At 41.2% G+C, this 144,179-nt stretch overlaps 2 protein-coding genes across 6 annotated transcripts; one reads left to right on the forward strand and one right to left on the reverse strand.

Annotated features, from left to right (window-relative positions):
• Window positions 1-39,996: 39,996 nt before the first annotated feature.
• Window positions 39,997-104,260, reverse strand: LOC133118065 (receptor-type tyrosine-protein phosphatase epsilon-like). 5 transcript variants are annotated; one of them, XM_061227745.1, is made up of 23 exons: window positions 104,129-104,260; window positions 80,074-80,362; window positions 67,443-67,514; window positions 66,798-66,894; window positions 65,657-65,730; window positions 64,816-64,851; window positions 63,935-64,068; window positions 63,054-63,144; window positions 62,618-62,694; window positions 62,175-62,211; window positions 61,923-62,020; window positions 61,203-61,322; window positions 60,341-60,504; window positions 58,666-58,801; window positions 57,982-58,131; window positions 57,514-57,607; window positions 46,575-46,651; window positions 44,324-44,458; window positions 43,606-43,731; window positions 42,960-43,111; window positions 41,991-42,126; window positions 41,656-41,726; window positions 39,997-41,049 (listed from the first exon to the last, which is right to left on the reverse strand). In XM_061227745.1, exons 3-23 carry the CDS (start codon window positions 67,510-67,512, stop codon window positions 41,046-41,048), a joined length of 2,079 nt encoding a protein of 692 aa, XP_061083729.1. In that variant the 5' UTR covers window positions 67,513-67,514; window positions 80,074-80,362; window positions 104,129-104,260; the 3' UTR covers window positions 39,997-41,045. The 5 variants fall into 5 exon arrangements, with proteins under 5 accessions (XP_061083729.1, XP_061083730.1, XP_061083727.1 ...); XM_061227746.1 differs by having other exon boundaries at window positions 39,997-41,726; window positions 60,341-60,501; XM_061227743.1 differs by having other exon boundaries at window positions 39,997-41,726.
• On the forward strand, window positions 52,278-56,566 carry LOC133118377 (DNA topoisomerase 1-like). Its single transcript, XM_061228311.1, has 12 exons — window positions 52,278-52,358; window positions 52,889-53,011; window positions 53,135-53,322; window positions 54,089-54,233; window positions 54,350-54,493; window positions 54,817-54,981; window positions 55,105-55,173; window positions 55,294-55,408; window positions 55,585-55,712; window positions 55,826-55,920; window positions 56,021-56,170; window positions 56,354-56,566. The coding sequence occupies exons 1-12, from the start codon at window positions 52,293-52,295 to the stop codon at window positions 56,454-56,456; spliced, it is 1,491 nt and encodes a 496-aa protein (XP_061084295.1). The 5' UTR covers window positions 52,278-52,292; the 3' UTR covers window positions 56,457-56,566.
• Window positions 104,261-144,179: the final 39,919 nt, after the last annotated feature.

A 144,179-nucleotide genomic window follows, 5' to 3' on the forward strand; every position in this document is an offset into this window, starting at 1 on the left:
AACAATAGGCATTTATTACAAATTATTTGCCTTGAAAATACAGAAGGACTTATGTGCATTATGGGTATATTTTTATGGGTATACTTTAGAAATACAGAATAGGAAACAATGTTTGTATGAGATTTTTCTGGGAATTAAATATTGCTATGATGTGAATAAAAAAAATCTTTCCATGAAATGGTATACAATTAATTCTGGATACAAATTAATAAAGTCTCACTGGCCCAGGGCTGGGCCAAGTGGGTTTTTTTGCATTTATTTTTTCATGGTGCAATTTTCAATCACTATGGTAACAGCATATACCGTTTGAAAGCATTAAAACTCTCATTCTAACAATGTGCTAAGACAGAGAAATTAAATGTTGATAGAATGTCCATTGTTTACTTAGAATTTCTCTGGAGGAATTATCATTGTTGTTTGTTTTGCTGTTATATACTGTTGTATGCTGTTCTACAAAAGTAGTTGTACAAAGGAATACTACTACTTACATTTTGTATAGGCTTTCTAGAACACGATGAGTCCAAGTACGAGCATCTGACCAATAACGGTAACGTAGTTGCAGAGAAAATGTGTTACCCCCATCTGTTTGTACGAAAATTCAGTATAACTGCAGCTCAAAGAACCAACTATGGACAAGTTATTGAAGACTAAACAGTATTTTAGCTACAACACAGCAATTTTTCACCTGCGTAATGAAAGCATAGCATTTTCAATACACAGAGACCGTTGTGCTTTGGCAAAAACAGCTCTTGAGAAGTTATGCCAAAAAAGGTTGTCGTTTTACCACACTAAATGTAATTTACGATGGCTACGTCTAAATAGAGTACTTCCTTTGGAGGAGCTCCAAGGAATCTCTCATTTGAATTAATATTTCTGGGTTAGACTGTAAAAAGACCATTGACCATTGAGGGCATTTTCAGTGACCTTTCAGTTAGAGACTAGAACTATGCTTGTAGTCAAAAGGGTTCAAGAATAGTAGCCATTTTATTTTGGGTATGTCATTTTCAAGCTTGTGTCAAGAAAAAGGGCAATACTTAAGGGGTTAAACATGATATTCCAAAATCAAGTTTATTTGGCAAAATATTTTTGTGGAAAATTGCTGAGATTAAAAATTGTCACTAAACAACAGAATCAATCTGTGGCCAAATAGTTCCATTGATCAGCTGCGTAATGGTAAAACCAGAGGTTAAGTTGCTGAGGATTCCTGCATACTCCAGCAGTGAGTTCAAACAGGAGAAAGGAGCGTTTGGAGATAGCGTGGAGGCTTGCGTTGTGTGCACAGCCTCATGGGAATTCTGCTGGGACCGCCTGTATTCGCCTCGCACGAGACTCACACAGCTGTCAGATCAAAATCAATTCAATTTCAGAAGCTTTAAAGTAAATATTTAATTCTTGCCTTGGGAACCAATTACGGGAAGTATGTGAACTTTGAGGGACTGGTTGAACCAGAACTGTGTTGGTACCAGCTGGTGTTCTACTGGGATCAAATACGGGTTTACAAAATAGATGCAAATCCTTCGGTGTGAACGCTCTTCTTCAATTACCCAGTGACGTTTTAAAAATTCACCCAAGTCAGACTGTCAGGTGGAAATAGGAGGGGATCCACCAAGGTGCATTGTTTCCCTGAATATTTGTTTGCTTGCGTTAACCCATTTGCCATGTTGCAGGTGCAAAGCTATGCTGTCAAGGATGGATGCTGGTCTTCAAAGAGCCCTGCAACAAAGAGTTCACTCCGTGATCACTTTGACAACTATTGCATTTTTATTCAGATGGCCGGAGTTTTGTTTTTCCATCTTCCAATTTCACGCATTAATGTCATTTATAGCATGTTGGGATTTAAAAACAAATATGAGTTGTTCATTCTATTCATTGTACAATGGAACATATATATAACATTAAAATATATGAATGTGTGTGTGTCCATGTGTGCATGAAATCAAGGGGGTTTCCAAGAATATGAATGAATCCGAACATGTATCATGTATGTAACGTATGTATGTATGTATGTATGTATGTATGTATGCGTGTATATATATATGTGTGTGTGTGTGTGTGTGTGTGTGGGCATGTGTGTATCTGTGTGAGAAAGATATGTTATGCTCATGGACAGTGTGTGATTAATAACAGTGCAGACACAGTCCTCCAGGCTATGCAATCAGTGGCAGGTGGGAGATGGTGCTCTGGCTGAATCGAGCCACCTCATCTGTGGAGATTACCCCACACCCCAATCCACACCCCCAGGATACCCCTCATCTGTGGCAGAGATTACCCCACCTCTCACCTCATGCACCCCCACACCCTACCCCTCCTAAACTGGCTAAACTGCTCCATGCTTAAATCTGATTATGCAGACCTCAGTTATGTTTTTACAATGGGTGCCAATGGGAGAGTTACGCTGAGCTGTTCATCTGTACTTTTTAAGTCCTTATTGGGTTTGCACAAATCGTTGGACAGCTTAGATTGTTAGGTATGAAATGGAAGGTTTATTTGTGTGAAATAGTGTTAACACAGAGAAGGAAGCAATTTATGTATCTTGCAGTTATTCATCATCACACACGCGCAGTGTCTTGAACTTGAGTGTTTTCTCTGGCTTTTCTCAGAGAGGAACAGTACACTTATGTTACTGTGCATGGCACTTCCTGGCCTCTCGTATGGCTAGGCTAAAGCGGAATAGGAGCAGCAGATAGTTCAGATTACCAAAGATGGTGAAGGAGAAAGCTCACACATGCCTCTTTGGCGCATCCTGTTTTACCTGGATCTTAATCTTATTAACCATTTCCAGGCCTCCTTGTATGACAATATAGAAGCAGTGTAGAACGTTATGTAAAAAAAACATCTTTACAGCAAAATGACTTGCTATCTTTACATTACATTAATGGCATTTGGCAGACACTCTTATCCAGAGCATAATCGACATACAGTTGATTAGACTAAGCAGGAGACAATCCTCCCCTGGAGCAATGCAGGGTTAAGGGCCTTGCTCAAGGGCCCAACGGCTGCGCGGATCTTATTGTGTTACACTGGGGATCCTGTGTATTTTGTATACATTCAGCCTAATTGATGGCGGGGGAAATGCAGGTTCTTGGAAAACTATGTTATTTGGATGGCGACCTGCTCATGAAGGCAGTTATTCAAACTGCAAACCAGATTTAAAAATATTCTGAAAAGAAAATTATAGACAGGATCACTTCCTTTGCCCTTCCTTTGAGTGAAAGCCATAATATCAGGTCATGAATTCTTACCGTTTGATTGTCATAAAGACCGACAAGTAAAAATGTAAAATAATCTAATAAAAAAGATTGATGATGTGAACAATCTAGTGCCATTTATTTTCAATTCTGACACCCTGGAAATAAGATGTTTTACAGTAGTGCGTGTGTGTTTGTGTGTACGTGTGAGGGAGAAGGCAAGGGATGGTTTGTACACAAAGGGAAATCACCAACAGAAAACATTAATGCTTTTGAGTGCAGTTTAGCTTGATCTTTATTGAGTCAAACTCCTGAGTGTTTTTGCAAATCATGACAAGAGGGATACAAATCTGTGATAATTCCGGTGATGCATGTTAGCACTAGAAATGGTGAAATTGCTGATGTTATGTGGTATCAAACATTTTTCTAATGTTGGTCAAATTGGCTTGTCCATGCGCATTCAGCATTATAGCCCTTCTTTGCAAATTGCAAAAAAAAATTCTGAATATTTTCACTGAATTATGGATTTCAGCAAAACATCAGAAAAATATAGCAAGGTATAATTTTATTGCCCATATTTACCCTCTCAAACTGTTTGACACTGAATTAATTAATACACTGGAGGACCTTTGAAGTCCTAAAATTAACTTTAATGTATGCCACAAACTCACATATCAGCAGCCATTTTGGCCCACAGTTCTCAGACATTAGCACTGTACTGCCATATGACCATCCTCTTTGGGTTTATTTAGTGTCATGTACATTTACTGTATCATTACTTTCCTTCTCTTTACAGCATTCTACACACAACACATGGCAGCAGGATGTATACTCTCAGGACATGGTTACATTCATACAATCATTCATACAATGCATATTCATCACAATCCAATGATGCGGTCACACACACATGTTCATGAAGAACAATCCATACCTACATTCATGTCTTCTGAATTGAATACTAAAGATGAATGAGGATAATCAATTTGACATATTTGTTTTGGTGAATACATTTATTTTTTTGCATTGAGCCCTAAGTTTATGAAAACTAGGGCCTGTAAACTGTCAAGGCCATTGTATCAGATCATGATTTTTTATTTGTGTGTAATTGATGTAAAAGCCATCCCATAAAAATGTTCCCCAATGCATATTTAGATGTCCATGACTATCTACTGTGCAGACCACAGCTTTAGAAGACAAACTCATGATGTTTCAATACCTGAAACTTTACTTTAACTTGAACCCATTTAGATCCATAAGTGCATGCGTTTGATTATGAATGTGTTATCATCATCACAGGTTTCATATTGATATGGAGGCACGGTGTCTGCTGCAATACTTTCTGATGAACCCAAAACCCACGACAGCCCTTTATAAGTGAATGCATATTTAATACTATGAAAACAAAGTTCTGACAAACATGTTCATGTAACGACCAGAAGGTAAGGCACTCCTGTGCATTTTCTTTTTCTGAATCCTCTCACTAATGAGCTTCTCTTGTATTTTCCTCAGCGTATACATACACCCCAAAACAAGCCCTTTACCTCACGTGTTCCCCAAATCCCAAACACTCAGCTACTTTTACCTGTAGGCACTAAGAGTCCTTGAGAGTTCTGGAGATCAAAGTCGGCTGTTTCTTGAAGGATTCCTGCACCTCTCTGTATAGGGGCAGAAGCTGTGATATTGTTGTTGTTGTGTGAACAGGCCTCTGGTTTGACAGCCTGTCACCTAGACAGGGGGTCCACATCACAACTACATTAGCCCATATGGGCTGAGTTAGTGTCTATCAGAACTGTGGCCTAATTACGATTCAGATAAAGGACCCGGGCCGCCTCGTTTGGGTCACGTCCAACCCCCGCAGTGAAACGCACCTGTCCTCCATTTTAAATCTCGCCTCTTCCAGTTTAGCTCTTGGCTACGGCTATACAGTGACCTATCCAGGGGGCTGTAATGGCTTCTCTGTTTAGTCTGTTGTAAAGACCACCAGCCTGCAGTCATGAGCCGTGCCCACATTGTAAAGCGTGTGCCGCTCTTGCCAGAGTAGCAGCAGTGGCCTCGCCCCTGAAAGAAGTCAAATTTATCATAAGGAGGTACAAATACAATGCACAGACTTGCGCTAAACTGTATGCGCTTGCAAAGGCGAGAGCTAGTGGAATCTGATTATTACCTTGCTGAAAATACACAGTTCAAGCTAGGTTTTGAAACAGCTGGTAGCTGGTAATTTCAAGCTAGCCATAGGTGGATTTAACACCAGGTTATTTACATTATTGGCATTTGGCAGATGCTCTTATCCAGAGCGACGTACAGTTGATTAGACTAAGCAGGAGACAATCCCCCCCTGGAGCAATGCAGGGTTAAGGGCCTTGCTCAAAGGCCCAACGGCTGTGCGGATCTTATTGTGGCTACACTGGGATTTGAACCACCAACCTTGCCTGTCCCAGTCATTTACCTTAACCACTACGCTGCAGGCTGCCCCACTATAGGTTATCCACTATAACACAAAAACAATAAATAAATAAAAACAATGGGCGTGATCTTTTTGCTGTAATTATGCGATGATATTCATTAACATAAGGTTTCATTGTAGTCAATGTTGGGTTTCACGACAAAGACATCCATGACACTGCTTTGAGACATGTTTGACTTTTATTTGAGAACTGACGTTTGCACCAGTCAGTTTGTCGTTCTACAAAGCCGAGGGGGAACTGTAACAGAACCTGTCCTTTGGTTTTGTTTGTTCAGCAATCCTCCAGGTTCCCTCGCCCGCATGCTGAGGCGTGGCATAACCTCTACACCGGTGAGCGCACTCCTCCGTACGCCCGCTGCTAGTCACGTCTCAGCTTTAAACATCTTCTCCTCCTCAGTCGCTCTTTGTTGTTCCCAGAAAAGGAGGGAAAAAAGCGTCTCGGCAATGTTTCATCAAAGGCTTTCCCCCAGCACTTGAGAGCACAGCCGAGACGGTATGGAAATGTGCGGAAAAGGCTTCCGATGGCGCAGGCCTCAAACGGGACCCGCGTAATTCGACAGGGCTCCAGTCAGCCGAGCGCGCGGGTCCCCCCCTCATTATGCCGCGTTCGGCGGTAATGGCGCCTCTCTCCGTTTCATCTGTCAGCTCCCTCCAAACTGCATTTTTATCCTTGTGTATCAGTTGCCAACATCAAAGGCAGCTGTCATGACACGGGGAAGAAAAAGGTAAGCAGCAGCGAGACTCGGAGAAGGCGAAAATTGAATCTCTCCACTCGCGCCGTGCAAGGGGGCGACGGTTCTGCCGGAGTTCGTTTGAGTCGTTTGTTCCTGAGTAAATGCGGAGGTTTGTGTACGTGTCGCTGTCAGCTTTCTGTGAGCTCTGCTGAAAACAGGTTTATTCACCATAAAATAAATAAAGAATACAAATTTACACAGCTTGTCAGATCAAGGCAGATGAGAGAAACAAACTGACAAACATGGCCTTGGCATGGAAATACATTATAGAAAACATATGCGGCATTTTTGTGAACAAGCACTGTGATGTCTTTTTTATGGGAGGTGGTGTGTTCAGGAAGTACAACAGATCAGTGCATTCACACTCTTAAATCTGAACTCCTTATCCTTTTGTATTTGTTGTATTTATTTTTTTCATTTTAGCCACCTTCAGCTCGGCCAAATTCACGAACCAGATGGGGTTTTTAAATGCCCTAAATAAAAATTTCCATAAACATTTTAAATTAATCTTTTTTTTTCCCATGCAAAAGGTGCATGGGAAACATGTTAATGTATATACAGAAGTTTCTATTAAGAATGATTGAGTATTCAAAGTCAATTCAAGTATTTATATTGACAACAGAATATTTAGTGTTATTAATACAACTATATTCCTAAATTGGCTATTGATGTGAACTATAATAAAGGAGCAATACAATATAAAAACTACTATGGTACTATAGACTCGGAAACTCACTTTTAATTAACCCATCTTACTGGGACCTCACAATTTTAATTGTTAATTTAATTTTTTTTCTTTAATTAAGTGACTCTTTTGTATAACACAATAAAAATAATTCGATGTATGCGTTAGAAAAATAATGTGGATCAGATATATGCGTAAGATGAATGATTTGCAAAAGAAAGGAATAATGATTTAACATTTTTTTTAAATATTTAAGCGTTATGGAACGAGAACTCTTGGTATGTCGCGGATATTGGCACAGCTAGCGGGGTGGTTTGGCAAGATGCGAAGCAAAGCAATGTTGGCGAGCAATAATGTATCCCCACTGCACTAGCTAAGCAACAGTAATAAAGTTAGCTAAAAGCAGAAATGTATCCCCACTGTGGTTTTTTTGGTGGTTCATTAAAGGTCAGGGTGGCATATTTGTCTCGTTTTCATCCTTTTTCATGGCAAAGGACCCGGTATCAGCTTCCAGTTGCCCTCCTTCCCCCTACGGCCAAAATGAACCACTTGGCATTTTACCGGGTGTACATCGAACCATACAAGCCCGCTTGGTGTGTTGGGGTTTAATGCCGAGTGTCGAAGCACATCCTTTTTGGGGATTGCCAGGTGGTGGGTGATCCATTTCAGATGGTTTTTTAAATATTCATGGTTGCCAGTAATGAAATGCATACTTTTTTCATTAACATACAAACAAATAAACAAACAAAAAAAACAAGATGGCTTCCTGAGATTACGGATTTCTCTCCAGGCCAAAGCATAGAAGCATTTAAGCCAACATCCTTTGGACCACTCTTCTCTCGTGTATTATTCATTGGGGGATGGCAAAAAGGCATAGCTTTAAAAACTGACATTTCCCAGCCAAATTTATATTATGAACTTTTATGATCCTTATTCATAAAACAACTTGTTGTCGCTATTCAAGATACAGTGCGTACATGGGCACACAGTAAATTTCCAACTTACCAATATATTTTACTCAGAGTGCGTTTGATAAAGATAGAGTTGAAACTTCCCTATAACCCACATGTTAGGGGATAAGTCTTTGGTCCGTTTACCGATTTCTGCAAGCACCTCACAGGGATGGTCATTATGTACAAGATACCTGCTACATACACACACACACACACACACACACACACACACACACACACACCTGAGCTCAGCAGGACCCATCTGCCATCCCAGCCCCCACCCCACTACATCTGCAGTGCTGAGGTGAAGGGACGGGGGTCTCCCCAGGGAAGGGGCAGAGGAAATTACAGTTCACCGCGGGAACCGCGCCCCTGGCAACCCTTCGTGCACAACAGCTGCAGCTGCGACAGCCAGTCATCTGACATCCTGACGCGTGTCGGAGGGGTGGTGGGCCAATGGCAGCTCCCCGATTCTCAGGGCACCTGAACCCTGCCTAAAGCCAAACAGGTGTGCCCTGTCCCTCTGAGCTTTCAGAGAGCTACCTGAGGAGAAGGAGGAGGAGCAGAAAATAACAAGGAAATCAGGATGAGGGACGACGGTTATATTTAAGGTGGTCCAGGCCCTCTAAAGACTTGTACAGAGGGCAGGCCTAGTTGAGTGCCAGAAAGGGGGTCAACATGTTCAGTGCAGTCAGTAAGTATTGGGACTGTGTTACACTTTCTACTTTCTTGGCACTGTACTCCAGCACATTGGAATCTAATGAAACAATGAATATGAAGCCAAAGTGCAGACTGTCTTTAATTTCAGGGCATTTACATCCATGTCAGGTGATCCGTGTTCGAATTACATCCCTTTTAATGCAAATTCCCACCATTTTAGAGGATCAAAAGTAATTGGACAGTTTGCTTGTTGGCGGTTTCTGATCAGTCAGGTGTATTCAATTGCTTCCTTAGAGCAGGTATAAGAGCTTTCATTATCTATTCCGATATGTCTGGTTTCATTTTAAATCTAATGTTCTGGAGTACAGAGCCAATTATCCAAAAACCTACTGCATTGCATGATATGATGTCACACACTGCCTGTAAAATGCATTTTACATTTTAGCATTCAACAGATGCTGCTATCCACAGATGCTGTAATTTATTTTGTATTTATTTTAACATACAGCTGGATATTCAATACTGTTAAGGTTCAGCTGTTTATTTATTTTGACATACATAAAAAGTTTCACACTCCAACAGTTCTCGGAGGGCCAATCAGGTATTTTATCAGCAGTTACTTCTCTACGAAACGGAAACCTTTAAAAATAAGAATCTCGACAGAATCGAGAATGTGGGAGGGCAGGGAGAGAGGAGGAGAAAGGGAATATTTAAAGTGGCAGAGGGCGGTTTTTCCATCTTTAGACACGGGCTCCCTGCTGTGCAGGTCTGGACAGGTCTAGAGCGCGTGCTGTCTGTGTCAAATGAGCCAGCTCAAACGCACCTGATGCGCACACTCCCACCGCCGTCCCAAAGGTGCCAAGTCACCACAGCACAGGGGCAGTGGCGCCTTCAGTGATTATTAATTACTGTGCGCCATTTTGTTCAGTTCAGTATTTTGTACAGCTCGTTGTAAAAACCACAGTGATGACAATAACAAAATAAAATAAAAATGCATATAAACCCCAAAATAAACCCTAATTATATTCATATTAAATATTACTTATATTATAAACAGTAATGACCAACTATTGAATATTACGGAATCTGATATGTTCTTTTTTCAACTAATTAATAGTAATCACTGTTTTTTTTATTAACCTTTTGGCTGACTTTTGCTGGAAGTTCTTCTGGCATTATACTGTATACAATCCTTAATGGTAGAGCCCATGGTGACAATGGTAGTGACCGTGTTATACTGTAACTGACCACCATGACCATATGGTATAGTAGAGTATTAGAATAAGTTCAGTACAGGTAGACGTTTTGTAACATTATTTTGGACTGGTAAGTGACTGGAAGCATTCAATAATTTACCCAATTACATGTACATGTTGTTCACTGCAGGAAAGGTAAGTGCGAGTGCCAGGATTGGCCGTTCATGTGGGCACTTAGTACGAGTTGGCGATAAACGATGGCAGATTTGTCAGACTGGCACAAGTCACCGTGGGCTCCCTGCTACAGCTTTGATTCACTTGGCACGCAACTGGACTGTGCAGTGGAGTGTGTCTGCACATAATTTGGGATTGAGTGCAGTACACTTGAAATAATTACTTTAATCAGCAAAACTTAATTACCTTATATGATAAATTAAAGGCAGAGCGTTTGGCTAGGTCTGAACGACATGCTTGGTGAAGCAGAAACCGCAGGTAAAGCCATGAAGTCATTGTCACACCCCGTGCTCCTCATTCTTAAAGTATTTTCTGTTTACTGCCTTGTTTTGGGTCTCTTGTCCTTGTTCGCTTTCTGTAGTCTGTTTATTCATTCATTTATTTCACCTGTGTCTCGTTAACCATTTCCCTGCTCTCACACCTGTTTGTCATTTCAGTTAATTTGTCTGTGCATTTATACCTACCTGTTTACCTTAGTCCTTTGCCTGATTGTAATGTATTCTGACCATTCTTTCCAGAGGTGTTCTACCTATCTGCTCTGTATGCTGACTCCCTTTGGGTACCCCAACTTTTGGTTTTTCCTTCAGTTCTGTTGTTGATTACTGGTTACCGGACTTTGCTTGGATTTCTGGACCCTTCGATTATTTTTGGTACCTTTGCCTGTCTGGACTGCCTTCTTGCGTTTGGACTTTTGCCTGTCATCTCAATTACGAACCTGATTACCCCTATTGTACCGTTGCCTGTTTTGGATTGCCTTCCTGTGCTTGGACTGCTTGTCCGTACGATTATGAACTTGATTACCTCTGTTATAGCCGTTTGCTGGAATTTGGACCACTGCAAGAGAATCTTGACAATTTTCACAGACCAGACACCAGGAGGAATCCTGCAGCAACACTACACAGACTGCGATACTTTGTGGTGTGGTGTCAACTAAACCACAGGGAAACAGTCTTGGTAAGTATAGACTGCATTGATAAGTGTCAACCTTGTGTTGACAAAGCATGCTATCAAATGGTTAAGCCCTGCACCCACACTTGCATAAAAATTCAACACCTAAACGCACCACCACACCATGGCAACTTTTGCGGAGGCTCATCATCAACTCATCTGCAGAACACCGCAGTGTCTGGAGCCAGGACAACACCACCCACCTGAAAAAGATGCAGGAACTGGCAGCCCTGGTGAGATCAGCCTCCCCAACAGAGGATACCATGATGGAATTGACAGGGAATGCCCTCAACTGGCTCCAGACATTTATGTAAACTCAAGAACCACTCCATAGACAAACCGTTTATATACCAAAATTGATAATTAATTTAGCTTCAAATCTGTTGAATGCATTTAAGAAATCTAGACCATTCACGCCTGGATCATCACATTACGACTTTTAAAGATTAGTCTCACACGTAACGATTTTCTATTTGATGAACAGGTCTACCTACAGGTTCAAGGAACTGCGATGGGGAAAAAATGTGCTCCATCATATGGCAAAAGGGGAGGAATCGTTTTTTGCAAAATGTACACAGACACCATACATGTACTACCGGTATTTGGATGACATCTTCGAAGTTTGGCACCATACTGTGGATTCCTTTGGACTTTGTCCAATCCAAGAATTCACATCAACCGCATATCACCTGTAAATAGGGCAGGTAAGATAGAGGCCTTTAATCACTGGTGCTACACAATGTGTCTATACACAAATTCCACCTGAGTAAGGGGTGGTTGCCAACCATGCATTTTTTGTCAGAGTAGTCTGATATGCAAGCAAACAAAAGACCATGACCTTGTGACCACATTAAGCACATTAAGTCTTTGTCCCGTAAATGTTTTTTCCACCTTAGAAGCATTATTAAACTCTATTGTATCACACTCTGAGCTGGAAATGATTATTCATGCTTTTATTTCATCACGCCTGGACTATTGTAACTCGCTTTTTACCTGCCTCAGCAAATCATCTCTAGACCGCCTACAACTGGTCCAAAATGCTGCTGCTAGGCTGCTGACCAGGTCCAGGAGGTCATGTCATATCACTCCAATCTTACACTGGCTACCTGTCAATTTCAGGATCCAGTTCAAGGTTCTTGTCATCACATATAGAGCCCTCCATGGTCAGGCACCTGCTTACCTTCGTGATCTCCTCCACCCATATGTTGCCAGCAGGTCTCTGAGGTCTTCTGACCAGGGCTTACTGGTTGTCCCTCGCACTAGGCTCAAAACTAAGGGTGACAGAGCCTTCGAATCAGTGGCACCTAAATTGTGGAATTCTCTTCCACCGGACTGTATTTCCATTTATTTCATGTTCGTTTATTTATGATTTGTTGGTTTTATTGAAGGCGGCACGGATGGTGCAGTGGGTAGCACTGCCGCCTCACAGCAAGGAGGTCCTGGGTTCGAATCCCCGTCGGCCGGGGCCTCTCTGTGCGGAGTTTGCATGTTCTCCCCGTGTCTGCGTGGGTTTCCTCCGGGTACTCCGGTTTCCTCCCACAGTCCAAAGACATGCACGTTAGGCTGATTGGAGAGTCTAAATTACCCGTAGGTATGAGTGTGTGAGTGAATGGTGTGTGTGCCCTGAGATAGACTGGCGACCTGTCCAGGGTGTATTCCTGCCTTTCGCCCAATGTATGCTGGGATAGGCTCCAGCCCCCCTGCGACCCTGATCAGGATAAGCGGGTTCAGATAATGGATGGATGGATGGTTTTATTGACTGTTCTTTTATGTATTATTACTATTACTTATTTATTTTTGATCCTGTGAAGCACTTTGACTGTCTGTGAAAGGTGCCATATAAATAAATTTACTTACTTACTTACCTAGATGTGTCTTTTGGTAAAAATACATGTAAGGTAAATAGCACTTCACTTGCACCTTTTGTCTTATAATATACACCCTCATTGCATCTTCAAGCTTGTCTGGTCTTCATTATTTACACCTAACACGCTCAACACCTTTCCACCTGGTCACTACATTTGTTACATACTCCCCCTTATGCCTGAGGGTCATAACAAACATACATATAAAGGCTTAATCAAATCCCACATCAGGTTTTATAGAATATGCTCTGCTCCAATGGACTTCCAAACAGCCACCCAAACACTTTTTTTTCAAGCACTAAGATTCAGAGGATATTCAGAAAGATTTCTTCGAACAATCAAATCAACAGTTACAGACCAATAAAAATACAAACACCAGTGCCAACCTCCAGAGAGTCATCCCATTCATTACAGCCTGCATCTCTAGCGCAGACACACACTGCATAGTCTGTCACACCCGTCACACACACACACTGCTCCGTCTTTGTCACTGACAAACACACGCGCAAGCAGCTCTCAAATTATCTACATGCACATGCAACCTCACACCACTCAGCCTCAAAGTACACACAAGAGCCTAGGAAAGATCTTTTAAGACATGCGGATGTATAATTGTTGCATAAAACAAAAGTTATGACACCAAGTGGCTGAGAGGCCCCAGCTGAAAGGGAGATGACTGGCTGATGACTGAGGTGGGAATGAGCTCCGTACCACAGTATCTTCACACTAGTGCCAAAGAGATTAGAATCAGCAATACAGGCTTAAGTGAGCAACTGAAACTTCATTAGGAAAATATCTCATCCGTTCACATTAAAAATGGAAGGATAAAAGTGGTGTATGTTTGTTTCACTTGCGGCTCTGAGCCATTAACAAAGGAGGAGTGTTAAAATGACGTGTTAGTCTGTGACTGAAATTACAGTTCCAGTCTACAGGGGCAGCATTGAGTAAGTTACACATGTAACACACATCCGGTCCCCTCTTGCTCATTTTTATAAAACTTCACTGGGGGTCAGTTTGTGTCAACCAGGGCTGCCAAATCCAGTTCCTGGAGATCTACCATCCTCTATGTTTTCACTTCAACCCTAATGTGACACACCTGATTCTGCTAACAAGCTAGTGAATATGATGTTCTTTATTGGGGTTGGAATGAAAACCTACAGGACGGTAGATCTCCAGAAATGGGGTTGGGCAGCCCTGGTATAAATTATATCTGATTGACTGTCAAAATAAGTAAGATTACAATTACTGATTCATATTTATATTTTAGCAGGGACTGTGATTGGACATTTTAATGTTTGGACAATTCACGATGACGATGACGATGATGATACATAATTCTATACTGCTGAATATTTACTGGGTAAGGGAATTCCCGTAAAAGGTTGGACAGCGGGCCTTATTGTTTACAGCAGGGCTACCCCACATATCTGGAGATCTACCGTCATGTTTTCATCCCTCTTCCCTGTGGCTTCTGCCTGATAGACTTGTCATAGGCATGAAATCTGTAAATATGCTGCTGTTAAGAACTTTGTTAGAGATGTGTTAGGGATGTGCACTCAAAATTGTGGTCACGCCTAATGATAATGTATTGCTTTATTTATATGTCGATACCACATAGTGGAAAGCAAAGTTCAGTTTGGTGGTAGTTTGAATTTGCGAATAAACACATATGAAGAAACTCCATACAGTCAGCCATAAATTAACGAACAGCTACAAATTTATAACACTCAGAAATGATTTGATAACTATAGTACTGTAGCATATTCCCTGCCGTGTTTGCATTCTTAACCCTCTGAAATGGATGCAGATTGCTTGTTAAACAGCGTATTGTAATATTGCATACATTTGTCCAATGACCTATTGCTTTGTTTATTTTTATGTAAATACAACACCGTGGAAAGTTACGCTCAGTTTGCCGGTAGTTTGAATTTGCGTGTCAACGAATAAACGCGGATCTTCTGTGAACCTTATGTTGTTTTAACGTTACAATAAGCCATACGTCAACTAACAGCTAGGCCAACAGAAATGTACTCTAATACTGTAGCATTCAATTCCCTGTGGTGTTTGCATTTTAAACCCCCTGAAATGTAACAAACTACTGTAGCTTGTCGATTGCTAGTTTAGAATGTAAACTGCAATAATATGCCTGGTGGTGAACGTACTTTATTTCAGCTTCAGAAAAAATAATCTGTTAGCAACAGATTTTTTTGTTTTTTGTAACAGTTTACAAATCAGTTTCAGTTAACCATTTTCACCCTGAAATGATACCACAGTCCTCTGTTATAGGTAGACAAGTGAACACACAGTCCAGCATGTAATCCAAAAGATGTCAGAAAACAGGGCTGTGTTTCCCGAAGCTCTCTTAACGCTACGTCGTTTGTAAATTATACCTTACGGACCTTGCGTATTAAGCTCTACCTTAACATTTCAGCGTTAAAGAATATTTTTTACAGCACTCATGCCATTTCAGGGCATGTTTGTGACAAAGGATTTCACATGCATTTCTGCTAAGTGTGCTCATTTGCTTCCTTATTGTAGGTATAAGCAAGCGTTCAGTGTCTAGCCTTGATTCTTGGCTTCGTTTATTTATTTTCAGTAGTGCAAAGAAATTTGTCCTCACATAAGAGTTCATTACAATGATGCATGTACATACAAAAACAACATCCTTACAAAAGAAGTGTAATATATTATAAATCAACTAACATGATGATGCATTTAGTGCTAACTTCTACGCAACTCCTCTATTGGGTGCAATAAAAGGCTTTGTACGCTGATGTGGACAGTGTCTGTATGTATTTAAAGAAGCATTCCCTTGGCTAACCCTGAGGCTATTTTTCATTCTGTCTGACTCTTCCACTCTAAACTTCAGCTCAACCCATCCTGACTACTGCTGTGTACAGATGGGGAGAGGATGCTTGCATTTCAATTCAGGGGTACTGTACCTTAGCAGAGATGTTCAAAAGTCAAAGTCCGAGTCAAGTCTCAAGTCTCTAAGCTAGAGTCCAATTCAAGTCTCCAGAATAGAGCATCTTAAAACAAGATGACTATAGAAATTCATCACGATTCACATGTTAGTTGAAGATACAGAAACCAGAAATGTTGATGACATTTTGTATATGAAATCAAGTGTGTGACAACTGAAGAAACGGTATTATCAGGGGCATACACCAAAAATTGTTATTTAATTTATTCATTCATGCATCAATGAACTACCACACCCGAGCCAACTAAACCTCAGGTCCGGGGTACTAGTCGGCCAGGGCCTCTCTGTGTGGAGTTTGCATGTTCTCCCCGTGTCCGCGTGGGTTTCCTCCGGGTACTCCGGTTTCCTTCCACAGTCCAAAGACATGCTGGTTAGGTTAATTGGAGAGTCTAAATTGCCCGTGGGTACGAGTGTGTGAGTGAATGCTGTGTGCGCCCTGCGATGGACTGGCGACCTGTCCAGGGTGTATTCCTGCCTTTCGCCCAATGTATGCTGGGATAGGCTCCAGCCCCCCTGCGATCCTGTTCTGGATAAAAGGGTTAATATAATGGACGGATAAATAAAGATAAAAAATTGAATATCTCTATTTTAAGAACTATGTGTTACTCATGTGACAATGCAAACAGATATGGGCCTGCAATATAAGATGAGGGTCAATAACAAACTAGGGGCTTAATCTGGACACAGATTAATCTTAATCCTGGACTAAACGCAGCTTTGTATGGAGAATCTCCAATTGAGATGTCTGCAGGTTTAGCTCCAGTCCTAGTGGGCCACAGTGTCTGCAGGTTTAACTCCAGTCCTAGAGGGCCACAGTGTCTACAGGTTTAACTCCAATCCTGGAGATGCCTACAGATGCAAAAAAAAAAAAGCCTTTTGGCAGGATGGCCTTCAACTTGGCTTACATGTTTTTTCCAGCTGTTTTCTTTGTTTTATTCTTCTGACATTCATTTTTGTCTGTGTATTTATTTGTTTGTTTTACAGAAGATATGAGCCAGCTGGCTTCAAGAGAAAGAGGTGGAAAAGCAGTCCTTATTGCAGAGGCATTCTCCATGCAGTCGAGCTCTGCTCCCTCATTATAGCATGTTCACGAGGCTTCCAGCACTAATTGGGCTTCCTTTGAGCTCTGAAAAGGAGCAGAGAAAGACCTATGAAAAAGATGACTGCAGGCTCTAACCTAATTAGGAAGTTTGGCAGTTTGGGGGCCTGTGTGAGCTTCCAGTGTGGCAGAGGGCTGGGTCTGTAGAACAAACAAGGAAGCCCAGGATGCCATGACTTGGAGGCTAAAAACCAAAAGAAAACACTGAAAGAAAAAATAAATACACATACTATACATGCCCTTGTGTTACCTTGGGTGTTTGCTAAATCAATGAATGCCCTGCTTTTATTGTAAAGTATGTCTGGATACCTGCTTTTGGAAAGGTATTGGAGGCTCTGCAGATATGAAACTGGAGTACATTTTGAAACACTCTCACAAACGGAGAAGAGTCGGAGAGCCCGACATTCTCTCCCACATGACTTCATATTTCAAGAGAACTGATTCTTTAGAGGACAGATCAGGGATTCTGTCTCAAAGGCCCATAAATGACACACTCCTACATGAAGGACTCAATCCAGACAACACATACAAAAGGGCCTTACAAGTGAAATATTTATGTGGGGCATAGCAGGCAGGCTTTGTTAGTACAATACATAGGTTTGTTTAAGTGATAGCCCCTATCAACTTAAAAAGGGGAAAAAAAGGTAACTTCTCATTGGACTTGGCAACATTGGCATATACCTGCCCAATGCATGCTGGGATATGCTCCAGCCCCCCTGCGATCCTGATCAGGAATAAGTGGGTTTTGATAATGGATGGATGGACCATAATAATTGTAAGTGTGAATTCAACTGGAATTAAAAAAGTTTTGTAGTATTACTTCAGTGTTACTTAAGATACAGGTGCTGTTCCAGGGAAAGTAAAGCTCTGAAAAACAACTTGGCACCACCGCTCAACAACTAATTGGAAAGTGTATATTAGGGCATCATGACTGTCTGCCTAAGGGTGATTCTACCTGTTAACTCAAATGGATCATTATTTTTTATTGAAGTTGTCTGCAGTATACTTGAGCAGTTAGATCACGTGTCAGAGGTGTATCTGTAAAGCCTGGTCTCATTTGCAGTAGTTCTCACTAACCCTTCCAGGCAGATATAGCTGGCTTTAAAATGATGGAAAACTAATAATTATGTAGTGGAGTGGCAGTTCATCAATCCACACAGTTTCTAAATGTTTCCAACAAGATTCTTCTAGTAATGGCAAGACGTCTAACCTAACATGGAAAATATGTCTAACCATCGATAAAACACAAAGGATTTCCTATCAGCCAAAAACAAATGCTAAAGAGCAAGGGGTCTTAAAGTGGATTTGACTGCTTTTAGTGTTCTCCGCTAGCGATCCTAAACTTGTGATCCTTTGACAATGTAACCCTGTCTCTCTAGAAAATCAAATAATCTGCAGTAAACAGATTATTCTAAAACTGTTCTTAAATGAAACCTGCAAGCAGGGTTGAGGGGGCCACGCAGTCCAGCAGGGCAGGGTTACCATGGCAACTTGACCAGATCATGTTAAAAGTGTGGCTGTGAGCACCGATAGAAAGTTTGTCAAATTATAGATAGCATGCAACTGAAATAAACTCACGTCCTGTTTAGGTTGTTTGCCTTTCATTTGACTGGAAAGGGTGAATGCTTTCGAAAATCTTTCGTGAAGCTTGGAGATCTATGCCAAACCTCATCTTTGGGATCTCCCAAAATATTACCCGACACAAGAATCACTTTTGTAAAGGGATGCACATCAACACTTATGAGGCAAAAACTTTTTTCTTATTGCAGCACCCCACAGTGGTGAAATAACAATTTTCCCACATCCTCAGGATGGAGTCCAGAGTACATATACCAAGTTTGGTATCATCACATCAGTGTCGCTGTGATATGCCCTCACTTCCTGTCTGGTGGCTTTCCAGAATTTGATTGGCTGTACTGAACAAAAGATTTTGAAAATCAAAAATCTATTTCATAACCTTTGAAAATCAGGCATACAGCTCAAAACGTACCTCAAACTTTGACCAGTTGGTGGCGCTAGAGTGCTCGAGTTGGAGTTGAATCTTGGTGAAAATAATCATGGGATTGTCCCCAATCAGTGTGCTAAATTTAAAAACTGTTTACCATATGGTTCTAGGGGCTGCCAGACACCCAAACCAGAAGAAAAAGATAAGAAAGGGTAGAAACGCAGTGTGCCTACACAGCTTAGCTGCTTGGCCCTCAATAATAATAATAATAAGAAAAGGGAGAAACACACTGTCTACGCAGCTTTGCTGCTTAGCCCCGTAAAATGTATAGGTAGAATTAGGCATTTAGGAATTAGGAAGCCACCTTGTATGTTTTTTGAGGGTGGAACTTGGCAGGGTCCTCTGTTGGGCCCTGCTGGCTCTCTCGAACATACACAAATAGGTTTGTTTCCCCAGTCTGTGAGGCGAGATATATGGTCTGGAGCTGCACTACCTGGCCCTTTGCAACTGGTTTGCATGTCTCCGCAGGGCCGCCCCTTTAGTAACACCTTGTCCACCATCAAAGAACAGAGGCCTCTGTACAGGGAACAGGTGTGCTCCCTCAACAACGGTTTCCGAAAAAAAGGACGCACACCAGGCCCGTCTCTGGCGGAGAGCCGACGAGGACGCAATGCGGTGGGGGCGGGGAGGGTTTCTGAAAAGAAAATGTCTTTAGGCTACAGGCAGAGAATGTGAGGGGGGCCCTGAGGGATTGCAGGCATTGTGGTGGCACGGAGAGAGGAGAGGGGGTTCCAGCTCTGCAGCCAACAAACGCAACCTCTGGGACTGCCTCCCGGACGAATGGAGGAGTTAAAACCTTTCTTGTGTTCTGCTCTTGACAAGAAGCATCTGAGAAACTCATCTCCCTTCATCACATTCACTGACACCACCACCCTCCCCCACCCAATTCTCCCTCCCCGCCCAGGGAGGATTTGATGTCATACCTGGTCTAGTATTAGATTATTCTGTGCATCGCTGGGTTCAATAATTATACATCTGTTGTGCTTGCTGGAGAGCATGTGTTAGGAGAGAGGTAGATGGGGGTCAGCCCAAAGTGTGACAGCCCCAGGCTTTAAGGGCCATGTCTGCGACTGGAGCACATCACCTCAAGTAGGCTCTCTAGTACAGTGGACGCCAAGCTCTGAACTCTTATACTGTATTACCCATCCAATGCTGATGTGTACACACACACACACACACACGCCAATACCTGTTGTAAGGAGCTACTTGATTATTAGATTATTCAATTCCTCTCCTTTTACAGTCTACCTTCTTCTTGCTAGGCTGACATTGTAAATAAGATTCTGTCCTTAATTGACCTGCCTGGTACCGTCAAATAAAGTTTAAACAAAATGAAAATATGAGTTCTTCAGTAGTATCTTTCTTTTTCAAAACTTTCCTTGCTGATGTATGCATGTATTTTATATGATATGCCCAGTTTCGGTCCTCTCCTTCTGAATAAATTGTCCTGTCCTCCCTGTTTACAGATGTTAAGTGTTTTTCAGCCATATTTAGTTTCTGGTCTTCATGATGGTATATGCCTTCTGACTCCAAATGCAATGTTCACAGATGCAAGGTTAAAACCAAAACTAGACACTCACTGTTCTTATGTGAACAATCCATGCAAAAGGAAACATAACACCTGTCAGCTACTTTTGCGTAGCTGAAAATGGAGGAAATCTTAAATGAGCAGTTTCTGTAAAGTGGTAAAACATATACTTATGTAAATACCATGAAATAGAGGCTGATTGTCCGTACCTTTTTGTCATATTCATTTTTTGACCTCAAATTCCAACGCCTTACTTTAATTATATAGCAGAAATGACAAATGTCACTCTACTGTTCATATAAGTTTGGAGGGCACTGTATGAAAGAGGTTGTACTTCCTACACGGATCAGATGTAATGCCTTCAAATTAAAGCGAATAGTCTGCACTTTAGCCTCATGTTTATCGTTTCATAATTCAATATGCTGGAGTACAGACACAAAAACAAAAATGGTTTTAGTGGGTCTCTGACCCATTGCATTTGTTCTAAATTGACTTTCTGCACCACCATAAAGAATTTGCATACATTAATTTTTTCTCAAAAAATAGTAAAGGAGAGTGTCGTGGTATCATGGAGACAGGGCGTTTGGTGCTTCGATCCATGGTGGGCCTCACTCCATTTCAAAGGTCTCTCCAGCACCTGCCCCAGGTGCATTCGTAGCACTCTTCCAAATCCCAAATCTAACCCGATCCAATGCTCCAGTAAAACTTGAGTGTATTAACTCAGCCCCAAATCACACCCCTAACCCAATGCGTCAGTTAATGCACATGATTGTACAAGGGATCTGTATGCCTAATGATCCCATAGTTATTTTCAATCACGTTGTTATGAGATCGAGGCTCTGATCCACAGCACCCTTGCCCTTGTAACATGCAATTTGTGTTCCTGCCCGAAGCAATTTGCCAAGGCCTTGACCACTAGGAGTCATTTCATTCCTCTCCGGGTCCTTTCTCTCCGACCCATCTCAACCATTTTAGTTTTCATTCAGCTTGTATAAATGTTACAGTTCCACCAGCACCGCATGATCCACTTGTGTCATTTGTCCTGACAAACGTTATTAAAACATGAGATATCCTCTCATAACGTATTTTAACCGTGTTAATGCATTTCCACGTGTCACCGCTTGACAGCTCCACCACACTAGTCAGCCACCAGGGAAATTTACATGCATTTGAATTGGGCCTGCCAAGCAGTGCATTCTCTCACTGACAGCCCATTTAACTGGGTGATAAGTTAATCCTCGCAGAGCTGGAGAGCATGAGTTTCACTCGTGAGGATAATCTGCTTCCTGCCCTTAACGTTTCCATAATCGGGTCTTAATATTACCAGTTTTTTCAGAATAGGAAAAAAAATAAAAAGGAAAATCGGAAAATAAAATTTTGCACTGGAACCAATGACCAATTTCTGTAAAATAGTAGACAAAGCATTTGCATTTGAACTTCACAGAATGTATTTGTTTTCCAAATAGACCGTTTATTTTCCAATTAAGGATACATTGCTTATTAATATTTAGCAAGTGGCCACATAGGGTGGTGCATGATCGGCCACAGCATTGCCCAGTGAGGAAGGGATTGAGTCAGCCAAGCATTCCCTGGCTCAGGGTAGCAGAGACACTGGTCAGCAAGACCGCTGCAGTGTGTAGGTGCCAAAAACAGATATGACCTCTGACCTGACTGCAGAGAGAAAAGAAGCAACAGAACAGCAGGTACTGTGCATTTTGGGAGGAGTTCTGGTTTTCTCACTGCACAGCTGATGTGTGGAAGGCTGTAATGTGAATTTATGTAATGCTATACATAAATGCATAAAATACAGGCTAATAGTTCTCAATATTATATGCTGGAATTTTATTTCATTTTTTCCCCCCATTTTTAAACATTTCTTTAGCTGGAACGTAAAACCTGCTAAACGCAAAGTCCTGAACTGCGCAAAGAATTGATTTATCCATTTTTTGTTGGAGTTCTGGCATAGAAAAGTGGGAGAGCAAATAAGGTCTCTTTGCCCGATATGCCCAAATGACGTCCCCTGGGACCTGTTTACTGGTGGGGGAGGGGTATGGGTAGAGGTAAAGGACAGAGGCCTAACCCGTCTCAGGCATGGAAGTGCCCTTAGGCTAAGGCCAACGGTGTCAGCCAGGCCCAGCTTTAAGAAGCTCTTTTCTAATAGCCAGCTGTGTGATGTGCAAGAAGACAGGCAGATATCGATTGGTCCTCATGCCCTTAAGTTGACAACATCTGAAGTGAAAATCCACCAGGCCGGCCCAAACCTTTAACGATTAAAAAGTGGCACTTGTGTTAGAGGGGAGAAAATATAAGGCATCCATTTAAATTACGTTGCCATACATGACAATCATTTAGCTGACTTTCATTTCAGGACGTTAATCAGATTTTACACGCACCCGAACCGACACCTAACCAGAGAGAGAGAGAGAAAGTATGCATTTAGCACCACTGCCCACTTGAAAGGTTTATAAAAGTTTGGTGTATCGATTTGATAAAAGCCGACTAGACCAGCATTAACTGCAGGTACAAGAGCTCACAGTTAATAGGTATCCTTATGAAAAAAAAAATATATACATGAAAGGAAATGTTTTACTTTTTTAAATATTCACATGCAAAAACAAAATGTGGAATTTCATATGATTTCATGTCACATGTGTGACTGCCTAATATTAATATTAATTAATATTATGGACACATTTTGGCAATATTCTTCATCTATTGATGAGAAAGTCTTAGTCATATAGTCAATATCAATGCATTTTCCCAAAAAACACACAGTTCTGGTTTCTACAAGTAGTCAGAGGCACACATTAATCTACAATCATTACTAAGACCAGCTTCATATAAGAAGCCTTTGGAAAACACCGGGTATATGACATGTTTCATGAGATTACTTTTTCAATCATTATAGGCTTAAGATGGTTTTGGGAAACAAGGCCTAGAATTGGTCAAATTGACTGGACAAATGCTTACATTCAGCATGTAGCAGTATCATATGAAAGATTTGCCAAAAGACAGAGCACAATATTTTCTCTAGTCTACAAAAGGCTTTGTTCAGACAGTTTGAAGCCTTTTCTTTGATTACATAAGTCCCCAAGGAAATATACAAACATAAAAATACTAAGTGAACTCAGTCTTGACTCTGTCAGGACTTGCAGAATTGTCCCATTGCTGTTTGTGCTAATTAGGGCAGAATCGTACACATAGAACATTCTCCTAAGCTGTAAGCTATATGTTTTATGTACTACGTATGTGGTAAATCAAAAATCAATTACGCAAGAAAACACCAAACTACTGCTTTAATTGATGAAGTAAATACTGCATGAAAACAAAAGCAGGCAGGCATGTGGCCCTCAAGGACCAGCGCTGATCCCAAGCCCTATTAAAGTGAACATATGTTGTTTTGTTTTAAAGGATTTTACTGCCATTTTGTGGGATACTTTGGATGACATAACAAAGCTGTTAGATCTTACAGATATGAACACTGTGCAAAACGTACATTTAAATACCAATCCATCAGACAGTGCTACCAACAAAATTTGGGAGAAAGTTTGGTTTAGATTTTAGATTTTTCACATAGTGTATTTTGTGCTACTTACAGTAGAATATGAAAAATCACAAAATCAAGTAAAAGCGGTTCCAAACATTTACAATGCCCTGATGTGGTTGGAGTCAAAATGTGTACAGTGGGGGGTAAAAGGTTTAGCATTTACCCCCCACTGCCGGACCCCTAAGTCACATGTACCCCCCACTGCCGGGCCCCTGAGTCACATGTACCCCCCACTGCTTGGCCCCTGAGTCATGTGTACCCCCCACTGCTTGGCCCCTGAGTCACATGTATCCCTCACTGCCGGGCCCCTGAGTCACGTGTACCCCCCACTGCTGGGCCCCTGAGTCACATGTACCCCCCACTGCCGGGCCCCTGAGTCATGTGTACCCCCCACTGCTTGGCCCCTGAGTCACATGTATCCCTCACTGCCGGGCCCCTGAGTCACGTGTACCCCCCACTGCTGGGCCCCTGAGTCACATGTACCCCCCACTGCCGGGCCCCTGAGTCATGTGTACCCCCCACTGCTTGGCCCCTGAGTCACATGTATCCCTCACTGCCGGGCCCCTGAGTCACGTGTACCCCCCACTGCTGGGCCCCTGAGTCACATGTACCCCCCACTGCCGGGCCCCTGAGTCACGTGTACCCCCCACTGCTGGGCCCCTGAGTCACATGTACCCCCCACTGCTTGGCCCCTGAGTCACATGTACCCCCCACTGCCGGGCCCCTGAGTCACATTTGGAAAAATGAACCTCCTTTCTGAGAGTGTGAAAGACACTGAGTAAAATATTGTCAGCCTGACTGTACACACATTTTTATGAGAGTAACATGCCCCACATCAAAAAGTCACTATGACTGGCAAGAGAACAACATTAAACACTTTAGCTGACCCTGTGTACAGGGGGGGTTAGCTGGAATTCCAGACCCCCTGAAAGAACAATGCACTGGGTCCCAGTGAGCTTTCGGCCCCTAGAATTATTACAACCTTTCACTTTTTTTCCCCCCTACAGTATTTAACATGCCATTCTTGTGAGGGTGGCTAAAATGCATTTCATAGTATGATGGCAGTAGTGAATTGTTAATTCATTGTTAAAGACAACATATGGAAACACTATTGTATTGTAAGGATTCCCCTTCAGTTATGAGCTATAATTATGCTCTGATGGAATCAAAATGAGTGTAATTTCACTCATAAATGAAGGTGTATAAACTTGGAAATTTCCTAAATACCATTGATACTAAATCTTGTATATGTATGTCATGAATGTACACACACACACGCACGCACACACGCACGCACGAGGGTGTACCTGGGAAAGGAGAAGAGCATGCTGGGAGCTCAGCTCCAGAGTGCTACAGGAGTGCGAGTTGCCTCAGCTGCGCAGGTTTCTCCATGATGGGCTTTTAAACAGTGAATGCGGTCTGGTCCGGTCAGGATTAAAAAGGGGGTTTCTGCCTGTGCAGAAGCTGCTCCTCTGCTTACAGGCAGAGCCTCCAGGCTCTCTTCGCAATAGGAGTAAATTAGTCTGCACCTGTTCCTGTCCCTCTGGAGGCCCGCTTTAGAGTAAAATCAAATGTACCAAGAATAAACAGAATATTACAGCGCCACTGCGCAGCGGCAAAGCTGCTTCAGCTCTGGGGAAAAGCGCTGTTTTGCACAACAGCGAGCACAATCTCCTTTATAAACTTCACTGTCAGAGACGCAGACTAGAGTACCCACAATGCTCCTGGAGCAACTTTACTTTTCTCATACAATAGGAATCTGGCCTCTTTTTTTTTTAATCGACAGCCATTTTGATTTATTCAGCTATTGGTTTGAGTTCAAAATGGTTGAATGAATTACCGGTGGTGTAGAGAAATGGCTATGAAACTGTGGCCTGCAGTCAGTCATCATAAGAGCATAACTTTGTTGAAAAAAAAGAAGTCAATTAGTTTTCAGAATGCACATTAGTTTGTTTTTAGTCCAACTTTTTTTGCAAAGAATAAAAAATATATAGCTGCATTAGAGTAGAGCTAAACTTAGGTAAAATGTTGAATCTTTAAATATTTCAAGGGCTTCAAATACTCAAGTGTTGTAAAAAACCATCAATATATCTTGTGTTGGTACCCACAACCCCCCACCGCCCACCCCAGTCTGGTCCGATCAGGAAGGGAAAAAAACGATTTATAAAGACAAAACTGCACTTGAACACGAAGCTATTGTTTAAAAGGGAAAGTGGATGCAAAACTAGTCCTGCATTGTATTTCCCTCCAGTATACACAGGTGTGATAATGTGTTCCACCGCATTCACATGAAAGCCAATAGCATGTCTGCTCCCCTGAGAGACGGTTTAAAGTGCGCACGCAGTTATCTGAGGAACTGCCAGCCTCGCCATCTCCCAGACGCCCGGATTCAAGCCGAACTTGAAGGAGGGGAAAAAAATAAATGTTGTTACACTCTTGTTTCTTGAGTGGAGAAAAGGCTGCCTGATAAGATGGGGGGGTCAGGTGGCAATCTGACGGAAGGGTCAATCTCACGTTTGGAGCTTAGATCAACGTGCCTCCTTGACCTGGTCCATCTCAGAAACCAAAGTATTACTCCAGCCACTGCTTTCATCAGTCTAGTACACAGGGTTGGCCAGATAACCATCATCTTTAAAAACAGAGCCACTTGTGCTGGCTGTGTACATGGAGGATTTGAATGGTATGTATACTGGGCCATTTGCATGTGCGGTTCAGGCAAGTTCTGGTCCAAGTGATATACTGTTTATGCTGGGTCTCCACCACCTGTAGATGAGCTAACATTTAATTACTTGTTCAAGGTAATTCTAAAACTATATTGACATCTACATTAGTCATGGGTGTTATAGCTTGACTTCTGTCAGGCTGCAGGTGTTTAACAGAATGAAGCAATTTCACTTCATTTAATCGGTCTGCAAATTATTATTATTATTTTTTTAATGGCTACTCATTACAGTGTTTGTGCTGAATCCAATGAGGAATTAAAATAATTTTAAGGTGAATTAATGCTCTGCGTTCTGTGTTTGTGCATTTCCACTGAAGCCTTTCACTTTCATCAGCAGCCCAAGCTAAAACTGGAGGGAGTGGAGTAAATTTGTCCATTCCTTGTTGTAGGACTCTGTTAGCCATCTCCAGCTTATTTCGCTCTGGTTGTAAAAGCTGCACACGTTAGCACGATTAGCACATTAGCACTCCTGAGCCGTGTCACACACCCAGCCAGACCATAAAATTGGTTGATAATAGCATGTAAAAATGGGGGGGTTTTTTGCCTAATTTTCACCCTCGGATGCACACACCCCCATCCGTTCCCTGTTAGACCCCCTCTGAACATGATCTCTGTACATTAGCGGAACATTACCATATTGGCTTGCGACTAAACCAGAGGGCGGGCAGCCATTCATCCCGGCCTTGAAGTTTGTGATTGATTTGATTACGATTGCGGGACAGAGGCACGAGCCAACCTCCTTCCACATGTCTGCCCCACGTTGCATCATGACTGGATGGACTCCACCGTGATGATTGGGTGTCCCTCAAAGAGAGGGGTGTCCCCACTAACCCAGTACCCCCAGCACAATCCTCCTAATTGGCCTGATGCTAATACCGCGCCCCTAGCTCCCACAGTCAGGGCTGACTGGAGGAGATCACATACTCAAGGGAGACTATGTGTGATGCTTACTTTATTCTACTCTTCTCTCCAGGAAAGGCATGAGCACAGTGTGGAAAGAATGAGGGGTCTCTCTAAGGAGTCTGTTTTTGGGCTAGGATAAGGCTGAGCATTGGGTTAAAGTCTCTATTAATGCCAACTCAATGCGTAGGCTTCAGCTTGACTGCTTAGCTTGCAATGGTACCTTCCAGAACATTCCAATTCATAGTGTGTGGAGTGAGTGAGCGAGTGTGTGATTGAGAGAGAAGACAGACAGACATGAGGGAAAAAGGGAAAAATGACAGGAAATGAATCCTTTTGTGTGCCAATGAAGTTTGAGGAGGTCCTACACAAGCCAGATCTTCATGTGATGAGGGGAGGGATCCCTCCCCGTAAAGCACAGCTCACAGATTACACCGCCCCCTACAGACAGTCCCTCCTGATCAGTTCAGCATTGGTCAGGCCTCTGTAAGCAGAGTCATGCCAGTCTACACTCGCACCCTCCCTCGTTCTCTCATTGCTGGGTCTAGATGACACTCGAACATCATTATACTTGTATGCATTTTATTCCATAAAGACATTCTTAACTTCTAATAATGATAATTCAGCTCTTGAATTAGGGGAAGTTAGTCGCTTCAAATGGTTTCTGAAATAAATATTTAAAGGGATTTTAAATTTTTACAAAAGCAGTGTTTTCATTCATTTCATGTTCATGTTCTTTCTGTATTTTCTTTGCAGTATTTTGTCTGCAGAATACCAGTGCCGCACGTCCCAAAAGATGATTCTCAGCATAGAGGACTATGGCAGAGAACATCGCAAAGGAGGATCAGATCCAATCCCTCTTCAGACGCCATTTTGATTCCTTTCCATTTTAATTGCATGGCCTGATTTATTTATCGAATGCACTGCATAAACATTATGGCACAATATTACCAACATGCCCAATAATGCTCACTGACTTTCATATCTGAGAAATGTGAAATATTCAGACATTATTGCACAAAATGACAATTATATTGCACATGCACATAGATTCAAGATTGAAGACATTTATGGCCATATGCACTACAGTACAATTAAATCATTGGTTTGCAGTTCTCTCAAATGCTGTGCATAATATAAATATAAATGAATAAGTAAATGAAAAATAAATTAAATAAACTGCCTACAATTGTGTAGTAAGATGTTAGCTCCTCCTGGCTAAGGATCTGTAAAACAACAGACATGAAATCCCTAAGGGTCCAGGACCATAGAGGTAGATGTTTGTATACTGCATTTCAAAAAGCAGTGTGTATTCATGTGATATTCCAATGAGTAATTGGTACTTTCTAGCATTATAAATTCCCTGTCTTAACTCATTTAAAATCATATACCAGTTTTAAAATTTCAGATTAAAAATTATTAAGTTAATCGATTACATAAGAGTGCTCTCCAAAGTTGTGCATATGCCACCACTAAGTTACTGACTGTTAATTATTTAAGCTTTTATGTTTTCATGTTTAACTGAAGTGTCATTGTATAAGCGTGGATGTTTATTTGTTTTTTTTTTCTTCTGTGGAGAAGACTAGCTTAGTGCTCGCCATTGGCTACGAAGACTGTTGTCGTGCATACATAACAAATATAGCCTGTAATAAAACCTAAGAACCAGCCAATGTGGTTGCATACATGCCATGTGGAGGCCATATGGAATATTATGGAACATCAATGCCTGTTTTTGCCTTTCTCTTTGAAATCCTTGTTCCAGCAACAAACAGGATGAACCTGAACTCTCATCAGGAGGGTGTTGTAGAAGAGTATAACCCCTGTTTGGCTTTCTTTGGGAAAACACTTAGTATATAATGGTACAGCAATTACTAGTCATGTGTAAACTCACATTCACAGTATAGCAAAATCATGTGCTTGAACTACTGCACTTTGAAGCACTAGAGTAAATGAGCACAAAATAACAATACGGTAATATACTACTTCTAAAAGAGTCATAAAAATGTTGGTCAAACACATGTTATTTGTCAGAAAGTTATGATAGTAAACAAAAACAAAAGTATGAAGACCATGCGGTTTGTTCTGTGAACTTCTTCATTCAACTTTGTGATGGATTAATACTGCCACCCAGTGGTGGAAATAGAACATTAAGTTTTAAAATCAGTTATAGAACTTGATGGGTAAAAAGAAAAAAACGAGCCCACACCAGGCACTCTGAGGGAAGGGGGCCGAGTGAACAAATTAAATAGAACACTTCCCCTCCCATACATGACTGAAAAATAATTTAACATTATTGGTGACATGTTGGGTGTGGGACCCTTATTTCCGAGGTAGAATAAAAACAAAAATAAGAATTAAGAGAATAATTGGCATCAATTATGCCATTGGCATTAGGTAGTCCCAATTAGCGAGATTCACATTAAGGAATCTAAAACCTACTGAAGAATCTAGTTATTTATATATTTTTTTGCAGGTCCCAGGTATGAGGTTCATAGCATCATAGCAGGTTTTCCAAGTACAGAGAGCATTAGGCAGTCCAGAGAGCCTGTGCAGTGATTTCTATTGTGTAATGATTTTCCATTGTGTAATGATTACATTCACACTTTTGATTGCAATGTTTGCTTCATTTACAAAGTTCTGTGATCCTTGGACAACATACTTTTTATACTTTATATTCTTTCTAGTCCTGCTTTGCAAGCTTTACTACTTCCTGAGGCTTTCTAAACAGCTAAACAGAGATTTCACCCTGTTATGTGCCACTGGGTCAGCATCACTGCTTTCTACGGTGGGTTTACCCTGAGAACACCCAAACAAAAAAAACAAAAATAAATCAGTCACAAAGGTGGCCAATGCTTCAGACCATTTTAAAATAGAATAATTTGACATAAAATTATTTCTAGACCACCAACAACAGGTAAACCTAGTATTACTTAGACATCAGAGGTTTTCTAAATAAATAAATAAATAAATAAATAAATAAATAAATAAATAAATAAATAAATAAATAAATAAATAAAAAAAACTATATCAGTCTACACACCTGAATTTAAGTAGGCCCTTAATTAGACTCACCTGAGCACACTCCATTCAATTAAGCACTTAATTTGTCTGCAGCTAGTCCTTATGCACATTAATCCAACAGCAAGTTCACACACCTGGAGAATATGGCTCATTGTGTATTGTATATTTTTTTGTGTATTGTGCAAGGCGTATTGTATAAATGCTCTTTTTACGTCTCAAGCTGTGTCTCTTGTTTTGTATTTTGAGGCACTGGTGGACACCTTTCTGGAATCAAATTCCTTGTTTGTGTGTGAGCTCATTTGGCCAATCAAGATGATTATGATTCTGACTGTGCAGGAGTTTTACTTAGAATGACAATATCTAATAAAGTTAGCACGCCTGTGGCCAATCGGGGTTTTATTGCCATCGTGGGGCTCATCACTCAATTAAGGACTAGCTGGAACAGAGCCTTATGCTGCGTTCAAGTCGTATCAGAATTCTGAAATGACCACCTTCCGACTGGGAAAAACCATGCACGTCAACCTCTGAGTTCTCTGAGTAGGAAATATGGGAACTTTCTGACAGCTACTGACATACCTGTTAGTAAAGCTAAGGATGTCACATGAATGCAGCAAGAAAACTGGCTTCCTTGGCCAATTTAACAATCATTTAAGTATATCATTTTATTTTGCGCCAGTTGGCCTACACACTCTGTTTATGATTCATTGTAGGGCTGCTTCCTATTACAGTTGGTTTGGTGTACAAACTAGAGCTTCAGATAGGCATGTCTATCCGGTGTAAATAATTTAAGATAGATATCTGATCAAGCATGACTATATCCTGTTTTTTCCCCGTTGTGTGTCAGTGTTCATAGATGCCAGCATGCGACTGTGTTAGGACCCAATCAAATCCACCCCAACCAGTGTGCAATGTATGGACATTCCAAAGTCAATGGAAGATTGTCCCATCATTCTGCTTTCACCCATGTGAAATAATCAGGGAAGCCCTGTTAAATTCCTGTCTCAGGGAAGCCCTGTTAAATTCCTGTCTCAGGGAAGCCCTGTTAAATTCCTGTCTTAGGAAGCCCTGTTAAATTCCTGTCTCAGGGAAGCCCTGAGTAAATTCTTGTCTTGGGAAGCCCTGTTACATTATTACATTGCATAAATGGCATTTGGCAGACACTCTTATCCAGAGCAACATACAGTTGATTAGACTAAGCAGGAGACAATCCTCCCCTGGAGCAAAGCAGGGTTAAGGGCCTTGCTCAAGGGCCCAACGGCTGTGCAGATCTTATTGTGGCTACACCAGGATTAGAACCACTGACCTTGAGGGTCCCAGTCGTGTACCTTAACCACTACGCTACAGGTCGCCCCTGTTAAACTCCTGTCTCAGGGATATAACAGCAGCGTCTTGCTTGGATTCTCAATCAGGTCCAGTTCCACAACTGCTGTGACAGTCTGCTGCCCAGGAAGCTTAAGGCACCTGTGCAATAATATTTTAACTACAGCACAGGTATGCACAGTGTAACCTTTGTGTTTGTACACAGAGTAACACTTACTGTGTACTTACAGCTGTTGCTTAATTCAAAGTATAAGTAAAAGATCACATCAATCCAGTCAATGAAAAACAGAACGTGTATTTATAGACATGTAATACAGTCTATAAATACAAGGACATCTGGTACGTGTATTTATTTTTACACTTGACACTTCCAACAGCTTGTTTGTAAAGATGCAGGTACTGTAGTACTGTACTGTATCCACATTCCAAATCTGAAAATGGCTCCTTTGGCAAGTGTACAGAGATCACCTGTCTGTGTCCATCATGTTGGGAAGTCTCAGGACTCCAGCTGTCTTCAAATTAGCCTCGTCTACGGCAAAGACAAATCAAATAAAGGCAAACAGTTAGAGTGTAAACAAGTTTAAAAAGACTCCAGCTGGGACTTCTTACACAAAAGCAATAGCGACTGGGACAAGCCTCTCAGAGCCGAAACCGTCCCAGCGGTCCAACACTCAATAAAGATTTAGCTACTTAAGAAGTTCAAAACAAGGAGCCATTTAGTCTCTGACATGAATCTGACCAAGACGTAGACACAGGACTGCTGCAGCTGCTTTCAGTCATAGCTACGCCGCTTGTAAAAGCAATTTCCTAGTCCAGCCTTAGGATGACGCGCTTCAAGCGCAATATCAATTGTCGGATGATTCGTGGTTATAACAAAAATATTTATTGTAGCTGAAATGGATTATGGTACCTTGAGTTCAGATGGTCCGGGCAACATGGAGGTGCAAATAGTTGGATGATGATCCTATTCCAAACTGTAGCGCTTGCCGCGGTCAAAAAACCTTTTAGCTGCATGTCTTGCCAACTAGCCTGATCAACAAGGGAACGAGACTGCTTTTAATTAGTTATAGCAGTTCAGGTGCTGGCGGCATGGATGGTGCAGTGGGTAGCACTGCCGCCTCACAGCAAGGAGGTCCTGGGTTTGAATCCCCGTCGGCCGGGGCCTCTCTGTGTGGAGTTTGCATGTTCTCCCCGTGTTTGCGTGGGTTTCCTCCGGGTACTCCGGTTTCCTCCCACAGTCCAAAGACATGCAGGTTAGGCTGTTTGGAGAGTCTAAATTGCCCTAGGTATGAGTGTGTGAGTGAATGGTGTGTGTGCCCTGCGATGGACTGGCGACCTGTCCAGGGTGTATTCCTGCCTTTCGCCCAATGTATGCTGGGATAGGCTCCAGCCCCCCTGCGACCCTGTTCAGGATAAGCGGGTTAAGATAATGGATGGATGGATGGAGTTCAGGTGCTGCAGTCACCTGTCTGAGAGGGCGGGTCCCAACGCACTTTTGCACCTCCAAATTGCTCCGCAATACACAAAGAAATCCAGAAAATTGAAAATATTATTAAATTAAATTATAATAAATGCAAACCCTAAATTACATATTTCATCCTCATATTTCATTACTATAAATAATAACAATAACCATAACCCAATCATTTGCTCTGTGTTACTGTATCTAATGTAAACGGAGATAAAACAGTTCCAAATGCCTGACAGGGTGACATCACTAATCGTCCTGGCCCCGAGGACACTGGGAAGGCAGTCCTCCACCGGTACTGCTAAATCCTTCCGTATGTCTTTCACGACTCTGCCACTTCAGTTTGGACAGTACCATGGCAGAATCTGGGAGTCCGGCCCATGATATAGACTGTCTCCCTTTGCTCTCTCTGTCTCTCTCTCTCTGTCTAGGAGGAAAGATGTAGCCCTGCATTACATGTTTGATGGAGACCCTGTTTGTCAACGCTGTTCAGTAAAAACATCTTGGTTCTAACGACCAAGAGAGATACCATATTTCTAGCTATTTTTCACTAGCTAGTTAGCTAGCTGGTTAGTGATCCCTCTCAATATCTCTCAGAAGCCATATACAGTATTTGCCCAAGTCTGCTGCCTATGTGTTTAGCTGCTCCTCCATTGCAATGAGTGAAGGGAGAACAATAATTCACAAAATATGATCAAACAGAACTCGATGTTGACAGGTGTTTCACACAAAAATAACTTTTGTCACTCAGCTGCCCAGTTGCTTGAGTTGCTGGCTGTCACTGAATGCCCTTGGTCATCCAAATCACTCACTATGTAGGCGTAAGATTATTGTTTTAAGTCGACTGCTGGCCCCACCCTCAACTGGTATACCCGGGTATACTCATAAAAAGACTGGTCTGAAACTCCCACAAAAATAATCTTCTAAAAAGGAGTAAAAATCACAATGAACTTCAGAACTGGACTCCAGAGATATATCATGAAGTCCATGAAGTACATGTTGAGGTTTAAAAGTCTGCTGCTCTCTCCATAAAGATAATCGTACTGTCCTCATAAATCAGGTGTAGTTTTTACAGTCAATGTGAGTGTAATACATTTAAAATTATTCTCTTTAGTAACTGCCCATGTAGGCCAAAGGCAAACACTTTTTATTGTCATTCAAAGTTGAGGAAAAGCGCATTACTCCTAGATTGAATCTGGGCCTGGCTGAGAGATGTCGATTCGTGTCTTTATTCTGTTTATCTTAAGTATTTAAAAGTGGTCTCTTTGTTTGTCTCTACAAAGGGTGCTATCTTTCTTGGAGGAAATGTATGTTTGGGTCCTTTATGGTGCTCAATAATAGGAGCACAGCCTTTCTGTTTTTCTGTTTGCCGCTGGCTCCAGAGGCCCTAGCGCTTTTAATCGAAGGCTACAGCCCCAGACGGAGGCCTTGGGAGACGTCCCCTTTCTGCTAATGCCATTATCTCTCTCTCCGGGTGTCCGCCAGGCGAAGACATTGCGAAATGTCATTCAAAGTACATTTGCTCCTGATAATTGTCTGAGTCCCCGATAAGTGTGTCCGATGTGACGCGATGTGGGATATTCCCTCCTCCGTTTCTGCTCTCCGACAATGGAGACCCAAGACACCAGTATTTGGCATTTTGCCACAAACTCTGGGGCTTTGATTTATGCTGTGTGTGTGTGTGTTTGTGTGTACGTGTGTGTGCATGGGTGTTTGCATGTCCTTGTGCATGCGTGTCTGTGCACATCTTTGTGTGTGTGTGCGTGGGTGTGTGTGTTTGTATGTGTCAGTGTGTGTGCATGTGTCTTTGCATGTCTCTGTGTGTGTGTATTGTGCGCATATGTGTGTGTATCTTCTGTGAATATGTATTGTGTACGTGTGTGTGTGCATGTGTGTGTGTATCATGTGCATATCTGGGTGTGTATGTGCATGTCCTGTGTGTATCATGCATGCATATGTGCTTGTATCTTGTGTGAATATGGGTATCTGTGTGTATTGTGTGTGCATACGTGTGTGTGCATACATGCCTGTGTCTTTTGATAATCTGCATGTGTTAGCCTGTTTAAAGAGAGCATTCTCCCCGTGCTATCTCTCCTATTGTTCTGGGCGTGATTATTTACGGATTCATGCTCGGCACAAGTTGGGCCTTCTTCACTGAAAGGTCTGCTCTCAGTTTAAAGATCTGTATTAAAATGCAGCACATACTGCAAGGCAGTGTACAGAGGAAAGCGTTGCTACATGCTGGTTAATCAGAAGTTAATTGTATAATTGTTATGCAGATGAGGACCATGTGCAGGCGAATCCCTGCTCTGTAATTATTAAAATAAATAAATAAATATATAAGGAACTAAAGAGGTGCGGTGGGACTCTGAGGCCAGTAAACAATCAACTCGAGTTTAATTTGTGGTAAACAAAGTGGAGAAACAGCAGGGGTCTCCAAAGGAGAAGCTAAGGTTAAATGACATTTGGAAACACGCACAGAAGCGGTTTTGTTTAAAGTCCCGCAATTAACTGAACCCTTAATGAAGAAGATGGGTTGCGATATTTGTATACCAGGAAATGCAGGCAAGCAATACAAGGAAGTTTGGGCGGGTTCAGTGGCATACTTGCTTCAGAGTTTAAGATAAAAGACAGGAAAACTACAATCGAGCACTAATGGCTGCTCATACTTCCAATACCATTGGATATTTAAGGAACTGCACATAAAACACACTAAGTAAAAAAATTAATAAAAAAAACCTAAATACTGGGAATTGATCGACATTCCCACTGAATAAAATGAGTGAGATTAAGTATTATTGAGACGTATTAAGTGTCCAAAGCTGCTTATTACTACCATATATAATATTGAGAGAGAGAGGCTGATAGGCTGAGAATATTCACCTTTGCATAAGATTAAAAACATTTGTTTTAAAATAGGAAAGTTGTTTTATTACGCACTTTTTAAGCACTTTCTTTTTTCATTACTTGAAAAAGTAGGATATAATTTGGAAATAGCACCACTGTTGGTTTTTGAAACAGTGAAACAAATTTAAAATAAAATCACGTTAAATGCAATCGTCAATGCAGGACTTTTAAAAGGATTAAATATAGAGCACAGTCACAGCAATATTGGAAAGGAGAATGGATGGGTTGTCTCATTGGTAAAAACTGATTTCTTTATGTAAATTACAGCTATGAATATTAAACCACAGATGAAAGGTTTTTAATGAAGGGATCTTTTGTTTTGAAAGTGCAAGAGTATGTGCTTTAATTTCTTGCTAATTTAATGTTCTTTGATAATGTCTGCGTGTTCCCTGAAGTGGCCCCACTGACGGAGCACACAACGACATGCTAACAATGGCCGCCTTCCCTTGTGTGAACAACGCATGATTCACAACCCCAAATGCACAGCTCTATTACGAGTAGCGTTCTCTGCTGGGTTTTGCTCAAAAAATTATTCTCAATTATATGTTAGCCCCCTGTAGCTTTCAACTTTTAATCCCTCACATGAAATGAGAATTTTTGTAATAGAGCCGCAAGAAGAAGTGAAAGCCAAAGTTTGCAGGAAGCAATGAATCTTTGTGAAGAAAGGCTAGTTACAAAAAGGTGTCCAGAACCAGCTAGCTAACTTTGAAAGGGGTTAAAAGTTCAAAATTTTGTGTGTTCGCTGCTCAGTAATAGCGATCATTGCTGGAATCTCCACCATGCATTTTTGAGATCACAGACAAGCATATTTTCCCCCTCATGACACACAGCGTCAATTGCTGCTTCCTTCTTCTCACATTGCAGTTCTGGCTCACACAGACATGAGTTGGAAGAAGACACTTCCCCTTCACCTACAACAGGAGGACTAGCAAGTGTCACTGGAGAGCAATGAGACACTGTTACACTGGCAGACGGAAATTATATTTGCAGAGAACAGATAAAGAACAGAATGATTAGAATTGTGTCCACCACCAATGCTTTTTAATACAAATTACAAGCTATAAAGCTGCAAGCTACTGTAGCTGATTAGCTGCTCACCTGGGATTTTTTTTTTTTAAGGTAAGAACACATTTTATATTGATTAAAGTGCATTATAACAGCCAACTTTTGTTCTCTCAGCTTCTTTCCATTTTTGGTTTGCCACGCACTACCTTACGTTAGCTAACGTCCTTCTGTGGAGAACAGAAAAAAGTTTATATAATCTGTGTAATCCACCTTGAGTCACCCATACACTCATATTCACATTGCTGAAGCTAGTGAACGTATGCTGGATACACCAGGATACATTTATGATGTTACATTTCTGTAACCTGACTGTGTAAGCAGCTTTTTTGCAGTGTCCATTCTCCTTTGGTCTGACACATCTCCTCCTTCATTTTCAGTATCTCTCTCTTTTATGGTCCAGACTCTCACTCTCTTTGGGGGGAATCAGTGTGTACGTTTCGGATAGATTACCTCAGCTAACTCTGTCCTCTTTGCCCTCAGACAATCCTCTTCAGTTCCAGGGCTGGATTTAGGCTCCGGAGTACTTAGCTCTGCAGGGATTTTAGCTGAAAGAACAAGATTCTCATCCTTGGCAGTACTGTGTGTGTGTGTATGCGAGCGTGCGTGCGTACTTGTGTGTGCACACGTGTACTGGAATATATATATATATAGTTTTGGGGGACATTTAGGTCATATTAGGCTGATTTAGCTGAGAGTATAACTGGAGGTGTTGCAGCAGAAACCAGCAGGTTTGAAAACGAATATGTTGGAGTTCAACAGCCTCTTTTGAACAAAGTAAATCCTAGTAAATCCTAAAATTAGTCTCAAATGGTTCAATCAAAATGGTTCAGCTATTAATATTTATTTATTATATATGCCTTGCCTTTATTAACTAATGTATTACCAAATTTGACATTCAGTTTTATAATATTTTTACATTCAAATAGGTTGGTGTTGTTTATCAATACCATATGACTTAAATCAGGGGTATTTTCACAGCCACTACATTTATGTTATTATTTTTATTATGTTTTATTACATAGATTCCTCAGTATTAATTTGCTGGATTCTTATTTAACCTACAGTATAAATGCAAAATCAACTAATCCCCTTCCTTAAAATAATGAAAGAAATAAGAATATACAGCAATTTTAGTCCAAATAAGACATTTTTACATTCTATGTATTGACACATTTAACATTTAAAACAGAAAATATACCAAAAAAACCTTTATATTGTTTATATTAATACACTTAATGTTGCTAATGTTATTAATAATTAATTATATTATTAATAATTAACTTCCTGCATGAAATGTCCTTTCCCAGTGCATGAGAATATATTTTTTTGTAACTGCCACCAGCTGTCCATTGTCCATAATCTAAAGATCACATATGACTGACACATTGTGACAGAAAATAAACAACAATAACTAAACAAATACACAAATAAATAATCAACTGCTGAAATAAGCATATATTGAAATAAAATCACTCAATATAACACCTTACACCATATTTGCCCAGTTTTTGACTCCTTGGCTCCTCTCTAAATATGAGTAATACATTTAAGGTGTGCATTATTGTGTAACTATTGTACTTATGATGTGATATTATTACTAGTTTGGCAGGCACCAATTATGTAATAATTACTATGGTAATACTTGCATGCTTACATTACTTTAAGTTAATGGAAAGGACAAAGGATACATTCATTTGACGCTGACTACCTGACAACCACATTAGTGACGCCATTTCCACATTGACTGTCACCTATTTTTCTTACATTACAACACTGCAAGTGCCTTTTTTACAGGGGTGCCAGACTAACCTTGCAAGTGTATTCACGTTCACAAGGACTTCTCCCCACTGGCAGCCAAACATATAACCATTGTTGGGGAAAATGTATCTGAGCTACAACTGCCAAGAATACCAACTGGATACCAATGTTGTCTTGAGAGCTCCATGGAGCTGGAATTAATTCAAGAACAGAAAGTGATTTTTCCCATCAACTGAAATATAAACTATTCCAGACTGTTTCCTTTGTGTTAAATATGTCTCAGGGCCAATTCAGCTTTTTATATGAGTGTTACTGACTCAAAAATGAATTGATATTAATTTTGTCAGAGGGATGATCCCCTCTCTGAATGTGTAGAAGCCCATATCTCTTAATGACTAATGTGGTATGACTAACACAAAGGTAAAAGCAAGACAACAGTTTTAATATTTGACAGAGTGAAAGAAAGTGGCATACAGACAAGAACTGTAATTCCAACCTAATTTATCTACACTCAGTTAACAGCTAAACTATGCTTTGGGTGGCTATTTGACTTATTTGTTTATTGGGGTCAATAATTGTGTTTTCCTGTCCTGTACATTGTAACAGGGCTTACTTGTGAGCTATAGCAAAATAAAATGCATTGATATCTGCCTAGTCTCATATTAAATCCATATGTATGCTGTACATGCTGTAAACTGTGTGTTAAACACCTAAAACGATGAAGGAAATAATGAACCGATATGTTGTTTTGGATCACGGTATTTAATGTCACAACCCGCATTTACAAAGACACCGTCAACTCCATAGACTCAACCGACAAGCAAAAACCTAAGGATCAATATTGCGCTCGCTCTCTAGCAAACGTAAAATCCCAGCCTGCAATTCTGTACACAAGGGAACTTAACAATCACGTCAGAATTATCCGAGCCGTTGAAAAATTATCACAAACCCAGTCCATCGGTTATCGCCTTTTCAGGTGTTTCTGGTGAGGTACATTTGGTCAGAAAAGAAATTACACAGAAAGTGTGTTAGTTTGTTTTTACAAAGACATTCTGAAATCAGCAGTTATTGTTAAAACGTTTTTTAAAAAAGGATCACCAAGGATCGTATACGAATTAATAGCTTAATTTATGCCTTCTGAGTAAAGCACCCATTTTCACTGGGTTTAAGAGGAACTCGTTTTTTACGAGACATGTGACCTTCGTTTGGTGCAATTGACATCTACAGTATATAGCTTTGACATAAATGTGCTACAAATATGCCAATCTTACAGAATTAAAGTCACCTGGTGACCATTCTAACCAGATCAGAAATATGTTGTTTTCTAATCACTATGCTCATGCAAATATACTGTACAAATGACAAATGTACAGTGATGAGATGTTTAGAAAACCCTAACAGTTTGGAAACCTCTGCACTATAACACCAGAGGGCATATTAACCATTTGTATCCTCTTGCTGTAGTTCCATCCACACAGCTGCCATTTTGGGAAGAGCCAATCTGACCTAGACACAGCTGTGTGGTCAGCAATACGAGCTTCAGTCAGAACTCCCAATCACTTCTGAATATTAGGCAAAATGTAAAATCCAGTTTTATTCATTTTTAACAGTGATCGTAAACTGATTTTCTCAGCTGGAAATCACATACACCGAATGTGGAAATCCTTAAATCCTTTTTTTTAAATGCATTTTTTTTTACTGTCAGCTTGAATTTTGTAACATTTTCATTTTGTGGATGATACATTTACTACCTACTGTTTTTAAATCTGGTTTGATTGCTGCCCATTGTGTTTCATCTGAAATAAAAAAATTCTATATTCAATATTCAATATTGTTTTTCCTCCTCAATTTTACAAAGACCATTTCACATATAACATTCTTTGTAAACTCGTCTACAGTTGGCATAAATAAAAGTTGACAATTATAGACATTTTTCAATATTTAGGGAAAATGTTATTGAGAGCATATTCAGCAACTTTACATAAAAACAGAATTTACATAAACTACAGTAGTATAAATATTGTGTATTGCATTTTCCTTAAAAATAATTTTAAATTGGCAAAAAACAATGTTAAAACATGAGCACATGTATTTTACACATAATTACTGCAATGGGACCCAAGGTAACTAACAATGTCAATGCCCATGAAAAATGCTTCCATTCATTGTATCAAATCAGACTTTTTTTGGTATTTACAGATCTCATTGACTGAGCAACGCACGTATATTACAGTACAGTACGGTACAGCTATTATATACTTATAGTAACCTTTGAGAAAGAGTGCATAGTAAAACAGGACATCTTCATTTCATTCAGTTAAAAAAGACTTCCTGACCAAAGAGCATTGCTAAAGAAAAAAAAACCCTTCCCCAGAAATGAAAGATTAAGGCAAAGAATTCACTTGAAATTGGCGTAGTCCGAGAAGGTGTCAACAAAGTCTTGTACCACTTTATAGCAGAAATCATACTGTTCCTGAGAAAGGAAATTGACATTAATTGAGATTAGAAACTTGAAAACCATCACACATTAACAGCAACTTTTGTTCACACAACCACAAAATAACAATTAATTAACAGACGACTTTCTCGCTAATTGTGACATGCAGGATATCATTGTATCGTGTGATTCCTCTAAGACATCTTTTAGCTCTGAATGTTCAGTAGTAATACAGTTAGCCATTCTTCTACATTGCAGTCCTAGCTGGTAGATGATGTTACGTGTATTCCTCATACATACCACAGTCTGCACCATGTGGGGTCTCTGCATGCGTAAACTCTTCACAGTTTGGAAAACGTCCAGTAGGCCCTCAGCTTTCACCCGCTCCAGGATGTTACTGAGAGCGATGAAGGTGCCAGTCCTCCCTGCACCAGCGCTGTGAAACACAGGGACACTCTCAGCAGCTGAACACAATACAGCACGACTATCAACCCCAGCCTTAACATCTACCATTAGGCCTTATGCCTTAACATCTAGCATGTATGCCTTATTCCTTAACATCTAGCATGTATGCCTTAAGCCCTTTCTCCACTATTTTGAATATGACCACCAGTCCAAAGACATGCAGACATGCACTCAGTTAGTCCATTTAGTCTCTTGACATTTTGAGATAAACCCAATATTTTGTGGTGTCACAAAGCGAGTACACAATTAAGACTTTTATAACCGCAGACAAACCACACAGGTCAAGAGAGGAATTGCAGCAACAAACAACCTCAAATCACAACACTGTTCCCTCAGTGAATATAACACGTAATTTAAAGCGTTATTATACAGTTCAGTGTTCTCGTGCACTGTTTTGGAAAGCTGACAGTGACAAACGCAACAGAGCCTGCTGTCTTTTCATAGTATTCTATTAAGAATATGTTTGCCATTAATATCCACCTGAGGCACAACACTTGTGCACTATGCATCGCTACTATGTTCGTATTGCCTATATTTTATCGTAAGTGGATAGTTGTAAATTTGTCAAGCTAACTATAGCTAATTTGCTTGTTGCTACCAATGGCGAACTGGTATTGTATCATAACTAGATATGTAGTCTTTGCTGTTAGGTGATCTGAGATCAGTACCTGCAGTGTACTACAATAGGGTGGTTTCGTGCTAAGACCAGCGGTGTTAGCTGATCTGAGACCAGCACCTGCAGTGTACTACTATGGGGTGGTTTCGTGCTAACACCAGCAGTGTTAGCTGATCTGAGATCAGTACCTGCAGTGTACTACTATGGGGTGGTTTCCAGACTGCTGCTGCTGCCTCTGTACGGCGGCGATGAAGTCGATCATGCCGTTCCCCTCGGCCGGGATCCCCACCTCAGGCCAGCCGTGGAAGTGAAAATGGCGGACGAACCGCGTCTCTTTATCCTGGTGAGAGGAGACATGCGGGCCACGCCTCATTAGCCAGCCGCGCGCTACAACACTTCACTTCACTTCAACACATTTCATTCAGCAGATCCTGTTATCCAAAGCGATGTACACAAAAATGCACATCAAGATAATTAGGCTACAGAACAGGTTGGATAAGCTACAATGATTATTTGCAGTACACGGGGCAAACAGGCCAAGTCAGTAAGGACTAGGACAGTAACTACAGTACAGTAAATACAAATACAAATACAATATAAATACAAATACAAATGCCACAGTAGATTTGAACAAAGTACAAAGAGGGGCTAAAAAATTCAGACAGGTGAAACATGTGGCAATAGATCATGGTACTTCTGCAGAGAAGTTAAGGTACAGTGTGAGTTGAGACTTCTGCGTGCAGTCAAAATCTGGTATTGGTTTTGGAACGGGCGCTGTTATAATGAAAATATTCAGTGCACAATTCCCCAGCACACGATGCACACAGAACTCACCGGAACGTAGGTGAGCACCAGGTCCCGCAGGCTGAAGCTGTCAGACAGCGTGTCCACCTTCAGCTCCACTGCATAATCTCCATGTGTAACACTGCCCTCTGCTGGCCAGTACTGGAAACACTTATCCTAGGAATCATAACGGACATACTCTGTTGTGCTACTAAGTGTAACAGTTCAGGTGTTATCTACAGGTTATAGTATTCATTTATACATTCTGGTTTTTTTTTTCAATTCTATTAAAAGCTGGTGTTTTACAATATTTCAAAGGGGAAAGGGACCATTTGCCAGAGATCAATTTTAAGACCAAAACACATTACAGTACGTAACAGAAAATAAGATCTCCACAATGGAACAGAATTATACTTAAATTTGATTTTGGATTTGGTTACTCCCTCGATGCAGTTTAAATACTGCTTTACCAACAGGGCTGGGAGTGGGGGGTGGTTCAATTCAATTTCAATTTAATCAACTCAGGTAAACACTTATTTATGATAAATTAACCAAATATTATATGGGTATTTTTGCAATGAATTAATAGAATTTCAGTTGATATGAAGAACAAAATGAATTGAAGAGGAACTGACTGAATTGAAGGGGAACTGACTGAAATGGAGGGACTGGCTGAATTGAAAAGTAACTGACTGAATCGAAGGGGAACTGACTGAAATGGAGGGCCGGGCTGAATTTAAGTAACTGACTGCGGCCTGGGGTTGCCCACCTGCTCCCTCTCCTGCAGCTCGGTTAGCATGACGATGGAGTGGCACCTCCACTCCCACACCATCCTCCAGAAGTCCTCCACCGTCTGGGCCAGGGGGCCCTGAGTAGCGATGTAGTAGTCCTTCTGCCTGTAGCCCTGTGCAAGAACAGCAAAACATCACACGTTTTATTGAAATGTATTTATTTGCCAAGAAACACAAATTTAAGAGCAGCAAACAAACTTACACTTAGGGAGGAAACATGTGCAGAGAAAGTAAAAGAAAAAGAAAAAAGCCCAGGGCTTGTATATGGTACTTTCCCTTTGATAAATAAATGTCATTGTCACATAGCAATTGTCACATACATAATGACAGAGATGTCGTTATGCATGGGATGGGAGATACAAAGCTATACCAGCCACACAGCTACATAAAAAAAGTCAAACTGCCAGCAATTTGTGCTTAAGAAAGTACAAATACTAGTCGCTTGGGCAACACCCTATACAGTAGGTACATAAAGTTGTGCCCCTAGCCAGCAATATGTTAGACATGTTTACCTTTTTTGTACCTAGAGAGAACATTGTACTTTCAGAGTACATTTGGGAAATTTCATGGAAAAATGCACCACTGTCACTTTACTTCCGAGAGAGAACCACTTATGAGCTCTCCACCAACATTGTGTTCACACTTCCATTTAAATTGCAGGTTTTTTTTAGCAGAGAACTATCATTGTTCCCTCTGACTTCTAACATTTCTAATTTACACATCAGTAGGGGGCTTAAAAGACTAAAGTTCCTTGGAAAAGAAATGTGAAGAGTTTCTGAGAATAAAATGAGGGCCTAGTGTCCAGTGGGATGTTCAAAGCACAAAACAGGAAATTAACTTTAACCAAGTGTAATAGAGTGATGATGTTACGCTATTTATGACCAAGCACTTTTACTGTGAAATATAGCACTCGCAGAGGTTTTTGGCCGAGTGTATCAACACTTTCGGGTGGTATTGTTATTTGCTACCCTGTTAGTTACGCCCACGAAGGGTTAACGTTCTGACGTCAATTTCTGATCGTTCCTTTGCAAAAGTTAACGGTACGAGGAGGTATGTTTTTCTTTGCCCTTATGATATTTCATTGTTAATCGTATACAGACTGTATTTTCAATTCAATATTTTGTTATGAAAAGTTTATATCACTTGTTCTGGACATAAAGTCGTGATCTTCCTTTTAGTTTATTTTTACCATTGTGCACCAATGGTTTTAATATTGGTAAAGATCGCCATCACACGTGGTGTACCGGCTACGGCCTTGTGCTAGCGGTAGCAACATTGATAGTATGACAGTCTGGACGGTGCTAAAACTGCAACATTCATGATCAATAGGCGCTGCTAAGGGCTGGTGTGGTATCCCGTGTATGCACCGTTGATGAGTTCTCTATTATCACAGGTATGATTTGTGCACTGTATTTTATTTTTGTTATGTCTTTTGTATTTTTGTAAAACCAATACTGTAACATTCGTAATACTTTTGTACTATACGATGTTTGCTGCGGTAGCCGTTAGCTAGCTACATGCTATTATTATTTGGCGACATACTCGGTGTGAGTGTGTCGCTCTGTTTATATTGTCACCGCCCTCACGCACGCCGGGCCTTTGCAAAAGTTAACGGTACGAGGAGGCGCTGCTAAGGGCTGGTGTGGTATCCCGTCTATGCACCGTTGATATTAGTTCTCTATTATCACAGGCGGAGAAATAAAGTGTCTTTGAAGGGGATTCAGCGCGTCGATCTGGTCATTATCCAAAACAGACACAACGCAGATTAGACTCCGCTACACAAGCACACTGGAGAATTTCTGTCACATGCACCTAGAGACTAAGGTTCCATAATTTCCCCTCCAACAAACTCCCCCATCAGCGCCCGTTTTCAAACATATTGCTAATGTTAGCTAACGTTCGTGGCAAACAGGAACAAGTTTGAATATGTTGGTAAACGTTAGCTAACGTTAGCTAATATTTGGCGTCTTGAACGCACGTCTGGTCACCTGTTAAAATTAAGTTGCAGTTGCAGTTACCCCCAAGTCGGTGTCTGAAAAAGTAAAGGAATTGTGAGATGCGCTCAGGCTAAACCACCAGGACGGTGGAGCTTTTGTGTGATGAATTCAGAAAGCCAGATCCACATTGAAAAACGTACTTTGTTTAAGGAGTGCGTATTTTGGAAGAGGGAACTGTGCATGTCCCAGCATGGAAGCCAATTTGACATATTTGGTCTGGATGGGTACTTACATCTATGAAGGATGCATTGATGTAGTCTGTGAATTCTTGGCCCCTTTTTATCGATAGGATAACTCTGTTGAAATCATCTAGGAACAAAAACAGGTTTGATGAATCAGAATCAGTTCTGTACCCTCGTGATCTGATATCATAACCAACATATTTAACAAATGTACTCAGACCAAGCACCATACTATATTTAGCACTTGCTAAAACTGTCTGCATAATTATTGATATTAACACGTGACAACCACTTGTCTCTTGGCATTACTGTTCTTTGCATGTTGACACTCATTTTTCATGGCAAGATGAAAAAAAACAGGATCAAATTAGGCTATACAAATACATGCAGAAACCACAAGTTTTGTGTTTTTTGCAACCAAGCATATTTACTTGCTTTGATACATATGGCTTGGTGTTTGTTTTAGCTAGCCATTGATAATAATCCTCTAATGTAATTTTATATGATACAACAGTTAGTACGACCTTGAAATTTGATTGGCTGAGAGACACTCAAATGAGTTACTTATCGCGTGTTAATTTAACTTTGAAAAAGCTGCTTTGTTTATGTTTGGTTAATTAATTGTATCAGAGATATCATACACTCATAATCTAGCAACACTTCAGATGTGATCCGCTCTGTCATTAAAACGGCATAATAAAAATAAGTTACTGTATCGTTATTTAATTTTGTATGAAATTGGTAAAATTGCAATGCAGTAATACACTCAAGTTGTCACTGTAGTGACAATATATCGGGTAAGTCACTCCTTTTTGTGTATTTCTGTATTGCAGTCTCTCAAATGTTTTAACAAGAAATTAAATAACAATACAGGAACTTATTTTTTTATCGCTTCTGATATTTAAAGTTACTCTGTATTATTTTATTCTTTTTAGTAAGGACTGTGTGTATTTCAAAATGTATTTATACTTTGAATGATTGTATACATATTAGCTTTTATGTTGAAAACATCTGAACACATTACACTGTACAGGCCTTGAAACCAGTAAGAATTCTGACCAGAAAACAACCAAAGCATTAGAATGTTCGAGTAAGTTGGAATGTTCTGTATTGTTAACCTCTATGAACTCACAATGGAAGATGTGTTGAAATTACAAGTATTACCAGTCGATTTTCAGTTTAGACATTGTACACACAACTGCTAACAGCTTTCAACGTCATGGATATTTTAATTATTTGATAATGACATCAAAACTTGAACTTTTTGATTCTCTGGGACCAGAGCCTCCTCCTGCTCTGTGAGTATAACCCTCCAGTGTTTCCAAATTTTTATTTATTAATCAGGATCAATTTAGCTGTTAATTTAACTAATCTCTTAAAAACTAGATATGATTAGTCAGATATCAATCTTAACAGTCCATGGAAGAGTATTATGCCAAATACATTATATGTAATAATACATGATGTCAATACTACTACAAACAATACTACTACTACTACTAATAATAATCTATTTCCCCTGTGAGGACAGCGTGGATTTATTCCTGCTAGTTGTCATTAGTGTGTCAATTCAATTACCCTCCAATGTAATGGCCCAGCTATCCCACACTATGACCTACTGCAGCTAAATTTAGTGCTAACAATTTGTTGTCCTATGATGGTGAATTGGGTGATGATGAAGGTGAATTGGGCTTTATTTATTTATTTATTTTTTCTCTTCAAGAATGTTCAGGTTTAATTCAAAAGATTCATATCTTCTGTGATGTCACAGTGGGGAGGTGTTAGAATACAGGAAGATATCAGCTAGCACTGTCACAGCCTGACAGAACTTTTGTAGTTTGAAATGGTTTTACAATGATGATGTCGTTTTGTAGGCCAACCTGGAAGTTCCTTCTGCCCAGAGCCACGCTATGGGTTTCCTTGCTTTTTTTCTTTTTTTTCCCAGATTTCCAATGCTTTTACTATCGAAAAAAGTTTGCTTGAGTTTCACATTTTGTTCACTGACATATTGTAATGTCTCAAACATGAATTTCAAAGCTGTTTTGCCTATGTGCTTTAAAAGTGTTAGTTGCTAACAAGATGCTGTATGGAAACTACAATGGTAATGTCGCCTGCAGGCGCGGTAATACGCAACTTGAATGCTGGCTGGTGAAATGTGACCATTTTTGTAGTTTGAATTTAGCAACTTGCTTTTTTAATGCACATGACAGCTACAAAATTCATGTTTGAGTTAACAGATGTGATTTAACTCATAGAACAAATTGTGAAACTCTCTTAAGCTTACGTTAACCACAGACCTTATTTTCAGCTGATAATGAAATAAAGAAGCACAAAGTGATCTGAAATCCAAAATAAAATTTTATGAGCAGTGAAATAAAATGTAATTGAAACAAGTTGGAATGAAATGTAGCGCAGTGGGTCCGGTCCACAGTATGGGTAGCATAGCAAAGCATAGCCTAGCATAACATAACATAGCATAACATAGCATAGTATAACATAACAATGAGAACAGGCCATTCAGCCAATTAATGCTTGCCTTTTCCTTCCACTAAAGTATACCCAATGCTTAGTTTGCCTAAAAGCCAGATAGCATCTAGCACCTTACCAAGCCTGGTTTAGAAAACCCCCAGCGTTTCGGCCTCCACAAGTTATTCCACACATGTAAAAATACTTCCTCATGTCTGTACAAAATGTATCCTTTGCTAATTTCCAATTATGCTGCCTCGTTCTGCTAACTGAGCTCACCCTGAAGAAATTGTCTGTAGTTCACGGTTATGAACCAATGCTGAAACTAGGTTTTGAAACAGCTGGTAGCTGGTTGACCAGTTCAAACCAGCTCCACATGGTTCAGCTAGTTGACCAATTCAGACTAGCTCCCAGCTTGACATATTTTGACCAGCTCCCAGCTTTCATATGATTTGAAACAGCTGGTTGACCAGCTCATACCCAGCCAGAACAGAAACCAGCTTGACCAACTAAATTTTCAAGCTGGTCAAGCTGGCACAGTTGGATTTTCAGTCCTTATTCTGTTAGTCTCAATGTACTGCTGCTCTTCAACAATACGTTGAAACAGTGTTGTTTGAAAGTTGACATTAACTGCTAATCCCACCCCTTAGCCTGAAAAGAAAGCATGCCGGAAAAAGTGAGGTTGGAGAGATGGAAGGGGGATGCAAGAACAGTGACATGGAAAGGGAGAGAGAGGAGGGGAATGGAGATAAGAACAAGGAGAGGAAAAAGGAGGTGGGTGAGGCTGGCCCAAAAACAGACAGGTTGGAATCGGATGATAAGAAAAGGAGGATGCAGATAGAGCAAGAGGGACAAGCCGGACCAAGTAAGGAGAAGATGGGGAAGAAGGAGAAAGAGAGAGAGAGGTTCAGGAAGATCTGGAGGAAAGAGATGGACAGGAGGAAGGCTTTGAAGAAGCAAGGAGAGGAACAAGTCAAAGCAGGAAATGAAAAGCACATTGTGAAGAAAGGGCACAAACGGGTGGAGCTTCTCAAGGCGATGGCTAAGAGCGAGCAGAGAGAGGTAGAGGCCTGGCCAAAAATGAAGAGAAAGACCAATGAGGATGAGGAGGAACCTGAGAAGAAAACAAAGAACACTGTAGAGCAGAAGGATCTTGGGTCAACAAAGAACCCTGCGGAGGAGAAGGAAATTAATATAAAGAAGCACTTCATGAAAATTAAAAAGCAAAAAGAAGTAAGGCGAAAACAGTTGAAGGAGGCGGAATATCGGAAAGAGCTGGCCAAGAAACAGAAGAAAGCAGCAGAGCTTCTTCTGAAGGATCTTACCCCGAAAGAGCCAAAAGAGGCAGAGTTTCTGAAGACCTGGCCAAAAAATGAGAAGATTAAGGGCAGTGAGGATGATGAGGTGCTGAGGAAGGACACTGCAGAACAGAAAGGACTTGGACTAAAGACGCATTTGTTGAGAATTAAGAAGGAAAAAGAAGCAATGCGAAAAGAGTTAAAGGAGGAGGAGCTTCTAAAGGAGATGGATAAGAAACAGGCAACAGGACTGGAGCTTCTGAGGGAGACTACACAGAAATGGCAAAAACAGGCGGAGCTTCTAAAGCACGTGATTCGAGAGAAGGATGAGGCGGGTCTTCAGAAGGAGGTCCTTAAAAATGAACAAAATGAGGCGGGCCTTATGAAGGAGGTGGTTACAAAGGCTCAGAAAGACTCGGGGCTTCAGGAGATGATTCATGAGGAAAAAGTGACTGAGGTAGAGCTGAGGAACACTTCAAAGGACACTGCAGAACAGAAAGGACTTAGACTGAAGACGCATTTGATGAGAATTAAGAAGGAAAAAGAAGCTATGCAAAAAGAGTTAAAGGAGGAGGAGCTTCAAAAGGAGATAGATGAGAAACAGGCAAGAGGAGTGGAGCTTCTGAGGGAGACTACACAGAAATGGCAAAAACAGGCGGAGCGTCTAAAGCACATGATTCGAGAGAAGGATGAGGCGGGTCTTCAGAAGGAAGCGCTTAAAAAGAAACAAAATGAGTTGGGCCTTACGAAGGAGGTGGTTACAAAGGCGCAGAAAGACAGAGAGCTTCAGGAGATGATTCGTGAGGTAAAAGTGACTGAGGTAGAGCTGAGGAAGACTTCAAAGGACACCGCAGAACAGAAAGGACTTGGACTGAACACGCACTTGATGAGAATTAAGAAGGAAAAAGAAGCAATGCGAAAAGAGTTAAAGGAGGATGAGGAGATCGATATGAAACAGGCAACAGGACTGGAGCTTCTGAGGAAGACTACTGAGAAAAGGCAAAAACAGGCGGAGCTTCTAAAGCACATGACTCAGGAGGACACAATGGTGAATCCAAAGACAGAAAAAGGGGCAGGGGTGAAGGAGATGATTAATGAGAAAAAAGAGGCGGGGATTAAGAGGTTGATCATTAATCAGAAAAGCGAGGAGAAGGAGGTGATGAAGACAGCAAGAAAAGAGCCAAGCATGAACACAGAGCAGGTGTGTGTACACACAAACCCACGCACGTACACACACACAGTAGCTGAGAAAGTGTTTCCCATTCTTTAGTTTAGCAGTTAACCTTGCTCTTGCCATCCCAGAAGCTTAAGGAAGGGACAGACTGCCTGGTGTCTTGGAATGCTGATGGGTACCTTAAGCCCGTGAGGCCCATAAAGGTCATGAAGAAAGAAGGAAACCAGCAATGGTACAGAACATGCTGTGTGTGTGTCTCTATGTTTCTTTGTGTGTGTGTATTTGTGTTGGTGTGTATGGGCGTTCGTTTATGTATGAGCACAAAGTCAATACCAGGCCATGTGTTGGCCAATGAGGGAGTCATGGAAATTCATGTGCTACAGATGGGTGTATAGTATTCAGAAAATCAATATAAAAATACATGAAAATGTCCATATTAATTGGCCATATAATGACCAAATAATGAAAACAATATTCAAATAATGATGGGGGAATGATCTCACTTCCTCATCCCTGCTTCCATTCCTCCCCCCCCTGTAAGGTGGGAGGAAGAAAGAAATGAAGATGGGACCAAGTGGAGTTTCCTTGAACACAGGGGACCGCTCTTCCCTGCGGAATATAAACCGTTTCCCGATGATGTCAATTTCTACTATGACGGTGAGTATGTTGATGGAGCGGCAACGCTTTTGACGTTGCATGTTATGTTTAAACATGTTGAGGGAACGAAGAGTGTGTGTTGTAACCTGAGGGTGTGTGTGTGTTCCCTGTACTCAGGGAAAGCAGTAAAACTGACTCCAAGAGCAGAGGAAGTGGCCTTCTTCTATGCTCAGATGCTGGATCATGAGTCCACCAACTGTGAGGTGTTCCGTAAGAACTTCCTCACAGACTGGAGAAGGGTGAGGAAGGGGAAAGCAGGGAGTGAAGGAAATGATTAGGGTAGGGGTAGGTGAATGTGTTTAGTTGATTTTGTTGGATTGGTTTGTTTGTTAAAAGGGAAGTTCACCCACAAATTGAATTGAAGTATTGGGTGCAAGTTTCCACTGAAGTACACCAGTATTCTGGGAGAAGTGCTTGGGGGAATCTACGGTGAAAACTTGCACATGCTTGCGTGGACAGTTAAATATTTATTGATTAAATGTCCGTTTTCTGAGCTCTGTTTATATCCGTGAGCAACTATGTTGGTATCTTTGGAAATAAAAGCTCCTTTTCAGTGTTTCTAATGTAAAAAGTGTGCATTGAAGAGCATGACAGATTAGACCCAGATATATCATCGTGAACTTTATCGGAAGTGCTGTCAAATCTCAAAAATGATTCACAGCAAAACTATCTGGAAGTTTTGATAGTACCACGGGTAAGTGAAAAAAGACTATTATTTTTGTTTGAACTGCCCCTTTAATCGGTTCCTTGCATGTGTTTCTGTGCACAGGAGATGACTCCAGAGGAGAGCATACTGATAACGGACTTGAATAAGTGCGATTTCTTCGAGCTTTTCTACCTGAACAAGAGGAGGGTGGATGCCCAATATACCATGAGCAAGGAAGAGAAACAGGTGGGTGTGGGTCCAACCATCAAGTGGGTGGGTTAAGGTCTGACAGCTCAGGTCATTCTTAAGCATTTCCTTCGCCCCTCTGCCTGTCCCTCCCACTCTCAGTCTCATTATCTGTGTTTTCAGGTTATCGCAGAGGCCAATAAGATGCTTACGGAAGAGTATGGCTACTACACTCTGAACCAGCACCGTGAACGCATTGGAAACTTCCGGATTGAGCCCCCGGGCCTCTTCCATGGCCAAGGGGAACATGCCAAAGAGGGCATGCTGAAGAGGAGGATTCAGCCTGAGGACGTGATCATCAACTGCAGCAAGTAAGAGGCATGCTGGGAGCTAGAGGCATGATAGGAGTGAAGCATGCTGGGAGCTAGAGGCATGATAGGAGTGAAGCATGCTGGGAGCTAGAGGCACATTACATTACATTATGTGGCATTTAGCAGACGCTCTTATCCAGAGCGACGTACAACAAAGTGCAAATCAAACACAAGAACAAGTGCAAAAGTGGACCTGAGAGGACAGTACTGTTCCGAGTCCTAGTGTGAACATACAGAAATTCAGAACCCTTGAAGAGTACAATCAACTTTCAAACTAGCATACCACAGTTGGCAGCTAGAAGACAACAATACAACAGCCAATAAAAACAACAATACCTATATAAGTAACGATATCTATACATAAGTGCCATTACGGTCTAAGGCTAATCACGGTGATTGTGAGTTGGGGAGGGAAAGGTGTAGCCTGAAGAGATGGGTCTTCAGTCTGCGCTTGAAGGAGGTCAGAGACTCTGCCGTTCTGACATCCACCGGGAGGTCATTCCACCACCGTGGGACCAGGACAGACAGCAGTCGTGAGCGTGAAGTGCAGGTGTGGCGAGGGGGAGGCGCCAGACGGCACGAAGTGGGAGAACGGAGGGGTCTTGTTGGTGTATAGGTCTTTATAAGGGATTGAATATATGGGATGGGAGTGAAGCATGCTGGGAGCTAGAGGCATGATAGGAGTGAGAATACCCAGGTAAAGTTGATGGATGTTGTTAGTGAGAAGCATAAGCGTAGAGAGAAATCACCCTCGCCCTCCCCACAGACAGGCACGAATCCCAGAGCCTCCTGCTGGTCACCGGTGGAAGGAAGTTCGCCATGACAACACTGTTACATGGCTAGCCAGCTGGACAGAAAACATTCAGGGGGTCAGCAGCTACATCATGCTTAACGGCAGCTCCCAACCTCAGGTACCCACTGGACCCAACCATTCACAAAAACCACACTAGACATGTGGATTATCATCCTTATAGACAGAAAGTAATGTAACAGCAAGCAAAGTAGACCTTTTGTGCTGTCCACCCAGGGTGAGAAGGACTGGGAGACTTATGAGCTGGCCCAGAGACTGCACTCCTACGTTGACCAGATCCGGTCCCAGTACTACCAGGACATGGATTCCACAGAGATGGCGATTCGGCAGGGAGCCACCGCTCTCTACTTCATTGACAAAGTGAGTGGAGGGCGGGACTTCCTGTCTCTGACAGCTCTCTACAGTCTCTTCACTGGCTGAGCATGCGGTCTCAAGATGTGATGTGGAAATGACCGCCGCCCTTCGATTTCAAACAATAGGGCCAATTTCATTACAGATTCAGTAAAATCACAATGTAATTTGAAAAAACAAATAAATAATGAACAGAAAAATAACCTGTCATTGGTCATCAACTGAGAAAACGCAGTTGCTAAGGAAGTGACAAAACTGCTTTCAGCATCAGTAATCGCCGATGATGATTTTTCAGTTGATGAACTGAATGTAAATTAGTTGTGTCGCTGCAGCTGGGCCTGAGTGTGGGGTGTGAAAAGGAGGTGAGCTGCTCCTCTCTCCGTGTGAAGAACATCACTCTGCACAAAGACCGTGATGGGAATAAGTACATGGTGGAGTTTGACTACCTGACCAAAGACCTCATCCGCTCCTACAACAAAGTGCCCGTCACGCAGAGGGTGATTGGAGACGCCGGGCCCAACGTTGCCTTAATATTTAATCAACGCTGCACTTAGGTTTCTTCACTATGGGCAGTGCCTGTTTATACAGATGGTTCGTTCTCCTGTTGTTCTGTGATCCAGGTCTATAAGAACCTTGAAAACTTAATCGAGACCAAGGAGGCGGGGGACAAATTGTTCGATCAACTGACCGTGAGTCTCCAACCTGATTGTTTCTGTTCAGACAGAAAGTCTATAGTTGAATAAATGTGTGTGTTTGTATGTCTGTCTGTGTGTATCAAAAACACTCCCATTCTCTCGCTCCCTGCTCAGACATCCACTCTAAACGAGTACATCAGCTCACTGATGCCCGGTCTGACCGCCAAAGTGTTTAGAACACACAACACCTCTGTAGCCCTGCAGAAGAGCCTGAGAGAACTGTCCTGCAGTGAGTATCTGCACCTCGACTCTACTACAACAACTCTCCTACTCATCTACCCACCCCTACAGCCAGTCTTACACACCTGTACGCAGTGTACACAGTCTTACACACCTGTACTCCGGCAGTCTTTTCTTTCTCCCTCTTTTCCTCCCCCATTCTCCCTCTCCTCCTTCTCGCAACAGTGTCAGATGACCTTTCTGCAAAGCTGCTTGCCTACAACAGGGCAAACCGTGAAGCAGCAGTTCACGGTAACCGCCAGCAGGCGGATACAAAAGACTTTGAGCAGTCCATGGCTGGACTGCATGCCAAGGTACAGTGGGGAGCAGTGTGAAACAGGCAGTGCATGATTCAGGGAGAAAAAGATATCTTGAAAAAACATCTTGCTCTGGCTTCTATGTTCTGTTCTTCTATGTTCTCCTCCAGATTGACAGTATGACACAGGAGCTCGTCCAGGCCAAGACTGAGCTGACAGTGGCCACATGGAAAGCCAAGGGCTGCCCCGACAGCAAGTGGCATGAGTGAGTGTCGCACATGTGGAGCGTTGTTCTCTCACAGGTGTGCATGTGTGTATTGTCCTCACTTGCCTGTGTGTAAATGCACTGTGTGTGTGTGTTTCAGTGAGGTTAAGAAAAAGCGGAAAGCCACACGCCAGCTTGAGGACCAGCTACTGAAGCTGAACATTCAGGCCATTTGCAGAGAGGAGGGCAGGCAGATCGCCCTGAGCACCATGACAATTAACTACCCGGACCCCCGCATCACCATCGCCTGGTGAGCATGTGCACACACGCACACACACACGGAAGTGCACACACAAACACACACCATGCCGGAAATCACCACAATTTTGTTTCCTAATTATTTTAAATCTAAGAGCATGAGGCTCAATGGGTGTGGAGTGGGTCTGCTGAATTCTACACACATGGCTGCTTAACCTCGTACTCTCTTCTCCAGGTGCATGAACATGAATGTGCCCTTGGAGAGAATCTATAACGAAAGCCAGAGAGTGAAGTTTGCCTGGGCTATTGACATGACCAAAGCTGACTTTGAGTTCTGAGCCCCTACTGACCATTCTAACAGCCCTGACCCCTTTCTCCCAATCCCCCACCGCAAAACAAAAAACAAACAAAAAAAAGTGTTGTTTGATTGATGTAATGATTTTGATTTGATTTATGTAATTGTATTTACCTGATCAATACGTATGCATACGATATGACATGTATTCAACCCTATGAAATCCCATTAAAAACCAATTGCAAAACAATTATCATTGCTATCGTATTCATTTTTTTAATTTTTTTGCTTGTGTAAACAGGTGGGACAGCTATGGGGCATAGCATCACACTACATTACATTACAGTCATTTAGCAGGCGCTCTTATCCAGTGCGACGGACAATAAAGTGCAAATCAAAACCGGGACAAGTGCGTTGAAGACACTAGAGGAAAGTACAGTTCCAAGCCCTAGAGTGATCACATAGATACAACTTGAACCCTTGAACAGTACATCACCTTTCCGACTAGCATACCACGGTGCTAGTGTGGTAGCTATAAATCCCCCGAATACAAAAATAATTATCCATAAGTGCTATTATATCTTATGGCATACACATGGGTAATTATGGCAGAGAGGTAGGGACTGGGGGTAGGGATCACACTGTTGTAGTTCTAAATGACTGAAATATTGCTAGCTTGGCAGCAAGCTGTATAATTCAAACATAGAGTGTAATGGAAGCAAATGTTTCTTTAATGTCTTAATGTAATGCCAGCCAAGCTCAGGTAGCCAGCCAACTGGCTTGATGTAACATGGGTCATTACTGGAACAGCTGACCTGAGCTATGGCTGAGTGATTTCATTAGAATTAACAGCATGGGAGATGGTTCGTTATGGCACTTTTATCATGAAACATTACAAGAATAGCCAGCTAGCAAAAAAACACTTCATGGTTAATTATCTTGCTATGAAAACAGCCTGCTAGCTAACCATTCAGCTGTATGAATTGAAACCTAGTTTGTAGTGAAGGCACACGTCTCTTGATACCAAAGAAAATGTTTTGACCTAGGTGTAATGAAACCTATTTTTCAACCTATTTGAGAGGAATGGGAAGTGTTCTCACATGGTATGATCTGGAGGACTCGGTTCTTCTTCATGTTTGCCTGAAGGTTCCCGACCCTCATGCTCTCCTTCATTATCCTCACATTTGTCAATTTCTGATAAGAAATAAAATATTAACAATAATCATTGCAGGAAGTTGAACAGACTTGAACAGACTAGAAATGTGACTACACAATTCAGCAAGTAAACAAAGTAAACAATATGGCAAATAAACTTGACTTGATGTTGCCAGTTTCTATTCATTCAGCTAAAACCAGAATTGTGTGTGTCCTTGTATGCATGCATGCATGCGTATGTATGCGTGTGTGTGTGTGTCCCAAAAATATATTTACACTGGATGAGCTACAAATCCCATCTACAGAAACATGGTCCATGGTCAGCAGTGAGAGACTTATAATTAAAGGTACTGAAGTGACAGTACGATGTTTAGGTACGAGACAGAGACATGAGTCCAAGCAGCAGCTCTTACCTTGAACTCCTCCTCCAGCCCGATCCGGTCCAGTGGCACCAGCGTGTTGTGGAGCTTGTGCAGGTGTCCCTCCAGAGAGGATATGTCCAGCTCTGTGTCTCCGTAGAGGTAGTATTCCAGCAGGGCCTGGTAGATGAATGAGTACTGCATCTGTGGACCAGGAAAACAGCCAGGTGAACAGGGCCTCAAAGTCCCTACGGAACATGCCAATGTTGAAAAAACTTTTTATTATTACATGGTGGATGACCCTGAAAGCACACCTTCATCTTTCCTTAAAATAATACATAAACACCATTTATTATTTTGTAAAGTCATTTATACTGTAAACTACCATATATATATATATATACACACACACACACACAGAGTGGAGCACACTACCACTGTGTATATGTGGTATATATAAAAAGAGGTGTAGACTAGCAGAACATAAACATTAAAAAGCAATTTACTGACTATATATTGACCGACGTCAATAAAACACAGCAGAGAATACCTGAATGTATGACTTTGTTGCTTTTTAATACAGTAAAATAGCACAAAAAAAAGATCACATACTATATAAAAATGTGCAATAGATGGCAGCAACATGCAATGATATGAATGTGGAAGCCCACATTCCAGATAGTGGAATGAGGACCTGGTTTCCCAGAGTACCCTTGTCAGCCACCAGAGGGCACTCACATCAGTCTGGATCAGCTGCGAGCGCTGATTTCGTATTCTGGACACAAAGGAGAAGACGTCGATCTTCTGCTCCATGTGCATCATGTCGATCATGCCGTCGATGACGATGAAGGTGCCCGTCCGTCCCACGCCAGCACTGCAGAGAGGCAGGGCCCACATTAATGATCACAAAAAACATCACAGGAAGTTGTGATTAATCACACAAAAAACATCACAGGAAGTAGGGATACTGAGGAGGATTTCATGTGTCACTGTGAGACAAGGTCCTATGAGCCCCTGGAAGGTTATTAATATCCATTCGTTTTTTTAATTTTGGAAATACATACACTAGCATTTACACTCACTCAGAACTTTATTAGGTAGACCTGTACACCAGTTTGTTAATGCAAATATTAAATCAGCCAATCATGTGGCAGCAACTAAAGGCATAAAAGCATGACGTGGGCAAGAGGTCCTGCTGATTGTCAGACCAAATGTCACAATGAGGAAGAAATGTGATCTAATTGACTTTAACCATGAAATTATTGTTGGTGCCAAACAGGGTGGTTTGAGTATCTCAGAAACTGCTGATCTCCTGGGATTTTCAAGCACAACAGTCTCTAGAGTTGCAGAGAATGGTGCAAAAAATTAAAAACATTGACTGAGCAAGTGCCTTGTTAATGAGAGAGGCCAGGGGGAGAAGGGCCAGATTGGTCAAAGCTGACAGGAAGGTGACATTAACAATAACCATACATTTCAACAGTATTATGCAGAAGAGCATCTCAGAACACACAATGTGTCTAATAAATACCTAATAAAGTGCTCACTGAGTGTATATGAACTGAGAACAATACATAAAATAAGAACACTTTTTCAATCTGATCATCAGTGGAAACAAATAAATCATCGCTGCCTCTCATGAAATTGAATACACTTGCATTTATTGTTTTGGATGCTTGTCTGTAGTTACACTGTGAAACTATAAAGAAATGTAATTCAACGTAATGTACTGTAATGTAAACACACGCCCATAACACTGATGACATCAAGGGTACTCCAGTGGATTTGGCACATGTGACCACCTTCAGAGGAGCTCTATGGCTGGCCGTGACAGGTGGCCCCCAACCCAGATGGCTGTCAGCCAATCACACGCAGCTGGCTCAGTAGAACTATGCAGTGCCAGTTCATCTCAGCCACGGTCTGACATTCCAGTTTAGGGTGTTAACAACTAATCTAAGGGCTCCATTCAACAATCAGACACACAAACACAGCCACCTGCTACGGCAGTTGGCGATACAAGGCGCATATTTCTGTGCTGGTATTTTCGTTTTTTAAATTATTAAATGCTTGGGCGTCCACAAGGAACTCCCAGAAAACATGCAGATGAACCAGGCTGTCGAGCAAATGGAAACTCATGAATGGTTTAAGCACTTGTTTTGCTATTCTGTGGCTAAAGTTAAAGTTGCTAAGGTGCTTGACTGGGACCTGGAAGGTTGCTGGTTTAAGTGTAAAAACAATAGGATCAGTGCAGCTGCTGGCTCTTGAGCAAGGCTCTTAACCCCACATTGCTGCAGGGGGAATTGGCCCCTGCTTAGTCTAATTAACAATAAGTTGCTCTGGATAAAAGTGCCAGCTAAATAAATGTCATGTAATGTAATGTAATGTAATGTAATGTGATGGCTAATTCACCACCTACCTGCAGTGCACCACAATGGGCCCCGCATGCGACGGGTTGACCAACTTCACCTTCTTGAGGAACTTGAGCATGCCGATGGGGGTGAAGGGCACCCCGAAATCAGGCCAGCTGGTGAAGTGCAGCTGCGTGACCAGCCTGGGAGCTTTGAAGCCATCGCCGCCCTGCTGGACATGACAGACATGACCTGAAATTACAGTCCCGCTCGCCCGACCACACAAAAGGACCCAGCCTCAGGTCAGACTTTGAAGAGCGTGAGTTACATCTTTATGCTGCGTCTTTGTTGTGGAGCGTGAAATCACGTCCTGTGGCAGCTACACCCAACCCCCTGCTGCGGAACAATCCATTATCCTACAGCCAGTTGGAACGTCAGGCTGTTCCTCTGTCATGCTAAATTCAAACATCAAAATGTGAATTTATTCATTATGATCCGCTGCAATATAAGCTATTCTAACATAAGATTGAAATAATCTGCACATTAAAGCTAGAACCATCCGTTTAACAAGTGTTCCTGTGCTGTAATGTCGTTCATGAATAGTATCCATTACCATGAAACCTGCAGTATGTAGGTGACTTTGAACATGGGAATCTGTAAATAAAATGGCACTGTTTGTGCTCTGGGCTTTGGCAAATACCCTATGACTAAAAATATATCTTTTCAAAATCGTCATTTTTGCCCAAGAAGTGAACACATGAAATGTATGGTGGATATTTGCAGTCTACACTCAAAGTAGCTGCTATTATAAAATTAAACGATGTTCAAACTTTTGTTTCTCATTTTGGCCCAATAAATGAATAAATTAATGAAATTGAAGCATTTGTACTATACGTTCACAATGGCATATACTATGGAGCAGGTACTTACATATTGCACACAGAACTTCCGTATGGTGTAGTCCACCAGCACAGTGCAGTCCTCCACCACCACCCTCACGTTTCCATAGCACCAGCAGCCCTGTTCTGGCCAGTACTGGTGGCACTTATCCTGAGGAAACACAAGCTTTGTGTGAAGTGACTCACATGTAGTCATGTATCATGCTTATCCGATCGCTTCCATTCCAGAAATAGGTTGGAATGACGGGAGAGAGAGGGATGATACAAAGCATTTGAGAATCACAGACTAATATTGTAATAGTTATTTTTCTCCTTCCTTTACCCTCATTTAGTCATCCACTTAAGAAAGCCACTCCATCATATTCTGATTTTATTGATTTATTTACTGCTCTAAACTACAGTACGTTTTAACAGAAATGTAAAGTTTCTACACTTCTCAAGAACTTCTGAGCATTCAGTAGGTTTAATAATTAATGCACCAAAAACTTACTAAACTCATAATAAATGAGTGGACTAAATTTTAAAAAATCATAAAGACAGTATAACTCAAATATATGAAGAGTTTCACAGATTAAGTTTCCCTACTCAAATTGCTCAAGGGGATATGCATTATATATACGGTTTAAAACCATTTCAGAATTGTTTTATTCAATGGTGAGAAGGAAATGCATTGTGACAAAAGTTCACATGGCAGGTATATTACTGCTGTTACTGCTGCTAGCTGCTGAAACAGAGAAGCCCACCCCCTCACCTCTTTTCTCTCTTTCACGTTCGTCAGCATCACTATCGTTGTGGTCTTCTGCTCCCAAATCATCCTCCAGAAGTCAGCCACTGTCTCTGGTTTGGGACCTGTAACACCGGGGAGGGTTGAAATGTGAATCTGTTCAAGATCCCTTTGTGCTGTCAGACCTCATGTTCTATTAAAGGAACTCATACATCAAACCAGGAAGGAAAGCAGACTCTCTTTGTCAATAAATTATCTTTGGTTTAAGAAAACCCTTACCTTGTGCAGCAATGAATTTGTTTTTGTCTTTGTAACCCTGATGAAAAGAACAAACAAAATTAATTAGACACCATGTATTAAATACGTCATAAATGCCCTGTGTCATAAGTGTACAATGCTGTCAGTACATAGAATTGAAGTATATTTTAACAATTATGAATGAACCCTTTCAGACCCTGTGCACATTACAATGTACACCACTTGTTCGCCTTTGCTTTGTGACATTTTTCATCACATTAATCTATAAAAACGCAACACAAGTCCATCGAATCTTATGTGTTACATTTCCAACTGTTTGGACCTAGAGTCCACTGGAATGTACAAAAAAATTTTTTGGATGCATTTGGGATGGGGAAAATGTATAGTTGTATTTTTCCCATCCCTGGAAATGCAGGTCTGAAGGGGTTCATTCCCATATAAGTGTGTATGTAATATTAACTCACATCAATATACGAGGCATTTATGTAATCAGAGCACTTAATCCCATCGATCTGTGTTAACACAACCCTGGAGTGGTCATCTGTGAGAAGAAAGAAACCTGTTTATCATATTGATGCTTAAAGCAAACCATTAATGTCTACATACAAACCTGCATTAATTAACTGTGAGTGAGAAGCTAAATAATATACCATATACTGTAAATACTTTTTCTTGGCAACTTTAAAAAAACTTTTTGACATATAATATAAAAGGTACACCTCACCAAAACAAGAGCCCATAAACCCCAATAATATCTCTGTTCTTATGTATAATACCCAAAGTAAAGGTTAAAAGGACAACAGTGCAGATTTGAACCTGCAACGTAATGACTATGCCACCCCGACTTAATATCCGCCAAAACAGATTTACAGCAAGATTTCCCCGAGGGTACAGACTCACAGGGGAGGATGTTGGGGTATCTGTTCTTCTCCCGGTTCTCATCTTTGTTTGCCACTTCACAGGTGCCTTGAGTGTAGCCACCGGGCAGCGACTAGAACAAAACACACATCAGAGGTAACCACGGCAACCCCAACAGAGAGGGGGAGACTGAAACTGAGAACCTATGGCCTGCAAACCAAAGGCAATCCACACTCAATAAATCAGGGAAATGGAACAGGCACTCGTGCAAATGTCCTCACAAGGATATCATATTGTGTAGTGTGCACAGTGCTTTCATCATTTCCTTTCTGGCTTTGTGTTTTTCTATTGCATTTTTTATAACATCTTATTGTGTGTGTGTGTGTGTGTGTGTGTGTCTGTGTCTGTGTCTGTGTGTGTGAGTTACACACATACAGAACATAAAAAGTTGTAATTTAAGTTTTAAATAGTGTCTATTTCAAATTATTTTACAAGCTACATACCACACAATACTACATACAACGTTATGTTTTAACTTAAACTAATTTATAGTAATTTAAGTAGTTTTTTATTTTGCTTATCTTACCTGCTGCTTAACACACAGTACTACAGGAGGTTTAGTGTTGAATGAAGTTTGTATTTCTCTCAGCTGATAGCATGCAAGCTTGCTGTTGGGAGAATCTAAAATAGCAGTAACCTGGGGAACCCTGACCAAACGTCACCTCCCAGCCCCCTACCCCCCACTGCTACTTAACTACTACAGTAAGTACTGTACACTAAGTACCCATTGTTTACAGTAGCTACTCACATCTGAAATCAATATAGTTGCCTAATAAGAACCTGGTATTTACCCGGTAAGTACTAGGCCGAAAAAATTAAGTGGGGAAACAATCGTGAACGAGCACGAAAGAGACGGGACTCACGCTGTACTCCTCGCGGAACATCTTTCCGTCGTCAGCCGAACGCTGCCGGTACTCGTCCTCCAGGCAGGACACGGGGATGGGGAAGTACTTGGACATGGGCAGGGATTTGGGGAGCAGAACCACCGTCTGCTGCTCTGTAAGGCATCGCAAACGTTCTGTGAGGTGAATAAAATGTCCTCCGGGGGACACCATCTCCACAGCCCAGTATCACGTTCTGTCGCTAGGTTCAGCAAAATGCTAATCAGTGATTGAAAGCCGGGGCATCCGGAAATTTCTGTGTAAAATGTAGCACGCACAAGAGACCGTATCTTTGACAGAAAAACTGACACTCTTCTACTTGGTCCACACAGACCAAGGCCAAATTTAGGCATGGTACTGGGTCCTATATTATCATAGATCAGCATCACTAAATGCAGAAATCAGTGTTATCAGACTTCTCTATCTGATCAGATATTACCTGTAGAACAATCACCTACAATAACCACTCATTAGTTTCCATAAATGCAAAGCTGATTCAACCTTCAATTTGCAAATTGGACTGAAGTGCATGCTTGATTTTGAAGTTATGACTTGTGATGATTATCAACAATTTAACTGCTTAATTAAAATTTCAGTGATAATTCAAGAAACCTATCAAAGCATGTACTGTATGTGTGTGTACAATATATACACTGGATATAAACACTAATATATTAAACAGCAATCATAGCTTTCTTTGAAGTCCTTGAACATGACCTGTTAGCATATCATTAGCTTCCAGAACATGGAACATGGATCAGTGACTGATTGGTGTACCGTGAAATCGTGAATGTGTGAGTCTCGATCATCACTATTAGATTAATTTAGTCCAGATAAACACACACTCTGTGCTTAATACAGACCTGACCGATGCAGTTGGGGAAGGCAGCAATGTGACCCTTTGAAGAAGACACGATCAGTGTAAAATGTACTCCCAACAAAGTTAATTCAGAGCTTGACTGTGTGCAGGCTCTGCTCTAGAGTGTTTATCTTGTGTGGAAGAAGGCTCAACACTTCAACCTGGCAGTCATACTGTTAAAGATTCTGTGCAGTTGAATTGGACCCTGTTCTGTAGTGATGCTCTGTACGGTGGGCACAAAACCCCACAGCAGTGTAAAGACTTCTGTTTAAATTTTGACCAATGAAAAACAACATGGGAGTGTATTTGAAAGTTCATTAAATGCCCAGAAGACAGAGGTAACGTTAGACAATTTTACATAAAATGGGAAATGGCCTCCTTTGCAAAGGAGTTCAGCAACTACACAAAGACTACTCCATCAATTGTCTTCCCTGAATCAAGAGGAAGGGGTTTATTTGTGGGAAATTAAACTGAACTTGTATCCCTCTTGTATGTAAAGGAAAACTGAACACATCAAAGCAGTTCTTCCTAGATTCAGAAACATTCAAAACTCTGCCTGTGCACATCATTCAGTCACAGTTCACCTGAATCTCCAACAGTACAGCGTGATGTCACATGACTTTTCAGAATGTTTTATTCATCTCCCAACTAGTTTAATCCCATCAATATACAATATTAAAAAGTTTACTGCTTCTCCTAAATATAAACTTAATCACATTTTACCACTTCAACCAAGCACTCAATAAAACCCACAGTAGCATTAATGAAGTGCACAGTGTGTTGAAGATATATATCGTTGTTGTGCCAAGCCCACCATGAAACATAAAAAGCAAAAAACAAATTACCTTGTTCTTCCAAGAAGCCATTCGGTAGCTTCTTGTCAACTGTAGTAACGTCTGCCTTCCTATGGTGTCTAAACCTGAGAGAGACGGAGAACAAACAAGAGAGAGAGAAACACAGACAGAGACAGAGAATGAGCAAGAGAGACAGAAACAGACAGAGAAAAAGACAGAGAGAAAGAGACACAGAGAGAGAGAGAGTGGGAGTTTAGAGCGATAATTATACCTTTCTCAGAGCTCCTCAATGCACCAGCAGTCACTGGAAACACACAGGCCATAGATATACATAGCCTCCTACCATCTGAAAGCTGGATGACTGAGCCTTTTCATGGAAGCCCCAGTGCTGCTGGGACCACAGGCAGTCGAGCTCTGACAGCCTGAAGTTTGCAGGCACTGCTGTGAAGTGAAGGACCTGCTGGACTCACTGCTGTCTTCAGCTCAGCCTAGTGCAGCTGTTACTGATATATGGCCCACCCCAGGGGAGTGGCCTTACACATGCCACCACCCAGCACCGGCCAGTGCAGTACTGACCTACATAAGCACCAGCCAATGCAGTACTGACCTGAGAAACACCAGCCAGTGCAGTACTGACCTGCAGAAACACCAGCTAGTGCAGTACTGACCCATAGAAACACCAGCCAGTGCAGTACTGACCTACAGAAACACCAGCCAGTGCAGTACTGACTGACAGAAACACCAGCCAGTGGAGAACTGACCTAAAGAAACACCAGCCAGTGCAGTACAGACCTACAGAAACACCAGCCAGTGCAGTACTGACCTACAGAAACACCAGCCAGTGGAGAACTGACCTAAAGAAACACCAGCCAGTGCAGTACAGACCTACAGAAACACCAGCCAGTGCAGTACTGACCTACAGAAACACCAGCCAGTGGAGAACTGACCTAAAGAAACAGCAGCCAGTACAGTACTGGTCTACAGAAACACCAGCCAGTGCAGTACTGACCTACAGAAACACCAACCAGTGCAGTACTGACCTACAGGAACACCAGCCAGTGCAGTACTGACCTACATAAACACCAGTCAGTGCAGTACTGACCTACAGGAACACCAGCCAGTATACAGAAGCAGTAGAGGCTATGACAGTATGTGTTTCACTTTGAGAAGTTCAGACAGCTCCGTGACTCACCTGAGGAAGTACACGGCCAGAAGGATGAAGATGAGGAGAAGCAGGGAAATCACCAGCACAGAGGGGAGGATGTGTGGACTGGCAGACCCGGAGTCCCCTGAGGAAAGAGGGAGAACCCCAATTCTCAACTGCACAGAGCATAGAGCAGAGGTACTTTTACTCTTAACATATAAACATCTTAACGTCGTCTGGTTGTTGCTGTTGTTTTCAGAACAAATTACCAATTGACTTCACATACTTCACTAGTTTATTCGGTTAAATACGGTTTTAAATAAAATAAAAACACCATAAAGTAAACAACAATTAATAACAATATATTTCACCGTTACTGAAATGAAGATGCATGTATATGCTCTCATATAATGTTTTCACATATTATACAGCAGAAATGTATCCACTATGAAACAGAAATATTAATATGACTGCATATTAAATACAGACATATTAATATGCCTGCATATGAAGTACATAAATATTCCTACGACTGCATCTTAAGTAGAACTCACAGAGATGTATGAATGTGACTGCATCTTAAGTGGAGCTGTGAAACTGTAACTTGCCAGCACAGGAAGCTGAGTAAATGTACATTTATTACGCTACATTTGCGGCTCCTGTCTGATGTGTCAGTGTCTACTCTGCACTTACCATTCGTCTCATTCATGGAGTTATTGACTGTGATCGTGGTGGTCACTAAAAACAGGACTGGGACCATCATGACTGCAAGAAGAAGCAAGAGACAGATACATATTTGTTATCTCTCTCACTCTCTCTCTCCTACACACACACACTGTTCCCATTACAGTGTTAAATAAATAATAAAACAGGTTGATTTCTAAAAGCTTCATGCTATGAGCACCCACATGTTGCCTAATGCTGTGCAAACTGCCAGCATTTCAGAGCAACCTACAGCTTTCCAGGAAGAATAATTACCCCCACAGTAGTAATTATGGGAGTGTGTCAACCAAAAGCAGACAAGCACTCCAGTCAGAGAATGGCAGTGGTGTACCATGGTTGCTTTCACACCTACGCTTTCACTCTAAACTACCACTCACCACGCAACCACCCCCATCCCCCTGTAATTTCTGACTAGTGGGTGCTGTGCTGGGATTTGACCCCACCCTTACAGCCAACGCAAGAAAATATTCAGTACAGTACATGTAATGTGGCGCTACACTACAATATATTCACATATAGTTTAACATGTATGTAAACACTTGTGAGAATCAATAATTAAGACAAAGCTTCTTCAGCGGCAATATAATTCTGCTCTGGACCATATAGAAAACGATGCTTGTTTTGCTACTGACTGTTGCTTGCTACACATCAGTGTTTGTATCTTTTAAATTGGATTGAATGCACTAAACCATGAATGCTGCCTGATCTGTTGGAGTGAAGGGAATAGATTTATTTATTATTTATCTGAAAGGCTTGTAGAAGCAACCTGGCCGTATAACCTTGAATCTCATAATGCACCAAAGCACAAAGATACAAATATATTTATTCTCTCTTCATGAGAACATAATATGAAGAGTTTACGCATTCTGTAATAATCTGTACCATGACATCTAAAACTAATTTTCAATTTCAGAGAAATATTAAACAGCAGATAGCTTCAATAATAAATGTCATTAACTTGAAATTCAATCAATCATTTGTTAAGTTCAACCCTGCTACTCTGTAGTGCTAAGTAATTACTTTTATTCTGACCTAACATTTCAATGAGCAACAACATGGAAGCATAATTGGAGAGAATGGCTTTACTAAGAAAAATAAGGCTATGTGGATTCTGCATTACATTCAATGTAATTGAAACAGTTACAATCAGCTAGTTTAAAAATGTGTTTCTGTAATGATATCAATGTAAAGCACTGTATCAAAATGATAGAGAAATGTAGTCCATTTCTATTTTTCTGAACACTGGTCCTCACTCCTGGTACTGGAGAGCTGCAGTATGCGCTGGTTTTTGTTTTCGCCTTAATATCAGTGACCAATTCAGACCCAAGAAACCAGGCGAGGTGAGTTAATGTGGAATTAACTGCTTTAATTGATCAATGAAGTGCTGAGTAACAACAAGAACCAGCACACCCTGCGGCTCTCCAGGACCAGGAGTGAGGACCACTGCCACAGAATGAGAATCAATGTCTTGCAATAGTACTTCCCTAAAGTTCCACTAGAGGGCACCAGGCTCACAGGGAACTGTCATTGCCGTCTAAATGTGCTGAACGCACATTCTAATTTCGGGCTTGAATGTCACATTCTGTACGGAAAATGAGTCCTTTGGCACACAGACTATTTTCACACATCAAAAAAACTAAAAAACATTGAATTTCACATGCGAGTAATTATTCACACATGACATATTCCAACGAAGCACAACACCATCAGGTGACACAGAAGTGTCACACACTGCCATGCAAATCCTCACAAATTTAGACTCATTTTGTCTGCAGACTAGGGGGGTTGTTTGAGGACAGCGCATTTGGTTGATTGACGTATCTGTGCTACGCACAGACGTAGCCTGAGGTTCAGGCAGTCTGTTCTAGTGTTGACTGAGACATGCTTTGGATGCAGTATGCTCTTATCCAGGGACTTGAAAGACTGAGGCACCCAGGGCAGCCCCATCCACCCTGCACTGCTGAAACACACTTCTGTACCTGATAGCGTCGCAGAGAGGCAGGGCACAGCCCTGTGTACACACACACCCAGGAGCCATCGTTCCAACAGTACTGTTATCTGACAGAAGCAAACCACTTCCTTTTATCTGTGCTTCTCTTATGGAAGAAGCTTTGAACACACACACACACATACACACACACATTGGAAAAACACAGGCACACATACACACACACACACACACACACACACACATATGCACACATAAAAACACACATACACACACACTCAAAAACACACAAACACATAAAAACACACTTACACACACAGATATGCACACACAAAAACACACACACATATACATATACACACACATACCTTACTACTGAAAGGTACTTTGTGTGAACAGGAGGTGAAAATAAAAGTCCCATTTATAAATTCAAGCAGTTACACTTCTCAGGTAGTACCAGCATTTCAGAAGAAAAGGGCTTTTCCAACTGCGCCTTTCACAAACCACCATTTCCTCAATCATACCAGACAGGTACACAAGCTCATCGGAGCGTGGTAAAACAGGGGCAGCACACTCCAGTAGTGTCATTTTGGCTCTGTACTCCCATGAATATCAGGAAAAACACAGGACATTGCTCACCAGTGATTATAATCACATTCCCACCGGTTACTGAAGGGGTCTCAGTTCTATATGGCCATGGTAACTGCCAGTTTTTGTGATTTACTTTCAATCAGCAGCCAATTCAGACTTTGGGAACATGGTGTGCAGACTCTTTAGCCAATAAATTACTTATATTAAGCACTAAGGGCTGAATCCAGACCTGCGCTTCAGTGATGACTGGAAGGCAACGGCTTTTAGAATGACAGATTAGCAAGCTAGCTAGCTTAGTAAGGCAGCTACAGATAGATATTGCTTGCAGTCTTCGAGGCAGCAGTTGCCTTCCAGTCATAAGTGAAGGAAGGAAAGTTGGACGAATGCACTGAAGTGTGGGTCTTGATTCTTTCATGTAGGAAAAGAACACATGCAGGGAAAGCTGCGGACACAGCGGCCCTCCAGGATTGGAGTTTGAGACCCCTGGTTTAGCGAGGGCTGAAACTACACCTGGAATAGACCTGGGGAGAGAGTCCCAGCGCTCACGTTCAGGCACCGGTGGTTTAACACGCGGCCATTTTCACAGAGGGAGACACGTGCAATGAAAACTGTCATGAAGGCACAGCCCATGCCATAAAACTGGAGGTAATGCAGCTGGTGTTCAGAGGAAACATGGGCAGGCAGTCTGTTTTTCCAACAACTTTGCCATAAACAGAGCTTGTGCTACTGCCCTTCTACTCATTGGTCTGCTTTCCCCTGTACATACAGTGCATACTCCACCTCTGTGAATCATCATCATCATCATCATCATCATCATCCCCTTCATTAACAGCACCCTGTTTCACGTCATCTTGTCATTCCTACAATTTTTGAAGTGCCATATCCATCTTATAATCTTATTTTTGTTGTGCTATATCCACCATTATTATCACCATATCCTCACAAGTAGCATCTTTCATAGGGTTGACAGAACGCCATACCTCTTTACCCGCCCACTAACTGAGTATGTTCTGCGAACATTATTTAAAAACATTCACAAGACTTTATGTACTGGCTGTGAACATGGTGTAAGCTCAAGATCCTTCTTGGACTCACCTCTGACTAAAGTGGAAGCCCGCCAGGGGAACCATGGACCACAGAAATATAATGATCTTTATGGCCTGTGAAATGACTTATTGTGGTTTGGAAATTACCTTTTAGCATGCAGCGATCTGGCTGTGCAGAGCACACGAAACCCACTTTAAACATCTGCTGTTGCTCCAGCTGCTCCACCTAGACCCCTTACTGGCAGTCCCCCTCACTCCAACCACATGGATATGCACATGCCATCTCTTTAATGTGTTACGACATTTGTTTGCCCCTCTGCTTGCTGTGTAGTGACTCCGGTTAGGAAGACTGTTTCCAGCAGGATTGCATCCTTCCATTGGGACACTTTGTTTTTTTGCTTTGTTATTTTTTCTTTACTACTTTTTAACGTCACCCTAGGCAGAAATATCATCTCAGTCGGGGGGTACACTATTTGCACTCTTGGTCACTCATCCAGAGTTACGAAGCTCATTGTTGAAAGCAACTTCGTGCCCTGTAAGCCTTCGCAGAGGAGCCAGGTTTGTTTTGTTTTGGCTAGGCAGATAGGACCGGAGTTACTTGCCGGTCTGCAGATTTCATTCCACTCATCATTCCACAATCCGTTTCCCTATTCTTTTTCCTGTTACGGTCTGACCGGGTCGTAAGAAAAGGCAAGCAACCAGCTCGCTGACAGTAGCTTTTACTGATTTACAAAGGTGGCATACTGTGTGTGCACATCAAGTTACATATCAGCATAGACAGCACTACAGTGTGAGCTCTGCGCTAGTAGTAACCTAGCACTGTGGGCACCTGCTCCACACAGTGACGTTTGCAAACAGCACATTTGCAAGATATTCTTTTTCATAAATAATTCAGGCGCCGTTCCGATTCCTGTCATTTCTGATAGAAGAAGAGCAGTAGACATACAGAGAGGCCTGGTGTCCCTTTAATCACTCTGTCATTTAGCCTGTTTAAAAAACAATCACTTTCTTTTTATCTCCTAAATTACTCTCGGCAGGCAATTGCAAATCCATTCCCCAACATTTTTTCAATTATAACAATGGTTGCCTGAGATACATACGTAGAATGATAAGACATGCACGCACACACACATACACACACGCACACTTCAGATTTAGCTGACACTCTTATCCAGAGTGACACAATGTGGTAACAGTCTTACAGTCCATTTAAACAGCGGGATATTTTGCAGAATCAATTCAGGCTCAAGGGTAGTACTTTGTACAAAGTACTTTGTTCAAGGGTACAATGACAGTACTGAGACTTAAACCCAGAGATCTTACACGGTCAGTTACATGGGCAGCTTCCAAACCACCATGCTACACTACCTCCATGATGTAACCCGCCTGATATAAATATCCACTAGTCTTTTTTCATAGTGGACAGACAGCAATCGACAGGACAGGACATGGTTGTACGGGAAGCTGTCAGGTGTGTGAATCCACCGAGTATAAACAGGATGGACAGTCATCACTTTGGACAGAAATAATACATTATCTCACACTGTTTTTCAAAGAGAGTGTAATCCTCGGATGTTAATGCAAACGCATGGTTGGATGATCCCTGTGGTTTGGATGACTGTACAAAACTACTAAACGACCGGAGCAAAGCCTCGTGGGTTAAGGAACTGGATTTGTAACCACAAGGTTATAGACTCAAATACAGAGTACCAGTGGCTAATGTTTTTAACCTCAACTGGCTAATTTCAGAACCTTGACCTTTTTCAAAACTCTCATGTCCTAATTATGCCCCATTGTAATAAAGCGTGCGAATGGACAGGTGATTGTTCTAGAAGGTGAGAAACAACTCATCTCGGTTGCCAGAGTGGGTGGAACATTTCCAGTGTTCTTCAGAACATAAGCATTCAATAAATAAATAAATACAAATATATATTTATTGAATTCATAAATTATTTGTTTGTTTAAGCCAATGCTGTAAAGGCACACAAGAGCCTAGTCATCAAACATAACAGAGAATGACCACTAACACCTTTTCCACAGTTTCCATTCTTCATTACAACCAGAACAATGACAACAATTACTGTGATTATTATTCTTGTTGTTGTTGTTACCCATAAGGGTCAGGAAGGATACATTAAACAGATACGACAAAAGACGTAAGAGTCAGTATTTAATATGGAATTCTGTATCTAACTGAAGTGTTTTTTCTGCACATGAATGCTGATTTGTACTGACCCAGAAACAGAAGAGAACCGTGAAAAATGGGTTCTGTGGGGTCCTGGTCCGGCACGTATATATCCAACCACAAGATCCTATCATTGATAGTCAGGGATGACTACCTTAACCCAGCAAAGAAAGAAATAAGACTGTGATCCACATCTGCATTTGAAAATCCACCCACCCTCAGATTATCCGACGATACACCGGTTGAATATCAAGCACTCCTACTCACAATCAAATGTGCTCAGTTTCTATGGTGAACTAAACGGTTTCGGTTGAGAAGAAAATGTATTTAATCTCAGGCTAATCCTGTGCTAATTGATTGCCTAACATAGCAAAGCCCATTTTTCATAATGTAATGTTTTAGCTCAGCAAACAGCTTCATTGAGGGTGACTTACACAGGTTACAGTTTTGTACATCGTATCCAGTGATACAGTACAGCAGGATATTGCAATGAATTCATTTGAATACCTCGCATACACTGCAAAGGCACTCTTTTTATGAGCAACCTACACATTTTACAGTATGTTCTTTGCACGTGCAATCCATTTATACAACTTATTCCTCAAATTAGTACATTCTCTACAACCACACGAACATGTCTTCAAGGACATATTCCAAAACATACCTATATAAAATTGTAATACTTGGGTATTTTCAGGCGGCACGGATGGTGCAGTGGGTAGCACTGCTGCCTCACAGCAAGGAGGTCCTGGGTTCGAATCCCCGTCGGCCGGGGCCTCTCTGTGCGGAGTTTGCATGTTCTCCCTGTGTCTGCGTGGGTTTCCTCCGGGTACTCCGGTTTCCTCCCACAGTCCAAAGACATGCATGTTGGGCTGATTGGAGAGTCTAAATTCACTGTAGGTATGAGTGTGTGAGTGAATGGTGTGTGTGCCCTGCGATGGACTGGCGACCTGTCCAGGGTGTATTCCTGCCTTTCGCCCAATGTATGCTGGGATAGGCTCCAGCCCCCCTGCGACCCTGTTCAGGATAAGCGGGTTCAGATAATGGATGGATGGATGGATGGGTATTTTCACACCAAATTTTTTTCATCCACTTCCTGGAAAACGAAAAAAGATTTAACGTCATGGTGTACCAATATAAAAATGTCTGTCAGTTTTATATTCTCCCCAATCAATATCCTTTTCACACAGCAGAGCGCATCCTCCCCATCTGACGTCAATCAAATCGACTCCCCGCCCTTCAGAAAGATCGGTTTTGGTCGTGTGTACATCATATCGCCGAAGTTAGCACTGCTCCAACTTCAATTGCAGCTCATCTTTAAGGACCAACTAAAGGGTACGACGGCAGCACACCTACTTGGAATCAAGCCTACAACCTCTTGGCTGCAAACCCAATTCCCTAACCACCAGGCGACACTGCCACCCAAAAGGCCCTCTTTGAGTCTGTCTCTTTAAAACGATCTTCACACTGCAGCCCACACACTGCTGCACTTCCTACTCCCACAGGTACTGTCTGAGTGAAATCAAAGCACCCAACACGGCCGCTTAACGCCACTACATCCACAGTCCTACCAAGCGTGGGAGTGCCCCTGGATCAAACAGCCCCTCTCAGCCTGAGGGCCCAGGTATCCGGTTCAGTGCAGAGTCATATAACGTCTATCAGTCAGAAACAGTGTGACAGAGGGGCGGTGAATGCTGATGAGTGCTCATAAATAACATGTTGTACAGATCATCTCTGACAGACTGGAGCAGGAGAGGAAATGAATGTACTGTAATTCAAGCAGTGCAGATTAATTTAGTTTAAATTATGCATCAAGGTAACTAACTATAGGAGTAGCATGAAAACCGATTAGGCCTCCATTACAATTATCTTTGAAAAGTATATTAAATTATGGATCCATTAAGGATTTACCATTTGTCATTGAAGTACAAATGGGATGCAAAGATTTTTCATGATGTACATTTAAGGTAAATATTAAGTGTATTGGTTTCTACCACTAGAGACCGGGCCATCTGACATCAGATTAATTCAGATTTAATTTGGATGAACTGAACTGTAAAATAACATCGAATTAGGATGTTGTCTAGAGTTTGGCAAATTAACACCAGATCTGCTGTACACAATACTAAGTGCAGGAGCTTCACTGGTGCACAGCAGACCCACATCACATCCTACACATGTGTGAGTGCAGAGAACATGGCTATACGAGTTAGCTTCTCAAGACCGTGTAATTATAAGGTTTTAAATGACATTTTTGACAAATGAGTTAGTGTTATAAATGCATTGTTTATACAGTAGGGCACTAAATATACAGGTATGTGTGAAGTTTTCCACAAAACACTGTTTAAAAGTATGAAAAGGTGTTACATTTCAAAGGTTGTATCTTGGAGTCCTTTCACTTTGGTACCTTTGAAGCTCAATATCTAAAAACCACTCGAAGCCCGTCTGTGAAAGCTCTACGAAAGGTCCAGGGTGGAAATGGACAACTGGAGGCCCAGCCCTGTTCCACTATGACAAGGAACTCTGCAAACCAAGGACATTTTAGCTGGAGCTAATTTGTCTTCTGATTCAGAATTTTGTTTACATACTTAGAAAACTAAAATGGCCACTATACGAGGCAGCTGCACACCTCTGATATCCATGCAGGGACTTGTGTAAACACAGGGAATAAGGATTGTTGCTGTGGGGATCAGGGGAACTGAAGCAGCCCGGGTGTCAGTATGTGTAGTGACAGGAGCACTCACGGAGGAAAGCTAACACAGACTTGGCGGTGGCAATAACGTCTCCATGCCGACAGGACTGGGCCGGTGAATGATGAGGCGTGTCTGCTTAGCAGCGCGCTGCCAGATCACGTCTCCGCCGGTGCGTCCCATTTCACGCTTCGCTCAGAAACACCGTAACTCTTTCCCTCTCGCAGCTGGGCTCCCCTGAGATTTGCGTACGTGTGTAGATGGCCCCCGTGGTCTGGTATCTGTTGAAGCACTGTTCCAGTGTGTGGATACCCTGGTCTGGTATCTCTTAAGGCTCTGTTCCAGTGTGTGGATGGGCCCCATGGTCTGGTATCTGTTAAGGCTCTGTTCCAGTGTGTGGATGAGCCCCATGGTCTGGTATCTGCTAAGGCTCTGTTCCAGTGTGTGGATGGGCCCCATGGTCTGGTATCTGCTAAGGCTCTGTTCCAGTGTGTGGATGGGCCCCACAGTCTGGTATCTGCTAAGGCATGAGGGATTCAGTCATCTGAAATGACTATGACTAACTTATAACCCAACATATGACTCGTTGAAGCTGTACATCAAACGTCTTCCTCTGATGCACGTCTGTGTAAGCCGGCGACTGGAGTACGAAAATGGACAGCAGCTCTGCTTCCACTGGCTGTCTCTGCTCGCCCGAGTCCACAAAGGTTTTAGCCATGAGCAGACCTGAATGAGTTAAGCTATTACAAACTAGCAGAAGAGTAAATCCCCCTTAAAACCTGGGAGACTTTTATTTTGCATTCATAACTCCATTAAATTTAGTTAAGCATTACAAAAATGACCCAAGGTTGAGACTGACTAAATGCACCATGCCAAATATGGCAGAAAGAATACATTCACTCGCTGTGGTTAAAATACGGCACGAGCACCAGCATACAACACAGCAAATGCAACCACAACTTAAAAATAAAAACGACTGAATTGCCATCGCCTTGGTTTCCAGTAAACTGACAAATGCATGAACATATCAATAAACAGTTCAGCTCATTTGTAAAAATCCACACAAAATCCACACCAAAAATGTGCAGCACAGTACTTGTCAAAGGTTTGGACACACCTTGCCCTTTTCTGATTGAAGTTTCATTTTCTCTGTTTGTAATCAAACAGTTTACTTGTGATCAAAGTGCAGACTATGAGTTTTTTTAAAGGGGTATGGTTTCACCATGTAGTCATTCCAGCCCTTTTTATATGAAGCCCCCATTTCAAGGTACGCGATAAATTAACATAATGTCAAATTAAAGATTGTTTTGCATCTGGTTGTGTTTTGTTTGAATGCCATGACCTCCTGAAGTCTGCAACCTACCAACATCAGCAGTCTGGATATCTTACTTTCAGGTTGAAAGTGATACTACAAGCGATACTAAAACTCTTTGCATTTGAATGGATCTCAGTGGGAATTGGGGACAACAGTGGATTCAGCTTTAAATTACACCGATACAGTGTGGAACACATTTCTTGGCTTAATAAAAGCTGAGAATCTGCACTTTGACCTCATGTGAATTGTTTGATAACAAACAGAGGAAATGAAACATTACTCAGACGAATCTGAAATCTGGTCCTATATTTTTTTCCATAGAACCACAGACAGAGAGACAGCAGGCAGTGAAAGCCTAACTTCTGTTTGACAGCAGAAAGGTAGTTGGACGACACAGAATGATACCACAGACACTTGTACCTTATTTAATGTCTGTTTTAACCAGGAATGAACAGAAAATGAAGATAAAATTAGCTTTCACAGCAGTTTTTTTCCTCCATGTCAGCGCTGCATCTTTAGAAACGAAGAGATTCCACCTGCTATGCTATTTGCTAGCTGTGGTTTCCCCTGCAAAGCCACATGTGTAGAGTCTCCGGCAGTTTGCATTCTGGGGTGGTCGCTGGGGGGGGGGGGTTTACAATACAGTCAGGGGGAGTACTACAGCAGGATCCTAAAGTCTCCTGCCCTGGACACCTTTCACGCACCGGGAACACACACTCTCCTGCTCAGACTAAACCTGATAATGAAATGCATTTAAATGTGCCCATTTCTTTGGCTCTTAATTCACACCCATTCCAGGTGTGAAAGCACTGTTCTTGAGACGCAAACTGAGCTTGGCAGAAAAGCCGGCTGCACGATTTGGACTCACACATAGTACTGAGAGACTTCACTTTGATTTACAGACAAAGGTTCAGCACTGAGGGTCCTGTTCTACATACCCTGAAACCGCTTTTCTCTAGAGAGACAACTTGTTTGACCTTTGACCTTTTCACTCTCACTGGTCCTGCAATGTATACGCACTAGCTCCAGGCTCTCGTGACTTTAATGCAACAAGGGAACAACTAAAACTAGTCTAAAACTAGACAAAATCCAACTTTTGACTAAAGTAGGCCACTGCACCATGGACCTCACTTTTTAATTGTCTCGTACTATCTTTAGACTGCAAATTCTTGCCACTGCTGTGACCCAAAATCTGCAACTAACTGGGACAACAGTAGTTGGACGACACAGAATGATACCACAGACACTTGTACCTTATTTAATGTCTGTTTTAACCAGGAATTAACAGAAAATGAAGATAAAATTAGCTTAGCACAGCAGTTTTTCCTCCATGTCAGCGCTGTATCTTTAGAAACAAAGAGATTCCATCTGCTATGCTATTTGCTAGCTGTGGTTTCCCCTGCAAAGCCACATGTGTAGAGTCTCCGGCAGTTTGCATTCTGGGGCGGTCGCTGTGCAGGATAGCCACCTCACAAACCAGGCTACCCCGGAAACAGGAAACGCCCTGACACACAGCTACCTGGCAATGACGTCTTTGTCAGTTAGAACCTTCTAATTCTAAGGTCTCGAAATGTGAAAGACAAATGATGAATGAATACAGGTCTGACGGTGTCCATGCCAGATACTTGTTGACTCCCGTGACACCCATTCACAGGGAATCAGAGAGAGTAAACATTGCTAATGGTTCATTGTGTTACTGTAAAATGGTCCTCTATCACGTGACCCACCGGGTCCCCTTGATGTGTGTGCCGTGCTTTTTGCACGGCAGGTACATGCCACAGGCGATTTATTCTTGGCTCTAGAATGCAGGCTGGGTCTGTGGCCGGGCCTCTTCATCAGCATCAAGATAAACATCAGCTTGGTTTCGAGCTGCTAACCACAAGAGTCACAATAACAGCTCTGTGCAACAGGTCGTTTTCTCTCCCAGCAACAAGAAACTCACGAATGGTCTCTATTATAAGAGTCATGAAATGGGCTTCTCTGAAAGGCCATAGTAAGACATGCTAAGTTAAGAGTGCACACTTCATCACCCGCAAGGAGTCTTGTGAATGTCTGAGGCCGTATCTCCCATCAGTCGATCAGCAAGCTCCTTTCCCCCCTCAGAGTGATGTGTTCAGCTGTGTTTGCAGTTGCAGGGCTTGCTATGGGGCTTTTATGATTTTCCTGTGTGACCATCGTCCGTTGTGCGAAGAGGCCGTTTCCTGCGCAGGCAGCACCAGACTTCCTGTTCCGCTTTAGAGGAAACGTGACCTACGCTCTAACGGCATTCCTGAGAGCGGCACAGGTTCCTCTTTCTCTCCCGTTTTCTCTGCTTTTCTGTCTCATTCATTCACTCACTCATCCACACACACAGCTCTTTTAGTGTGTTCAACTCTGAAAAAACGAACTGAAATCCACATTTACAAGCATGCTTCCATCTACGCATGAAAAAATATATACAGATGTATTCCTAATACAAGTAAGTTTAGGTATGATTACCTCTCACTAGTCGATAGAGAAAATGATGATAGTAATAAATAGCGTTAAGATAATTTTGCCTAATAAAACTGATATTACACTCCTTATTGCCATCACAACAGGGAACCTAATCCTTGGTGAAATAAGAATGACAGATTTACCACCTCAAGGTCAAAGCAAAAAAGTCTTCACATGAAAGCAGGAAGAAGAGAGATGACTGAACGGCAAAGACCAAACAGCAGCCATTTTGTAACCCACAACAGAAACAAGCAAGGTACCACAGAAGAAGAAGCAAACAGTGCAGAAGCCTGGAGGATACAAATGTTGACCCCATGACCGCGACCATCAACGGGACTGGTAGGTACTCACATTTCCTGAAGGAGCAGCTGAGCTTCACTGTGGAGACGCTCTCACAACGTCCATACCACCCCGAGATCCTGGTTCAGCACGGCCGATCCTCCAGGGCATTCACATAGTTAACGCTCCCTCCCTCTGCTCCCTGTTGTGGGCAGCGTGGTTCACTGCCAGGCCTGGAGAAAGTCCGCTAGGTGCTCACTGGGCCGATTCCCCTCTGCTACAGCGCAGACTTTTTTAATGATCTCACTGGGCCGATTCCCCTCTGCTGCAGCGCAGATTGTTTAATGATCTCGTCCACCACCTGGCCAGAGGAAAAATAAAAAAAGGTCAGTTTGATTGAACGCGTTTTATTATCATTGGCCAACAGTATATGTAATTTTCCGTTCATTAAAAACCTTAAGAAGTATACACACAACTGAAATCAATATAGAGGAACAAACCATTGCACTTACACAGCTGGGTTGAACAAATTACAAGTGACACATTATTTTCTACCATTTCCATCAGAAGAAATGTGTTCTGACTCCGAGAAGGCAGCTGAATGCAAATGTAAATGTTGGTATAATTCTCTCCTTTCTGAAAGTAATGTTTGCACGACCCTTTGGCTGTGTGTGTGTGTGTGTGTGTGGGGGGGGGTATAAATCATGATTTTTCTGCCTGGGCGTGCTCTGGTTCCGGAGACCTTGTGCATTCCGCGTGGTTGCTATGGTGATGGTCTAGCACAGTCTGGCAGGCTTCCCCTTCCATGTTAAAATCTTAAAAGGTGTCAGATCAGATCCATCGGCACAGTAAGACGACCTCTCAGCATATCCAGCATATTCTGGATCAACAGTAGTCACGTTGCAGGACTCCCCTGTCAAGCCCTCGATATGATAGTGGAATAATAAGTGGCTATTTTGAAATACAACAACAAACTGTGCACAGTGTAAGTTATGCTGACAGTGTAAACCCTAACAGAAATTGATACTGGAGATAAGTTGAAATTGATACTGCAATATTATTTTTTTGTGTTAAGACTATAAAAAGGATCAATTTATACCCTTGAGGGAGCCCCTCTGATACAATTTCTGTCAGAGAAGCGAGCAACAGTGATACTGACCTTTCGGAAAAGGATAACCAAGACCTTACGTCCTAAGAATCGCTGGTTGAGCTGCCGTATGAATAACAAAACTATATAAATGTAAGGCGGAGGAGAAGTGAATGTCTGCCTCCCAAATGCCAAGTCTTTCAGAACCATGGACAGCAGAGACACACAGTAGCAGTGGTAACCAACCCTCTTCCTGGAGATTTACCATCCTGTAGGCTTTCATTTCAACCAGGATTTAGCACACCTGATTATACTAATTAGCAGCTCGACAAGGTCTCTAGTTGTTGAATGAGGTGTGCTTTGTTTGGGTTGGAGTGAAAACCTACTGGATGTTAGATCTACAGAAACTAGGCTGGCTACCTCTGGCCAATGGGAACACACAGCCTAATGGCAGGTTGCCAATCAGAAGCTCTTTGCCTGATTGGAAAGGTAGAGTTTTATGCTGGCCAATCAGGTCACTTCCCATCAGCATGTCCAAAAGGCACAAATATTTACCAACACAGTCTAAAAAGCTTAATAATCTGTGTTATCAGAGTGCTTTTAACAACCACACGCCCTGTTGTATATGTTTCATGGTTTCCCTGCATGTTTCCATTTCCTAGAATGAACCTCCTATATGCTTACAAGAACAGGAACACTGTCCCAGATATCCAAGCAGAGTTAGATTTTCTTCTATGGTATTCAAATCAATGAAACAACTGCCACACATGAAACCAGGTGACCTTTACACCACTCTTAGTCTTGAGTGTTAAGGGAACGCATGCTGAAATGTCTTTATCAGAATCAGCAGGCTAAACTCTCTCACTGTTCAGTGTTCTTGTTGAAGCTGAACCAACCTTTACACACAAAATGGAAGCAATCCAGGCATGCCAGGAGGTTCTGCCCGCGACATCTACTTTATTGTTTTTCCTTCTGTAAACAAGCTTTGACCCCATTAAAAAGGTCACTCTGCACACTCATACAGTGGGGCCAAAAAGTATTTAGTCAGCCACCAATTGTGCAAGTTCTCCCACTTAAAAAGATGAGAGGCCTGTAATTTTCATCATAGGTATACCTCAACTATGAGAGACAAAATGAGAAAAAAAGAAATCCAGAAAATCACATTGTCTGATTTTTAAAGAATTTATTTGCAAATTATGGTGGAAAATAAGTATTTGGTCAATAACAAAAGTTCATCTCAATACTTTGTTATATACCCTTTGTTGGCAATGACAGAGGTCAAACGTTTTCTGTAAGTCTTCACAAGGTTTTCACACACTGTTGCTGGTATTTTGGCCCATTCCTCCATGCAGATCTCCTCTAGAGCAGTGATGTTTTGGGGCTGTCGCTGGGCAACACGGACTTTCAACTCCCTCCAAAGATTTTCTATGGGGTTGAGATCTGGAGACTGGCTAGGCCACTCCAGGACCTTGAAATGCTTCTTACGAAGCCACTCCTTCCTTGCCCGGGCGGTGTGTTTGGGATCATTGTCATGCTGAAAGAGCCAGCCACGTTTCATCTTCAATGCCCTTGCTGATGGAAGGAGGTTTTCACTCAAAATCTCACGATACATGGCCCCATTCATTCTTTCCTTTACACGGATCAGTCGTCCTGGTCCCTTTGCAGAAAAACAGCCCCAAAGCATGATGTTTCCACCCCCATGCTTCACAGTAGGTATGGTGTTCTTTGGATGCAACTCAGCATTCTTTCTCCTCCAAACACGACAAGTTGAGTTTTTACCAAAAAGTTCTATTTTGGTTTCATCTGACCATATGACATTCTCCCAATCCTCTTCTGGATCATACAAATGCTCTCTAGCAAACTTCAGACGGACCTGGACATGTACTGGCTTAAGCAGAGGGACACGTCTGGCACTGCAGGATTTGAGTCCCTGGCGGCGTAGTGTGTTACTGATGGTAGCCTTTGTTACTTTGGTCCCAGCTCTCTGCAGGTCATTCACTAGGTCCCCCCGTGTGGTTCTGGGATTTTTGCTCACCGTTCTTGTGATCATTTTGACCCCACGGGGTGAGATCTTGTGTGGAGCCCCAGATCGAGGGAGATTATCAGTTGTCTTGTATGTCATTTTCTAATAATTGCTCCCACAGTTGATTTCTTCACACTAAGCTGCTTACCTATTGCAGATTCAGGCTTCCCAGCCTGGTGCAGGTCTACAATTTTGTTTCTGGTGTCCTTTGACAGCTCTTTGGTCTTGGCCATAGTGGAGTTTGGAGTGTGACTGTTTGAGGTTGTGGACAGGTGTCTTTTATACTGATAACGAGTTCAAACAAGTGCCATTAATACAGGTAACGAGTGGAGGACAGAGGAGCCTCTTCAAGAAGAAGTTACAGGTCTGTGAGAGCCAGAAATCTTGCTTGTTTGTAGGTGACCAAATACTTATTTTACCGAGGAATTTACCAATTAATTCATTAAAAATCCTACAATGTGATTTCCTGGATTCTTTCCCCCCATTCTGTCTCTCATAGTTGAAGTGTACCTATGATGAAAATTACAGGCCTCTCTCATCTTTTTAAGTGGGAGAACTTGCACAATTGGTGGCTGACTAAATACTTTTTTGCCCCACTGTATATGGGTTTCAGTGGCGACGTTCACACTTCAGGCTTTACAGTAGCTTTAGCAGCTATAGTAATTAACCAGACTCACTGTTATGTGCCTGTCCCCAACACCCCAGCCCACACACACACACACACACACACACACACACACACACACACACACACACACACACACTGTGGTGGCCCGATCAAGGATCAGTACACCACTGAAGAGGGGCGGGCTGTGCGACGGCGCCAGGAGCTGGGGAAAGTAATTCGCGGGGAATATTTCCCGTAGACGTATTTGAGGGACCGGCACCTTGGAGAGAGCCGCGCCGGAAAAGGAATCGGCACCAAGGTTAGCACCACCGAAACGCATGCGGAATGCACGCCACTAACCTCTCGCAATTAACCAGGCACAGCTGCACCGAGTTCGAGGGGAGAGCAACACCCTACAAAAGGGCGAACTCGGGAGCAGAGCGGGGCTCAGGGGCGAACGAGAGGAGACCCGCGGAGCCAGTGTAACCGAGTGAACGCCACGTGAGCACATCAATCCGGCTAGAAGCCAACTAACCTGTGCATTTAATTCCTAGACGCCTAGGCGGGGGAAGCGGACTCCCGAGGCCGGGACACCCCGGAGAGATCACGGCCCCACAGCGGAGACGAGCGAGTGAACCCCGCCGCCTGAAGTCCGCCCTAAGTTACCAGTTACCGTTTTTTGAAATCCCTAATTTTTTTGAGCACGGACTTATCGTTTCCTTTTTTTTACCGTTTTTGTGATCCGATTCCCGTGTGTGAGAAGGGAATGTTTTTCGTTTGTCCTGGACACTAAAGAAGTGCCCTGAAGGCACCAGCACTGGAAAAAAAAAAAAAAAGAAAAAAAAAAGGAAGAAAAAAATTATAATAAATTAATTTTTTTTCACCAATTTTACTCTCTCTCTCTCTCTCTCTACCAGTGGGTTACCACAACACATACACATACACATGCACACGCACACGCACACACACACATACACACACACAAAATAATGCAATCCTACATATGAAAACACTAAACTAAAAACATACATTCAAACTAAATAGGCAGGAGCAGATTGCCCATTCCTACCAGAAACTCAAAGTGGTAAAAACAACAGTCCGACTTCACAAACGGAACATGGGACATTTCCATATTAATTTTCCCAGCAGTCTAGTAGCTTCTCTTGTTCACACAATGCCCTGCCATATTGTAGCATGCATGTACACTAACAGGATAACTGGATACTATAGAAGGTTATCATTATTGGTGTGTACGCTTCACTTATTTCTGCAGCTGCAAGAACCAACATAGCGTGACGGACGTCTTAGTGAAACAAGTTGAGTTTCGCATTCCACACATGACTTGGAGGATGACTGTGCAAAGCAACAGGCAGACCTGCAGGCATCCGACTGACCTGTAGGGGGCGTCAGTGTGTTCCTTCCTTCCCTGAAAGACAATGCTAGAGCCAAATGGGTGTCTCCTTGTGGGGCTGTCAGTCTTAGATTAAGGTGTGTGGCCCACAAATAGTCATTGCAAATGCTAAAAGCATTAGATTCACAAACACCACCACAACCGACACTGTACAATCTGTATAATAACACCAAACATCCAGTTGCATATTCCCCTGAACATTCATTATCCATTCAGAACATTGGACCAAGAGTTAATTCCAAACGAGAACAGGGAAGGGTGTTCTTGCAAAACCGGCAGCACATTTTCACTTGTAAACGTGCCTTGCCTTGCAAAAACATTTGGCAGATTAGTTGCCAATTGCCACCGTGTTGTACTGTTATAAAAAATCTTATGTTTTTAAATCCTTTACTGTCAGGCAGAAAACAAATGTTTGGTTATTGGACCTTGCCAAATACACCAATACTGAAACTGAGATGAGACTTCCGGCGTGGCGTGTATAGTCCTGTTTGTTCTGGACGAATTGAGAGGTGGCAGAGCCTAGCTTTATGATGTGGTGATCAAGAGCAAGAGGATGCTGAAAGCAGTGAAAAGGCATGTTAAACATGAACAGTATAAATTCACACAGAAAAAGCAGTTCCTGTCTGAGAGTGATTCAGAAGATAGGTAAATTAAATTTCTCTGCGGCAGAATGACAACATAATGTGAGCACACTATTCTTCCTGACATATTCCGAGGGTATGTTTTGATATAGTGTCTGCATATTGAAATATTTATGATGAAGTTAAAATCTTCAGCAGAACTTTCACCGGCACTGTATTGGCGATGGTGAATGACTTTTTATCTCCGCAATGCACTGAAACATCACATACTGAAGAATGTGGCTAACGAAGCAATCGTGTCACCGACCCCAGCTGCAAGCCAATGAGAAAATGACAAGCTAAAGAGGGAAGTCATTTATGTACACAGATCTGCATTTGTTCCTCAGTGGGAAAAAAAACAACTCCATTGTTTATAATTCTCCACCGACACCAAAATATTTCTCTAAATCATGAGGTGAAAAAAACCTTGTGTAAAAACAAATGACTCAGGATAGACAAATGCAAATGTCAGAAATTGCTCAAGTGATGCGTTCGTAAGCGATGTGTGACATGCATTAGCAGTGCAGTGCGTCAGCACAGCATGGAATGCTAGCATGGTGAAGCAAGGGATCCTGGGGGACATTTTGGCTCTGAGTCAGAGGCTCACGGTTGGAAACCCATAGCATGCTGGAAAATGTGCCAGCACAAAAAAGTGCTCAGAAAACTTTTATCTGCGCCTTTTTTTTCTGTTGTTGCAGCTCTTGTTGCTCAAGTTATCTTCTTGACTAGTGGCAATGTGACCATTTTCATAATTTTATCATTTGAAATGAAGTCCAATAATATTTTGTTTTCAAGAATATTTCCATCTTACATCAAAAAGTACTGGACAAAAAGTACTTCCAAGAGCAGGATGCATTAGACTGCTCTATTATACACTCAGTGAACATTTTATTAGGTATTTATTAGACTTATTTTTTAGACTTCTACTGCTGTAGCCTATCCACTTAGAGTTATGATGCGTAGTTTGTTCAGAGATGCACTTCTGCAAACCATAATGCGTGGTTATTTGTGTTACTGTCAGCTTTGACCAGTCTGGCCATTCTCCTCTGACGTCTCTCATTAACAAGGCGTTCCTGTCTGCAGAACTGCTGCTCACTAGATTTTTTTTGTTTTTTGCACCATTCTTTGCAAACTCTCGAGACTAGTGTGTCTGAAAATCCCAGGAGATCAGCAGTTTCTGAGATACTCAAACCACCCTGTCTGCCACCATCATTCCATGGTCAAAGTCACTTAGATTACATTTTTCCCCCATTCTGATGGTTGATCTGAACATTCCCGGAAGCACCTGACCCATATCTACATAATTGTATAGATTGCACTGCTTCCACACAATTGGCTGATTAGATAATTGCGTGAATAAATAGGTGTAATAAAGTAAAAATGTTCCTAATAAAGTGCTCGGTGAATGTATACATTAGGTATGAACTACAGGAAGGTGTAATGGCTATTGCTGTTTTAACACAAATGCTTAATATTTATTCATTTTTGTGTTAGTTTCACATTACATGAGTATTTCTAAAGACAAATTGTTGGAAAATATTGCAAAAAAGCACTTCCATATTTTATTGCCAGTACCGGAGCTTGGAGGGCTTAAGTTATCAGTAATTGCAAGAGACAATACATAGGATTACAAATCAAAGGAAAATCCTATGATCACTCACTTCAAAGCAGTCATGGTATGGGTGATGCGTGATCTTATAACATTTGTCAAAGACTAATCGGCACCGTTTCATGGCTCTGAGCTTATAAACAGAGATATAAAACAATAAATACTTGGATCTACTACAGTTAAATACTTACCGACAGTCACAGCTAAGGAATGTTGTACTCAGTTGATATCAAATGTTTATTCAGTCCATATGTTTACAGACCAAACATTTTAACCCTTGGCTAAAATCGAAAAAATATATTTAAAAGTATTTCTTGCTGTTAGGCACCAGGGTACTTGCATCTTGGTTGCTCCAAATTCTGGAAATGCTCAATACACATGAAGGAAGATAAAGCAGTGAGTTCATATCCTGTGAATGATGTGGTTCCATTTAAACCTCCGCAAACCAACTTCATGTCCTGCGGGCCGCAGTGTCTGCACTAATTATTTTACCTGCTTGGGTCAGATAAGCTAATTTGTGAAATCAGGTGGTGTAGCTCATGGTTGAAGCAAATGCCTGCAGACACTGCGGCCCGCAGGACGTGGAGTTGGAGTAGCGCTGATGGCGTGATTAGCACTTCAACTATTCAGGGTGTTTTTTAATAAAAAAATGTAATTATAGAAATGTTCCTGTTTTTTGAACTCAATTGGCTCAGAGTATTTGTACTTATGTGGACCTACTTCTGTGAACTACGGGAAACTACTGATTTCTGTTTGTCATGGGCTCTACCATTTTTTTCAGTAGCCCTGAAGCCCTGCCATGCGATGCACTGAATCACGTCCCCCACGCCGGCTGCTTTCTGTCCACGTTGCACATTGCTCGTCTCTTTTGTTTTATGAATAACACAAGACTTCAATCCGCCGCTGCAATGTGAGAACACCAGGGAGCACAATGACGTTACTGTGGTCACATACAGTACGCTCCTGTGAAGCGTGGAGGACCGAGCGTGCTTCAAAGTACCCCCACAGTCCCAGAATTCCTCAGCCCACAGGTGTAGACACAGTGGGGCCTTGTTAGAGGGCAGGCACTGAATCGGTGGCAAAAAGGAAAATCATTTTATTTATTTATAGTCTTTTATTTTGTTTATACTATCCATGACAGCAGCAACGTTCAGATGGCGTTCTACAAAACATTATTTATGTTTTCTGTTAAAACTGCAAATTTTATTAAATTTTATAAAATTTTATTAAAAATATAGTTTCGTAATAGCAATGGTATCCACTGTAAAACAAAACATTTATTTCCACTGCAAAACTATTTAACCTTTGTATCTGGTTCTGAAGCCTACACACACTATTTTAAAACACAATCAGTGGGCAGGCTGTTCTGATTCTATTGTACAGCACGTGTTTATTAAACTGGTGGCTGCTTCTCTGGTTCAGTTTATTCCATCAAGATCGTCAAATGTCATGTCACACTCAGGTTTATCTCCATTTCTTTAGAGGATTAGTCACGGAAAGCAATTTACAGCTGAGATCTCCATCTCGACTCCTAGCTGTCAGACTAGGGGAGGGAGGGTGTTGCCACGACACTGGGGAAGAGATTGGCCAAGACAAGAGCCGTAAGACAAGTGACTAGCACGAAAAGCACAGACTGCTATTTACAAGACACCTTATGCACCCCTTACATACATCTCTGCCTGACAAAATGAGCGTGCCATCACTCCCCTTAAGGCAATCAGACAAGTGTTCCTGGGAATTACTCACTCGGAAATTAAAGCTATCAAATAATTTGTCGACGTGGTGTGATTGTTACTATGGCATCACTGGGCTTTACAAATTGTGAAAAAGGTTTATCTTTTCTGCATATCATTTCACATTTTAAAACACTGAACATCCAAAAAGGCGTGATAAGCAGCTCGTCAAATTATTATTAACAACCTGAATAGGTTGTAAATAATAACCCAAATAGTTCCATTTCCTTTTACTAAAATAATTGGTGTGTTGAATGAAGCCTGATGTTCCCCTTATATGGTTACATGTGAAATTATTTTAAATTTGTTTCAATATTCTAAATATCTATTCCAATTGCCTGTGTGTTACACCGCCTACACCCCGTCCCTCAGCAGCCTGGATGGATCAGGTGACCCTGAGAACAACACGCCTTCTCAAAGCCGCGTCGCCCCGCTCACGACTGTGACTCCAAGGCCCTCAAGGTGCTGTTGTGGCAATCTCACTAACCCCCCCTTGCTAAATCCTCCCTCTGCCCCGCCCTCGGAGCGGTGAGCCAATAATGTCGCTCCATGTGAGCCAGCCAAACTCAGCTTTTGCAGGACCGGGAATCGAACCCCGGTCCTCGGTGTGCAGCTGCAACGATCTGATGCCTCCGTTACTTTAGACAAATTCTATGATCTTCAGATTTATTAAACGTTATTTCATACTTTACACAAAAACACCCCTTGTAGCCCTAGTGTAATGCTTTTTGAATGATTTTGCTCTTGAACTTGCACTGTATCAGAAACATGATTGGCTGGCTGGATGTTAAAAATATTTGAGACAAATTCATATTTTTTTCACTGAACTCAATTTTAGAATTGTAATCAAACAATTCACATAATAAAGTTCACATTCTCAGCTTTTATTAAAGGGTATGTTTATACATTTTGGTTTAGAATTATGTGAGAATTATTATTATTATTATTATTATTATTATTATTATTATTATTATTACATAAGTATATTTTTGGTTTGATTATTTTCCCTCTTTTGCATTTCTCTACTCTCTGTCCATCAATAATTAATTAAAATATTTGATCACAAAAAAAGCATCACATTCTCTGCTGTAAATACTGAATATTGCATGATTGTGAAAGAATGACCAGGAAGGGCCGGTTGGGTTAGAACTGCTGGGATTAGTCTGTCATTAATTCACAGTCTGGGATTACGGAAATCCCAAAGCTGCTCCGAATCTGAGATTATGGCTCCAACAGTCGCAGGGAAATACAATGAAAAAGCGGCTCTTTGTTTCCACGAAACGCTGCGGCAATGCATCCAAACAACAGAGCGCTGCCCTCTAATATGGCCAGAGCTGATTAGAGAAGAGTCCGCCACCCAACCAAGAAACCCTGGCAGTCCCGACAGTGGGATTAAGTCCTCACATGCACCACCGGCCAGCAGTGGGAGAAAAGAGCACTGTGGCTGGTTTTGCACATTCTACCAGGAGAGAGCTCTGTATATCAGCAGATGGACCTGGTCTTGGTAACCACGGTTGAACGGCCACGCGCGTGGTGAGAGAGTGCGGTCCAGGGCATGGGGATTATAAAGCCTGGTTTATACTCGTTGCACAGCCCTTGCGACAAGTGTCGTCAGGCGAAAATGAAACTGTCGCAGAACGTTTTGCATTTAGACTCCGGCCAAAGCCTGCGATGACGACGGTTCTGTTGTCTCGATGGTAACAAGAGGCAAAAAAGCTGATGTTTACTTTGTTGATAACACGGCAGAGCCAGGCATATCCTAACCACGACAATGACTTTCAGTGTTCCATCTGGCTGTCCAATCCACACTGTGCGACACAGTATGGCTGTGTCAGCAACATAATACAATTCTACAGGTGTGTTACACTGAGAAACAGTGTCATACTACACCTTTTTCTGTTGAAAATGTGGCATATTCTTCATACAACCCTTGTGTGCGATGAATTAGACATCAGGTTTAAGACATCGCAAGGTCAAGGTGGTGCATGTGTTCAAGCTATGTTGTGTATACTGAGAGGCAGAGTGACGTCACGGTACAGTAAGCCCAGGCCAGAGTAAACAGATTATTGATTGACAATGTGTTTGTCCCCATCAAATATTCATTTTCATTTTATTTATTTTCCAAACAGTGACATTAAAAATGAACAAACTGGACACTGTCTCAAACATTCAACATTTAGCTGAAATGCTGAGACTGAAAAGACAAAACAACTTCTGCAATGCGACACCTAGCTAATTATTCAAGTATACACAGAGGCCTTTGGTGTGAAACAAACACTTCTTTAATGACATAAATCATAAGTAAAAAGAGACGTTTAAACATTTAAAGATACTGATGCCAGTAGTCAGTCCTACTGTGGTCTCTGGTGCTCTGAGCAATTCTCACCAACAAATAACATCTGTACTCCTGCTTGTCTTCCGTGGAATTAAAATGTTCAAGTCTGGTCAGCTATGGTTTTAAAAGTGTTGCATTCTTTAAATACTAAATATTTCAGATTTCAGGTAATGAACTCAGCAGCATTGCAAATGAGTTTGAATGAGGTTATACTGAATTGATTTGCATAAATACAATTGAATGATGTTAGGATGAGATGATAAATCACCCCCTACATGATTCATATCCATTTAGAATTGATGCTGGGGGATCTGTCACTTCACAATTTATGTATTTTAGCTTGTTTGATTGAATAAATGGGTTGAATCACCAATGGCAAAAATGATATTTTGTTGTATCACAACAAGATAATTCACACTGTCACTTATATTAATACACCAACGGTTCAGTGAGCCTGCATTTTCACTAACCAAAACTGCACAACAGATTAAAATCCAATCAAATGAACCGCCTCAAAATATAATTGGCTGAAAAGGGCTGCCCATAAAACAGTTCTAAAATAAAAGCAATATTTGTTCCCCCCCTTTTGAAAAGCATTACAGACTAACAAAGGCGATCCAGTGAATGGCCAACATGCACATTGACTCTGCCGTTGGGTTGTGTGTCATAGGCGAAATGTACAAGCCTGCCTTCACTATTCCTTGGGAAACAGTGAAGACCTGAGCCTGGCTCTTTGTATTCTATACAGCTTATCCCTTCATCTGAGTAATATTACGTATAAGCAGGCAGGCTATGGCTAACATTTTTACATTTTCAGACATGGGACACATTTCATCGGGCGGCACACAAAAAAAATAATTGGGAAAGCCGGGCCTTTGAAAGGTCACGAGCTGAACTGTTGCTCTCTTCTCTCCTCACTACTCTGCACAGCTCCGGTCCTGGAGGGCTGATCTATGTGCTGGTTTTCATTCCAACCAGTTACCTTAATCTTTGTTTTCTGACCGCTCACTGGTTCACTCCGGTACTGGATCAGTAAAATCTTTAGGATACACCTGCGGCTTGTGCTTATATGAACGACCAAGATGCAGTATGATTGAGTCAAATAAATAATTAAGAGCAGAAGTTGCCACAAAATCCTGAAACAGATCGGCCCTTGCTGTGCACCTCTGCTCTAATGCCTTTCCTGCATACGCTTCTATATCCTGTGAAGGACGGGTGTGGAAGTGACGGAGATACACACAGGCGATTTGGTCGGATGACCCTCCATCTCAGCTGAGCTGAGAACAGGACCTTTCCTTTCTGGCGTGTTCTTCTCGGCATTGAGACTGCATCAAATCCCAGATCTTTACCTCTGAACCACGCTTCTGCAGGACAATGCCAGGCTTTTACTACATGAGGGTCACTCCATGGACCCCCTCTACCCACTGACTTTTATAGACAGTACAGTCTCTACGAACTGAGATAATCATCAGTAAGGAGAAGAAAACACATACATCTCTCTCTGTCCTCATTACATTTGCATAATGGAAATAATTGTGCTATAAAAATGTTGAAACCTATTGAAAAAAACAAAAAAAACATTGCCTTCATGTGACTCATGCATTCTCATTAAGACAAAGGGTTTTAGAAGTCATATCCATTTTTTTTCTTTGTGTCTAAAAAGGTCAGCGCATAGATCAAGTATGAAATAGAGGACGTGAGAGAAAAATAAAAGAAAATGGACCAAAAAAGGTCAAATAGGCACACATTAAAATTATTCTCATCATGTACAATCCTAAAAACAAGATTTGCACAATGACGAAGACCAAATTAATTCTGGGAAATCCAGACATATTTGTTGTAGCCCCTTAAATGGCCACCCTTAAATAATTTGAAATCACCAGATGATAATGTGCTAAAATGTGCAATTTAGGCTTACTCTGAAAATGGGATAAGCCCTTTCTAAACGAACCAATTCAGACAACACTTAGCCTCGATATAGCTATCAGAAGACCTTCTTAATAAACACTTGCATGTCACGGCTGATAAAGAACCTCTACTGTCTCCATGGCGACTTGCTGAGGGGGCATTCCCAGTTTAGTGAGATGTTAACAGCATAATCAGTGTCAACACACACCAAATGGGCCTGTACTCAGCACCTACAATCATCTCTACACACTCTGCTATCAGCTAAGAAATGCTTTGCAGATAACACAGGACATAGTCCATATTTGTCATATGGAATGTGACATACGGTATATTGACTCAGGCAAATGCAGGAAACAGTACTGTTCTGTATAGGGCACCGAGGACTCCATTTTGTCCAGGGGAGAGGTCCAAACAGGTCTGCAATCACTATCCCCCGTAGGAGCTCCCCCACCCCCCGCCTCCTTCTCCACAATCTGCAGTCTGATGGATATTGGCTGGATGGTGCACTAGATACTGGAAGAAGATCCACTCCCCTGTTTAATGACTTTGATTAATAGTCTGACTGCTATTGATCACTCAGGGTGTGACACATTACCCCCTCCTGGCTTCTTTGTATTGTATTGGCTTCCAGTTGCTTTCAGAATCAATTGTTAAATTATTTTCATTAATTTTAAAGCTGCGTGTGGCCAACTGTCTGAGCGAATCTCCGCTGGTGGGCTCAAATCCATTTCACAGGCCGACATTGTCTCAGCACAGTTTATCACTCTGTTCAACAAACATTTTCCCGGAAGATAAAGTGAAAAATTTACCACTACGGCTTTCATGTGGCTCTAAAATGAGACCTGTAAATTACCACGATATGACACGAGGAAACAGAGCCTTAAGCTGTATATCACGGCTCCCTTCCACCTCTCCATGCAGTTAGACCCTCTCCACACACACACACACATACACACACACACATTCTGTGAACATGAGGAACTGCAGCAGCACAAATTCATCCGGCAGCATTTCCCTTTAGCATAAGGTGCTAACAATTTAGAACACAACACAAAGACATTGCTATGGTATTTATTTCAGAAAATACCATAGCAATGACTGAGTTATGACGGCAGTATTCTTCTTGGAAATCAAACCAGCAAACTTTGTGTTACAAGCCCAGTTCAGGACAGGAAGTTGCAGTTATACCATGGCCTAATAAGGCAAATAATTCAGCGTGATCATCGCAGATAACCTAATTGGGAGGCAGCCAATAACCTAGTGGCTAAGGTACTTGACTGGGACCTGGAAGGTTTGTGGTTCAAGCCCCAGTATAGCCACAATAAGATTGCAGCTGCTGGGCCCTTGAGCAAGGTCCTTAACCCCCCGTTGCTCCGGGGGGATTGGCCCCGGCTTAGTCTAATAAACTAAGTCACCTTGGATAAAAGTGTCAGTAAAACAACTGTAATGTAACGTAATTTTCTTATCAACTATAAGTCACCTTGGATAAAAAGCATCAGCTAAATAACAAATATAAAAAACGAAATCAAAAACAGGAAGGTGAGAAACAGCTGCAGACTAAAGCAGTAGAGTCCCTCCCATCGCCCCTTTCCCCCTTGCCCCACAGCAGAGAAATGTAAATTAATGTACATGTTTATAAAAATGTAAATAGAGCCAAACATAATGGAGCCAAACATGCTCTTCAGCTCTTCAGCACTGAAGGGGTTGCGTTGTTACGCTCTTGGTCCTTGAGTGGCTGACCGTCAACCCTGCCCAGCCTGAAACTAATACACGGAGCAGTATAGAAGCAGCTCTTTGTGTAGGGGTCAACACTGAATGGCCCGGCCCTTCTCCCAACAATAACCCTTCCTCAACAAATCAACAGCCAGTCTCTTTAATTAACGTCAATCTCTCCAGCTTCTCATATTAGCAGGCGGCACAGGAGAGAAAGACCGCCCAATGCTGTGTCTTGGCTTCTGTGCCTGGCCTGAATAATGAAACACATGAGTGGTGAGACCGTACACAGGGAGCTTTGTTATAGGAGTATGCCCGTGACTACGGTTTAGTAAAAACGCTCCTCAATGAGGCTAAAGGACTGACAGATTTACACTTAGCGTTTAGCAGCTCTTGGCTCTCATCCAGAGTGAATTACATAAGTGCAAACATCCTGGTTTAGGCAACAGAGAGTCATCAGGGTCATAGCTGATAGCAGCAGTCAATACTTCTTACAACATGCCATAGCATAGTAGGTGCAAGAGGTATGTAGGGAATGCAGTATTGGAAAGCAAATAGGTTAGGGGATGTAGTTTTAGCTTTAGCAGGGCAAGTAAACCCATGCTAAGTGTTGAGAGTTCAGCATTAGGAGAGCCAAAGTGCAGTTTAAATTTGTGCATTGGCAGTCTGAAGATGTGCAGTGAGTGACTCTGCTGCCCTGGTTGTAGTGAAGAGCTCATTCCTCAACTATTTTCTTTTTTTCTTGATATTATTTTATATCAAGATATAAAATAATATATGATAAATTGGGGAGAAAGTCACCCAAGGAAGAGAGAAGAGGTAAGATGGAAGTTCAGCAGGCTTCATACGCGGCCTTCTGGAGCCCCCCTCCACCCCCTCAGCCCATAGTGGGCACACAAGCGCATTCATTCCCAAACACTTTGGTATTGTTTTTACTGTACAAGGAAAATATGTTGCATCTTTTATGCCCCCCCCTCCCATCCAGCCTCCTCCCACTACCTCAGACCTTCAAAAATGTGAGTCTGCAATCAAAGCCAAACCAACCGTGTGCGTTTTGTACTGTAATACAGTCCTATTTCAATAGTGTGTGCGTGTGCATGCATGAGTGCATGTTGTAATTCTCCATATTGCTGTCGTTTTACATAACACGATGATATTCCCGTTTGAATTGAAATTAATTATTCATTTCTAATTTTACCCTTTAGTGATACATTCAGAAAGGTAACATGCTATTAAAATGTCAGATGTGAGCTTCTTACTGGCTTTGCCTGTAAGCAAAGAAAAGCCTTTCAGCCTATCTTTGGTTCTAGCTTGGTTTTATTTCATTTATTGGGCTTACTGGCTTTGCAGAAGATAGGGCTGTGACTTCTGGCTCAGTAGCAGAATCTGTTTTCATGAGGTATAGGGAAAGAAACAGGCATCATAAGCCATAAATTGCGGGTTTGGGAGAGCATCACCCCACACGTAATTACAGCACTGCAGCCCTTGCCTCTCAGACTGATTTATGGTCACAATAAGCGCAAAAGCACACAGACCCAGACAAAGTGCCAGACCTTTCCCAAATACTGCCCAAACGCTTCTCTTTTTTTTACAGAAGGCAGTTGTTTATCTTTGTTCCTATGACGTTCTGAACAGAACCGAACCAGGCCATGCCTGCAAAAGAGCATGGAGCCATTTTGTTTCGAAGAGAATGTTTATTGATGTTCTCTTACTTTCATATTTTAGTGTCAGAACCACAACCATGACCATAACCAAGAATTTTTGCCATCGCTGATGAAAAAACATAATTAACGTGCCCAAACTGTCAAACCAAAAAATGAAATCAGAGACAAAACACCAGAGAAGCAGAAAATGTGAGCTCTAGTGTTTGGTTTGGACACAGTTAATACGCCCACAGATCTTCCAGCTGAAGGCAGTTCAGGACGTAAATCTCAGCAGGACATGTTTGTTCGATACAGCACTAGTCATGTCTGATTGCACACCCCCCCCCCCATGCTCCGAGACACCCCACATCTCGTCTGATTAAATCCAAAAGTCAGAATCAATTCATAGGTCCACACCCCTGACAAAGTATAAATTAATTTAGGTGTCAGATGAAATTATACTAAACATGCTAAAAACTCATTTCAATGCTTTAATCGCAAACGCCTCCATTATTGTCATAATTAAAGCTCCATATGCATCAGCATGGTTTTAGTATCTAAAACGGCCATAAAATGTTTGTAAAGAGCAGTGACGTACAGGAGATTTTTTAAAAGTGCCTAGCCTTGGGCCCAGAGCAAAATTCCCCCTCCCCCTCCTGTGGTCAGCTCACTGTGTTAACATTTAGTAACGTCATCCGATAATTATGCAAAAACATACATTATGTCACATTGGGAAATCGTTTTACAAACAGCTTGGGAAAATGAAAAGCTCATGAAAAATATGCGTCTGGGCCTTTAAGCTTATGGGGCCAACCTACGCCAGGGGTGGGCAATTCCAGTCCTGGAAGGCCAGTGTGTCTGCAGGTTTTTCTTCACTCATAGATAAGAGTAGTAAAAGGCTTTAATGTAGGGACACAAGAACAATTTTTGGCTGTCGTTCATGGGCGTATCATGAAATGTAGCAAAAATTTGAGGTGGCATAGTGTTAGGGCTAATTAAGTCATTAAAGCCAGCAGTTGGTATGAAAACCAGAAACCGATACGGCCCTCTTTGCCCACCTCTGACCTACGCTGTCAATTCCACGCCTGCATTGTAATGGCTTCCTGACTCTTCACTGTTGGGTCAATTGGGTAGATACTCAATAGCTGTAATTGTGTTTCCATGAGTGCACTGGGAAGCCAGTTTATTAGAACTGGTAAATTCTAATAAAAATTATGCCTCATGTATCATAACCTAATTGCACATTTATTCACAGCCAATTTTTAAATACGTGGAAAATGACTGTTTTCTCGTGATTTTAATGTGGTTGTTGATTCCACCTTCTTCAATATATACTATTTTAATTGTAAAGTAAAACCCATTCAACCCTGGCTGGCTCAACTAAAACCCAAAAATTCTCTATGGGGTATACATTCTGGTTTCATTTCAACTTGCACCTGTGTGCTTTGACCACAGAACCCTGCCATTTTAGCCGGTCTGGAAACCACCAGGATTCTCAAATGTAGCTCAGATGGAGCTAGTTCACTTGAACTGAGTTTCAGAAAAAAAAAGAATAAACATCTGTGCCAGCTCCCAGCCTGTTTGAGTGAGTTTTGCTGTGGGCACTCCTATGTCATGCATGGAAGTTAGCTCTCACCAATGTATGCACATTGCACTCTGGTGTGCAATCATCTTTAATGTCATTCAGGACTGGCCTTGTTCTCATACAGTCTTGTTTGACACTGCTTCACCCAGAACGTGATGATGAAATATACCATTCTTTTCCTTAATCAAAATGTATTGTCATACTGGAAGGATGGGATCTAGGTAATACCAAGAGCAAACACGGAGATACCAGGGGTATCAGAGTACCTTCAAAACCTACAAAGATTTATTTCGCGGATTAATAATTTGTGCAGTGTGCATTCCCAGAGATTGTGCGTACAGTCAGAGCACACAGGCATTCCCATAATTACGACGTGACTGTTCTGAATCTGAAGAACTACGCTATCCGCAGTCACCGAGGAAAGGCCTCGGAAAAGAAATACAGAAAATATGAATCACATTGTTATATTAGAGGAATATGAATTTCCCAGCCATTAGAGGAAATGCAAATAACTTTCAGCTCTTATTCCAAAAGAAAAGACAGGCTGAAATCAAAATTAACTTTTTCCTCAATTTATTCAATTCTTCATAACCATTCGAACACGTCTAAAGGTAAATATTCCAAATAAATCACGCAATCCTAATATACAACTTGTCCCCTTGTTCCCTCCGGTAAAAAAAAAAAAAAACATTTTACGAGATTTGACTTCATCGTGTACCAATGGGCATGCACGTTAATTGCTCACAGTAATAGGTTACTTTTTAAAATTAAATACAAAAATGTCTCTATAAAATGTAATCTCTTGGAAAATAAATGTTTGGAAATCTCAAATGTGTTCTTTTATACTAACACACACAAAAATAAACATATAGCCTATATAATAAAGTCTAGGGTGCCCAAGACTTCTGCACAGTACTGTATATATCACACCATGGAAGCTAGTGCTGCTTGGACTTCCGTTTCAGCATCTAAGTGTTAATAATAGACAATGACATCATGTGTCATAAAAATGCATACGTTATTCAAACTCTTCTTGGTGGCAGTAATGGCATGCTAGTCTTTTAATAACTGACATGCTATATTAGCCGGAAGACGGCTAAAGTCTACGGTGAATAAGACTGCAACAACCCAAGCTGTCGATTCCATTCGGTCTGGGCATTTCTAAATGCGTTATTATTCATTGTGTCATTCTACATTAATTTAGCAGGCACAGGGGTATAGCGAGTGCAGCAAATATGCATAGCATTAGCCTAATAAATTTGATATTATCCACTGCGATTTCATGAGGAGCAGTCAGAATTCATCATCACAACATATGTCACAGACTATTCTTTCTGCCTGACTGCATCACGACCCTGACCCCGACCTATCACAGTGAAAAAATGTATAATATAAAAGGTGAAGGTTTTAGCTGATAAAACAAAGTCATGCAAGAAAAAAAACCAATGCAAGATTCATGAACACGATATTCACTTCCAATTTTGACATTTGTAACAACTTGGAAGCAGTGTCTTTATAGAGAAATTAAACTCCTCCACGTGCAGGACATCTGGTAGTACAGTATTGTTCTTCGGATGGTTGAACATGTTCCATGTTGGCCAAGGTTGGGCAATTTAAATTAGCTAATTTTCTGTATACATCCACACAGTAAAGGTTTCATATAGGGACACAAGGACAGTCTTCCGCTGTCATTCATGCACTTAAATGTCAAAAATGTCAGACGGTGTAACTGGCAGGGCTAATGAAATCATTAAGGCCAGAAGCTGGTATGCAATCTAGAAACAGACAAGGCCTTCCTCTCTCACACTCTCAGAAATAAAGTGGACGGAGGTACATTTTTGTTCTTCAAGGATCAAATTTCCCAAACGTACCCTGAAAGCCCAGCAACGTTGTCTTAGGGTACAAATTAGTACATTTTCCAAGCAAAAAAGGTACAAATTAATTATAAGTTGCTGGCTAGGGGTACAACTGTTTGTACCTATATGGTACAGCCCCAGCAACAAGCATTTGTACCTTTTTAGGCACTTTTTGTACCTTTATTTCTGAGAGAATGTATGAGGCATAGGCCTACTGAACTGACCTCATAAGATCACCACAGCTCCTATCAGAGACAAGAGGAAAAGATCATGTCAGTAACCGTTAGTGAAGCAGCGATGCTGTAAAGCCTTAAAGGGGGGTGCTGTCTTTCCATAATAGCAGTTCTTTCAAATGCTCTCCGTCCCACCCCCGCCTTGCTATCAGAGCAATAACTTGTACACATAATGAGTTTTACAGCCGGAAACCGGCAAAGCTAGCCCGATGCGGCCTTGTTTGCGTAGCGATTATTCATCGAGGCGATAAGATAGGCACACACCACAGCCTCCTGCACCGTGCCAAATGGATTATGTGTCCGTCACAGAACTCCCCTAATGAAGCGGAGGACCAAATCAGGATACCACGTCAGTGCCTTTTTCTTTATCTTTTTTTACATTCTTCATGTTCCCATTTCTCAATGCAGAAATCTGAAGGACAAACATTATTCTCAGGAATGCACAATAAGTTTTGGATTGTATTGTCTTGGCTGGACGGCTTAAAATGAATGTTTCAGCATCAACGCTAATGTTATGGCTGATATGATGGGACACTATGATCATGCAACATACATGCAGCCATAATGTATTGTGTCATTATTTTATTTTTCCCTATTGCAGCTATAATACTTGTGCAATTGGTGACATGAATGTTCAGGGTCAAAACAGGTAGTTATATGTATTCATAATCCATGTGTTTATAATCGAGCAGGCTCTGTTCAATGAGGTCCCACTTCATTGTCTCCACAATCAAACATAGGGTAATACCTTTCCTAAGCCTATGTTCATATGTGCTCAATCACTTACAATTCATGAACTCCTGGACAAAGTAGCCTCTCTCTCATATAGGCCTGTTATTAACTTGTTTTTTTTAATCAATCAAAGAGAAGTATGTACCTTCCAGTAAAACTACACAAATGTATAAATGTATAAAACAAATATTAAGTGGAATTATTATTGGGGAAGTAAACCAGGACAGATTTAGTGACATCGTATTTGTAAAATCGTACAAATAATATATGCAGGGGTAGTTTTGACAGCATTTGGTTGTGTTTGTTTTTCATTTATTTGTTTGTGCATTTTTGTAGCGATAGCCCTTCATGCTCCATAGTTTGCTGAAGCAATTAAAGCAACCAATCCAAATACAGCAGAGAGATACACAGAAGCATAAAAGATGAATGAAATATGAAGATAGGAGAGGCATTCCCTTTGAGAAATTACCCCCGTGAGCTGGGGCATTCTGCTCTACCTTACAATGAGCAGCTTTTGGTCTACATTTCAGAGAGCTCACCTTCGTGTGGTGATCTGCTGCCAAATCCAGTGTTAGTAGACTTGCTTCTCTATCCACCCTTTGACTGAGTTTGCATGTACTGTAAGTGATTGTTGGATAAATCCCTTTTCAGAAATGGGTTAAACTGGTTTGAAGCTAATCCTATTGTATTGTTATAGTGTGTGGTCCTGCTGTAAAACTGAATTTGCACAGCACTGAGTGCTAAACAGAACACAATTGTGTTTTTCGCTGTAAACAAGGTCACTTGGCATATTTCTGAGCTAGGGTTACACCAACCTTGCTCTTGTTTTCCGACCAATTCCATTTTGTGTAAGCAGGATGTGACTGCTTTTTGTTTTTTGTCACCAGCCAAATAGCAGCTTCAGCAGACATGGGCCAGGTTTAGTGAAAAGCCAAAAAAGAAGAAGAGAGAACAGCATGCAAGAGACATACATACACGATGGGTGGGAAGGATTCATCATGTGTGTTACGAACGGTCTACTGAAAATTAGGAGGCTGTTCAAGCTGGAAACAGTATATGGGGATATTTATGGGAAGAAAACACATTGAGGCATACATGGTCAATCCAGCAACCATTGAAGCAGCAATACCGAATGTGCCAAGATGCTGTGACATCAACCCATATACCTCCACCTCACCTGAACAGCCAATCAGCATTTGGTGCTAATGGCAATTTATAAAACCTAACATGAAAACAGAACTGTTGCTCTGAACTGTAGGATTGTGTTGCCATATACAGTACAGAAGCGTCTCGTTGCTCGGTAACGAGACCGCTTCAAACCTGTCAATCTGGCTCAAACTGCTTTCTGCTGCTGCCTCAAAAAAAACAACCAAAGTCCCCAAGGAGTTGGCAATTGTGTTCAAAGTGGAATTACCTCAAGTGCACTCGTTTGTGGTATTCACTCCATTACAAACTGAGCGTCATGCCTTCTCCTCACCTGAACGAAGAATGACTCATGTCTGAATGGCCCTCCAATAGGACAACAACCTTTTAGCATTCCATTGCCATTCCTTACAAATTATGATATTAGTGCCAACATGTTAATTCCCAGCTACCACAGAAATCCTTTACATTTTGGACATAGATCACAGGTTTCATTTAAACTTTTGGGGAGACACGTTGCCGGATCACCTAGTCTATTATGGGATGCACGCAATATGGGAATCTACCCAATGGCCTGAAAACCATGAAACCACTTCTTTTTCTGTCCTCATTCCTTATCAAGCACGTGTTTATAGCTAAATAAATAGCTGAATCAAATTCCCATATCTGGGGTGAAATGCTTTCAACCACAATGATTAGTGCTTGCAAGAAAATAATTGTGCTCCTACTATACATTGACTCTATGGCTGCCACAAAGCATCTGGAAACGTGTATTCCCCCTCCCAAGTCCCTATTATTAAGAACCTAAGCATCTCTTTATCTGATGATTATGTGTCGCAAACAATGAACTAGTTCTGAAAATTATAGCCTTAGGCTACACTTCCCTATCCCATTTAAAGCAACCGCTTTAGCAATGCAATCTGTTGTCGTCTTCGAGGAAACAATCTAAATGTCTATGTGTTACTACAGAAATCCATGTTCTCGTTGTATTAAAGAATAAATACTTCCAAAATCAAACTTAAACCCTAAAACGAGTAATCCAAACCGTTCTTTTTTTTTTTAACTGCCACAATTACAAGTAACTTTACACAGCAACGTCTGTGTAAATCGTTCGAAGCGATTAATCCTACCAAAACACAGACGTACGGGCAATACATTCAAAACAAATAGCATACAAATAAAAACATGAACGATCACCAGAAGCAAAACATTTCATCAGCAGTAACTGAGCTCTTCCTCAATCGCTGCTACAGTAATACAACAATTCGTCTCATGCACAGCCTTTATCTGACTGTTTTGCTCAAAATGAAGCATTGCACGCGTGGCTGCCGAAACTGGGCATCCGATTACACGAAATTAAAAAACGAGTTTTAATACTGGTTAATACTGGTTCGTTTAAATGCTTTAGTAACTGGCGAGCGAGCCAGGAAATCAAAACATTGGAAATACGCGATATCTCTCGACCTACTGCCAGGACGAGCGAGCCTGTTCCACTAACCCATATTCTCAGTGCAGAGTAGGATAGGCTGTTCCCCGGCTGTCAGATCCTGGACAGTCTGACACCACCGCAATGTTCTCATTAATAATGAGAAATACGAAATTACATCGAACACAAAAAAACAATGAAAAAAGCATGAATGCAAACCTGATGTTGCACCAGTGTTGAGCTATCAACATTGAATCATCCTTGTGCTGTTATACCCTTGGAGCTACTGGATCATTAGGCTACTGATGTAAGGCGATGTTGACTGAAGGCTAACAGCAGCCTATAACGTAAACAACCATTTAACATACACGCCGGAATTAAAAATCAACCCATTGGGGTATTTGGAAAGAGACACAGAATTTGAAAATGAATAACCATACGGAAATAAGTGTCTGAATCTTACCGTGTTTGATGGGGAATTCCACCACGCTCGGCATCCAAAAACACCGGACAATTCCCTAGACGGCACTCGGCGAGGAAAGTGCTTTGTAATTCTGACCTCGGCTTTATCAGTGTGATAGTGCAGAACTGCCCTGATCTGCACTGTTGTCAGAATTTCTACTCCTCCCAGGCGAAGAGAGAGCCGCCTGGCGCCGCTTTTAGAAACTACACCAGCGTCCCAAAGCGCGAGAAATGGGTCTGCATTACCCGGTCCGGGAGGAATGAAGATTAAAATTATATTGTTTAATTTCATTTTTAAGAAGCACCTATATGCGTGTATCAGTGCAATAATAACAATACTACTACTAAAACAACAACTACTCCTACTACTAATAATAATGATAACAACAACAACAATACTACTACTAATAATAATAATAATAATAATAATAATAATAATAATAATAAATTGGATAATAATATATTTTTTATTATTATTATTATTATTATTATTATGCAATACAAATGGGAATAACTAACCATAAGAAACAAAATAATATTACGTAGGCCTGATCCACTCAGGTATAATAATAGGATTTTGTAATACAGCAAATAACTCAGACAGTCAAGATGGTAAGTAAGACGATTCTTGCACGGTTCTTGCACAGGCAGCATGTTTTGGTCAGATACAGCATCGGTATGTCTAGCGTCAAAACAGTGATGCATAAATGGAGAGGCACCGGATACCCACAGTGAAATATGGTGGTGGGTCAGTGATTTTTTGTTTATTAATTAATTAATTCATTAATTAAATTATTTTCAGAGAAATGTTACACATGCAGTCATAAACATTTAATAAGATCCTTGCCCCACCTGTAGGAGTTTAAGGATGCAAAGTTCTTGTTGCAACCCCTGTTTCTTAAACTCAATGCTACACAGTAGATGGAAACGGACCGCTCTTTTTTAAGTTATGTAGGCAACAATGATTAATATTCATGACAATCCTTTTGATTAAATTACCACTATGCTGCCCTCTGGTGGCTGAAGTTTGGAATGTGCAAAACAGAATGTGAGTACAAGTATTACATACAAAAGTGACCAAATAAACAGCTGGCATTATAAATTAAATTATTATAAATATTCATTATAATAATTATTATATATTATTTAACATCTATATATTATGAATATAATTATTCTTGTTTTTCAAAAATGTTTCCCAAAAGTGTTTCATTCATTCATTTATTCATTCATTCATTTGTTCATTCAGTCATTTATTGCTTGTTCTTTGACATCACCTAGAGGCCAATGTGTCCCTTTCATGGTTCGGTAAATGCCTTTCTCTTTTGTGCAATGTACACTCAGTCAGCACTTTATTAGGTATTTTTTTACACTTATTTTTTAGACTTAAGTCTTCCACTGCTGTAGCCTATCCACTTTGAGGTTTGACGCGTTGTGTGTTCAGAGATGCTCTTCTGCATACCACTGTTGGTTATTTCGTTACTGTCACCTCCCTGTCAGCTTCGACCAGTCTGGTCTTTCTCCACTGACCTCTTTCATTATCAACATGTTTCTGCCTGCAGAACTGCTGCTCCCTGGATGTTTTTTTTGTTTTTCACACAATTCTCTGCAAACCAGAATATCCCAGGAGATCAACAGACCTGGTGTACAAGTCTACCTAATAAAGTGGTAACTGAGTATATTCACTACTGAATGCAAAATCTTTATGTGTGTAAGATTTTTTATGTTTGTTTTTCTGCTCAATAAAATCTCAGATGCATCATCTTCCAGCATATTTGACCCAGTAAGCCAAAGGTAACCAGGTAACAAAAAAAAAGACAAACTTTTTCCCAATGAATACTCTCACATAGATAAAGGAGAGAGGAATAATAAGGGGTCCCAGAGGAGGACTGCTGCTGCCTGCTGAGAGATTGAGAGATTAGCAGTCCTGACACAGCAAGGCACAGCCCAGTTAAAATCTTTCTCCAGCACCAGGTCTTACTCATACACCACAGTCAGTCAGTGTTATGCCTGTCAGACAGGCTGTGAAAGTCAATTAAATATTTGTAATCATTTCTGAATTATGTATGAGTGCATGTGTGCTATGCTTCACAAGGCCAATTTCTGAACCTATATTATGAGCGTGTGGGTCCGTAATTCTATATCAATCAGGTGTGTGCCAAATTCCATCCCTTTCTTTTTAGGTTCTCAGAAATAAAGGTTTGAAAAGTACCGACCAAGGTACAAATGCTTGTCTATGGTGTGGTATCGGTACATACAATTGTACCCCAGGCCAGCAATATAGAATTTTGCTTGTAAAATGTACTCATTTGTACCAAATAGAACATCACTGTACTTTCAGGGTGCATTTGGGAAATTTGACCCTTGAAGAACAAAAAAGGTACCTGTCACTTTTGTTTCTGAGAGTGTATCAGTTATGCCATTTTGTTTTACCATTATTTGTTGCTTTACGAGTGCCTTATTATGGCAGGTAAATGTGTGATTGTTATGGCTAATCTTTGCCTCCTCACAGACCCTCTGATTGTGCCATTGATCTTCTGCCTGGGGGCACCCTACCTACCAGTCGCCTGTTCAACCTGTCGAACCACAATGGAGAATTACATCCAGGAATCACTCGCTGCAGGTATTATCCGTCCTTCCTCTTCCCTTGTCAGTGCTGGACTTTGTTTTGTTGGAAAGAACGATGGGGGTCTCCGGCCCTGCATTGATTACCAGGGATTAAATTACATTACGGTGAAGAATAAATACCCTCTACCCTTAATCAACTCTTTGTTTGAGCCCCTGCAGGCCGCCAAATTAGATCTCCGTAACATATACCACCTCGTTCAGATTCCGTGAAGGAGGCGAGTGGAAGACATTGAATACTTCCGTACTCCTCTGGGCCACTCTGAATACCTGGTGATGACATTCGGTCTTGCCAGCACGCCCCCCAAGCACTTGTCAATGACGTTTTACTGGGCTTCATGAACCGGTGTGTATTCGTTTATCTTGACGACATTAAAATTTTCTGCAGCACTTTAGAAGAGCACCAGCAACGCGTACAGCAACACGTTCTTGTGGAATAACCGCCTGTTTGTAAAGGCTGAGAAATGCGTTTTCCATGTTCTCTTCCTAGGGTACATCATGGAGCAAGGGCAGCTACGTCCAGACCCTGAGAAGATCCGGGCAGCGGCGGACTGGCCCCAGCCCACCACCAGTAAGGAGTAGCAATGGTTCCTATGGTTTGGCAACTTCTACCGGCGGTTCATCCGGGGTTATAACAAGGTGGCAAGCCTTCTAACCCTGTCTCACATCCACAGCCCTTAACTTAACCCGTCTCACATCCACAGCCCTTAACCTAACTCGTCTCACATCCACAGCCCTTACCTAACCCGTCTCACATCCACAGCTCTTACCTAACCAGTCTCACATCCACAGCCCTTACCTAACCCGTCTCACATCCACAGCCCTTACCTTTGTCAGTGGAGGCAGCCACTGCTTTTAACTCTCTCAGGAAACTATTTACCTCAGCCCCTGTCTCCGGGCAGTTTGTGGTGGAAGTCGATGCCTCCAATTCCGGTGTGGGTTTGGTGTTCTCCCAGCGCTCACCTGGAGACCAATAGCTTCATCCGCTGAAAGGAACTATGATGTCGGAAACCGGGAGTTGTTGGCCGTTAAATTGGCTCTGGAGGAATGGAGACATCGATTGGAGGGGGCAGAACAGCCATTTGTGGTGTGGACCGACCATCTGGAATATCTCCGGTCTGGCAAGCGTCTTAATGCCCGTCAAGCTCGGTGGTATCTCTTCTTTGGCCGTTTCCAGTTCACACTTTCCTATCGACCTGGTTCTCGTAACACCAAGCCAGACGCGATGTCCCACCAGTTCTCCTCCGAGCCTTGTTCCCTGGAGACCGATGCCATTATCCCTCCTTCATGTCATGTGGCCGCCATCACCTGGGAGTTGGAGGGGTTGATTAAATCCACGCTAGAGACCCAGCCTGACCCTCGACCTAACAACTGTCTGTTTGTCGCCTATTCTGTCCATCTGCAGGCATTACAGTGGGCTCATTCCTCCCTCCGGACCCTGGGGCCCAGCACGCCCTGGCCTTTCTGAGGCAGCACTTCTGGTGGTCCACACATTCGTGTCAGCTTGCACAACGTGTGCTCAGAGCAAGGCTTCACACAAGCCTGTGTCCGACCTGCTTCACCCCAGGACAGCCTTAGAGCCACATCGGAGTCTCCCACCATCTGACGGCAACACAGTCATCCTGACTATAATTGACCGGTTTTCTAAGGCTCCATTTTGTCCCTCTCACTAAGCTGTTGGTCACACACGTCGTCTGCCTGCACAGCACTCCCCAGGACATCATATCAGACCGTGGACCACAGTTCACGTCCCAGGTGTGGAAGGCGTTCTGCCGCCCCTAAGAGCTTATGTCCCACCAGAGCCTGTCCCACCAGTTATGTCACTAATGTTATGTGTCTGGTTGTAAGTTGTAAGCAAAAGCCTTAGCATTGTGAATTAGCTGAATTGTTATTGAGTTTTGCATATTTTTATTTCATTCAAATTCAAAAATTATTCATTAATATTTTATGAGACTGATATTAATGAGACTGATCAAATAACTAGTCGTGAACCTACACTAGGATACCAACCACCACTCTAGCCAGTCCAGAATGAGGAGAGACGCGTGACACTCGGGCCGCCCTGCCCCACACAGGGCACAGAACCAGCAGATCACCTGCCATCGCACCCCTCCTCAGTATGGCCCATGCCCTGTGGAAAAGATGGTTAATCCAGCGGCAGTAAAGCTCAAACTCCTAGCCGCACTTAAAATTCACCATGTGTTCCATGTCTCCCAAGTAAACCTATATCATCCAGTCCTCTGTGCCCTTCGGCTGACCCCCCTCCACCCACCCATCGATGGATGCCTTCACCATCCACTGGATCATCTGCCACCAGGGAAGAGGGTTCCAGTACCTTCGCGTTGTAGGTTGGGTGCAGTTCCAGTTCCATGTCCGGTCCTGATTTTCTATCTCATGCAGTCACTCGCCTTATCTGCCCCGCTTCATTTGCTGATCAGTTTCACCGGCTTTGTCATCACCTCATGATTCCATTAGCACTGATTTAATTTGCCCCGCAGTTCTCACCACATTCCTCACGCCCTCATCAATCATTCAATTAGTACCGGCACATGAAGATCATTCACTCCCACTTAGGTAATTATTAGTTAGATTCCCTACTCCTGCCCTTGTTACTATTTAGTCCAAGTTCCCTTCATTGCCAGACCATTGAAGTTCCTCAGAGCCTTTTGTGTATTGTTAGTTCCCTCAGTTCTTTTGAGCTGTTCAGTTTTTGTTCTTCACACCCAGTCTCCTGCCTGTCTACCTGGTCCCTGCCAGCCTTGCCTGCATGCTTGCCTGTCTGGGGGTTCTGATCTCCACCGCAACTTTTGTATATGACCGAATAAACGTCTGCATCTGACTTCTGGGCCCTCACCAGTAACCCGTTGTAACAGCGATCATTCCTCCAAAGTGGGAAATACAGTTACAACAGATAGCCTGTAGCCTAGTGGCATGACTGGCACCCGGAAGGTTGGTGGTTCAAGCCCTAGTGTAGCCATGATAAGATCTGCACAGTTGTTGGGCCCAAGACAGAGAGCGATGACATGATAGAAGGATAGAGGGGCAGCCTCCACCACTGTCTAAAAGCCTCAAAAGCCTCTCCAGAATATCAGTTTTCCCAGTTCTTCTCCACTTTTATCAGCCTCACTCTCTTTAAATACTCCCACTGGCTGAGGCTAATTAACTGGATGGACTGCAGCCTGACTGAGCAGGTACAAAGAGACGTCTGGAAGATAAGTGGATGTACTGTAAAGGAGGCTCATTTGAGAATTTGCATAAAAACCAATCAGGCGACTGCTTTACGTCTGCTCCTCATTGGCATTTGCTCATAAGTCAGATCAAGTTTAGCACGAGGAGACAAGCTGGGCTCATCTGGGCCCAGTCTGTAAAGAGAATTAGGAGTTGTGATGCACTCCGTGGGGATAAAAGGGATAAAATAAACAAACCGAGAAAGCAGGAAAGTGAAGAAGAAATGAGCTGAGAAACCAAGAAAGGAACGTGAAGAAAACATTTTTCAGGGCAATAAATTAAAAGGAAACACCTGTATAGAGAATACCTGTTCGTTGTTTGTCGCTCTGGATTAGAGTGTCTGATGAATGCCTTGTAATGTAATGTATACTTTTCTAAACCAGTGTAGTCCAATCAAAATGTATTTGCATTGTGCATTTTACTAAATCTGTCACAAAACAGACTCCAGCCTAAAGCCTTCTACAAAATCTACTCTAGGGTTACAGTGAAAAGGCTGGTTTAGGTCTATGCATTAACGATTAAATTACACGTGATATATTTCTATGGGACTTTAAAGATTGTGTCATTCATGCTTGGATCAATCCCATCTTTTGATCACAATGGAATTTTAGAATTCAAATCAATGTTTTTTATTCCATAAAAGGGATGACAGAAAATGTGTAAAATATTATACATTAAGTCATAATTTTGTTATATTAACGCCGAGCATGAAACATATGACTACTTGAACGAAATTATTAGCATTATATCTTTAAAACTTTTAGTTTTATTATCTTTAGCCATCAATCAAAGTTTATTCTGCTTCAAATATAGATTAAATGAAGTCTTTTTAAAATGAATTTCAATATTTGCAATGTTGGCAGTCACTGTAGCTACATATTATTGTTTCAGTAAAAGTGAGACAAAAAGTGAGACAAACTTGAAGATGACTTTACATTGTCTAGCTCAGAAAATATAGAGGACAAATTTGAGGAATTTAACAATGGCAAGAGAAATCATAGCTAAAGATCATGTGCTGCCATCTTGTGGAAAATCTATGGAATTGCCATCAACATTGACATCAACTAGGTAGCCTCACAATGGTCTTGACAATGAGAACTTTGAGACAATGAGAAGTTTTTGAGACAATGAGGACTTTTTGAGACAATGAGACATTTGGCAAACAGTGAATTGTGCTGAGAAGAATCTTTCAGCAAAAATAGAAAATAAAAATGGTAAACTAAGCAAACAGGTTAGTAACTTGTATTTATGACCTGCCTCTGGAACATACATCTGTTGCCATTCCTGCCCACTGTGACCTTTGGCATAGTCACATGACCTGTGGACCCTCTATGCACCCTGCCTGTAGAACTTAAATAGAAGAAATTCCTTTTTTTCACCCAGTGGTGCATGCTATAAAGACAATTACACATCATTTTTTAGTGCGTAATAGCTGTAATGAAGTGGTAAAATAGTGTTTAGTGCATGGACACAAGCTATTGAATAACGCCATAAAGCTAATTACAAATAAGTGCGCAGTGCAGACAATGAGCTGGAAATCTAAGATGCTTAAAATGTTTAAAGGTGTAATTACTTCCCTGGGAGCTATGTGGAAACCATTAGAGACACCAGAACCTGATCACATACTTGCTGACTACTAAAACGGAACCATAAATATCTTCCCCACCCCTACACAACTGTAAACTATACAGAATAACACGGCTCATTTTATTCTAATAGGTTTTTTCATGTACCCAGAAAGGCTCAGAGATCAGTCCATTTGTTGAAAGATTGAATATGCAATACAGTGCTGAAAAGGAGAGTTAAGAAATATTTTTTGCCGCAGGGGAGTTGGCTGAGACCAGCCAATTTGGCACAATGTGTCACTTCAGGTCAGTTCTGTCATACATGGCAGCCTATAGCCTAGTGGCTAAGTTTCTTAACTGGGACCTGGAAGGTTGGTGGTTCAAGTCCCAGTGTAGGCACAGCTGTTGAGCATGGCCCTTAACCCCCCATTGTTCCAGGAAGGACTGGACCCTGCTTAGTCTAATCAACTTAAATTCACTTTGGATAAAAGTGTCAGCTAAAAGAATGTGATGTAACATGGGTTTGTGTGCTCTGTTTATCGCAATAGAGTGCTAGAATGATATGAAATGTTTCTACGCAGACATTCAGAGACAAGCAAGACACCTAACCCCCAAAATGCTCCTGACAAGCTGGTTGGTGCCTTGCATGGCAGCCAATCGCTGTTTGTGTGTGAGTGTGTGTATGAATGGGTGACTGAGAAGCAGCAATTGTACAGCGCTTTGGATAAAGGCATTATATGAATGCCAACCATTTACCATTTACAATTGTGTCATTTCTTTGAAGAACTGGAGCAGCTTGAAGAAACATTTCTATTCCAGGCATTTCTTCTTCATAAATTTTGTAACTTGTAAATTGCTACGCTAGTTTGTTAACTGTAAGATGTTCAGTCGATAGTTGTGATTTACAATTGTAACTGCATCTCAGTATTGCCATATTCCAAAGATGAGCCTCAGTAACTGTCAATCAAAATGCTTAATATCTTATGCTGCTATTCACATAATTGACTGCCATTTTTAATGGTTTTAATCATGAACATAAAATGGCATGTTGCTTTTTTGCTTTTTTTTTTTTTAACAGAATGATGTCCGGTGAGTGGCAATTCAACAAAACAATAATACTCAGTTCCAGATGAGTCTTGGAGGACAGTATGCTAATTGAATGTTTTGAACTGGTATCTAGAGAGTATAGTATCTACTCAAAGAGGAGCAAAGAGGAGTGAATTAAAGAAGACTGTCAAACTCGACAAGGCTGTGAGAAGCTGCAGTCAGCCAGTCCCTCTGTTTTCACAGCCTTTCCAGGTCAGATGTCTGGATGTGTGCGGCTCTGTTCCTGTTTAAAGCACTGTTCATTTCCTGAGTTCCTCGTAGGTCCTGGAGGTGTGTGCAGTGCCGGGAACACTAATGAATCACTGCCAGGAAAATCCATTTTCGAGTTTAAGGGGACCACAAAAGCAGCGAGACTGTGAATTTGTCTTGAGAAGGTCACTATGTGAGATTAAAGGAACGTTAAACTATTTTCACAAGGCCATATCAGAGGAAGATCAGAGGACCAGACCATCTGGCATTGAAGCAAACGGTTTAGTTTATAGAATTTTAATTTAGGAGTCAAACTTTTTAGGATGTTGTGTGTGTTGTAATTATTTTTTCGTGTAAGCGCAGAATGAACACTAGTTGTAGTACTAGAAACAGCTCACCAGAGTGTGCTACAGTACAGACAATGGTAGAAAAGCCCTGTACATTTCACTACTCAGTTTTGCTTGTAGTATGAACTTCCACTGGATACCAGCCAGTGGCACGTGCACACACACACACACACACACTTTTATTAGTTTAGCGCCTTTTACAAAGCTGTTACAATGCTTTACACAAAGGGAGAAAAACAGACCTGAACCCCCAAATAGCAAGTACATGGGGTAAAAAAACTCCCCAGTGGGGAGAAAGACCCTCAAAAGGTGACGAGAAAAAATCCCCTTTTGGGAAGAAATCTCAGAAGGAAGCCAACTACAGAGAAGGAGCCCAGCCTCTGCTGGCCAGCATGGTGTAAAGTAAATGTAGAACCAACAGAATTGAATGTAACTAAGCAATAACTCACAACAGGCAGTGGTATATAGAAATTTTATCACAGCTAAGGGGCGTTGTTGGACCGACACAGCAGAAGGTCGCAACCCCCGTTGGAGTGAGTTATTGCTTTTATAAAACGGTTACCAAATAATATAGATATTATAGACACAACCCAATTAAAACTGTTTTTTTTTTTATTATTAAAAATTCCATTACAATAATAATTTACAAGAAAGTAGTTCCTGCATGCCAGGTAGTTGCTATGCAATGTTAGTAAACTTTAACGTTGTTCTGCCAAACTCGCTAGCTAGTTTGCTTGCAAGCTACCGTGAGTGAGCAAACAAGAGTTTATGCCTTTTTAATGTTTATTTCTGCAAACAGTGACAAACTGTCCCAACATTAGTGGGATCAAGACCCGCATCGATGGTTTCTGAATCATGTGGAAGTTGGGGCAGTGTGTAGCTCTGTGTCCCTGCTTGTCTGGGCAACATTGTTGCAAGGTGATTGACGTGCATCGGCTAGAATCAAACGGTTTTTCATTTTGACTAGAATGGCATATAGAAATTGCATCACCCCTATGAACCAATCACCAATTGCACCTATGCATTTTATAATAAGAAATCTATTGCAGCAAATCAAATGGGTTGAGTGGGTTGAGATAATAAGGTAGTTGGAGAAAGTAGAACGGGAAGTATAGTGTGCAGCTTGGAGAAGCAGGGTGATGGGTTTGTAGCTCCAGGCTGTGTCAAGGTGTGGACATGAACTGGGGCAGGAACAGGGCCCAGGACAAAGAAACAAAGAAGGAGAAGGTTAGGCACTGTTGAAATTGTCAGAAAACAAAATAAGATGTAGTCTCTGTGCCAAAGCCCCAAATCAATTTCAACTGATGTTCTAACCCTGCGGTGGCCAACTCTGGCCATTAGACTAGGTTAAGCTACCTTCCTCCCTCTGTTCCAAAGCCTACTAGGCAAACATCTGGCCCTGCTTGGGGGGGCAGCACAGCTGGGGTATAATGTGCATATTCAGATGACATTCTAGAATAAGGAATAAAACTTTTCTGTACAACTTGTGACTGATATTACATAATGTGTTATTATTGCACAGTAATTGTGTTAATCCATTTGGCACAATTCCCGTGTAAACATCATTGATCCTATCAATATGTTCAAACTGACATTGTCCCAGAATACAAACATTAATAGATGTCATACATTCAACATCCATTCTAAGTGTGTGTGTGTGTGTGTGTGTACATTTACTCTTGCATATTCACCAATATGCAATGTGTTTTGTTTCATACAAATGAACAAAAATATGTATTATATATTTTCATTTAAATTTCTTTGCTGGGGAAAAACTCTTTCACAATCTTCATCGGACCCTTGTTTAGCGTAGATTTACATGTGTAATACATTGGGTGACATTGCCGTGTTAGTCAGGTTAGGATTAGGTTTTGATTATGCTTATTAAATAGCGAATCTGAGAATCAGTCATGTTCCACATTCCTGTTCATGCCCAGAGGGGTGTAAACTTTTCTAAATAAAAGAACATCTTCTCTGTCAACTACCTGCTGTAATTATTTCCCAGGGGAACCAACCTAAAAGAACACTGAGCTAACAAACAATTTACAATTTACTCAGCAAATAATATCTAGCAAAATGAAGAATTCAGCAACGCAGTTGTACTAGTGTCTGAATTATTCTGTGGGACGAGTACTGGTGTAAAGTACTCCACCCAAAAGCCAATCAACTCACCTGTAGAATGACATATAGAACAATTATGTGTTTTTTGTTGTATTTTTCAAGCCAAAATGTGCCAAAAGTAGTGAAACCTCAATCAAAATATATCTTCATCAACAGACATGAATTAAGTCCAGACAGGCATTAGTGTAATTCTTGTCCATTTGTATTACCCAAACAGGTCATAATAATACATTGAATTTATTATGCACTTTTCATTAAAAATAAAATTGCAAGGTGCTACAGAAAAGAGGTCATGGCAGCTCCTGGATCAAACTGAATCAGACTTTCTCCCAGTGAGTCCTCATGCCCTTGACAAAATATATAGTGAAGATTACGAAAGGGCAATCACAATTTATACTTCATTTTATCCCAAGTAAATAAACAGAAGATATACAGAAAGATATACAGTAGAATACACTCGCTCATAAGTAAGTGACCTCTATAAAGTATTATGATAGTACAGCATGTAAAATACGCTTTGATTACGATTTGGAAAAGCACGGTGCGCTATTTGATGGATGTGGCGAGAGGCATGAGCGCAGTCGGAACTGATTCATCCCCTAAATCACGTCTCGTTGTTTACAAAAATATAAATTTGGTTGATGAGCGCTGCCGCTACCTGGGATGGCTAATCTGTGGGCAGGTGTTAAAAAAGCGTTTTTAATTCTCGCGGGGCGCTCGGCTTCTCAGTTCAGTAGTCTGCTGATTCATAGCCGTTCCCTCGGTCACGGCGCCCTCCGCCGAAACCGTAATCAGTTGCTTTGAATTATACGAATTAACAGCAGGTACACGTTCGTTTCCAGCGAGGGCGAAAGGGTACTTTCATAATGATGGACAGTAGGCATCTCTCATGTACCACGGTGGGAGGAGAAGGGTGGAGAAAAGCAATCTTCTCTGCGGCAAGTCTCGTCTCGCAGCCACAATATTTATTTTATCAGTGTAATCAGCGTTGCGCTAACGAAAGAGACTGACTGGTGATGAAGGGCATCATTTTCAAGTTTGAGTTTGCAAATGTAATAAAGCTCTGCTCATCAGAATGCATCCGCTGCCATAGTTTATGCAACAGCAAGGCAGAATGCAAGTTTAGAATTCTGCCTGGCTAAAAGAACTGGGCTAATATTTGGCTCAGGGCCTTCATACAAAGAGGGTGAGAGCACAACACAGCTCTGTATACCTGTGGGTCTCTCCAGTTTCAATGTTTGTGCACTGTAAATACTGTTAAAGGAACACTGTCACGGTGGTTTCAGTTGAGCTTATTTGGGTTAAATGCTGAAATGATGTGCGTGTTACTCAGGATAGCCAATGTAGGTTCCGTGATATTTGTACGCTAACGTTACTTTATTTTCTGGGAGTGTCATGTGATTGCCTGGATGGGTGGGCAGCCATAAACCAGACTCTGCCTTCAAGGGTGGAGTTTGAGTGCCTGTTACCTTCTGGATAACACAGGCTGGAGATTTCAGTCAAGCACTGTTTTCAGAAGTTTTGCCCAATATTTAGGAAACGGCTACACTGACAGTGATTTTAAAAATTCCTAAACACATAATTTAAGTATTTACATTTTTTAAGCTCAACTCAAAAAAGCATGATAGTGCTCCTTTAAATACTGTAAATAAATGTGTGTGTATAGTAGCTAATTGTTTCATGTCACTGGGTCAATTGCAGTGTGCTAAGCTAGAGTTTAAACCTCTAGACCACAGATCTGCATTTCAGCAAGAGCAGATATCCAAAGCTGTGGACAAAGATTTAGCTAATCGAGTTGAAATGCAGATCTACGGTCTTGAGGTTTCAACTCCAGCTCGACACACTGCAATTGACCCTATAAGTTAAGTCCCATGTTGACAGTATGTTATGTAATGTGCGCTTAAGTGTCAGAGGCAATGCTGAGCCCTTTGTTCTTCCTACTCTTTTCTCATTCCAATAAGTTCCCCCTGTGACAGAGAGGCAGGGAGAGAGACTTTTTCAGTCATTACCTATGTTGTAAAGTTCTGAGTCAGTTGATCCTCAGTGCATTAGTCACATAAGCAAAGAAAAATACAGTGAAATGCATTGGGGGGTTTAAAAGCAACTGGTGCAGTTGGCACAATGTCCGTTATGGGATTTGAACATGTAACCCATGGTTTCTGTTTTTATTACACTACTGCCATTTAGCAGATGCTCTTTTGTATTTTTACTAGTACACTACATTACATTATAGGCATTTAGCAGACACTTATCCAGAGCAACGTACAATAAAGTGCAAACCATAACCAGGGACAAGTGCGCTGAAAACCCTAGAGGGACGTATGGTTCCAAGTCCTAGAGTGATCACATAGATACAAATTTTAACCCTTGTATCCAGATATATAGCCAGATATAAATACTGACGCAGTTTATGTTAAGTTCCTTCAGGGATACAGCAGTATTGTCCTACCCGGTGGTCGAACCCACAACCTCCAGGTTGCAGCCCTATTCTGTGTGTGGACTGCAGCTTGAAAAGAAGCAGTGGACTGCAGAGGTTGTAGAAATTAGAACAGTCGGTGAGTATGAATCCAAACTTGGAGAAAAAAATTTAACAAAAGCATTTAAAAAATAATGTGGTTCCATCAAACATTTGCTGTTCCATTACTGGCTCCATTAAGTCTAACTCTCCCATTGATGGCATGCGGTGGTAGATCCTGATTATGATTGGCTGATCCCTGTGTGGGATGATCCATCTGCTGACTCTTTCAGTTTCATGGCCAAACTCATATTTAACATCAGACCCTTTCCGCCTGGTGTATCTGCCCAGCTGTACATGGGATGTGAGAAATGTCCCAATTATTGTGTTTACCCATTTTTTGATGCCGTGGAACTAGAGTCTCTCTCCTCTGAGCCTGCTGTAATGTTTGCTTGTTTATGAGTAACAGTAAATCCCCTCGTATATCCTTTCTAGGGTAATTTTATAGCACTGTAATGAAATTTAGTTGGAGAGATGCTGTACGTTTGTATTAATAATTTATCGCAGTACTGTGCTTCTGCCAATAGCATTTATTATTTAAGACCACAATATTATCAGTGTCAAGCAGATTATTTGCTGAGAACACAGCCCTTTCTGAAAGCACTCATTTTCAAATGCACTCTCTTCATCACTGCATCACTGAGGGCAATCACAGAAAAGAGGACATTATGAATCGTCACCCAGTGCAATGGTCCCAGTTTGGGGTATTGAGTAATATTGTCATCGGTTTTCTTTGACGATGACATCGCGCCACAGAAATGTTAACTCACTACTTTATTTGACAATGATTGGACAGTGTGTGAGTGTGTAAAAAAAGGAAAAAAGGAGGAGCAGAGGAATGGAGAAGTGTGCTGAATTTGTTGCTGAAGAAGTGAAGGCATTTTCTCGGTTTTGTGTTTTCTTGCGTTTCACATTTTTCTCAACACGCCTGTAGCCTAATATGCCTTGACACATTTCCCCCTTAGCCTTTATAACAAAACAAAACTGCTATAATTTTGAAATAAAAATGCTGAAATCGATTAAATGGTGCCCTTTAGGCTATAGGCTTTAGAGTACTTATAGAATAGTTTTGCAACAATCATAATTTGTATGAAATTAGACTGCTGCGGGTGCAGAAATCAATGCTGTAATAGTGGACAAGCCTGAATGAAGAAACTATGAAATAAATTAATTGAAATTTGATGTACCAGACGGGGCTAGCATTTTACAGCACTTACAAGAGATATACACTCAGTGGGCACTTTATTAGGTATTTATTACACTTATTTATTTGACTTATTGGTCTTCTTCTGCTGTAGCCTATCCACTGAGAGGTTTGATGCGTTGTGCGTTCAGAGATGCTCTTCTGCCTACCACTGTTAAAATGCATGGCTATTTGTATTACTGTCACCTTCCAGTCAGCTTCGACCAGTCTGGCCCTTCTCCTCTGACCTCTCTCTTCTAGAGACTGTTGTGCACGTAAATCCCAGGAGATCAGCCATCTTAGATACTCAAACCACCCTGTCTGGCACCAACAATCATTCCACAGTGAAGGTCACTTAAATCACATTTGTTCCCCATTCTGACATTTAGTCTGAGGCTTTAGCTTCCCAAAGCCTTCTTAACTCTACGTCATTCTTAAGTTATACCTGAAGCTGTACCTTTACATTTCAGCATGTTCCACGAAATGTTCTTTGCTAAGTGTACCTTCTGTAAGTCATACTTTCGTAAGGTTGGTCTGGACCACTCTTAGCTATACCTTATCGATGTTGGCAGCTGACTCTGCTAGTGGCCACCATTGTTTCGACTGCTATCCTTTAAAATCAGCTGTTACTTCTTGTTGCATCTTAATCTGTTAAGCAATATGTACACTAATAATTATACAGTTGTTGTTGGATAACAATGTTACTAAAATACCTCAATAATGGGAGTGTTTTCATGCAAAGAATACAATTGTACATTACAAAGGATGCATGTTGCACTTTATTGAACATGTAGCCTAATTGCCTTTTAAATTCATAAACTGATGATTTCTCACTCTCTCTGTGGGCCGGAGTGATGTTTAACCTAGTTCTTTCTTTGTTTTGTTGGACATCGTAGTCCTAAAACTGGAAAATAATGTTTCTTTATTCAGGGGCACCTCCTCTAACAATCTCTCCATTTCGTTTACTTTGAAGCTGTGGGATCACTTCTTTCTTTGTTTTTGTTTTTTTTTCCACCATAGCTTATTTTGTTTTTGTGGTGCGTTTTGCTTGTTGGTGCGCGTAGTAGCAATGCACAGTGTACAAGTATTGTGCCTCAGGTGGATATTTGTAAATTTGGGAAGCTAACTAGTAATAGCTCATTTGTTTTTTGTTACTGATAGCAAACTGGTATTGTTTTCTAACTAGATAAGCAATAGTATACAGAGTTTCAGTGATCGCTTGTCCGGAGTGCAATTTAGGGAGCTACAGGTTCCTTTTATCTCTTTACATGTTCAATCATCCGTGTTTAGCTAAACCTTTACAAGTTGCAGTTGCGTCGTTTGTGGCAGACTCACATCATATCTTAGTTATATAGCCAAATAACTTGCTTGCTCATAATAAAGTTGGTTAGTTAAAGTGAAAATATAAATAGTGTTGTGTCGCACACCAAAGTCAAGATTTCATGAAGTCACCTGTTGGGTGAACATTTTCTTAATAGAACACTACGAAAAGACCGCAGGCTCTGTTGCGTTTGTCACTGTCAGCTTTCCAAAACAGTGCCCGAGAACACTGAACTGTATAATAACGCCTTATATTACACTGTATATTCATAGACTTTGGGAACAGTCTTGTGGTTTTAGGTTGTTGCTGCAGTTCCTCCCTTGACCGTTAGGAGTCCGAAACTACCTATTGTACCTTTAAGTGTTTACAGGAATAGGTGCGTGAGAACAGGTTATTTCTTTATTTGGTCATTTGTTTTGGTTGTCTTTTTGAAGGCATATCCTCACTGCCCCGTTAAAGAGCAGACCTCTTTTAGAGCCACTGTAATACCATATGGCAATTTCATAAAATCACAACTACTTGGACATCATTTTGATTCCATTTGATTTTTTTTAATATGAGGAGGAATGCAAACCTTTTGAAATAGTTTCACGATATGGTGATGTTGCTTGCCTAATCAGTGGCTTTTTCACTCCCCGTGGCCTACACACACAAAGACACCCACATGAAGATACTGCATATGAAGTCCTGTGTCTTTATGTAATATTATGTTATATAATGTTCAAAGCCTTCTTATCATAAAGACAGAGGGAAATCCAATAAGGTAATACTGTACCATTATCTGGTCTGCACCACATGATTTAGAAATGAGACACTGATATTATGTCAGCAGATTTTGTTTTGTTTTGCTATGTTATGTTATCCCTGAACTGACCAATGCTGTCAACTACTTCGCTGGATAGCATTATCGGTCAGGAAAAATGAATCCCCTCAGATTTTATCTACAGCGATGGGCTTTGTCAAGTAATTTAAATGAGTCATGGGCTGTCAAGGCAGGTGGTGATTAGTCCGAGAGTGTGGTTGCCACGGCGCTCCTGTATGTCTGATCAAAGGGGGCAGGGGGGGGGTACCTTTGATCAGACTCTTGTTTATAAACACTGTAGATGAACAGTCAGGACCTGCCCCCTAGATATAAAAAATTAAAAGAAATACATTTTTATTGATAACTATCCATTATTCTTATTCTTATTATTGTTGTCGTATCATTGTTATTGTGTAATTATTCATGTTGTTGTCTTATGGTTGTTGTCTTAGTTGTTATAAAAATACTGCAGTTGAAATACTAAAATACAAAAGAAAAACATTTATTTTCCCTTGTCCAGATTGCATAATTTTACTTAATTCAAATGGAAATGCTTTAAGATGGAGCATAATTTATACATGCTATATTAATACAATATTAATACACTATTAATACAATATTACATATTAATACAATATGTATGCAAATATATAGTATTATATACTGTATATTACTTAACAAATCTATTCATATGGTTAAAATAAATACATTTACTATTAAAGGTTGAGTTGCTTCCTACATACATGCAAATAACAGTGGTATGTTTCACTCTAAAAAGATGGTATGAACTAAACAAGGGGTTTGTTTGCTTTCAATTATGTATAGCCATATTGTGCTTATGAATAATTGCTTTCATTTTCTGCCTACCAGTGTATTATAAATCAAGTGTAATTTAATGTAGTGCCTGAAACACTCCTAACCAGCATCATTTCACATAGCCCAGTACATTACATTAAATGTGAATGGTCACTGTTATCAGAAGAGGAGTGATAGAATGGCACGTAAATAAAGGCGGGATGTCCTTAAACAGACAGCAGCACGTTTTGCTGAGTGGGCTTCATGTGACGTGCGGGTCTATAATTTATATGAGCGTGCCGTTACAGTGGGTAATGGCCTTTATGAAAGCTCTGCAGTCATTCCTGCCGAGCCGTACATTATTCAGAGATACCCCCTGGTGTGCAGGGCGGAGAAAACCTATACACAAGAGTAAATATTCAGCGCAGCTCAGCTGGGCAAAGATTAATTTAGGCCAAAGAACCTCACAAGTCTATTAGTCGCAGCGCACTTCATTGAGTTGTGTGTGGCTCTGGTCATCATACACCCTGTTCAATGTTTGCAACCAATCACAATGCCCATGCAGAGGAAGGACAGAAGATCATCCCAGGAAAGAAGATGATTACTGACAGGATTAGCTCGAGTTGAATCTTGTCATAGTCTTCTTCCAAAGTTCTGTCAAAATGCCACTGGTCACTGGTTCCATTATGAATATCATTTGGCTTATATTGAATGCTGCACTAGTGTTGATAGTTTATGTTCAAATGTATACCTTGCTACCGTTTTACCTGTATTTACAAAGAAGAAAACTCACAAGCACTTCAGGTGGCCTTACTCTAAGTGCTGAATTAGTATGAGAAATTAGTGTAAGAAATGTGAGGCACAACCAGGATTCAGAAACAAGCCATGGATGGGAGAAAAAGAAAACTACATAGCAGTTATTTTCTTTGTTCTCCAGTGCCATTCACCTCAAATACTTCATCTGTCTCAAATAAGTACAAGCTCAAACAAGTTCAAACAATATTTTGCTTCTCTTTACCAAGGGCTCCAGGATTTCCAGAGGGCACTGTATGATTTTAAAGAACTTGCAAGGTAGTGTGTAATAACTACCGTTGGAGTGTTTTCTGGGAGAACCCTCCATATTAGATTTTTTGATAAAGCATTCAGTGTTAAGTCCTCTCAGGAACCCTGGTGTTCACTGAAGCTCAATGTGACAGTGTAGTGTAGGATGAGACCTCCATTGTCCAGAGGTTAGTAGGACTGAATTCTTCCTGGCTGGTTTGTCAGCACACGTTGATGAGATCCGAGTTTGTTATTTCCCAATAACCTTCAGAGGGTCGCCAGGCGTGTGGTGTCCTTTACTCACCTGTTTCTGAGCGTGTTATTCCTCCAGCATATACTGATTCAGAGGAGAAGGACAAAACAATTGCTCAGATACAGAGTTCAAGGTCCATCGACTATATTTTAAGTTGAAAAACTGAATGAAGAAAAGATTTTCAAAATACATTTTCTGAAGATCCCCATGCGGTTTTAAAGTACTGGCTCTATTTCAGGGAGGATCAACTGGCTCAAGTTTTCTGAGAGCATATCAATCAATTTGTTGGTGTTCCACACACACACACGGTGTGGAGCACCCTTTGTCCAAATGGAACACTATCCCGGCGTGTCTTGGGTAACAGTGCAGCGACGGTTGAGCCTGCTGTGAATTTCAGCTCACGGAGATCGGGCAATCAGCCGTGAAATCCCGCTGCGTTATTCCTGGACGCCTATCAAAGTGTGAGAGGCGTCACCTCGATCCGTGGATGGCGGTTTGGAATAGCATTTCATCAGCATTCATTAATCGGGAGCCGTGTTCATTAGCCTATTATTGCCGCACACAGACAGAGAAGCGGTCAGAGCGCTGAGAACAGGCAACTGACGATAAGTAATGTTGACATGTAGTTATTGGGTTGCAGAATGAGATATGAAAATGTTAGGCTCTCTGTTATTGTATGCATGCAAAGATAATGTTCTGTGGAGACAATTGATGAGGCAATTGAAACACACTTTAAAAAAACGAATAAAAAAAACCTCAAGGTAACAGGTATACAAAACGCTAGGCTAGATCCAGTTGGAGTAGCATAGCCTGGGGATGTGTTCATATATACACATTAACTTCTCCAGGACTTACAGACCCAGAGTAAGTAGGGTGGGGAGGGGTGGGGTCAGCACACAACAACAACACCAATACTGTTGCTGAAAAGAATTAACAAATCATTTTAAATGTGAAAAACCATCCATCTCATGAAACACAGTTACCTTTGCAATTTGCAATAAATTATGACCATGGTTCCCCTAGTGATCATTTTTATGCCTTGGATCGATACACAAAGCAGCACCCCACAGTCTAAGACTTTTAACGGCACATCATTTTACTTCACTTATAGCAGTTTCTTTCCAAACTCATCTATTCTAGATTCTTCAAGTTTTGAGTCTGTAGAGTACTTGTTGAATAACAATTGCCGGTGTAATTTGTTTTCAATAGACAGCTTTGACCTTTCTCAACTCAAGCTGTCGAATGAAAATGACCATGATCTCTGGGTACCAGGTGTGCCCTTGCTTTTAATTTGCTTGCAAAATGAACCAGCCCACAAAAGCAATGAGAGAACGAACACACACACACACACACACACACACACACACACACACACACACACACAGAAATGTGTCTCTAGCACAGTGCAAAAGTGGTTTCCATTTCAGTATCACCTCACATTTCAATACAGCTTTTAACTTACACAGAAAATAACAAATTGGAAATGTAGCATATGAAATGGAAATGAACCATTGATATTCCTTTCATGTTTTAATTTGTGTTCAAGAGTTTCAGTAAAAACTGTATTTAAACCTGAAATGTCATTAAGGTTCAATTACAGAAAGTAATTTTAGTCTTGAATTGACCCTCAACTTTTTGAAAATTTTAGAAAATGGCTGTATCTAGGTTGATGAGTTTTCAATAGACCTGAGAGTTTAGAAAAAGTTGACCCTAATTTACATATTACCAATTTATTTCAATACACCCTACTCCAATGAAATAGCATTATTTTGAAAGTTCTCATTTGTGTATTCTTTATATATATATATATATATATACACATACATATATTTTTTATTATACACAATACAGCGTTTTATATTCAGCTCATTCTGCAAAGTAGCTATGTCAGCCAAGGGGTACATTTGGTTATCTGAGCCCAACCCAACCTTAATGGGGGAATGAGCCTACAGTATATCACCAAGTGTAGCAATTACACAGGTTTCCTATGCCGCTTTTTACTTTACATTTATTTCACAGTGATGTAGCATGAGCTACAAGATAGATTCAATATACACTTAGTGAGCACGTTTATGTATTTATTAGACTTATTTTTTTTATCTATTTTTCTGCTGCTGTAGCCTGTCCACTTGATCTGTTGTGTGTTTAGACATGCTCTTCTTCATACTACTGTTGTAATAGGTGGTTATTTGCATTACTGTCACTTTCCTGTTGGCTTCGACCAGACTTCTCCTCTGATGTCTGTCATTAACAAGGCGTTTTTGCCTGCAGAACTGCTGCTCATAGGATTTTTAATTTTTTTTGCACCATTCTCTCAACTCTAGAGACTGTTGTGTGAGCAAATCACAGGAGATGAGCCTTTTCTGAGATACTGAAACCACTCTGTGTGGTACCAACAATCATTCCATGATCAAAGTCACTTAGATCTAATTGGTTCCCCATTCTGATGGTTGATGTGAACATTAACTGAAGCTCCTGTCTCGTATCTGTATGATTCCTCGGACTATACCAAAGCAAATGTCATCTTGAACTACTTCTTGTTGTGTAAATGCATTGCTAAGTCATTTCAGTACCGAACTAATTTAAAACATGGTGATCTTCTTACCAACAAGGTATAATGTGTCATATTCAGGTGATGGACAGTTTAGGAATATCGCTGTGTTTGCATAGCAGAATTAATATTTAGATGTGCGTAAAAGAGCAAGTGAGCATTTGCATCGGACTTGCTATCGATAAACCTGCAATTTTACTGGTTAACAGGATTTGAATGCCTGTAGATATCTTTACCAAATCTTGTACACACATTCAGATTAAGCTTGTGCATAAATATAAAGTAGTTATGGGTTGGTCCTTCACGTAGAAATGAACGTATTCAGTGATAGGCATATATATATTATTATTATTTATTTTTATTTTTATTTTTTTGGGGGAGGGGGGGCTTATGTAACTTTTGTGTACACTGCTCTGACATAAATTTATTCTTTCAACCATGTGTGCAGTAAATAGATTTTGAGATATTGACACTTTTATAGGACTAGTAAAAAATAGGCTGAAATTGCCTTCTTGGGGCACAAGTGGAAAGGGTCTACCTAATAAATTGCTCACTGAGTTCATACAACAGTGTGACTTAAAATTCTTTATAATTGCATAACACTCCCATCCAGGTTGAAAAAATCATTCTCAGTGGTAATGTTTCGGAACTCAACTCACAACATAGACAATGAAGAGCTGTATCTACAGTATTGAGAAAGGATGAAGGTTATTTTTGGACGTGTCTTTCATATGTCTTTACATTTGTCCATGGCATTGAGCCTCTGGTCAGGTCATTAGTTTCACCACTGGCTCTCAATTAGTTTAAATGGTTTATATTAATCATTCGGTTACAGAGCCACACACTTCTTCGTGTCAGGTATTCATTGCGTAAAAGCTTTCTCTGAGGCTGGTTTTATTTTACTAATGACAATGTCACCAATGAAATGCATGTGGAGCGGAGATTAGGCCTACAAATGGAAAATGTGTCTGCTGTGGCATTTAGTATGAAAGGCAAAGATGATGAATCACATGTTCCCAAACGTCGCCTCACATAAAAGGGTGTGTGATAACCTTCAGCAATTTCAGTGTGAACAATTCCCAAAAGGTTTAGAAGTCACATTCCAAATTGAGAAACATTAAAAATATTTTTAGACATACCTTTAAAAATGTATATGCAATAGGCATGATTGCACATTGTGCAGTCTGCCCAAGATGGGTATATACACTAAGACACACATTAAAATTGTAATGTGCTCAAATAAAGTAGTAGTAGTAGTAATAGTTGTAGTAGCAGCAAAACATATTTCTCAAAAAATAGTCTGTAACCCACATTCTAGCCTCTGTATTGTTTGAATATACTATTCTATGACTATCCTGTGAACCAAAATATGTACATACTTGTATTTAGAAACTGATGTTGTCAGCTGACTAATTCCTAATTCACCATTGGGCCATAGGGAACATTAAAAGAGCAGTCCTGGTCTAGAGATAAGAAATGGCTGTTCTAAAATGGCCATGCATGTGTGTGTTCCTGTGTAAGTCCTGCATTTGAAAGTACTCAATGACCTACTCCTCGCTTCCAACAGTGGCTACATCTCTGTACACGTGCTTCTAGATTTAAGTGCAGCATTCGACACAGTCGATCACCTCATCCTGTTGAATAGACTTGTAAATCTTGTAGGCCTAGAACATACCGGTATCAATTTTTGCATTTTAATAAAGACTCTGTTGTTGAAATTCATGTGATTATTTTATTATTAATTGCTTATCCTATTATTAGTGCTTATCCTATTATTAGTTGCTTATGCTGGAGTGATCCAGATCATACACACTTATTAAAGTATCATAACTTGCTTTGTGCTAATGAATATTATTTTCTGTGACTGTGTGAGTGGAGATGTCTCTCCCTGTCTGTACCATGGGCCTCCAAGGCCACGGCCATTAACTGTGTGTTCTGAGTTATCTTGTCTTGGTGCCTGAGAGCCTGCAGAACCAAAAACATAAGACCTCATGATGGAAGCTACCATGGGGATTATCTTCCTGGAAATAGGGAGTTAAAACAAGATAAGATTCCTCAGACGCTCGCAGTTAATTGCACAGACCCCTGCGTATACATCATGCTGGAATGTTTTGAGAATATGTATTTGCATAGACAGTACCTTAAAGGGGGGAGATATGAATAAACAATCTGTAGTAAGGAGAAGAGTGGGGAATTGTCTTTGAATATTGATCATTGGGAATGTTTAATCAAAGGGGGCGTACATTTGTTGCGCTCCACGCATACATATATCCAGACAAACGAGAAACCTCTGTCCTTGTTTTTGCATGCAACTTGGACCCTATGCGCATAGTAAAGATTGGATTTAATTTACTGTCTCTGAGTGTTTTCTTACAGGAATAAATTAAAATTCCCACCACAGACTCCTCTTATCAATCATGATAATGTTAGTGGGGCCCAAGTCCCTGAGATGCAAATTATCTGATGATATGCCTAATATTGATGGAATTTCCATCACTTCAAGTGCTGCCATCAAAGATCTTGGTATTACTTTTGATTCTGATCTTGCATTTGATGCACATATTACTTAGTCTAATCAACTGTACGTCGCTCTGGATAAGAGCGTCCGCCAAATGCCATTAATGTAATGTAATATTAAAAACATCTCTCGGGTTGCTTTTTGTCACTTGAGGAATATTTCAAGAATTCAGAAAATACCGTCCTTATATGATGCAGAAAAGCTAGTCCATGCTTTTGTTACCTACTGCAATGCTCTTTTGTCTGGATGTGCAAATTCCTCTCTGAAAGGGCTCTCGCTAATTCAAACTAGAAGAAGGAGATTTGAGCACATCAGCCCAGTGTTAGCTTCACTTCACTGGTTGCCTGGTAAATTCTGAATAGATTATAATATGCTACTTCTGACCTTTAAAAGCCTTACTTGGGCTTGCCCCTCTGTACCTAAATTATTTACCTATTCCTTATACTCCCTCACAAATGCTCCGTTTGTAGGGTGCAGGCCTCTTTGTTATTCCTAGTATAGCTAAAAGTACCATAGGTGGCAGAGCCTTTTCTTATCAAGCTCCTCAGCTGTGGAACAAATTGCCTGCTCATGTTCGGGGTGCAGACACTGTCACCTTATTTAAAACTAGGCTAAAAACATATCTTTATAGTCTGTCCTACAGTTGAGGGATGTGGGTGGCTTGCATAAGCTATAGAGTCTCTGGTGGTCAGTGCTGTCAGTGGACCATTATTGGTTGTGCTGTGTTAAGTTGAACTAGTCATGGTCTGGTGGTGACTGTCTCAAGCCTGCCCTCATGGCTGTGTTGGTCACTGGCTCCCTTAGCTATGCTGCCATATTCTTATTCTGCCGCGGTTCTCCTTATCGCACACAGGAACCTCTCTCTCTCCTGCTGTGATTGATACCATGAGCCCCCCAAGAATGTTACTTTACACTTATCCCCACTCTGAGCACCTGCCCGGAGCTCAAGCCCAACTTTTCCTGAGCACCTCCTCCTGGCCCGGAGCTCCAGCCCAAGACCAGCTGTGCACCTCCCTCCTGCCACCGGCTGATTCAGCTGTAGCACCAGGCCTTGCCTGACAGTGCCACCCATTGGTGTTCCTGCCATCCCTCCACATCACCGCAGTCATCTCTGTATAATTTTTGGAACTAAATAAATCTCTTGATTTTCACCTGGTGGCAAGTTGTACACTTTGATAAGGGTCAATCCAACTGGTTGCTCTGCCTATCCCTGAATTTGATTTAATTGATAATTTACATGTTTGATAATAATTACCAAATTAAATCAAATTACATGTTGGTTAAGTGAGGTGTTTTAACTGTTGATACACTTGTGTTCAGTATTGAGAGTGTTGGACATTTAAATGAGGGTGTTGACTTAAAACTGCTGGATTCAGGAATTGCTATTTTAAACACATTTTACATAATCCTCGCTTCCCCAACACTGTATAGCTGATGCGGGTTTGCATTTCCTTAACTAAACGTTTTTTTTGCGATTTGTGATTTCCTCAATCTTTGGTGCGATGTATGATTTTTCAACCTAACAGTACATAGCCTACATTATTAGTTGTATAAGCATACACATTTTAACAACTGGCAAAACAAACTGCAATGTATTTGGAATGCTCTGGGATCAAGACTTCCGTCCTTTTCAGTTATTGCAATCCAATGTATGGCAGGCCTTGTTAACAATGTTGGTAACATTCAGTGACAAGAAATGCTTCAAAGACAATTTTTTTTTTTTTTTTTTTCATTTTGATCTGTGATTCAGCCTAAATGATGTTGTATAATTGAGTTATACAAACTCAAAGATTAATTGATGGGTGGATTTGATCTAATTCAAAATATTCAGTTTCATTTGTGTCTTGTACTTTTTAAAAGTAAAACACAGTTTAAAAGGAATGGTTGATTATTTCCTGCAAAATTAATCAAAGGGCACAATGTCCTTCAAGATAAAACGGGAGAGAGGTCTTTTATGCAGTAGCCACAGTGTGCCATATTGATAAACAAAGGGATGTGTCAGTTCATATTGTGTGTTAGAATGAACAAAGGCTTTTTAAATCATTGTAATGTTGTGCAGTATTTCACTGTAGTTAGCTGAAAAGCATTATAAGAGCACCAAAGCTTAGTTTTTAAAGCAGTCATAGAACTGACTCTACTGGGGAGGGGGAGACACTCTTCTAAACAGAAAATGGGTTCATGAGCACAATAAACCATTATTGGTTAACCAAACCGTTATTGTTTAACTAAGGAGATGGTTAAATGGGTTACATGGGGAGCCCCCCCAGTTGACATCATTTCCCAAATCCCTGTACATTGTGCATGTAATATTTTGTGTGTAGAACGTATAATCACTCATTTTACATGACTTACATCTTGAATTCAGAGCAGAAGTGACATGCCCACACAAATCTTAAATCTTTCTGGAAAATGGATCCTGCTGTCAGAGAATCAAAACTGTCCATCAGTCACCTCACCCCTTGAATGCAAGCTGAAGGCTTTCTGGGACAGCTGTTAGATCAGGAATTAAGATGATTTTCAGCTCACCGCCTCTGTCTCAGTCAGATTCCCATCACATTTGCATTATACATGACACTGAAATTACAAACATAATATGGCAAGCAGCACCATAATATACAAGTAAATAAGTATCATATGATATACCATTGATTGACTGATTGAAATTCTTTATTGACAATAGAAAAAATGTGACATATATAAATAAATATATGCACAGCCTCAACCAGGAGGCTTCATATATCTTTGTACAGTATTTGTCAAAAGGAAATAAAGCCTTATTTCCATTGTGGTCCTTTGAGTGTAGGTGTGTGTTTGACTGTTAGTGTTTGAGTGAGTATAATACATTTGTGTGTGTGTGTGTGTGTGTGTGTGTGTGTGTGTGTATGTGAGCGAGAGAGAGAGAGAGAGAGAGAGAGTGTGTGTGTGTGTGTGTGAGAGAGAGAGAGAGAGAGAGAGAGAGAGAGAGAGAGAGAGAGAGAGAGAGTGTGTGTGTGTGTGTGTGTGTGTGTGTGTGATGGCGCCACACACACGGGTATTTCGGACATACTGCTACTCAGCCGAGCAGCTGCTACTCAGCCAGCTCTTTAGGGAGGACTTAAAGTTTCCAATAGAGCTAATCGACTTAAGGCTTGCAGGTAACCCATTCCACATAACTGCTGCTGAATATAAAAACAAGTCCTTTCCCATACAGCTTTTGAATCTGTATGGCACAAAATCAGGGGAGCTCCCTCTAGTGGGATAACTGTGGACATTGTTAACCCTAGAAAAATAATTACACAGATATTTGGGTACCATATTATTGACAATCCTGTGAACAATACATATTTTAATATGTGATACTTTCTCCTCCACTTTGAGCCACTTATAAAATGAGCAGGGAGAAGATTTGGGCATGGAGTTCAAACCTAACTAGGTTGTTTTGAGAGGTTTGTAGCTTCTTTAATGCTAGTATAAATGGTAAATGGTTGGAATTTCTATAGCGCCTTTATTCAAAGGGCTGTACAATTGATGATTCTCATTCACCCATTCACCCATTCACACACACACACTCACACACCAATGCCGATTGGCTGCCGTGCAACCAACCAGCTCGTCAGGAGCATTTAGGGGTTAGGTGTCTTCCTCAGGGACACTTCGACACACCCAAAGCGGAACTGAACCGGCAACCCTCCGACTGCTAGACAACTGCTCTTACCGCCTGAGCCACTGTCACCATATACCAGGAAGTGCAGACGTAATCAAAATGGCATTGCACAAGTTCCCTTTTCCGCTCACTTCTCAGGTCCACTGTGGAGGAGAAGCTAAGAGACACTTCATTCACACTCCTGACCGCAGAAGTCAGTCCCGTATGTGTCATGTAAACATGCTTAAGTTGTACCATGTCAGAGCTCCAAAGCTGGAGGAGAGTAATGTTTTGCCGGTCTCGGCTATAGCTTCAGTGTCCATGGTGCTCACTTCTGACCTGGCTGGGGATGAGGATGATCTGCTGCTCAGAAACACACCCCAGCAGTGTGCTAGACTAATTCAGAGGTGCTAGCAGACCTGTTTTCTCACCTTGCCCACTTGGCCGAAGAGCAACGTTCAACTACTTACAGAATATCCAATGCTCTTTAGTGACCCTACTCAAACATCAGTTATACAGCGTGATATAGATGTGAAAAACTCTGTGCCCATCCGACAGCATCCATGAGTCAATGCTGCCAAATGTGCAGCCATGAAAAAGGAGGTACAGTATCAGTTTGTTGTGTTTGTTGGTGCCCAAGCCAGATGGTACTCCCAGGTTTTGTACAGATTTTCTTAAGGTCAATGCAGTTACTGTACCCGACTCCTACCCTCTCCCACAGATGGAGATGCATTGACAATGTTGGCTCAGCTCTGTATGTGAGCAAACTAGACATGTTGAAAGGTATTGGCAGGTCCCTTTAACCTCCAGTACAAAGTTTGGCCACTTTTCAACGGTTGGTGAATATTATGTTATCCGGTTTTCCGAACTGTAATGCATATCTGGATGACTTGGTTCTATATACCAGCACTTGGTCAGAACATCTATACATCCTGAGAATGGTGTTTGACAGATTGGCTTCGTTAACTGTCAACCTTGCCAAATGTGAGTTTGGTAAAGCTATAGTCACCTACTTAGGTAAACAGGTTGGCCAGGGTAGGGTATGGCCTTTAAATGCAAAAGTTATGGCCATTACTGGTTTTCCAGCACCTACAACCAAACGTGAGTTGCGTCAGTTCATTGGAATGGATGGCTACTACTGTAGTTTTTGCCGGAACTTTTCCATGGTCATAGCTCCAAGTTTGCTCAGGTCTACAAGACAGTTTATCTGGTCCCTAGATAGTAAACATGCCTTTGAAAGTGTCAAAGCCTTATTGTGCAGTGCACCTGTACTCGCTGTTTTGGAGTCGCTCTCCCATTTAAATTAGAGGTAGACGCGAACACCTTGGGAGGGAGCGCCGTGTTGCTTCAAGAAAGAGCAGACGGAATTGATCACCCCATCTGTTTCTTTTCATGAATGTTCACCAAGCCTCAGCTGAACTATTCCACCATAGAGAAAGAAGCACTGGCCTTACTATTGGCGTTGCAACATTATGAGGTGCATGTTCGGTCCACCGCTGTCCCTGTTGTTGTGTACACTGATCATAACCCATTCATTTTTCTGTCTAGGATGTACAACCAGAACCAGGAAATAAAACAAAAGAAAGGTACGGACAATGTTTTGGCGGACGCGTGTTTCGAGTATAAAAGATTAGAAATACAATGATGCATTGTAACTGTGTATAGTCCAGGCCCTGGGGCAGGTAAGATAGAGGCCTCTATACACTGTTGCTATGTGGAATTAGTGTATAGACACATTAGGAAAGGGGTGGTTGCCAACTGTGTAATTTGTGTTTTGTTAGAGTAATCAGATTGACTTACTAAGCAAAGGAAAGCCTGTCAACCTCTTGGGTCTAGCTTGGCTTTATTTCATTCTTTTGGCAACATCTGTGTCTCTTGGCCTTGTGACCTAAATGTGTTTTTTGTTGTTATGCAAATACCTATAACAATTGTAAATAGCACTTCTTGCACTTTTTTGTATAATATACACCTTTTTGCACTTTCCTTCTTGTTTGGACTGCATTATTTACACCAAACACGCTCAACATGGTTAGTTGTACTCCTAGCCCTAGACACGCAACAGCGACACTCCGGAGGCTTGTGTGCCCGACTCCCCAACACTGTCCTCCTCTTTCAGTGTCACGCTGAGTCCATAAATACCATGGATATATGCAGTAGGGTCCAAAAGTCTGAGCCCGCTTTGAAAATCTAATCCTGGAAATTTTTATTTAAAATAAATTACACTTGACCTCTTGACCTGACCTCAACCCCATTGAACATTTATGGGGGCACTTGAAGACTGTCAAAAGCCGAGCATTCAGTAAGATCACAAGATGCCCTTTGGAACATTGTCAAATAATGCTGGGATAACATGAATCATCAGGTTTTGCACAAATTTGTCCATTGTCCATGCCAGTGCGAGAGTGCGCTGCCATTAAAGTAAAAGGAGGACATACCATTACGAAAAAATTCTGAAATTCGTGTGCAGTTTTCATAGATTCAACTTTTCAATAAAATTGTTATGCTGATAATGTACTTTGTAATGAGAACATTTGTATTAAATTAGAAAATAATTCAAAATAAAAACATTTTCACTTGTGGACTTCTGGATCCCACTATAAATACCGTATACAATAAATAACTAGTACGACTGGAAGGTTGTCGATTGTGGAAATAAAGGACATTAAATGGCTATGAAGCATCCTTAAAAATTAGGCCTTTCAGAAATATATACATTAAAAACGGTTCTATTTTAAGAATTTTGCAGCCTGTTTTTCACACCTGTAGGACTTTGGCATGTATTGACAGATTCTCCATGCATAGACTGTGCCCCTGAATGAGTGGTTTTCTTTCTTTGTGCTTTCTGACTTCATCTTTTAATATCTTTTACCAGAACATTTTATACCATACAGTAGGGGCAGATGTATTTCCTCATAATATCATCGAGTTGCTATGAAAATGCATCTTTTAGGCCTTCAGGTCCTCATATGCCTGTTTTATGCAATTCTATTTGTAGTATGTAGCATAGATATAAAAACTATATTGGAAAATTGATGAATCTTTCTTCCGGTTTCTTCTTTCTTGGTCTGACAAGGCACCCACTGTTCAGTAATGCACACGATATGGTAGGATATATCCATGCAGGCTTTTGGATCTTCAAATTTTATGAAGCATAGAAATCTGTGCACTTAATTTTGTAAATTTGACTGCCAAGAGAGTAATTTGTGCCCTCAATTTAATAAATTGTATACTCAGATTATAAAGCAGGGTCTAAATTTAATTCAGTGTCCTCAAATTAACAAAGCATACCCTGCATTTACTTGAAACACTGCTACCCAAGGGAGACAAATGCCAGACAGCTGAGTAATTAGTCGAATTTGATTTTCATTAGGAGTCTGAAATCCGAAAGCATCAAAACAATGAGAATAGGTCACGATGAACCAAGGCAGCTTGTATTTGTTTTCATAAAATTTCCTGAAAGAAATTCAGTCACGGCGGTTGGGTTTGATTGATATAATCTGCCACGCCCTTTCTTTCTGAAGTCCAGAAATAGGCATGCAATCCGTTAGGTCCTTGGATTTCATTTCTAATGAACCATATAGTTGTATCTGAATGCAGTTTATTCAAGTTTATTTGAGAGTATATTTTCTTGTAATATTATTTATATTACGTATTCATATTATTCAAAGTACAAATTGTCAGCCCAGTTCCCTTACCTTATTGCTATGTCACCCTTCTACCTCATTAATTAAATCATGGGCTAAATTAATTATTTGAGGGTAAGGATTAGTGGAAGGGGATAAGTCAAGGATGCCTCTCCGTGGCTCTAATTACCTGAGTGGTTTGCTTTTAAGTGTGAATAATAAATTCAAGCAAAGCCTACTTTTTCATTTCTTTTTATAGAATAACTTGACATTTGCTAAAACTTGTAGACCTGAAATGTCATCAGGATAAAGTTTAACATTACATTTGCGGTTCAAGTTTGACATCCATCCATCCATCCATTATCTGAACCCGTTTATCCTGAACAGGGTCGCAGGGGGGCTGGAGCCTATCCCAGCATACATTGGGCGAAAGGCAGGAATACACCCTGGACAGGTTGCCAGTCCATCGCAGGGCACACGCACCATTCACTCACACACCATTCACTCACACACTCATGCCTACGGGCAATTTAGACTCTCCAATCAGCCTAACCTGCATGTCTTTGGACTGTGGGAGGAAACCGGAGTACCCGGAGGAAACCCACGCAGACACGGGGAGAACATGCAAACTCCGCACAGAGAGGCCCCGGCCGACGGGGATTCGAACCCAGGACCTCCTTGCTGTGAGGCGGCAGTGCTACCCACTGCACCATCCGTGTGTGACATGTAGGCCACAATTTCACAAAGTGCAGCTTCATATCAATTTTGCATGGATATAAATTCACAGTGCATTTTATTAGGTATTTATGATACTTATTTTTTAGACTTCAACTGCTGTAGCCTATCCACTTATTATGCATTGTGTGTTCAGAGATGCTCTTCTGCATACCACTCTTGTAATGTGTGGTTATTTGTATTATTTGTGTCACCTTCCTGTCAGCTTTAACCAGTCTGGCCATTCTCCACTGACATCTCTCGTTAACAAGGCGTTTCTGTCTGCAGAACTGCTGCTCACTGGATTTATTTTTGTTTTTTGCATCATTCTTTGCAAACTCTAGAGACTAGTGTGCATGAAAATCCTAGGAGATCAACAGTTTCTGCCACCAACAATCATTCCACGGTCAAAATCACTTAGATCACATTTATTCCCCATTCTGATGGTTGATGTGAACATTATCTGAAGCGCCTGACCCGTATCTGCATGATTGTATGCATTACACTGCTGCCACACAATTGGCTGATTAGATCGTATGAATAAGTAGGTGTAATAAAGTGAAAATTGTCCTAATAAAGTGCTTGTTGAGTGCACAGTGGATTCTAAAAATCTGAGACCAAATTGAAAATCTGGGATTATTTTTCATGTAATCCTGAAAATAAACAGAAAGTTTTAGGATTTAAAACAAATTAAAGTTACTTCAAAGCTTTGCAAGAACCACTCAAAGACCAAAGAAGAGCAAGGAGTGCTGCGCAATCCACAATCACCTGACCTCAGCCCCTTTATATATTTATGGGGGCACTTGAAGACTGACAAAAGCCAAGCATTCAGTAACATCACAAAATGCTTTTTGGAACATTGACAAATAATGCAGGGATAACTTGGATCATCAGGTTTTGCACAAATGTGTGGAGTCCATGACTCAACTTTTCACTAAAAATGCTATGCTGATAATATAATTTGTGATAAATAAAAAAATGTGTGTTAAATGAGAAAAGAATGCAAAATATACTTTTTTATACTCATGGTCTCTTGGATAGAATTAGGACCCCACTGTATAACCATACATTTTGTGCTAAACCTCAATTGCCCTCAATTGGCAGCCTGTAGCATAGTGGCTATGGTACATGACTGAGACCCAGAAGCCCAGTGTAGTCATAAGCCATTGAACCCTTGAGCAAGGCCCTTAACCCCACATTGTTCCCTGGGCACCACAGGATGGCTGCCCACTGCTCCTAAGTAAATGGGATGTGCCAAAAATTACCCCACAGGGTTCAATAAAGTAGCTCAAGAGGTTGTCTGGCAGTCGGAAGGTTGCTGGTTCGATCCCCCTGGGTGTGTCGAAGTGTCCGTAAGGAAGACACCTAGCTCCCGACGAGCTGATTACTACCTTGTATGGCAGCCTACCACCGTTGGTGTGTGAATGTGTGTGTGTGATTATAAAGCGCTTTGAATAAAAGCACTATACACTAACTATAAAAATGCCATCCAAATACAGTCATCTTCTTCTAGGCGTTGCAGTGGCTGCCATTCCCCTCTAGGGGCAGCCTCATGTTCAATTTGTTTGTGTTCCAGAACTTTCCTGCCCCTGTCAATTACAATCAATATGACCGGAGATAAAATGCACAATCTCCGCTTAGTATTACAAAGGACACAAACCACTTCTGTTCTCCTACAAGATGCTATTGTTTGTGGCCAGTGCAATAGAACAAAATCTGCCCCTCCTTAAACTGCATCACCAAAGGCAAACCATGATGCCATTTGTATAAGCTTTCCCTAGCTATTCTGTCATTAGTGTTGCAAGACAAATACGGCTCTGGTAGAAAGTAAACACAAAGCTGTAGCTTGAGGAGTGTGGGTTTCATTTGGAATAAAAGCATTCAACTAATTCCACACAATGAATGCTGAGAGCTATTCAAAAGCAAGGGATTAAAAATGCAGGTCAAATGTCATTCTTGACAAGTGTGAATGCAGTTGTCAGAAACACTGTGAGTTCAATGAGTTGAAACAAATATGAATGCCACCGTGAGTTATGTGGTAAGTTGCCCGGAAGCTCAATCAAAAATTAATAGAAGAAAATAGGCATCAAAAGAGGGAACCAATCTGCAAGTTGTTTCGTATCAGGCTCTGGCATATTGGATTTTTCTAAGCGTTTAGTATTTTAAAGGAAAACAGAGTCCAATCTCCTTATGTGTTCCATGGTATTCAGACAGCATGAAAACAGAGAGTGTTACAGATGGAGATGGCAATGGCAGTACAGATACCCCCCAGCCATACAAGGAGATCATATATGGCTTGGGACAAGTGGTCTTGCTCTTACAGAGGTGAAGTCTTCACTTTCTCTTCATTAGGTTCAATTTAAGGTGGGAGTTAGCTGGATATATAGAAGACAAAGGAAACAATATTGAGTCCTGAATACTGGTTAACCTTTTATTGATCATGAGCTCACAGGACGTCCATTCACCTACGCATTCAGGATTTATATATGATATGAAAAGATCATATATGAAAGATTATATATGATATGAAAAAACATGAAACTATATGTATATGTATGTGTGTGTTTGTCTTTGTCAAGACAAACACACACATACATATTCATATACATATAGTTTCATATATTTTCCGCCCTGGGACCAGGTTGGATGATCTCTGGTATTTGGAGTCCAAGTCCAAAGGGAAAATTTGTCATCAGGGGTTTTGTACTTCTCCGGTGTTGGTGCAGAGTGGTAAGGGAGTGTGGGGTTGCAGTGTGGTTAGGGAGTGTGGGGTTGCAGAGTGGTAAGGGAGTGTGGGGTTGCAGTGTGGTTAATATGGACCCATTTATGAGTTATTTATGGGTGGCCGGGATCTTTTTGGATATTTTTGTTCATGGAGAAAGTGGTAGTAGAAGACTTCATCTCCCACTTCATACTCTTACCTTGCAAATGAATGTCTTTACAGGTGCAGGTATTTTGAGCGAATGTATTAACTATATTTTGCATTTGAGCATATTACCTTTTCAATATTTCTACTCATAAACATAATAGAAAGCAATTAAAAGAAGGCATGCCTTGCAGCTATATTTACATGAATCAACGTGACATCTCTCCTGAAATAATTGCAGATCTTAGCAATATAAAACACTTAAGATATTAACTGATTGGTGTTTATTACAAAACTGGACAACAAATTAGTGGTATTTTACTCACTGTTAAGCAGCGGTATCTTATGGGCGATTAGGTGCTAATGGAAATAAACACCATTCTACAATATTCTTCCACAAGTAATTCAATTGAATTTGAATCATCAGTTGCTATCGGTGAACAGGTTAGCAGAATAATTCAGCAAGGGGTATAATTTATTGACCCCCTCCCTATGCAGAAAAATACAATATTTCCTGATTCTAATGCACAAGGCACAACCGCACAATAGAGTCATTTTTCAAAACGCAATGTGCCACATCTTTTTTTGTATCTATGTTGTAGCAGCAGCAACAAGCATCAGATTTAGAATTGAGCTCTTGATGGATTTGTGCAGTCATGAACACAATTGCAGCATCAATATGTCCCTAACTGCTTGGATCATTTAACACAGACTCTGAAGACTTTACTAGACCTTTTGACTGGAGCAGTTTTGATTCAGTTTTATTAAATAAAAATACAGAAACAAAATATTAACTAGCAAGCTGCCATGTCCTTTGGCCAGCTATCTACATTTTGCGATGTTATTTGCTCATTGTTTCGAGCTGCAAGTTCAGACAACCCTCATTGAATCATGTTTGGTTATAGTTCTAACAAATCCATTCACATTTTTAATGTGCGGGCAGAAAAAAGAACAAAAAATCCTTCTTAATACATTCACAGTAAATCACTTTCTTACATAATTTTTACAGTAAGTCTGGATCATAGTGTAATGTGTCCCAGTCATCATCACCCAAAAAATAAGCATTTATTAATTAAATTTTTACGAGCATATTTAATGGAGAAAAATTTTCCACATTGTCAGGTTTAGATTTTTCTGGAGAAAAACATCTAATAACTTAACACTGCACATGGTAAGCTCTCTGAAAAAAGTGAGGGGTTTTGACATTTGGCAGACGAGTACCACAAAAAGTGTGTATGCATGTTCATGACGGCTTTTCAATCTGAAGATTACAGCATCTTGTCTCAGCAAGATGGCAAATATAAGATAACGATGGGAAAGACAAAAGCAATATGAAAAAAGTGTGTGTGCAACCTGCTTTGTCAAAAGCCTGCACTGCACCAGTCATATACACTCAGTGACCAATTTTAGGTATTTACAAGACTTATTCTTTAGATGTATTGGTCTTCTGCTGCTGTAGCCCATCCCCTTCAAGGTTCAACATGTTGTGTGTTCAGAGATGCTCTTCTGCATACCACTGTTGTAATGTGTGCTTATTTGAGTTGAGCCTAGCCCTTCTCTGACCTCTCTCTCATTAACACACACTCTCTTTTCACCCACAGAACTGCCGCTCACTGGATGTTTTTTTGTTTCTTTTTGCACCATTCTCTGTAAACTCTAGTTGAGCATGAAATTCTAAGGAGATCAGCAGTTTCTGAGAAACTCAAACCACCTAGTCTGGCACCAACAATCATTCCACGGTCAAAGCCACATTTCTTTCCCATTCTGATGTTTACTCTAAACGTCTTGACCATGGAACATATGACCAAGGACAGAAACTCAAAGCATAAAAGCAAGAGCATTCACATTTTGTTACCATTTACTGCTGCAGTGCAGGGACACGCTTTTATGCAATGAGTTGCTGCCACATGATTGGCTGATTAGATATTTGCAATAACAAGCTGATGTACTGATCTACCTAATAAAATGGTCATTGAGTGTAGTCTTCATTGTTGCATTAGTAGTCCGTCCCCCTGACCACACATATTGTTACTGCAGTGCAGGCACTAATGTTATGCTCAAGAAGCCAATTTATCATTTGGCACATTAATTGACTTAGAGGATAAGCATTTAGCAGTGATTTTAAGGTTGGCAAAACTTAAGCCAAATTGTTATTTATATCACAGCATCCTTTAAAAGGCTAAGACGGGTTATCGACGTTAAGTCTTCTTTTGAGAAAATAATGTGAGCATTATACCAGGACATTTCCTCTTCATTAATGACACTTAGATGCAATTACTTTTTTTTTTTTCAGAAACAGAATGTACCCAATATATCCAAAATTGACATTCACTGTGTATTTATGTTTGGCTATAAACCTCTTTGTGGAAACAATAAAGAATAGGCAGCTGTGTAGCAGAGTAGTTAGAGAACCGGACTTCCAGCACCGATGCTTTAGGGTTGATTCCCCTCTGGGGCACCGCCAGTGTAACCTGGAGTGAGATGGTACACCTTGACTACGAATTGGAAATTAACATTCCATTTAGTCTGCCACCAACCTATTTATAATAGAAATGGATGCGACTTAGTCTACCAATGCCAGCTAAGTGATAAACTAAAGTGTGCAACTATTATATTAATTAAAGTGCGTTATAACAGCCAAACGATTGTCAACTTTTGTTCTCTCGTGGCATCCCATAGGCAGCCATTTTTGTTCATGCAACCCTTTCATACTGTTGGTGAACGTTAGCCAATGTTAGCCAACATTGGTCGCCTTGAACTCAAATCAGAACTAGACATAATGTTTGGCCAAATATCCAGCTGTATAAATGGACTATGTAAAATCACATAAGCTGTATGAATTGAACTCTCGATGAGGCATTTCTGTCTTCTAATATAACAGCCCAAGCAAACACAAATAAAACAAGCCAAAAAGAAAACGCTACTACACATTCTTGATTAAAACATTTTTCATTTATTTTTTCAAACACCTGCCCAGCTCCAGCTGGACCATGGCACCACTGGCCTGTGGGTCCACTTTACATTCCCCTCCATGGTCCTCTATGTTCCAGTCTACGGTCACCCGCTCCAGTCTACGGTCACCTGCTCCAGGCTACGGTCACCTGCTCCGGTCTATGGTTCCATTGGTCTATGGTTTGCTTCGGGGTTATTACTTTAAAAGCACATCTTTTTCAGATTTGGCTGGGGTAAGCTTATTTTTTGGAATATTTTATAATTCAAACTTTACATTTATAAACCAGGGCTCAGTAAAATCTAATCTATGACTAATCTTGTGGACACACATTATTGAATATTAATTTATACTTTTGCCAGATCCTCAGTATCATTGTGCTTTCTAGAGAGCAGCATGCAATATTGCTGGGCTTGGCATCTGAAAGATTTTCTGCCAGGGCTTCAGGTGGTTTTCAAAAAAACTGAGTAAGAGTGAGAGAGAGAGAGTTTGGAGTTTGGAAAGTGCTTGTTCCTTCCTCATTAATATCTCTACTTGCACGCACCACAGTCTCTGGCGCCCCCTTATTCTTACTGGGATTTAATGAGGTTCAGTGGTGAGTGGGCGGGTAGGTGTGTGCGCACTTTATGACTAGCACATACGAATACAGCCGGTCCCTGCTGTGGGTGAATAACCACCTCCTTTACACCCGCTTCCCAAAGAGCAGTCTCTCAGGATCTGGATTACAGTATATAACCCCCGCCTTCAAGAACTGCCATTTAATTTGTCTTTATTTAGAATTACTGGGGAAAACTGTTTTTTATAAGGGATATTCCATTTATTGCTTTTTCCCACCCAACTGCATATGAAATAATTTGTCAGACTTCACATTAAGTGCAAGTCAGATATTTCATAATGAAGTTTCTAGGCAATGTATTTTTCATGATTTCACATGTACCGCTTCATGCTTATATGCACAATATTTTAGATTTATATACTTTATCCATACTTTATAGAATAAAACATGAAAAACAGCAAGTAGAGTGCCCTCCATAATGTTTGGGACAAAGACCCATCATTTATTTATTTGCCTCTGTACTCCACACTTTGAGATTTGTATTTTTAAAAATCATATGTGGTTAAAGTGCACACTGTCAGATTTTAATAAAAATAATTTTTATAAATGTTGGTTTCACCCTGTAGAAATCACAGCAGTGTTTATACATAATCCCCCTATTTCAGGGCACCATAATGTGTGGGATGAAAGTTGTGTGAATGAATGTTGTCAGGTTTAGTATTTGGTTGCATATCCTTTACAAAAAGCGCACCATGAACAGTTTGCACAACCTCTTTAAACCTTTCTGGACACCATGTCATTTTTCTATATAGATGAAATCATAAAACACTGGCTGCTCTGCATTGTGCAAGACTGGGGGAAAAAAGCTTCTCTTTCACTTATTTTAGAAGATAAATAATCTGCATCACTGGCTTTTATTAGCATTATGCTGAGTAAAACAAGACAGAGGAAAAACATGCAAGCAAACCAAGTGTTATTACATTTTATTCATTTATTTATTTATGTATTTATGTATTTATTCATGTATTTATTTATCAACTTATAATATAGTAATAATCATTTTTATTTAGCTGATACTTTTATCCAATGTGATTTAGTTGATTAGACTAAGCATTGGACAACCCCCCCATCCCCCCCCCCATCCCCCCCCCCCCCCCCCCCCCATCCCCCCCATCCCCCCGGGGCTTGAACCACCAACATTCTGGGTCATCATCATGTACCTTACCAGCTAGGTTGGAAATGTGGAAATTGCAATCAAGTATATTAATTTTTCAGTCCACTTGCATTGAACATGTATCAACACTCAGTTAGCACTTCATCATGTATTTATTAGACTTCTTTTTTTAGATTTATTGGTCTTCTGCTGCTGTAGCCTATCCACTTAAGAGCCTTGACATGATGTATGTTCATAGATGCTCTTCTGCATACTGCTGTTGTAATGTTTGGTTATTTGCGTTACTGTCACCTTCCTTCGAACTTATTTGCTGTCACCTCTTTGAAAAGCTTTGACTGACCTCTCTCAATAACAAGGCGTTTTTCCCACAGAACTGCTGCCAACTG

Source organism: Conger conger, chromosome 18, assembly GCF_963514075.1.
Source record: "Conger conger chromosome 18, fConCon1.1, whole genome shotgun sequence".
NCBI classification, from domain to species: domain Eukaryota; kingdom Metazoa; phylum Chordata; class Actinopteri; order Anguilliformes; family Congridae; genus Conger; species Conger conger.

Bases quoted from the DNA above. Each gene is read 5' to 3' on its own strand.
- LOC133118377 (XM_061228311.1), top strand. From the start codon at position 52,293: ATGCTGGATCATGAGTCCACCAACTGTGAGGTGTTCCGTAAGAACTTC. The intron at 53,012-53,134 runs GTGGGTGTGGGT...CTGTGTTTTCAG, and splicing joins TGAGCAAGGAAGAGAAACAG to GTTATCGCAGAGGCCAATAA. The intron at 55,409-55,584 runs GTGAGTATCTGC...TTCTCGCAACAG, and splicing joins CCTGAGAGAACTGTCCTGCA to TGTCAGATGACCTTTCTGCA.
- LOC133118065 (XM_061227745.1), bottom strand. From the start codon at position 67,512: ATGATGGTCCCAGTCCTGTTTTTAGTGACCACCACGATCACAGTCAAT. The intron at 62,695-63,053 runs GTGAGTCTGTAC...TTCTTCTCACAG, and splicing joins ATACCCCAACATCCTCCCCT to ATGACCACTCCAGGGTTGTG. The intron at 57,608-57,981 runs GTAAGAGCTGCT...ATTTCTTATCAG, and splicing joins GGCTGGAGGAGGAGTTCAAG to AAATTGACAAATGTGAGGAT.